Genomic DNA, 140,577 nt, shown 5'->3' with positions numbered 1-140,577 from the left:
TCTGTGACAATATGACAAGCAATTGTGTTCTCTTTGCTGATGATGTTAAACTATTTAATACCACTGACAATACTTCTACCCTTCAAAAGGACCTTGACCATGTAGCTAAATGGTCTAACAACTGGCAACTTCAAATCTTTACCAACAAATGCTCCATCCTACACATTGGTAAAAAGAATCCGAATACTAAATACATACTTGGTAAAACTGAACTAACAGAGGATCTGCACTCAGTCAAAGACCTCGGAAGTACTCATTTCCAATGACCTAAGTGCTAGAGGCCACTGTAACAGCATTGCAAAAAAAGCATTAAGAATTGTAAACCTAATCTTACATAGCTTCTTCTCTAGAAACACTGATTTATTAACCAGAGCATACAAAACATTCGTCAGACCTATTCTAGAACATAGTTCACCTGTGTGGAATCCACACTGCATATCAGATATTAATACAATTGAAGGAGTCCAGAAATACTTCACAAGAAAAGTCCTTCACTCCTCCTCACGTAACAAATTACCCTACTCCTCCAGACTTCAAATACTAAATCTAGAACATTTACAACTACGTCGTCTCCGAACTGATTCAACTGTTGTGCATAAAGTCATACATCATAATGTATTCCCTGTCAGTGACTACTTCACCTTTAACAACAACAACACAAGAGCAAGTAATAGATACAAACTGAATGTAAATCACTCCAAACCTGACTGCAGAAAATACGATTTCAGCAGTAGAGTAGAAACATAGAAACATAGAAACATAGAAGTCTGACGGCAGAAAAAGACCCCATGGTCCATCTAGTCTGCCCTTATACTATTTTCTGTATTTTATCTTAGGATGGATATATGTTTATCCCAGGCATGTTTAAATTCAGTTACTGTGGATTTATCTACCACGTCTGCTGGAAGTTTGTTCCAAGGATCTACTACTCTTTCAGTAAAATAATATTTTCTCATGTTGCTTTTGATCTTTCCCCCAACTAACCTCAGATTGTGTCCCCTTGTTCTTGTGTTCACTTTCCTATTAAAAACACTTCCCTCCTGGACCTTATTTAACCCTTTAATATATTTAAATGTTTCGATCATGTCCCCCCTTTTCCTTCTGTCCTCCAGACTATACATATTGAGTTCATTAAGTCTTTCCTGATACGTTTTATACTTAAGACCTTCCACCATTCTTGTAGCCCGTTTTTGGACCCGTTCAATTTTGTCAATATCTTTTTGTAGGTGAGGTCTCCAGAACTGAACACAGTATTCCAGAGTGGTCACCGCCTGGAACTCATTACCTTCCCCCAACCCCAAAATCTTCAACCTTACATTATCTACAATTGACCTCTCCCCTTTTCTAAGAGGTCTGTAAGGGGCATGCATAAGTGCACTTTTGTGCCTAAAGTCCCTGTCCTACTGTCTTATTATCCTTTCTATTACTACGTTCTACTTATGTTATGTTAATATGTACTATAATACTATACTTGTTTGACAAACAAACAAACAAATAAAATAAAATAAATAAAATAAATAAAATAAATAAAATAAATAAAATAAATAAAATAAATAAAATAAATAAAATAAATAAAATAAATAAAATAAATAAAATAAATAAAATAAATAAAATAAATAAAATAAATAAAATAAATAAAATAAATAAAATAAATAAAATAAATAAAATAAATAATAAAATAAATAAAAGGAGAAACTTTCAAGGGGCTATTTGTCTGGGGTGGTATAGGGCAGTGATGGTGAACCTATGGCACGGGTGGCACAGATGGAATGTGGAGCCATATCTACCGGCACACAAGCCGTTGCCCTAGCTCAGCTCCAGCACTCATGTGCGCACCACCCAGCTGAGGCTCTGGGAGGGCATTTTTGGCTTCCGGAGGGCCCCCGGGGGAATGAGGGAGGGTGTTTTTGCCCTCCCTAGGCTCTAGTGAAGCCTGTGGAGCGTGGGGAAGGGCGAAAAACCACTCTACCAGGCCCGCCAGAAGTTGGAAAATGGCTTGTTCCTGTCCTCCAGAGGGCCTCCAGGGGGACAGGGGAGGCAAGAGGATCTGTTTTCATCCTCCCCAGGCATTGAGTTATGGGTGTGGGCACTCGTGCATGCATGATAGCGCACATCCACGCTCTTTCGGCACCTGAGGGGGAAAAGTTCTCCACAACTGTCCTACAGCATAACATGAAGAAAAAAAATGTAGGTCATTATTTATCATGTATGGCAATAATATTAGCAAGTAATCTATTGCTGTCCATATGACTACCTACAGAAAAATGTTTCTGTAATTGCAAAGAATGATCTGCAAACAATTTTAATTTCACTTTCAACATAATATTTCTGATGTATTATCAGCATATTACTTTCAAAATACTCTCAGTTCTATGAAAACTTCTAATCTGATTTTGTGTACCCAGTCACATGTTTAAACACTGTGTAGTTTTCAAAACAAAATTGCATTCATTATCTTTTTGTTTTGGTAACAAATACAGTATATGTTAACCATTTGATATGTATATCCTCAGTGCAGAGAATAGTTCTTTATTTGAATATAATGGAGTTTGTTATTCAAACTGATATGCATTAAATAAATATTTTTGCTTTTATTGCACAAATTCATATTTGGGCAGATATTTAATACAGTCATCACTTTTTAGACTGATACTATACATCAGCCTATACAAAAGATGCATGTAGCCAAAACTATAATGAGTGCAAGGCTTACACAGTATGTTCCCGATGTTGGTAAGTATATGGCTGCTGAATTCTGGATTCTGCTGCATAGGTAAGTAAGGCATCCATCCATAGGTTGATTATAGTTTATAGTTTTGCTCTAGTGATGACACAAGAGATCATTTTTGGAGAAATTGTGAATGAAATCATGTATAAATAAGTAGGAAAAGGGGAAAAAGTACAAAAAAGTGACTTGGTCATTCTAAGATCAAAGAAAGAGTGAGAATAGTGTTAGTTAGTATTTGCTTAGAAAATACATTTGTCTGTTTCAGATGCATGGTGTTCTGGTTTCTGGTAGAAATTTAGCAATTACAAATAACTCTTATTAAATGCATCATTTCATGAATAAAGAAACTCCATTTATTTCTCTGCTCTCCTGTAATTCAAACACATTCCATACAGGCACTCGGTCCGTTATCTCTCTTAGCTGCATTCCTCACATTCCCTCTCCTGCTCCACTTAACAAGATTTATTTTCCTAACAGCATGACTTTGAAAAACAGCAGAACTGATTGTTAACAACACAGAATCCTTTTGCTTACTTGAGAGCAGCAAGAAACACATCCATCTTCCCTTTGGCAATGTTGAAACTCCACCCTTCTTCTCGACTGACCCCCTGATGTGCCAAATACATCACTACAGTATTTAACACATTCCTCTCCTTAATATCTTCTTCCAGACCTCTGTTCTCTATGTTTTTGGGCCCTTCTGAATTTAGGGTTAACCCAGCGAGCGTCTGATTCTCCCTCGCTAGATCCTGAACTCATAGCCCCATCCTGTGGTTGGCCTCCCACCTGTTCTACTACCTGTAACCCCGGACCCCCCACTAATTCATAAACACTATCTGAATCCGAGTCCTCAATATCTTCATCATCCTCCAACTGATCAGGAGTATGTACAACACATGGCCTAAGTGTAAATTTTTTCATGGCTACAGTTGACAAAGAAATGAATATAAATTGAAAAGCATGATTAATTTGATGGCATAAGTGGAACTTTGATACAAATAATGAAAAATAAAAGGATAATGAGATGGCCTGGATGCGAAACAGACAAGTCTTAAAAATGGATTCATGGATAAATGGACCTGGAAGAAAAGAAGTGAAAAATGAGAGGGAAATCAAATAACTCTTAGAAAGAAAGTAGAAAAAGAAATGGAAAGCAGATGTGAGAAAAGAAAACACAGAACCTTCCTAGAACACAGCAAAAAATACTTTATGGAGTGCCATGGAAATGTGTGAAAGCAAAGACTCTTTGGAGGGAAAATATTTGCAAAATGGAGTCAAAGAAAATTAAAAGAAGCAAGAACATGTTTAACATGAGTGGGAAAACTGCATATGTGACCAATAATAGGAATAATATGCTTGGTTATAGCCACACTGCTTGGATACACAGGCAGTGGTACCTCTACTTATGAACTTAATTTGTTCCATGACCAGGTTCTTAGGTAGAAAAGTTTGTAAGAAGAAGCAATTTCTCCCATAGCAATCAATGTAAAAGCAAATAATGCGTGCATTTAGGGAAACCACAGGGAGGGTGGAGGCCCTGTTTCCTCCCAGGAGATTCCTAGAGAGGCCCCACGGACACTTCTCCCTGCCTTTTCCAGCCCTGTTTCCTCCCAGGAGATTCCTAGAGAGGCCCCACGGAAGCTTCTCCTTGCCTTTTCCGGTGACAGTTTTGGAGGCTCAAGTTCGTTAGTGGAAAATGATTCTTGAGAAGAGGCAAAAAAAATATTTAACACCTGGATCTTATCTAGAAAAGTTCGTAAGTAGAGGCGTTCTTAGGTAGAGGTACGACTGTATATACTTGCCAATACATTATAACATCCTAGGTTCTTGAGAAGAACATGATGCCCATAAAGACCAATGTCAGCTAATTGGGTCTTTGGGTCCCGCCCATTTCCTTCCCCTTGTAGGGGTTAGACGGCAGGACCTCCCACATGCAGGTGCATGGCAGTGATTCAGGTGAGGGCATGGCCCCTCACCTGGATCAGCATGGTGCTACGCCCATAAGTTGCCCCAGAAGTTTTTCTGACGTCATTTTCCGCCCCGGAAGCAATTGTTTGACCCTGCGGGTCCTTGTTTAGGGTTATAGTTAATTTATGCTAATTTATTTGAATAAATTATGCAAATTTAATTAATAAAAATGACCCATTTAAAATCCAGCTCTTTGTGTCCGTGTCGTTACTCCGCCTCTGCTGCAAAATCATGTTTAGATAGAGAGGAGATCCTAAAAAAGACAGGAAGTTTAAAATATAAAGACAATGTAAGAAGTAGTATATGGATATGGTAGAAGGAAGAATGATATGCAAGGTTCAATGAGTGACATAAATGTAAATAGAGCTGAGCTATGTTTCCTTTTCTTATCACCTGTTTAATAGTTCTGACTTTTTGTTCCAAACTCCTTTTTTGTGTCCTGTGCTTATTCCCTTAGGGAGAAGCAAAATGGGTATGCATGCAAGCATTTATTTATTAATTTATGTATGTATACTATCCAAGTTAAAGATGCATATCAGAAGAATGAGGTCACCAGCTTGTCACTTGCACTTGAAATAAAACATTGACATTTGAAAGTGACGATTGATGAATGCCTAGACAAGCCATGTTTATATATGTCCATACAAACACAGATATACATTGAGTGCTAAATCCAGAAAAAATGATGGTGTCTTGGAATAAGTAAATCCAGATGTGCAGTGTGAAGAACCTTTCCCCGAATTTCTGGGATTTTTAATGATATCTACAGGACAGGGCAAGAAAAAGTTAAGTAGGGGTAAATTAATAAAATTTTGCAAAAGATTTTTCCACCCAAATTAATTAGAAGACTGTGATATTCAAAGCCTTGTCTTTCCATCCTATTCTTCACTGGAGGTACTTCTGTCCTAACATCTGCAAAATGTATTTAGCCACCTTGTCTAGATTGAATCATTTAAAACAGCCGGGGATTAAAACTCCCACATTCCAATGAGCTGCAATCACAATGCATCTGGACGACTGTTAAGAGAAAATAGCCTTAAATTAATCCTATGCAAAGTGTATAGAGATGGACATTTGATTTCTCCATAAAATTTATATATATTATTTGTCAATATTATTTCTACTGTATAATTGGGGCCCTGAAATAATTTAATATCATAATAAAAACTGGACTAATTCTGCCATGAATGCACATAATAATAATAATGATGATAATAATAATAATAATAATAATAATAATAATAATAATATATTAGATTTGTATGCTGCCCCTCTCTGAAGACTCGGGGCGGATCACAACAATGATAAAAACAATATTATAGTGGCACAAATCTAATATTAAAAAAAATAACTAAAACCCTATCATATTAAAACCAGACAATACATACATACCAAATATAAATTATAAGGAGCCTGGGGGAAAGATGTCTCAAACCCCCATCCCAACTCAAAGCACTTTTCACCTCAAAGCTGCTACACATTTGCTTCCCTGAATGCTCCCACCCTGCTCCTATAGTTACTACTAACCAGTGAAGGGCTACCAAAATTTTTACTACCACACTGTGGGCGTGGCTTATGCAGGATGCCCTGCATTTTCTTTCAACATCTTTTGGTGCAAATTGGGTGCTCTGGGGTGGAGCAATTTGCTACCCCACTGCGTTCCACCCTGTTCGGGCAGTAGCCCGCCCCTGCTACTAACTATCATTACTAATTCCTGTAGTAAGATGGATATCATGCTGCATAATAAGAAGACAGTCTTCTCTCCAATTTGCTGCCTAGGGTCTGAGCCAACTGGCCCCTGAGAATTCTAGATTTCATGATAAGATAAAACATGGAAGGGGTCAGATGGGAAAGTCTGAGTAACTTCAGTCTGACGGCTGAGATGGAACTACAAGGCAATTATTTTTCTATCTCCAACCGCTCTATTTTTAAGACAACAAAACCTTATTCTGTAGTTCACCATGTTGATAGTTACCACTTTTAATTTATTTTATTTTATTTATTTATTTTGTCCAATACACAATGAGGGTTTTAGTGGGTATATATCTATATACACATAGTAAAATACATGATGAAGGTTATACAAGAGATACTCATAGTAAAATATATCTATGAAAGAATAGAAAAGAAAGAATAGAAAAATAGAAGAAGAGATATAAGAATAGAAGAAAGGTATAGGAGATATAGGAGAGCAATAGGACAGGGGACGGAAGGCACTCTAGTGCATTTGTGCTCGCTCCTTACTGACCTCTTAGGAATCTGGATAGGTCAACCGTAGATAATCTAAGGGTAAAGTGTTGGGGGTTTGGGGATGACACTATGGAGTCCGGTAATGAGTTCCACGCTTCGACAACTCGGTTACTGAAGTCATATTTTTTACAGTCAAGTTTGGAGCGGTTAATATTAAGTTTAAATCTGTTGTGTGCTCTTGTGCTGTTGTGGTTGAAGCTGAAGTAGTCGACGACAGGCAAGACATTGCAACATGTGCTCTTGTGGGCAATACTTAGATCTTGTTTAAGGCGTCTTAGTTCTAAGCTTTCTAGGCCCAGAATTGAAAGTCTAGTCTCGTAGGGTATTCTATTTCGAGTGGAAGAGTGAAGGACTCTTCTGGTGAAGTATCTTTCGACATTTTCAAGGGTGTTAATATCTGAGATGCGATATGGGTTCCAAACAGATGAGCTGTATTCAAGGATGGGTCTGGCAAAAGTTTTGTAAGCTCTGGTAAGTAGTGTGAGATTGCCAGAGCAGAAGCTACGTAGGATTAGGTTTATAACTCTTGAAGCCTTCTTGGCTATGTTGTTGCAGTGGGCTTTGGCACTTAAATCTTTTGTTATTAACATACCGAGGTCTTTAACCAAGTGGGGATTATCTGTGATAATTTGATTATTCAGTTCATATTTGGAGTTCAGATTCTTCTTCCCAATATTGTAGGACAGAGCATTTTCTAGTTGAGATTTGGAGTTGCCATGTGTTAGACCACTCAGAAACAGAGTTCAGGTCTTTTTGGAGAGTAGTTGTGTTATCGGTGGTGTTGAAGAGTTTTACTTCGTCGGCGAAGAGGACACAGTTGCTTGTGATGTAATCACAAAGGTCATTGATGTAGAGAATGAAGAGCGTTGGTTCCAGTTCACTACCTTGGGGAACACCGCTTTTAACTGGGACGGGGATATGGTGCTTCCTATTTTGACCACTTGTTGTCTGTTTGACAGGAATGCTGTAATCCAGCTATGGAGAGATCCTGAGATGCCATAGGATTTGAATTGGAATGTATTACATTATTTTATAGATATGGTTAATTACTGGGGGGGGGATTATAGATTTCTAAAATACTGTGTTTTCAAAGCACGGAAAATGAGGGATTGAAGTTACTGAAGCTAATCAGATACACGATAAAAGTCCCATCTGATATGGATGAAATGTGCCTGCATTGCCTGTGATAAATGTATTTACCCATCACATGAATCAGCAAAGTTCCCCTAAGGGTCTTGTGTCATATAATAACAGATAACCTTCTTTTGGCTCTTAGCCAATTTATATAACCCTTCTTTTGTTAAAATGTTCCCTGAACAACTGCTTCTATTGGCAAACTGTGACTGAAAAACCTGCCAGACAACTAAGGTTCATCCCAAATTTAGGAAAACTTTCCCAGCCTCCGAGAATGAAAAGTTAGGAATCATAGCAAGTGTTTTACAAAACAAGATTATAGAAAGAATATGTTTACCAAGCCATTGGCCAATTATTAAAATGGGTTTGTTTAGGTTTGAAATTTTTATCCAGCTTGTTATTTAATTCCAGTCATATTGACTGAGCAGGAGGTATATAACACTCTTAATGTGATGGCTTTGGATTTCAGTTAGGTTGTTTCTATATCCAGCCCATTGTTTATTTATTTTTATTTATTTATTGTATTTGTCAAACAAGTATAGAGTTATAGTTTGTATTAAAAAGTATAAAGAAGTGATAAAAATGATAATAGGACTGAAGTACAGGGACGCCCCCTACAGACCTCTTAGAAAAGGGGAGAGGTCAACAGTCGATCATTTAAGGTTGAAGATTTTGGGGTTAGGGGAAGAAACAACAGAGTCAGGTAGTGAGTTCCAGGCATTGATCTGTTGCTGAAATCATATTTTCTGCAGTCATGTTTGGAGAGATTTACATTTACTTTGTATCTATTACGTGCTCTTGTGTTGTTGTTGAAGGTGAAGCAGTCACTAACAGGAAGGACATTATGGTATATTATTTTATGAACAACAGTTAAATCAGTTCGCAGGCGAAGTAGTTGTAAATTGTCTAGCCGTAGTATTTGAAGTCTGGAGGCGTACGGTAGTTTGTTTCGAGAGGAGGAATGAAGGACTCTTCTTGTGAAGTATTTCTGGACTCTCTCAATTGTGTCAATGTCAGTTATACAATGTGGATTCCATACAGGTGAGCTGTATTTGAGTATTGGTCTGACGAATGCTCTGGTTAGCAGTTCTGTGTTTCTGGAGAAGAAGCTACGTAAGATTAGGTTTGTAACTCTTAGTGCTTTTTTGGCAATGTTACATAAACAAATATATAATAATAAACAATTAATGTGGTTTATTTAACAATCTTGTGAGAACACAACCAGTTTAGTAATCCCTAACACCATTACAACTAGCAGCTTTAATTATTAAGTCTTTATCCCTCTGCCAGCTATATTAATGTAGGTTCTTCAGTTGCCTATCAGTCTACAGGCCATGCTTATTCCTGAATGAATGAAGAAAATCTCTTCTGCTGATTCTGTAGTTCCCAGCTAAATAGATTCACACATCCTGGTTATACAGAAAAGCTAAGTCAGCATCACTTGCATAAGTGAAAAAGAGAAACAAGAAATGCCAGAGCTTTGGAACGACCTGTTTTTAACTCCTATTTGAGACTTGCAACGTATATCAATCTAGGTCTAGTAATAACAGATCTTGGGCTAGATTAAAGCTTGGTTTGCCAAGGGTATTATTATTATTATTAGTGCTGTGGTTGGCTCTGGCCCAGCTCCTGCCCCAAGTAATGTGGAGGTGGATGTGGGGAAAACATCCACATGCCCCAGGGCTGTTTTGCTTCCGGTAGAATCTCCCGACGAAGGCTCCTCTGACGAAGGAAGTGTGAGTAGCAGGGAAGGGGTGAGTTTGGCAGACAGCCCAGGAAGAGATCAATCATCCTTATCATACCTGGATTCTGAACAAGAACTTATGACAGATCCACGCATGCGTAGAGTGATGCATAGGAGAGAACAACTGAAGGATTATTACAGGAGATAAGTGAGGCCACCTGTGGTTGGGCGGGGCTGCTGTAATTAGTACTACAGATAAAAAGAACAGCGTGCTGGTTTAGCCTTGTGGAAGTTTATCTGATTCATAGTTCGTCAAGATCGTGGTTTTGCTGTTTCCCTGTTCAAGACTGTGTGTGGACTTTCTGGACTTTGGAATTTGGACTCAATTTCCCAGTTACTGGTTGAGAAATTGGATTGCATTTAACCTGTGCCTTGTGTGTACCAGAAAATCCCTTTGACATTTAAAAAGGGAGTTTTTCCTGCTTTTCTGTTGATAAAGACTTTTGGTTTTCCTTCTATTGTGTGGTGTGTGTCTTTCTGGACTAATTACCCTGTAATTATGGGCGGTTGGGACACACCGTCAGAACATATTATTATTATTATTATTATTATTATTATTATTATTATTATTATTATTTATTAGACTTGTAGGCCGCCCCTCTCCGAGGACCCAGGGCGGCTCACAACATGCAATACAAAACAATATGTATACAAATCTAATAGTTAAAACAGTAAGCTAAAAATCCCATTATGTTAAAAAACAGTCAGTCTACATCCACACATGACATTAACATATCTGTATCTAATCTCCCCTAAGAAACCAGCCAGAAGCAGCAGCAGCCCTCACCACCTCCTCTGCCTTACTCCGCTTTTTCCTCCTCCTCCTCCCAGAACGCCACTTCTACACGCCCAACAGCTGCAATTGGCAACCAAGCTGTCGGGCAGGGAGAAATCCCCATGGGTCAGAGCCCTGCGCCACCCGGCTGCTCCGGCTCTCTGGACCATGCCCACCCCTGCCATTCCTCTATTTGCTGTTTTTTTTTGGTGGGGGCGAGAGAATGAGAGAGGGAGAAGAGGGAAACAAATGAGAGAGAAGGGAGAGAAAGAAAAAGGGTGAGAAAGAGGAAAGAGAGAGAAAAAACAGAAATGAAAGTGAGAGAAATGAGAGCAAAAAGGGAGGACAAACAAATGAGAGAGAGAAGGGGGAAAGGGAGAGGTACACAGAAATGAGAGAAACCTGGAGGGAGAGAATGAGAGAGAGGGAAAAGAGGGAGAGAGAAGTAGAGAAAAAGAAAGAAAAGGGAAAGAGAGGGAGGGAAAGAAAAGTGGAGAGGAAGGAGGGAGGGAAGGAAGGAAGGAAGGAAGGAAGGAGAAATGGATGGAACAAAGAAGGAAAGAAGGAAAGAAGGAAGGGAGGAGGAAGAAGGAAATGAATGGAGGGATGGAGGAAGGACTTTTTTAGTGGGGGGAGGTAAAAAAAATTCTCTCAACATACATTCAAATAATAGTGTACCATCTAATTTTTCATGAATAAAATGCAGTATTTTGTTAGTAAGTAATATCAATCATCAAAAAAGTTGCATTTTTTTTCTAATTTTGTCATCCAGTTACATACATTTTCTTTTAATTAAATTCCCTCCTTAATGTCCAAGACTCGCCTTGAAGGAACATAACAGTACCGGTACACGGTACAGGCTCTGCCAGAAATCTGATGACACCAAAGGTTTCCCCTGAAGTAAAAAGGTTGAAAAACACTGCTCTAAAGCCACCATCTGTTTGTTGAAGCACAATTGGTGTTTTTTCCTATGTGGATTTATTATTAAAATGATGTGACATATAAATTAGAAATATAGACTCCTAAGAGGGGCTGAGATTATCTGATTTATAAAACTGTATTTTGCTTCTTGATATGGAAGACTGGGTGACTTTGCGAAATAGGAAGTTATTGGAGTTGGGCGAACCTGATTTGACTTTTGGGTGACACATTTATTTACAAAATAAATGTCCAGTTGAAACGAGGTGTTTTCTTTTTAGGCTTGATGGACAAACGGATTAAAAGAAAACAAGGCACTTTGTTTCATAGAAACATAGAAGACTGATGGCAGAAAAAGACCTCATGATCCATCTACTCTGCCCTTATACAATTTTCTGTATTTTATCTTAGGATGGATCTATGTTTATCCCAATCATGTTTAAATTCAGTTACTGTGGATTTATCAACCACGTCTACTGGAAGTTTGTTCCAAGGATCTACTACTCTTTCAGTAAAATAATATTTTCTCATGTGGCTTTTGATCTTTCCCCCAACTAATTTCAGATTGTGTCCCCTTGTTCTTGTGTTCACTTTCCTATTAAATACACTTCCCTCCTGGACCTTATTTAACCCTTTAACATATTTAAATGTTTCGACCATGTTCCCCCTTTTCCTTCTGTCCTCCAGACAAATTGAGTTCATTAAGTCTTTCCTGATACGTTTTATGCTTAAGACCTTCCACCATTCTTGTAGCCCATCTTTGGACCCATTCAATTTTGTCAATATCTTTTTGTAGGTGAGGTTTCCAGAACTGAACACAGTATTCCAAATGTGGTCTCACCAGTGCTCTATATAGCGGGATCATAATCTCCCTCTTCCTGCTTGTTATACCTCTAGCTATGCAGCCAAGCATCCTACTTGCTTTCCCTACCGCCTGTCTGCACTGTTCACCCATTTTGAGACTGTCAAAATTATCTGTTTCTACATATAACAACAGCAGTAAGACTTCTCTAAACAGAAATGGATAATTTAATGGAATTTGTTGCAATGGCAAAACTATTTCGAATAAAAAACACACTTTGTCTTTGTTTCTACTTAGAAACCATTTGGGATGTTTTGCTTGAAGCTGAAACAAACGAATCTTTAGTTTTTGGAATTGACAATTAAAACTATTTATGATGATTGAATGTTTACTATTAATTTTAGAGTAAGAAGCTAATGTATTCTATATTTGTATCTGAACTGTAGAAAATTACTTTTACTTATGTTTCTCTTCTGCACATTTGCTGATCTTTTTTTCCTAATCCCTTTTTTTCTATTTCCTTATATTTTATCTTTTTTGGAAACTTATTTTATAAAAAAAGAGAAAATAATACACTCCCAATACCTATTTTTCTTATTTCAATTTTGCTTTTTTCATAGATAGGCTAGCAATTTTGTTGCAACGCAATTTCACATATGACGAAGAGAATTAATGGTGCACGCCTGCAAAAAATGGTAGAAAAATCCAGGGACATTTATTATCAGGACTATTTATTGATCTGCCTTCCTAAGCCCAATATATATGGTATTTGAAAATTTTAGGAACTAAGTCTGAGACCTCAAGGGCATTAGCTTGGAGAACCTTAATATTATAGAGTAATTTTACTATTAGAACAATTAAGTCCCAATACATCAGAACAAGTGGGGATTACTTTACTCTACCATTAAAAAAATTATACAGTGCTACCTCGTGATACGAACCCCCCGTGATACGAACATTTTGAGATACGAACCCGGGGTTCGGAAATTTTTTGCCTCTACTTATGAACTTTTTTCGACTTACGAACCCACCGCAGATCGCAAAATGGCGCTCTGCTGGGTGCTGCCACTCGGCTGTCACCTTTTAAAACAGCCGGGGGGCTTTTCGGCGTTCTCCTGAACCCGAACCCGAACCCGAACTTTTGCCGAACTTTTGGGGTTAGGGTTCAGGAGGCCGCCGAGAAGCGCCGCTGCCCGCCTGTCACTTTCTGAAACAGCAGGGGGGCTTCTCGGCATTCTCCCGAACGCTGAACCCGGAAGTTCGGCAAAGTTCGGGTTCGGGTTCCGGAGGCCACCAAGAAGCGCCTGGCTGTTTCAGAAGGTTACAGCTGGGCGCCGCCACCCAGCGGAGCGCTGTTTTTACAATCAGCAGTGGCGTTTTTGGCCGATCTGGAGGCTGAAAAGGAGGTGGGGAATCCCAATAGGGAATTCCATGGGCGGAGCTTTGACGTCAAAGACGTCCTTCCTGGAGGCCACGTTTCGGCCGACCAGGAAGGATGTCTTCGTGACGTCAAAGCTCCGCCCATGGAATTCCCTATTGAGATTCCCCACCTCCATTTCAGCCTCCAGATCGGCCAAAAACGCCGCCGATCTCAAAATGGCGCTCCGCCGGGTGCCGCCGCCCGGCTGTAACCTTCTGAAACAGTCAGATGCTTCTCGGCGGCCTCCGGAACCCGAACCCGAACTTTTGCTGAACTTCCGGGTTCGGCGTTCAGAACGCCGAGAAGCCGCCCGGCTGTTTCAGAAGATGTCAGGCGGGCGGCGGCCCTTCTTGGTGGCCTTCCGAACCCAAACCTGAAAAGTTCAGCAAAAGTCCGAGTTCGGGAGAATGCCGAGAAGCCCCCCAGCTGTTTTAAAAGGTGACAGCCGGGTGGCGGCACCCAGCAGAGCGCCATTTTGCGATTTTTTGCCCCTTGCACTCATTAATCGCTTTTGCATTGTTTCCTATGGGAAGCATTGTTTTGTGTTACAAACTTTTCGCCTTACGAACCTCCTTCCGGAACCAATTAGGTTCGTAAGACGGGGTATTACTGTATTTGGGACCAGTGAGAAGGTAACTACTTCCACCAGTCAGCAAAGCTGGCTGGGGAATTCTGGGAGTTGAAGTCCTCCAGGCTTAAAGTTCTCAAGATTGGCGACCCCTGCCTTAGACTATGCTATTTTAATACCTGTTACTACAGTAAAGCTATAGATTAAAGAGGCTGTTTCCTCATATAAAACAGATAATAAACTTTTTTGCCATAATTGTTCAACTACTTCATACATATAGCTTTTTTCTAGTTTCCCCTTACTTATCACACAGGAGTTGTACTCACAACTACTTGGAGGACTTGGGGAAAGTACTCATACATGGATACTGAAAATTGAAGAGAGGGCAAAATCAGAGTGATACTGGTAAATTAAGAATGATTTTGGTAGTGAAAGTTTTGGTATTATACATATTTGAAGCCTCGGTCAGATTAAAGCAGGAAAAAAATTCTGAACTTACTGGGTAACTAAGCTAACTAAGCAATTCAGCAAATGTTAGTAGCTCAGCAAAAAAACAACAACCAGCAAATGCTGAGTTAGGAATTATTATAAAGCAGAAAAATATACCCACTAGTGTGGAACTGTAGATTTATGGTATTGTGTATTAAACATTAGAATTTTAGCAAACTGCTTGCACCAAAGTCCGCTTTGCAGAGCGGGAAAATAATGAGTGCTGAACCAATCACACTCAAAATTAGTGTGATGATCTTCAGCTGGGGTTAAAAAGCAACTTTTTTCCTGTCATTATTTTTTTATTTTTTTTCTCCAGCACAAAGTTAAAAACGCAACTTGAAGCCTAGATCTTGCAAATGGGTGTTTAAATATACAGATTTTCCCCACCTCAATTTTGCCAAATCCATGCCATAGTTAGAGTTTAGAAATATGATTTGCAGTTATATATGACATTTGTTTTAAACCTGCCAGTCACATAAATCGGCTTTTAGGTCCTTCCTTCCTTCCCTCTTCCCTTCCTCTCTTCCTTCCTTCCTCTCTTCCTTCCTTCCTTTCTTCCCTTGGATTTATATGCCGCCCTCTCCTTCCTCTGCATAGTAAACAGATAGCTTTAGTTGTACAGAACTTAGCTTCAAGACGGAAAGATGCTATCAGGTAACACAGGGCAGAGACTATTAGCACCATCATAGCTGCTGCCTGAACTTCTAAACCATATAGGTATCCGTGGCACATATCAAATGTTTTTGCATCCTGCTATTTAAGGATACAGAAATCACAAAGAAGAGAGAACCATACAAGAACCACTTGTGAATATGCAAGCAGTGCTTCCTGCTGTGTTTCCTGCCTGATAGAAACAGACGTTATTAATATGAAGCAAGGGCCGAGGCTTTGATGGTGAGGTTGGCTGAACAGGAAGACAGGAAGTTCAGAGAAAAATGCTGATTCCCTCTGCTCCCCCACTTTTTGAGAATTGCAGCTTTCTTTGTACTTCCTGCACTTTTTCAAACCCAGATTTGCTTTAAAGCATTTACTAGAAAAAAAAGAGTATGATACCGTGGTCTTTCGAGACTGAAGGATGCCAATGCAAGTACAGTAGAAACATAGAAACATAGAAGTCTGACGGCAGAAAAAGACCTCATGGTCCATCTAGTCTGCCCTTATACTATTTTCTGTATTTTATCTTAGGATGGATATATGTTTATCCCAGGCATGTTTAAATTCAGTTACTGTGGATTTATCTACCACGTCTGCTGGAAGTTTGTTCCAAGGATCTACTACTCTTTCAGTAAAATAATATTTTCTCATGTTGCTTTTGATCTTTCCCCCAACTATTTTTTTTCTTATTTTTTTTTTACTAAGAGCTGCAAGCTTTTATTCACACTGTACATCACAGCCCCCCCCCCAAAAAAACCGTATTGGAACCCCAATACGGTAGTACCTCATGATATGAACCCCTTGTCATACAAACTTTTCGAGATATGAACCTGGGGTTCTGAATTTTTTTGCCTCTTCTTACAAACTTTTTTCACCTTACGAACCCGCCGCCGTGAACGCCAAACCCGGAGGTTCGGCAAAAATTCGGGTTTGGCATTCAGGAGAACGCTGAGAAGCGCTGCTGTCTGGCTGTCACCTTCGCAGAAGAGCCGCAGAGCTGTCGGCCGGTCGGGAGGCTCAAACAGAGGTGGGGAATCCCAGTAGGGAATTCCACGGGAGGAACTTTGACGTCACGGAGACGTCCTTCCTGGCCGGCCGAAACGTGGACTCCAGAACGCCGGACCTGAACTTTTGCTGAACTTCTGGGTTCAGCATTTAGGAGAACGCTGAGAAACCCCCCGGCTGTTTTGGAAGGTGACAGCTGGGCAGCGGCGCTTCTCGGTGTTCTCCTGAACCCGAACTTTTGCCGAACTTTTTGGGTTCGGGTCTGGGAGAACACGGAGAAGCGCCCAGCTGTTTCAGAAGGTGACAGCCAGGTGGCGGCACCCAGCAGAGCGCCGTTTTTGCAAAATTTTTTTGGGCTTGCACACTTTAATCAGTTTTACATTGTTTCCTATGGGAAACATTGTTTCGTCTTACAAACTTTTCGCCTTAAGAACCTCCTCCCGGAACCAATTAAGTTTGTAAGACAAGGTATCACTGTAGTTTGCATAAACATAAGTAAAAAATAACGATAAAAGAGGACAGTAGGACAGGGACGGTAGGCACATCCCTGTCCTACTGTCCTCTTTTATGCACACCCCTCCCAGACCTCTTAGAAACGGGGAGAGTCAACTGTAGACAATCTAAGGTTAAAGTTTTGGGGGTTTGGGGAAGAAACCAGTCAGTTAGTGCATTCCAGGCATTGATCACTCTATTGCTGAAGTTGTATTTTCTGCAGTCGAGTTTGGAGTGGTTTACATTTAGTTTGAATCTATTATATGCTCATGTATTGCTGTCCTAGGCTTCAGTGAGGCCTGAGTGCATGCGTGAGGGGGGTTGTGCACATGTGCAGGAGGCAGTGCGGGGGTCTGCATTCATGGGGGAAAGAATACGATAAGAACATAAGAAGAGCCATGCTGAATCCAGCCAAAGCCAATCGAGTCCAGCATTCTGTGTCACACAGTGGCCCACCAATTGTCCTTGGGGATCTTGAGCAGAAAGAGAAGGCAAGACCCTCCCAATCCCTTGACCCCCAACAAATGGTACCCAAGGGAATCCTGCTTGCCTCAGCCAACATGGAGGCAGCACATGGACACCTGTTTCAATAACCACTGATACACTTGGCATCCATGAATCTGTCTAATCCTGCCCTGAAGCTATCCAGGCTGACAGCTGTCACGACCTCTTCTGGAAGTGAATTCCATAAACCAACGACCCTCTGGGTGAAGAAATATTTCCCTTTATTTGTCCTCACTTTTTTACCTATGAGCTTTAGGGATTGCCCCTTCGTCCCAGTATTGCGTGATAAAGAAATTTTCTCTATCCACTTTTTCTATTCCGTGCATGATTTTATACACTTCGATCAAGTCACCCCTTAAACGCCGTCTTTCAAGGCTGAAGAGACCAAGGCGTTGCAACCTGGTATCATAAGGGAGGTGCTCCATTTTCTTGATCATACTTGTTGCCTTTTTTTGAACCTTTCCTAGTTCTATTATATCCTTGTTGAGGTGAGGTGACCAGAACTGTACACAGTACTCCAAGTGTGGTCTCACCATCGATTTGTACAGAGGTAATACAACACTTACTGACTTATAATGCACATACCCTTTTGGATGTGAAACAAAAAATCACTGCTATAAACCTGCCATGTAGTAGAGAGCAAATAATGTGTTGAAACTTCATTTCTCTGCAAGGAATGATTCACTATTTGTTGACTTTCCGTGCAAGACAGGAAAAAGAAAAGTAGCATATATTTTGTTGTGGTTAGCTTCAGGCCAACTCCTGTGGCTGCTGATTTTGACACAGAGGAGTGGGAGCCATCTGTTCACAGAAGATCTGTCTGACTGGAGGACGAATCAGACAGTGAACCAGAAGCAGAGACAGGGAGAGAAATGGGTCAGGAAGGGACTGGAGAGACAGAGAGGAGAGTTCATGAACAACCCTATTCTAAATGCTTGGGTCCGGAGAATGTTGGGAAGACAAGAGCAGCTGCGCAAACGCAGAAACAAATTATAGGTCACAGGTGATAAGAATTAATAACGCTTCTGCAACTTTGAAAAAGGGGAGGGTTGGAGAGATCTGTGGGAGTCTATCGTTCAGCGTTGAAGAAAGTTTGATGAATTGTGATTTGGTGTTTGCTGTGGATTTCTGGACATTCTGACATTCAAACTGTGAGTTATTTCTGGCTGACGTAAGCCTGAAAGGCACCTGCACTGACTGGAGTAATTAACTCTGACCTATTGACTTCTTAAACTAACATTGCTCTGAAACTCCTCGGTTTGCAGTTTTCTGAATGGCTCGAGGCCAGGCAGAACATATTTCATCTTCTCTCTTATGTGTTTACAGTATTTGATGTTATCTCAAGATCTTGTGAGAGAGATGGCACATGTGATGTAAGAAATGGCAAAGAGATGTCCGGAGTTTTATCCCTTCCTTTTTGAACTGAAAGTTAGTTAAACACTACATGAAAAGTGATAACACAGCTCAAGCAAATTTATTTTACATATATGACATTTTGATCATTAGAGGATTAATATAAATAAACAAACATCAGCAACATCACAATGGAGTTGGGCCTATTAAGTACTGTAAATAAATAAATCTTAGCCACAGCTTCTCATTTGAGTAGGTTGCATTTGTTTACAACTCTACTGTACTGCTGTAGTATATTTTTTTTATACAGCAAACTTGTTTTTCCCAAACTTTCTTTCTGCCATATCCCAGTGTATCTTTGCACTGTCTTTGATGTTTAGACCTTGCTATTCCTTATTCAGATAGGAAAGTGGAGAAATGTGGTCACAGAGACAAAAGGATTTACAAGTATTACAGGTTATATATTTCAGACAAGATGAATACACACGTCTTTGGTTATTTTTGTTCACTTCCTCCTTTTAATCTTCAAAGTGTACTTTCTCTTTTTGCCTAGATCTTGCCAAGGTTGTATCCTGAATTTGGCCAAACTTACATCCTTAATGAGAATGTAATTTGGAGTCAAAATATTATTAGTCTGAAAAAGTAACATGACTGTAACTACAATATAATGAGATTTTTATTATGTTGGCCTTACTCTGGAGCTGGTGCTCAAATTTTCTTCTAAAGCTTAGTTACCTCTCCAGAATTTTAAGTGATTACATTCATGAAGGAAGCAGACAAAACATGTCATTCTATATGGACAGTGCATATCAAAAGCATGGTTTACAGCTGGTGATTCATTATTACTCTCAATCTGTACAAGGCTTCAGATTTCATACCTAGAAATATTAAGTGTCCCCAAAGGGCAACACAGATTTAAAAGTTTCTTCCCCCTGAATAAAATGAAAGCTGTTAATAGATTAAAGAACTGATTACAAAAGGTTAACCAAATTACAAAAAAAGGAAAATATTAAGAGCTGTATTGAACTAACAATAAGAATTACAAAATTAATTAAAAATGTCAAGATCTTCCATGAATTTAGAACACAATTAGTATGGATTCTTGGCTTAAATCAGTATTAGAACACAAATATCTATACCGAAAAACAATTCAAAACATAAATACGATAGATCACACACAGAGAAAAAGCAGTTAGTCTAAATCTTCCCAGTTTTGATTAGAATGGACATAGTTAAGGCATGTCTACTTTCCCCAATTGACCTTAATATATTCATTTGGGGGGAAAGGAGTCAGAATTTAGAGGAAAGATTGTGTGTTAAATTATAGTGCAAGTCTATGTAAGCATGTAAGGATAAAAAGGATATTTTCCCCCAGTGGGGTATATTAATACCTTTACCTCTCTTGTTACTGGTTCAATCTGCTTAAAACACTTTTTATCAAAATGTAGGTATGACTGCCAGGCAGGGGCGGGTTCTAACTTACCTCACCACTGTCCTGTGTCACGTGGCTGTGACTCGTGGGCGCACGCACGCTTCAAGCACCCATGAATGCAGTGCCGAAAATTCCAAAAAAAAATTTTAAAGCCAAAAACAAGACAGCGGCACATGCACAGTGCCAAAAACAATCAGAAAAGAAATCCTCAAAAAAAAATTCCCAATTTTTTTTTCAAAAGAAAGATGGTGGCATCCACAGACCAAACCAGCTTTGTGATATTATCAGTGGGTTATTACTGGTTCAGGTGAACTGGTCTAAACTGGGAGGAACCCATCTCTGCTGCCAAGCCATATAGAGACCTCAGGTGATATACAGATACCCTACCTGGGACCTTACACTAGTGCTTCCGACCTTGACGGGTCCTCCCTTTGAGCCAATGCGATCAGTTCCTCTGCGTTTCCTTTCAATAAAGACAGCCATCCCGGTCGCAGTTACCTCAGCCAGAAGGGTGTCAGAGTTGTCGGCCTTATCGATACAACAGGACTTATGCGTATTTTACCAGAATAGAGTGGTTCTACAGTTATGCCCAACATTAGAACTGCCCCCACCCTCCCTGTCTTTCGTAAACTACTCAAGACTCATTTATACCGCCAGGCATGGGGGAGTTAAGATATTCCTTCCCCCTAGGCCATTACAAGTTATGCATGGTATGTTTGTGTGTATGTTTGGTTTTATTATAAGGGTTTTTAGTTGTTTTATTAATTGGATTTCTACATGCTGTTTTTATCATTGTTGTTAGCCGCCCCGAGTTTGCGGAGAGGGGCGGCATACAAATCCAATAAATGAATGAATGAATGAATGAATGAATGAATAAATAAATAAATTCCTACCAAAGATGAACACACCCTTTCACCGTGCTCAGGAAGTCATACTACCTGATTTCTATGCCCGGGGTGGGTTCTAACTTATGTCGACGCCCGTTCACTTCCTCCCATACTGCGTGGGCATGCACATGCAGAGTGCTGAAAACCAAGCTTCTATGCATAAGCCAAAAACAAGATGGCAGCACCAAGAGAGCCTGTTCGGGGGCGTGGCCAACCAGCGATCATTCCCGGTTCGGTGAGCTAGGGGAAATTTGCGCTACCGGTTCTATAGAATCAGTCTGAACCAGAAGCAACCAACCTCTGGTTTTATGGAGCGAAAAATACGGTAGTTTAATCTAATGTGTTTCATAATATGTGTTCCCTAATCCATCCATATTTATATGCAAATTTGGCTACAAGCAGAAGTTCTAGAGACAGTTTTGTTAGATTAACATTTATTCCTAGATGTTTATTTATATTAATCTAATTTTCAAAATATATTAATTTTTGTGACTATAATCTAATGCTTATTATAATCTAATGCTTATTATAGTGCCGCTTTTCATGCGGTAATTTATTTAAATTCACATAGAGGCTGTTTTAGCTGGAAATGTTTGCTTTAGAATCCTATTCTTCTCAACCAAAACAGAAGCACTTTTCAGAAATGGCTTGGAAACCCATTTCCTACACCCAGATGATCTTTATGAAAAAAAATATAGGCTTCTATGAAATAGCTATTATCTTTATTCTTTTTTCTTAATTTAATTGGAAACTTTAATTTTGACGAGGGATATTCATGGAAGCCACTATGCCAGCTTTATCAACTGTTCTTTCAGCATGAAATAAAAGGGATGTAACCCTACCCCTGAAAGTGCAAGAATCCGGGTCCCTCTCTCCCTTTCTCCGATGTGCGGTGGCTGTGCAGTGCTCGGGCAGCCCCGAAGGCTGCAGGGTGGCTCGGGTGACCCCATTTCAGCACGAGCCACGTCATGGGCAATCAAACCATCCTGCAGTGAAGAATGCCTGGTCAGCCCACCCTACTACAGAGGTTATATCTGTTTTTGTTTCAATAGCAATTGTCTTCAAAAACATCTCTATGCACTCATTAAATAAACTGAGGAATAGGTTGGCAATGGCCATTTTTTGGTGTCCCTAATATCGTATGTTCCCACCAGTTCCAGTCCATAATTTCCATCTTTCTCCTTTCTCAACAATGTAATTTGAGTGTCTACATCAGTGGTCCCCACCCAAGCATCTCTAAAATCCTGAGGCCTTCCCCCAGCGGTGATATATAATTCTTCTTATTCAAAAAGTGCAGAGGAAGTCTAAAATGCCATTAACTTAGTTTAAACATGGAAATAAGATTAAACAAGTTTGATGAAAATAAGTTGGAGAAGCTGATGGTACGATGGAATAAGGTGAAAGATTATATGTTGAGTAGAATTTGTGACGAAAATGTGAAAAATAAACTCCAATCACTCTTTGAATAGTAAACAAATGCAAATTAGAGCTAAGGGGGGAAAAAAAGAACATAATCTAGTAAATATTTGAACCCCCCGCAATTGGTGGTGGTGGTGACGGTTATTGTCAGTCGGGTGATGGGCACATGCACTGTGCACTGTTTTATGTTTGTTTTATGTAACCTTATGTGCAAAACCAATAAAAAATATATATATTTAAAAAAAAACTTAGTTTAAACAATGTTCCAATTGCCCCCATTAAAAATCAAATTGCTCCCCTGTGGGGCGTGGGCACCACGTTGGGAATCGCTGGTCTACACGCATATAAGGTTCCTCCACGGTTTTTATCTGCAAAGGTCTCTGTGAATAAAAGACACATGTATACTCCATGGAATTCCACATACTTATTGGAATTTTACAGATGTGAATTTAACAGGGTTGGACTGATGAGATGCACAATATTGAGACAAATGGCTCCACCGAATTCACTCTTCTTTCCCCTTTCTTGTATTTCTCTTAATTTTTTGTTGCTGGGGTTTCAATTGAGGGTAGAACTTTTCTGTGCAATTCCTTTCCTTGAACAAACAATCTGAAGCCTCCTCCCATCATCCATCCAAGAAATGACACTTAGAAACAGAGGAAAGCAAATAAATGGCTTTTTTTTTATCCACCACCCATCTCAAATCACATCAGTACTTGGTTTCTGGTATCAGGGAGTCGAAGTCCTACCAAACCTCCACACACTAAAACCGTAGAAGCCAACAGAATAGGTATTGATTTGGTAATGACAACAAAAGAACCAAATATTAGATTTCCAAGGACAGCTGCTGCTTTGCAGAGGGCATTTAAAAAGCCAAAGCCGGTGGCTCTGAAAGACAGGAAGAGAAATTAGAATTAATATGCAGAAAATACACACATACACAATGATGGTGATAATATGTCGCCTGAACTTGACCTTGATTTTAAAAAAAGCTTTTTATCTGTATAAAGACACACACACATATTTTCTTTAAAGGATAGAAGAGACAAAACACAAGTGAATTACAGGGCATAACCTTCCAGAATAATACATCACAACTCAAGATGGCAATTGTTCAGCCTCCTGCCCTTAATAAACAATTCTGAAACTACATATACTGCTCAAAAAAATAAAAGGAAAACACTCAGATAACACACTAGATCTGAATGAATGAAATATTCTCATTGAATACTTTGTTCTGTCCAAAGTTGAGTGTGCACATTCAATCAATGTAAAATTGATTGTCAATCAGTGTTACTTCCTAAGTGGATAGTTTGATTTCACAGAAGTTTGATTTACCTGGAGTTATATTGTGTTGTTTAAGTGCTCCCTTTATTTTTTTGAGTGGTGTACAGTGTTCCCTCGATTTTCGCGGGTTCGAACTTTGCTAATAGCCTATACCACGTTTTTTAAAAAATATTAATTAAAAAATACTTCACAGTTTTTTTTCTATACCACGGTTTTTCCCGCCCGATGACATCATACATCATTGCCAAACTTTCGTGTGCCATTGCTGATTGGCCAAAATCTCGGCCAATCAGTGTTGTTATCACAAAAATAATAATTATTGTTAATAAATAATTATGTTTATAAATATCAGGATCACTAAATGTCTTATTCAATGGTGAGTACCAGTAATAATGGTGAGTAAATAATGGGAAATGGTAATTTAGGGGTTTAAAGTGTTAAGGGATGGCTTGTGATACTGTCCATAGCCAAAAATGGTGTACTGTATTTACTTCCGCATCTCTACTTCACGGAAATTCGACTTTTGGGGGTGGTCTCGGAATGCATCCCCCACAAAAATCAAGGGAACAATGTATTTTATACATGAATGTGAAAATGTCAATTTACATATTACTGCAAATGAGTTTGCTTCTGGAAAAAAAGTTATCAGCATGTTTTTGATCAAAATAAAGGCCACATGACACCCATCAGATGTTTACAAAAAGATCAAGAATGATGAATTGTAAAACGAAATATTAAAAGAGATGAAATAAGATTGGGAAGAATAGCATGTTTTGCTAGTACGAAAAAGAAAGCTGTGTTAATACCTGATAGGCTTCTGCAGGGAATTTGATCAATGCAGTGCCACTACTAGAAACATTTTGCCATTCTGGTGTCTAATAGTACTGGTTATTAGAAAAAGTGTTATTCGGTGATGCACTTGACTTAGTCACTTTTTTCAGTGCTGCTGCTGTCACTTGAAATGGTTGCTAAATGAATGATTGTAAGTAGAGAACTACCTGTAATTGTCACGCTGTGATTGACAGCCTCCAAAGACATTGAGAAACATCCAGTAGTTAGATAGTTAACTCTGTTTATTAATGTAGCTCCTCCTTTGTGATGTAACCTGTTTGCTCACATCCTCCTCTTTGTAGGAAGAAGAAGATATCTAGTTTTTAGAGAATCTCCATTATGCATCATCTTCATTAACCATGTAGATGTGCCATTTTATGTCTCTTTAGACAATCTTTATTTTTCTACTTTTTCTAATAAAAGTTTAGTTCATTCGAACATGCTCTGTCTGTACTTTAATAACCATCACCTCCGGAAGATTCTGGCTCAGTCCCAGCGGGCTGAGCACCTTGCTAAGGTCACGGTCCTTCTAGATCCAACAGTAATTACATTATTTAATCATAGGTCATAAAGTAATGTTCCTGTCTGAATCTAAATCAGTTTTCCTCTGCTTCTTCTCCCTCTGGATATATGAATGTCAATTTTCAGAATTCATACATTTGTAGGTATGCCAGGTTAAAAAAAGCTGATCTAAAGGTACCTTAGTTCTTTCTCACAAAAACAGAAGGGCGCTGAACGCATGATGGAAACAGTAAAAGACCTTGGAATACTAATATCAAATGATCTAAGTGCCAAAGCCCACTGCAACAATATCACCAAAAAGATTTCTAGAGTTGTTAACTTGATCCTACGCAGCTTCTGCTCTGGCAATCTCACACTACTCACCAGAGCCTAGAAAACTTTTGCCAGACCCATCCTTGAATACAGTTCATCTGTCTGGAACCCATACCACATCTCGGACATCAACACCCCTGAAAATGTCCAAAGATACTTCACCAGAAGAGCCCTTCACTCCTCCACTCGAAACAGAATACCCTATGAAAATAGACTATCAATCCTAGGTCTAGAAAGCTTAGAACTACGTCGCCCAAAACACGATCTAAGTATTGCCCACAAGATCATATGCTGCAACGTTCTACCTGTCAATGACTATTTCAGCTTCAATCGCAACAACACAAGAGCATGCAACAGATTCAAACTTAATATTAACCGCTCCAAACTTGACTGTAAAAAATATGACTTCAGCAACCGAGTTGTCGGAGCGTGGAACTGATTACCTGACTCAGTAGTGTCCACCCCTAACCCCAAACATTTTTCCCTTAGACTATCCACGATTGACCTCTCCAGGTTCCTTAGTGCACCAGTGTGCCTTCCCTCCCCTGTCCAATTGTCTCTCCTTATCTCATTTATCTTTTCTTCCTTTCAAATATGTTCACCTATACTTTTATATCTTTTCTTCTATTCTTTTCTTTATTTATATTATTACATATCTATTCTCTTCAATGTGTATTATGTATTGGACAAAATAAATAAATAAAAAATAAAATAAATTCAGCTGGTTCGATCAGGTTTGGGCGAACCGGTGGCGCTGACTGGGACGTAATGACATCCCATTTATTCATGTTTTTGAGGTTGTGTACATTTGCACAAGGCTGTGTACATGCTTGGAGGTGGATTGTGCGAGCATAGTACACATACTCACATTTGCGAACCAGTAGGGAAAGTAAGTGAATATTATCCCTGGATGGAAATAATTCTTATATCAAAAGGTTTTTTGTAACTTATGGTAAATTTGTGATATCTCCACACACTAGGAACAATAGATAACAGGTATCAATGTGCAGGTATCCATTTATTTATTTATTTATTAGATTTGTATGCCGCCCCTTTCCGTAGAGCTGCAGCCTATCTAATAGGATATACAAGATAGAAATTATGAAGCCGTAGAGAAGGTTGGGAGTGTATCACTAGGGAAATACAGAAGAATCTTTCTGAATATTCTAAATATTTTGAATAACATTTCTCTCTCAGTTTTATATAACAAATTACAGAAATACAATTGTGGGAAGAAAATAATTATAATTAAGTAATTATTATCATAAAATACAGAGAGAGAGAGAGAGAGTAATTAAATGCTGTACTCTATGTTTAAATAACTGCTATATCATGTCTCAAAGGTAATACTTTCTAACATTTGTTTACCTTCTCTTAAAATCAGTACAAAACTTAAAAGTTGCTGTTGCATGTTTTGAGCCACGTTATTCTTGAAACTATTTTTTTTTAATTTCCCTAATTCCAGATCAAATACAATTCCTTCTTCTGCTTGTTTGTCCTCTCTGCCCGGCAGGCTATCAAGACTGAGACAAATTACTTTTGCCAGAGTTTTGAACAAGTTGTTTGCAAAGGTGTATAAATTTCAGCTGCCTCAGGGCCGCAGGTTTTACATATGATCAGATAAATAATCTTATGAGAAACAGAAACTGCCTTCAGGAGACCCAGCTAATAAGGTACTTTGCGAAGATGCTTGTGGGGATGCATTGAAATCAGTTCTGTCTTTTCAGAGGTTTCTACATTATTTTATACTCTGAAAAACCAGTTTGGGATAATGGGGTAATGTACAGACTCTTGGGAACCAGAAACAAGTATGTGCTCTTAAACAACCAAACAGCAGCATTGTTTTATAGAGGGCCACAAAAATGTCTACATGCTTAATTGCCAACACAAATATGCGCTATAAGACGGTAAGCCCAATTTAAAGCCAGAAGGCCTATGCTTGAGAGGTAATTGCATGGAATAGGGAGAGGGAATGCAGCCGGTTTGACAAGCTTAAACACATGTTGACAAATACAGATGACAAATTTAGTAGAACTAGTTTGGTTATTTGCGTATCTGTGGGAAAAATGTTTCTCCGTATGATAACATGGCATAACCATGCATACAATTTAAATAATATCCTTTCGGGGCATTTTGTTAGCTTACTGTAAATTTTAGGTAGTCGAATATTTGTATTTTGCAAAAATAAGTTTATCTTTTAATATTTTATTTATTCGTTTTTATTTATTCGATTTTTATGCCGCCCTTCTCTTCAGACTCAGGGCGGCTCACAACATGTTAGCAATAGCACTGTTTAACAGAGCCAGCCTATGGCCCCCACAATCTGGGTCCTCATATACCCACCTCGTAAGGATGGAAGGCTGAGTCAACCTTGAGCCGGTGATGAGATTTGAACCGCTGATCTACAGATCTACAGTCAGCTTTAGTGGCCTGCAGTACAGCACTCTACCTGCTGTGCCACTCCGGCTCATAATAATTATGAAATCAAATAAATAAAATCTTCTTTGAGTTGAATGTGTAACTTTACACAATTTTCTTGACACTGGTGTTTTTGGGGATTTAAATTCTCAATCTAATGTAAGGCCTCGTTATCCCATGATAATCTCCTATAAAGAACTCCTAATAAAGCTAATGTCAGGCCTGGAAGCCATATTTTACCTTTTTGTATTCAGGCTTGCCACATTTTCTACTGTGGGAAAAACAGGAGGGGGGATTATATGGAGCAGGTGATAAGTAGTAATCTAAATAACATTCTTCCCAGAGAGTCAAGGCCACTGTGCCAGGAAGCTGCGAGGAAGTGATGGGGAGGCATCTTCAGTTTTGGATGGTTCCTGATTGGATTGGGTGATGGACATGAGGATGCTGGGCAGGGACTTGAACTTTCGTTTGGGTGGAAAAACCTAGAAGCTTTCAGATTCGAGTTTTCCCAGATATTGCCAACAGGGCATCTCTGATAAATTGGAACTTTGAGAAAATACTAGCCTGGGAGTCTTATTTCATTGGGAGTGTTTATTGGAACGCTGAAATCTAATAGGAATAGATTAAGATTACAAGCATAAGAAACTTTAGAGCTCTTTTTAATAATTTCAGTAATCAATTTCATGCTGTTGAACATAGTGCCGGTCCATTGAGTGACCAGAATAATATGGTTCAAAATCTCAGGTAAAAATGTGGACACCCTAAGGTTGAATATCCTCAACAGTAGGTTGCATCCACTCTAAATAAATACAGTCATACCTCGTCTTACGAACCTAATTGGTTCCAGGGGGAGGTTCGTAAGACGAAAGGTTCGTAAGACGAAAGATTGTTTCCCATAGGAAACAATGTAAAGTCAATTAATCCGTGCAGCCAAAAAACCCCCCCGCAAAAAAACGCTGCCGCCCGGCTGTCACCTTTTAAAACAGCCTGGGGCATAGTTCCCTCTAAGCTGAGCAGTGAACAATCGCTCACTTAAAAATCATCATCAACTCAGAGTTTTTCAAACCTGCCCAGAAGCCGAGAGGGAAAGAGTGAGAGGGAAAGAGTGCCGCCCAGTCCCAAAGGAACTGCCGCTCAGACACTATACTTTTCCGCCCACCCCCAAAAAAATTAGAGGGAACACTGGCCTGGGGGCTTCTCAGCAACCTCCCGAACGCCGAACGCCAAACCCGAACTTCCAGGTTCGGCATTCAGGAGGCCGCCGAGAAGCCCCTAGGCTGTTTTAAAAGGTGACAGCTGGGCGGCGGGGCTTCCCAGCAGCCTCCGAACGCGGACATTTTGCCAAACTTCCGGGTTCGGGGTGTTGCTGGGAAGCCCCCCAGCCCGGCTGTGACCTTTTAAAACAGCCGGGCGGCTTCCCAGCAGCTTCCCGAAGCCGAACGCCAAACCCGAACTTCCGCGTTCGGCGTTCGGAGGCTGCTGGAAAGCCGCGCGGCTGTTTTAAAAGGTGACAGCCAGGCTGGGAAGCTTCCCAGCAACCTCCCGAACCCCGAACCCGGAAGTTCGGCAAAAGTTCGGGGTTCGGGAGGTTGCTGGGAAGCCCCCCAGCCCGGCTGTGACCTTTTAAAACAGCCGGGCGGCTTCCCAGCCGTCTCCTGAAGCCGAACGCCAAACCCGAACTTCCGCGTTCGGCGTTCGGAGGCTGCTGGGAAGCCCCGCCGCCCGGCTGTCACCTTTTAAAACAGCCGGGGGGCTTCTCAGCAGCCTCCCGAACGCCGAACCCGGAAGTTCGGGTTTGGCGTTCGTAACACGAAAAAAGTTCGTAAGAAGAGGCAAATTTTTTCTGAACCCCGGGTTCGTATCTCGCGTTGTTCGTAAGACGAGGGGTTCGTATCTTGAGGTACCACTGTATTTTAATTTTTGAAAAGGGAACCACCTGCGATTTGCAAAGCTATAAGTGAAACAGGGAAGCTGTGAAACATTGTGTTAGAAATATAATGGCCACCAACATCTTTAAGGTAGCAATAAAACTGCATGGATCCAATCATTAGGAATTGGCCTTTATTTCAGAGCATCTTTGTTTATGCTTAAAAAACAGACTTTGACAGCAACCTCTGAGAAACGCTGACTGAGAAACTTGAAAAAATAAGCCACGGGTTTATTTAATTATAAAGTACTGTATGTGATTTGATTCATACAAAATTCAAAGTCAAACTATATCACGGCTTGTAACTATTTCAAAACCAGTCCCTAGGTCATAGGTATTTGATAGAAAACATAATATTGCCACAAAGATAGCTATTTGTGGAATGCATCACTGTGAGAATCAATTTTTATTTCAGGTTGAGTTTAAATTACATAGAAACATTGTTGGCAGAAAAAGACTTCATGGTCCATCTAGTCTGTCCTTATACTATTTCCTGTATTTTATAGATATAGTTTATAGTTTATTAGATTTGTATGCCGCCCCTCTCCGAAGACTTTTATCTTAGGATGGATATATGTTTATCCCAGGCATGTTTAAATTCAGTTACTGTGGATTTACCAACCACGTCTGCTGGAAGTTTGTTTCAAACATCTACTACTCTTTCAGTAAAATAATATTTTCTCACATTGCTTCTGATCTTTCCCCCAACTAACCTCAGATTGTGCCCCTTTGTTCTTGTGTTCACTTTCCTATTAAAAACACTTCCCTCCTGAACCTTATTTAACCCTTTAACATATTTAAATGTTTCGATCATGTCCCCCCCTTTCCCTTCTGTCCTCCAGACTATACAGAATGAGTTCATGAAGTCTTTCCTGATCTGGTTTATTCTTAACCTTCCACAATTTTTGTACATTTTACATAACGTAATCTACATATATACAGATAGTCCTTGACGTATGACCACAACTGAACCCAAAATGTATGTTGTTAAGTGAGTTTTTGCCCCATTTTGCAATCTTTCTTGCCCCTGTTTTTAAGTGAATCACTGCAGTTTTTAAATTAGTAACATGGTTGTTAAGTGAATCAATGGTTTCCCCATTGACTTTGCGTGCCAGAAGGCTGCAAAAACTGTTCACATGAACCCAGGACACTGCAACCATTAAAAATAGGAGCCAGTTGCTCCTGAATTTTGATCATGTGGCCATCAGAATGCTGCAATGATCATAAAGGTGAGAAATGGTCGTAAGTCACATTGTTCAGTGCTGTTGTAACTTTGAACAGTCCCTAAGTGAAATGTGGTAAGTCAACAACTATCTGTAACGTCTTTGAAAAGTGTCATTAGAGAAAAGATACCTATTCTACATTCTTACTTGTATTTTATAGCGTGAAGAAAGGCTGAACCTGATGGGTTTATATCACTGATGGCGAACCTTTTTTCCCTCGGGTGCCGAAAAAGCATGTGCGTGCGCTATTGCGCACGAGCAAGTTCCCATGCTCATAATTCAATGCCTGGGGAGGGCGAAAACAGCTCTCCCCCCGGGACGCCCTCTAGAGGCCGGAAATGGCATGTTTTCCAACTTCTGGTGGGCCGAGTAGTTTATAGTTATAGTTTATTAGATTTGTATGCCGCCCCTCTCCGAAGACTCGGAGGCTCATGTTTTGCCTTCCCCAGGCTCCAAATGCTTCCCTGGAGCTGGGGGAGGGTAAAAGGCCTTCCACATCCCCCCGGAGGCTCTGGAAGCCAAAAATGCCCTCCCAGAGCCTCTGTGCGAGCCAAAAACCAGCTGGCCGGCGCACACATGCACATTGGAGCTGAGCTAGGGCAACAGCTCGTGTGCCAGCAGATATAGTATAGGTTTGCCATCACTGGTTTATATGAAATAGGCTCTTACAGCATGAACCGAGATTGAAACAATCAATATTATATCAAGATTATATGGAAGAGCCCTTCACTCCTCCACTCAAAACAGAATACCCTTCGAGACTAGACTTTCAATCCTGGGCCTAGAAAGCCTAGAACTAAGACGCCTTAAACAAGATCTAAGTATTGCCCACAAGATCATATGCTGCAACGTCCTGCCTGTCGGCGACTACTTCAGCTTCAACCACAACAACACAAGAGCACACAACAGATTTTAAACTTAATATTAACCGCTCCAAACTTGACTGTAAAAAATATGACTTCAATAACCGAGTTGTCGAAGCGTGGAACTCATTACCGGACTCCATAGTGTCATCCCCAAACCCCCAACAATTTACCTTTAGATTATCTACGGTTGACCTATCCAGATTCCTAAGAGGTCAGTAAGGGGCGAGTACAAGTGCACTAGAGTGCCTTCCGTCCCCTGTGCTATTGCTCTCCTATATATCCTATACCTTTCTTCTATTCCTATATCTCTTCTTCTATTTGTTCATTGATATGTTCTATTACTATATCTTCTTTTCTATTCTTTCTTAGATATATTTTACTATGAGTATCTCCTCTATAACCTTCATCATGTATTTTACTATGTGCATATATATATATACCCACTAAAACCCTCATTGTGTAATGGACTAACAAACTAACTAAATAAATAAATAAATAAATAAACCATATACAGTGATCTCTCGGTTAGCGCGGGGGTTACGTTCCAAGACCTCCCGCGCTAACCGATTTCCGCGTTATATTGGATGCGGAAGTAAAACCACCATCTGCGCATGTGCGCCATTTTTTTCATGGCCGCACATGCGCAGATGGTGGAGTTTGCGTGTGGGCGGTGGGGAAGACCAAGGGAAGATTCCTTCAGCCGCCCAACAGCTGATCTGCTCCGCAGCGCGGAAGCAGCGAGGAGCCGAAGATGGGGTAAAGGCAAAGGGGAAACCCCATCTTCGGCTCCTCGCTGCTGCCGCGCTGCGGAGCGGATCAGGTGTTGGGCGGCTGAAGGAACCTTCCCTTGGTCTTCCCGCTTGCCGCTTGCCAGTCCACACACGCCCCCCTGGATGAGCCGGCCACAGGGGCGAGGGGTGGGGATGAAGGGGCAGGACTTCCCGGGCGGAAGGCATGCTCGGCTCTGCCGCTCCAGCCCCTTTCGGCCGAGCAGCCAGGGAAGTCGAGCCAGGCGTGGCGGCGGCAGCGCTGCTTCTCCGGTCGCCCGGTCCTCTCCTGCCTCCTGCGCCGATGTTCCCCGCTGCGACGGAAGGCAGTCGCTTGGCTAGGGAGGCTCGGCCGAAAGCGGCTGGAGCGGCAGAGCCGAGCACGCCTTCCGCCCGGGAAGTCCTGCCCCTTCATCCCCACCCCTCGCCCCTGTGGTCGGCGGGGATGAAAGGGCAGGACTCCCTGGGTGGAAGGCGTGCTCGGCTCTGCCGCTCCAGCCGCTTTCGGCCGAGCCTCCCTAGCCAAGCGACTGCCTTCCGTCGCAGCGGGGAACATCGGCGCAGGAGGCAGGAGAGGACCGGGCGACCGGAGAAGCAGCGCTGCCGCCGCCACGCCTGGCTCGACTTCCCTGGCTGCTTGGCCGGGGAGGCTCGGCCGAAAGCGGCTGGAGCAGCAGAGCCGAGCACGCCTTCCACCCAGCGATTGTTCCGCTGCCGCCAGCATGGCCTGGCTGGCAGCGGAAAATGTAACGGAGCCCACGGGGGATTCGCCTTCCTCTCACCCGCAGCCGAGACTGATTGTGGGCTCCTTCGCAACCTCGGAGAGCTTCCGGGGCATGAAAGCTCACGAAAACCAGGAAGCTCTCCGAGGTTGCGAAGGAGCCCACGATCAGTCGGCTGCCGGCGGGAGGAAAGCGAATGCCACGGGGCTGGGCTCGGCTCCCCCCTCGGCTCCCCCCCTTACCAGCCCCGCCGCGGAAGGCTCCATTCTGTTCCCTGCCGGCCCGATTGAGCGGCCGGCGGTCTCCATTCAGGGAACAGAATAAAAAAAAAATTTAAAAAAAAAATTTTTTTTTTAAAATAATATTTTAATATTTTATTTTTTAAATAATATTTTTTGAAAAACCGCGTTGCAGCATTTCGCGCTAATCGAGAACGCGCAAGTCGAGGGACCACTGTATTGTCTTTCCTGAGATCGCATCTGAAGCAAAATATAATGAGGTAGCCTACATAGTAAGACATCTAAGAAAGATTAGGGGTAGCAGTGGGCAGCTAACCAGGATTAAATTACACACCCTGCCTAGGCAGGCAGAAAGAACTATAATTACCATCATTCAGTACAAAAAGGAGAGCAAAAATTATAGTGAGATATGGTTTGAATAGTATTTCTAGTCTGTAGCCATGAAGATGGGAAAAAAAGGAAACCGGGAAGTTTCAAAGCTCCACTTTTATAAAATGGGAGAAGACATGGGATATAACGAAAGAGAGAAAGTTTTCAACACACAATTAGCTAGTCTGACAAGATTCCATATGCACCTCATGAGAAATAACCATGTCAGGAATGTCTGTGGGATGCTTTATATATTGTGTGTCTCATGCAATTTTGTTTTAATTTAAAATCGTTTTAAAGAACACCTTACTCCACCCACACACCTGAAAATAAAGATAACAGTGAGAAGATCAATATCCTGGCTGGGGGGGAGGGGCGGGGAGAGACAAGATAGGTCAGTGATGGCACGCGAAGCCATATCTCCGGGACCGCCTTCTGCCGCACGAATCCCAGCGACCGGTTCGGTCCCACAGAGTTGGCCTTCTCCGGGTCCCGTCGACTAAACAATGTCGTCTGGCGGGACCCAGGGGAAGAGCCTTCTCTGTGGCGGCTCTGACCCTCTGGAACCAGCTTCCCCCTGAGATTAGGATTCCCCCCATCCTCCTTGCCTTTCGCAAACTCCTTAAAACCCACCTCTGCCGTCAGGCATGGGGGAACTGAAACATCTCCCCCTTGCCCATGTTGTTCTGGTGTTAGATTGATTGTGTGCTTGTTTTTTAAAATATTCTGGGGTTGTTTTTTATGAATTTTTTAGCTTAACATTGTAATTGGATTGGTGGGTATTGGATTTGTTATTATGTATTGTTTTTACCTTGTTGTGAGCCGCCCCGAGTTTGCGGAGAGGGGCGGCATATAAATCCAATAAATCTAATCTAATCTAATATCTGCTGGCACCCAAGCTGTTGCCCTAGCTCAGCTCCATCATGCATGTGTGTGCCGGCCAATGATTTTTGACTCACACAGTGGCTCTGGGAGGGCGTTTTTGGCTTCCAGAGAGACTCCAGGGGGCTGGGGGACAGCATTTTTACCCTCCTCCAGCTCCAGAGAAGCCTTTGGAGCAGCAGTCCCCAAACTACGGCCCGCGGGCCGCATGCAGCCCGCTGAGGCCATTTATGCAGCCCGCGGGTGAGTGACAGGAGCACATCTAATTTTCCATGAATAAAATGTGGGATTTTGTTCGTAACTAATATCAATCATCAAAAAAGTTGCAAAAGTTTTTTTTTCTAATTTTGTCATCCAGTTACATTCATTTTCTTTTAATTAAATTCCCTCCTCAAAAAAGTACACCAATTATATTTCTAACTTATTAACCATTATGCCAAAGTGCTTCCTTCTTTCTTTATACATTTTTCTATAAGCCAAGAAAACCTTGTATAGCCAATCAGATGTTAACAAAAGAAAATTAAGAACAAAACATAAACATATATGAATTTCAGACTTCTTCCCCCCCCCCCCTAAATAGTACGCTCCCATTTTGTTTTTTACTTTAAAATAAGGTATGAGCAGTATGCATAGGGATTTGTTCATAGTTTTTTTTTATAGTCCGGCCCTCCAACAGTCCGAGGGACAGTGAACTGGCCCCCTGTGTAAAAAGTTTGGGGACCCCTGCTTTGGAGCCTGGGGAGAGCAAAACACTAGCCTACTGGGCCCACCAGAAGTTGGGAAACAGGCCGTTTCCATCTCCAGATGGCCTCCAGAGAGTCTTCAATGGGCGGGAGAATCTGTTTTCGCCTTTCCCAGGCATTGAATTATAGGTGTGGGCACTCACGCATGCGCGATAGCACTTGCCCATGCTCTTTTGGCACCCGAGGAAGATAAGGTTTGCTATCACTGGGATAGGTGAACTTTACTGAATATTGTGATATTCATTCCACAGGGTGGCAGTAAAAACCTGCTATCCCAACATCTGCAAATTGTATCAAATGACATATTTTCTGACAAATAAGGGGTGCAATAGTTCATAAATAGCAAAAAAAGGAAATGATTCCTTAAAAGGAAATTGTTTAGGTTACAATTCAATAATCTTGAAGGTTGCCCAGAGCTTTGCATGGCTGCTGTCTGAATGGGTATGATTGATTTTTAACGCAACTGGGGATTTTAGATTGTTTGCTTAGTTTTAATTAATTGGATTTAGCTATTGCATTTTGTTGTTTCTTTTTATATGTTGTAAGCAGCCCCGAGTCCTCGGAGAGGGACGGCATATAAATCCAATAAGTAAGTGAGTGAGTGAGTGAGTGAGTGAGTGAGTGAGTGAGTGAGTGAGTGAGTGAGTGAATACATTTCTGCTAATACATTCAAAATTATGATTAACTTCCTCATCTAATGTGATTTTGCTACTATTAAAATGTTTATCACCTAAAAAGAAAAAAAGAATGTCCAAGTTGACTTATTTTTGGAAAAGAAGGTAAAGCATGGCAAGAATATAAAACTATACCTTCTATCTGTAGGATACAACTCCACAGTGATGACATCAAGAGAGTTCCATGCTGAGATGGTAAGGCCATTGTATAGACACAGCATGCCGATCATCATAGATCCACTTGTACCAAACCATAGGAAAAAGCAGCTAATTCCAGAAAGAATCATAGAACCACCTGCACGGAAGCCAAATGTTAATAGTTACTACTGGTTCTGACAAAACAAATATTATAATGCTGTCAATGTGAGTAGTAATTTCAGCAAAATGGTAACAAGCTAAGAACCTGTACGGATCCAAGACTTTGTAGTAGCATTGAATGTGGGCACTGACAGAGGTGACAGAATATAATATGTTAAGGGTCATGTCCTCAAGGCTTTGCACTATTAGGAAGAAAGGACACCTTCAAATGGAATTAAGGAGGTTGAAAGTCCATACAAGAACTCAGTTGGATTTAGAAATTCATGGAGGCAAGTTCCCTACTGTCAACATTTATTTAAAAGACTGAAAAAACCTTCTACTGGTTAGTAACTCTCTGTGTTAAGATTTCTATTCTTAACTATGAGGATTTTATGATTTCTTAACATCTGTTTGAAAACCTCAATTCAGAAATGTTCCCCTCCAAGGGTCAGCACTGTCCCCTAAAATAAGCTTCCTGCTGTACTTATTACCACATGATAAAACATAAAATAAAAGCCGCCCCGAGTTTGCGGAGAGGGGCGGCATATAAATCCAATAAACCTAAACCTAAACCTAAAATGCCTGGTGCACCAGTTGAGGTCCTATTTGGACCGGGACTCACTGCTCACAGTCACTTATGCCCTCATCACCTCGAGGTTCGACTACTGTAACGTTCTCTACATGGGGCTACCTTTGAAAAGTGTTCGGAAACTTCAGATCGTGCAGAATGCAGCTGCGAGAGCAGTCATGGGCTTCCCCAGGTATGTCCATATTACACCAACACTTCGCAGTCTGCATTGGTTGCCGATCAATTTCCGGTCACAATGCAAAGTGTTGGTTATGACCTATAAAGCCCTTCATGGCATCGGACCAGAATATCTCCGAGACCGCCTTCTGCTGCACGAATCCCAGCGACCGATTAGGTCCCACAGAGTGGGCCTTCTCCGGGTCCCGTCAACTAAACAATGTCGGTTGGCGGACCCCAGGGGAAGAGCCTTCTCTGTGGCGGCCCCGACTCTCTGGAACCAGCTCCCCCCAGAGATTATAACTGCCCCTACCCTCCTTGCCTTTCGCAAACTCCTTAAAACCCACCTTTGTCATCAGGCATGGGGGAACTGAGATATCTCCCCCGGGCCTATATAATTTATGTATGGTATGTTTGTAGGTATGTCTGCTTAAAAATGGGTTTTTTTAACTGTTTTAAATTTTAAATTGTAAATTATTAGATTTGTCAGGAACTGTTTTTATTGTGTTGTGAGCCGCCCCGAGTCTGCGAAGAGGGGCGGCATACAAATCTAATAAATAAATAAATAAATAAATAAAATGTCAGCTGTCACGATCTCTCAAGTTCAGGGGGAAAGGGGGAATTTATAGCAGGCATTTGCTAAGAAAAATAATTTTTCCCCTTGCTTTTTTTTTAATCACCAAAAAGCCTGAAATGCTTTGTAGTATTTTCTTTTCTCTTTCTCTTTTTATAGGCAGTGTGGCTAAGAGACTATTGTTTTGGGAGAAAAATAGGATTAGGGCAGTTTAAAGACTGAAAGGCTGCATTAGGCTCTCACAAATTCATTCTTCCTTAAACTACACAATCATTGCACCATCTACGTATTTGATGGTACATTGAAAACTAGCTGGTGGGTGGGTGAAAGAACTCTCTCTCTATGGCCCTCACCCCCCGCTTGGTTATTGATAAAGCTTTGAGTGAAAAGGAGAATAAAAATGTTTATTTTTTTACAAAAAATACAATCAATTTCAAAGCGAAGTTCCTACCCAACATTGTTAAACGTCCAATTCGATCCATCAGAAGAGCTGAGACAATATTTCCTGGTAATACTGCTAAAGTCCCCAGGAAATTGACAAAATAAATCCAGTAGGCACTGTAATCGTCATCGAAGGAAATTTGGCATCCTGTCTTATTGTGATAGAACGAACAATTTGTAAACTCACTGCCAGGGTATTTATATGGCTCAAGATCTGGTGAAACAGAAAGAATTTATGAAAGGTGTGATATATTTCAAACACACGTTCTTTTACATATTGCCTAAAAAGCCAACATTAATATTTAGTATAATAGCCTGGTATATGAATATTGCAGTAGGTTAATGTTTTAATGATGTTCTTTCAGTTTTGTACTGTTGTGTTTGCTAACTCAGATATGCCTATTATTCAGCAGGACATTAATATTTTCTGCTAAAAAATTTTTTATGTGTGTTTATTTTTTAATAGGTTTTTATTGTTGTCAGGTGGAAAGATGAATAAATAGACAAATAAATGTTTTCTAAATAAGGTAACATACGTGTTGTTGTGGTTAGCTCTGGCCCAGCTCCTGCCCCAAGGACTGTGGATGTGGGGGAGACATCCACCTGCTGCAAGCCTGTTTTGCCCCTGGTGGAATCTGCTGATGAAGGCTCCTCTGACCAAGAATACATGAGTGACAGGGAGGAGGAGAGTGTGGCAGACAGCTCAGAAGGAGATCAATTATCTAGCTTCTCCTTGGATTCGGAACAAGAGTTAATGATACATCCACGCATGCGGAGAGCAATGCATAGGCAACAACAACTGAAAGATTATTATCAAAGAAAATGAGGCAACCTGTGGTTGGGTGGGGCTGTGGTGATTAGTGAGGCTGCTATAAATAGCATCCTGTGGGTTTGGCCATTGTGGAGGATTATCTGATCGTTGTGTTTCGTGACTGCTTTGACCTTTTGTGTGCTGATTTTTCCCCGCTTTGAAACTAAACCAGGGCAAAGTGTGTTTCACTTTGTGAAAGAAGAAGGACTGTGAATTGCCTCACAGCTGCAAGCTAAGTATCACAGAACTGATAAGGGACTTGTACAAATTACCAGTTTGTTTGTAGACGAGTGCTCTTTGCTATACCAAAAGAGGGCTTGGTTTAAGTGAATTTTCATTATAAAGAACATTGTTTTGAATTTTCAAACCTGTGTGTGTCTAAAATTTGTACCTGTGAATTTTTGGGAGGATTCTACCAGAGAGCCCGACAGAACACGTGTTAACAAATGTATATATAGTTTTTAAAGTTCTTAATTATTTTAAAAAGAAAAACAAAGACCAAACAAACAAGAAAGAAGAGAAAGTATTAATGCAGAAACATAATATCAGAAGTGGAGAAAGGAGTGACAAATTGTAGAGTTAGTGCTCAATGTATCATTGATTAGGGGAAAAAATCATTAAATTACATTTAAGTTCATTAAACTGTTTTAACAATGCAAGTAAGAATTTGCCAAAATCTGCACTACTTATAGTTTAAAAATACAAAAAGGTGGTGGTGGTGGGGAAATATGTGATTAGTACAAGCTGTACACAAATCTAGGCAGGGTGAGGAAGGTTTGAGAGGCCTGGTGCAGACCGCACAAAAATTGAGGGAGGCCAGTGGAGGGTTTAGGAGGCCCAGTGCAGGCTGTACATAAGTTAGGGAAAGCGACAAGGGACTGGGAGGGATAATGGAATTAATGCATGGCGGAGAATGCTGCTGGCAGGAGTGACTTTCCAGAGGGACTTGCGAATTTCCTCGTTGGTTTCCCCATTGAATGCACTTCTGGGAAGCCAGCAGAAAAGATTGCAAATGGCGATCATGTGATTATGGGTCCCAGTTTGCAAACACTAAGTGTAGGGTATTGCTTCAGGGACCAATTGTATGTCCATTTTTTCATGGACATGAATGATTGCTGAATGCACAGAAGCTGAGGGCTTTCTGTATTCTCCTCATAACTCTATTATAATTATTGTAACTCCTTGTAACTCTCCTTGTATTCTCCTTGTATTTCCGGGACCGCTTTCTGCCGCACGAATCCCAGCAACCGATTAGGGCCCACAGAGTTGGCCTTCTCTGAGTCCCGTCGACTAAACAATGTCGTTTGGCAGGTCCCAGGGGAAGACCCTTCTCTATGGCGGCCCCGACCCTCTGGAACCAGCTCCCTCCTGAGATTAGAACTGCCCCCACCCTCCTTGCCTTTCGTAAACTCCTTAAAGCCCACCTCTGCCATCAGGCATGGGGGAACTGAGATAACTTCCCCAGGCCTATATTGTTTATGTATGGTATGTTGTGTGCATGTTTTTTAAATTATGGGTTTTTAGTTTTAATTATTAGATTTGTATTGTACATTGTTTTTCTATTACTGTTGTGAGCCGCCCCAAGTCTACGGAGAGGGGAGGCATACAAATTCAATAAATAAATAAATAAATAAATAAATAAATAAATAAATAAATAAATAAATAAATAAATAAATAAATAAATAAATAAATAAATAAATAAATAAATAAATAAATAAATAAATAAATAAATAAATGAAATAAATGAATGAATGAATGAATGAAATAAATAAATGAAATAAATAAATAAATATTAATCAGAGATGTTGGTGAAGGACAAAATGACAGGATATGTATACATCTGAGCTATTAAGGAATTTTAATTTAAAATGGGAGAAAAACTCCCCAAACACAAACAGATGTAGTGGGATTAGCCTTAATTGAAATATCTAAGAAAAATGAATCAACCTGGATCAGAAAACACTCTTAGTTCTTCCCCAAGGTGATATTAAGCACAGTATGCTCTCTCTAATCCTCCACCCCCTGCATCTCCAAGGTATCATGTCGAAGTTGAAGGACCCCTCTCAGTGGCAGCCTTAAAAAGTTTAAATGTTATTTGGCCCAGCTCAACTTTCTCATATTCTAGCAGAAAAGCTCGGTTACTTTCCAATCGTCCTTGCCAAAGAGATGAAGAAATTATTCATGGAGCCAAATATTCCCATTCTTTCTTCTTCAAAGTGATCTTTTAAAAAAAAAAAGTTAGTTACTTCTGACATTGCCAAATAATAAGCTCAGCCAGAAATTCAGCACTTGACATCCCTACAGGTGGTTAAAAGAAAAGGTTTTAAAAGTTTTCTGCTTAATTTGTTTTCTCTATAGATCCTTGGAACAAACTTCCAGCAGACGTGGTTGGTAAATCCACAGTAACCGAATTTAAACATGCCTGGGATAAACATATACAGTGATCTCTCGGTTAGCGCGGGGGTTACGTTCCAAGACCTCCCGCGCTAACCGATTTCCGCGTTATATTGGATGCGGAAGTAAAACCACCATCTGCGCATGTGCGCCATTTTTTTCATGGCCGCACATGCGCAGATGGTGGAGTTTGCGTGTGGGCGGCGGGGAAGACCAAGGGAAGATTCCTTCAGCCGCCCAACAGCTGATCTGCTCCGCAGCGCGGAAGCAGCGAGGAGCCGAAGATGGGGTAAAGGCAAAGGGGAAACCCCATCTTCGGCTCCTCGCTGCTGCCGCGCTGCGGAGCGGATCAGGTGTTGGGCGGCTGAAGGAACCTTCCCTTGGTCTTCCCGCTTGCCAGTCCACACACGCCCCCCTGGATGAGCCGGCCACAGGGGCGAGGGGTGGGGATGAAGGGGCAGGACTTCCCGGGCGGAAGGCATGCTCGGCTCTGCCGCTCCAGCCTCTTTCGGCCGAGCCTCCCCGGCCAAGCAACCAGGGAAGTCGAGCCAGGCGTGGCGGCGGCAGCGCTGCTTCTCCGGTCGCCCGGTCCTCTCCTGCCTCCTGCGCCGATGTTCCCCGCTGCGACGGAAGGCAGTCGCTTGGCTAGGGAGGCTCGGCCGAAAGGGGCTGGAGCAGCAGAGCCGAGCACGCCTTCCGCCCGGGAAGTCCTGCCCCTTCATCCCCACCCCTCGCCCCTGTGGTCGGCGGGGATGAAAGGGCAGGACTCCCTGGGTGGAAGGCGTGCTCGGCTCTGCCGCTCCAGCCGCTTTTGGCCGAGCCTCCCTAGCCAAGCGACTGCCTTCCGTCGCAGCGGGGAACATCGGCACAGGAGGCAGGAGAGGACCGGGCGACCGGAGAAGCAGCGCTGCCGCCGCCACGCCTGGCTCGACTTCCCTGGCTGCTTGGCCGGGGAGGCTCGGCCGAAAGCGGCTGGAGCGGCAGAGCCGAGCACGCCTTCCACCCAGGGAGTCCTGCCCTTTCATCCCCGCCGACCACAGGGGCGAGGGGTGGGGATGAAGGGGCAGGACTTCCCGGGCGGAAGGCGTGCTCGGCTCTGCCGCTCCAGCCGAGCCTCCCCGGCCAAGCAGCCAGGGAAGTCGAGCCAGGCGTGGCGCTGGCTGTCAACTTTTCTTTTTAGCACTGGGGAGGCAAGTCAGCTCCTGCCCAGTTTTAAAAAGAAAAGTTGACAGCCAGCGATTGTTCCGCTGCCGCCAGCATGGCCTGGCTGGCAGCGGAAGATGTAACGGAGCCCACGGGGGATTCGCCTTCCTCCCACCCGCAGCCGAGACTGATTGTGGGCTCCTTCGCAACCTCGGAGAGCTTCCGGGGCATGAAAGCTCACGAAAACCAGGAAGCTCTCCGAGGTTGCGAAGGAGCCCACGATCAGTCGGCTGCCGGCGGGAGGAAAGCGAATGCCACGGGGCTGGGCTCGGCTCCCCCCTCGGCTCCCCCCCTTACCAGCCCCGCCGCGGAAGGCTCCATTCTGTTCCCTGCCGGCCCGATTGAGCGGCCGGCGGTCTCCATTCAGGGAACAGAATAAAAAAAAATTTATTTTTTAATATTTTATTTTTTTAAATAATATTTTTTGAAAAACCGCGTTGCAGCGTTTCGCGCTAATCGAGAACGCGCAAGTCGAGGGACCACTGTATCCATTGTAAGATAAAATACAGGAAATAGTAAAAGGGCAGACTAGATGGACCATGGGGTCTTTTTCTGCCGTCAGTCTTCTATGTTTCTACCAGACAGTTGAAGGATTTTGAGGGACAAAAGAATATGGCAAAAAAAACCCTCGACTTACCTGAATTGAAGAAAACAGTCTCTATAAAAGTGCAGTTTTTAAAATATGTATTCAGTGTAGTAACATCCTCAAAGTAACAGTTCTTAAAAAGGGAGTCTTGAAAAGTAACTGTTTTGAATGTCATCATTGTGAACCTGAGAAAAAACAAAGAATATTTTGTATTGATTTAAAGCATGACAGATAGTTAAGAGGTCTGACTGGAAGCATTTTTCAGATGATTGAATAATAGTATGGCTAAATACAAACATCTTCTGAACAGAGAGGGTCCGCAACTTGGGCGTCCTCCTTGATCCACAACTCACATTAGAGAAACATCTTTCAGCTGTGGTGAGGGGGACATTTGCCCAGTTTCGCCTGGTGTACCAGTTGCGGCCCTATCTGGACCGGGACTCACTGCTCACAGTCACTCACGCCCTCATCACCTCAAGATTCGACTACTGTAATGCTCTCTACATGGGGCTACCTTTGAAGAGTGTTCGGAAACTTCAGATCGTGCAGAATGCAGCTGCGAGAGCAATCATAGGCTTCCCCAGGTGTGTCCATGTCACTCCAACACTCCGCAGTCTGCATTGGTTGCCAATCAATTTCCGGTCACAATTCAAAGTGTTGGTTATGACCTATAAAGCCCTTCATGGCATCGGACCTATAAAGCCCTTCATGGCGGGACCCAGGGGAAGAGCCTTCTCTGTGGCGGCCCCGATCCTTTGGAATCAACTCCCCCCAGATATCAGAGTTGCCCCCACCCTCCTTGCCTTTCGTAAAGTTCTTAAGACCCATCTCTGTCGTCAGGCATGGGGGAACTGACACATCTCCCCCGGGCCTATATAGTTTATACATGGAATGTTTGTGTGTGTGTTTGCTTTTAATGATGGGTTTTTTAGTGTTTTTTAAATTATTAGATTTGTTTTTTACACTGTTCTTGTTATTGTTGTGAGCCGCCCTGAGTCTACGGAGAGGGGCGGCATACAAATCTAATAAATAAATAAATAAATAAATAAATAAATAAATAAATAAATAAAAATAAAATAAAATAAATAAATCTCCGGGACCACCTTCTGCCACACGAATCCCAGTGACTAATTAGTGTATATTAAAATGTACTGAAGGTATAATAAGTTGTATGTTGAATGTGGAAAAAAAAATTAAAAAGGAAAAGAAAAAAGAAAAAAACTGATAAAACTGGTATGAGCGACCAGGTGGCCCTGAGCTGTGTAACACTGTACTGTATATACTCAAATCATGTTTTTTTTCATTTGAACTTCTCTCAATCAGTTGTGGTCAAATATAAAACATGCTAATTCAGCCAAAGGCAGGGGTGAAATTCAGCAAGTTATGACAGGTTCTGGAGAACCGGTAGCGAAAATTTTGAGCAGTTTGGATATTTGGCAAATACAGTGATACCTCGTCTTACAAACGCCTCATCATACAAACTTTTCGAGATACAACCCTGGGGTTTAAGATTTTTTTGCCTCTTCTGACAAACTATTTTCACCTTACAAACCCACTGCTGCTGCTGGGATGCCCCACCTCCGGACTTCCGCTGCCAGCGAAGCACCCGTTTTTGCACTGCTGGGATTCCTCTGCAGAAACACAGAGGTCCGGAGGTGGGGTTTCGAGGACTTCCATGTTTTTGCGATGCTGCAATTTCGCTGAGGCTCCCCTCGCTGGGAAACCCCACCTCTGGACTTCCGTTCCCAGCGAAGCGCTTATTTTTGCGATGCTGGGATTCCTCTGCAGTATCGCAAAAACACAGAAGTCCGGAGGTGGGTTTTCCTATGGAGGGGAGCCTCAGGGAAATCCCAGCAGAGCAAAAACGGGTGCTTCGGCTGGCAAAAGGGGTGAATTTTGGGCTTGCACGCATTAATCGCTTTTCCATTGATTCCTATGGGAAACATTGTTTTGTCTTACAAACTTTTCCCCTTAAGAACCTCATCCCGGAACCAATTAAGTTTGTAAGACAAGGTATCACTGTATCACCTCTGGCTGGTCCCAAAGAGGGATGAGAATGGAGATTTTGCAGTATCCTTCCCCTGTCAAACCCAGCCTACCAAACCACGCCCATAGAACCAGTAAAGGGGGGGGGGGTTTAATTTCACTCTTGGCTAAAGATCTTTTAGTACCAAGAAAATAGGTCTTTGTAAGTCGTACAATTATGACACAAAACTTTCAAAACCAATTATACCAACAATTAAAAATCAAGAAAAGGTTGTAATTTAGTAATAATTGAGAAGTTACAGTGTTAAACTAGAACCTGGGAAATACACAATCAAGTAAAAGTCTGTAGAGATTCTCAGCCATCATCCAGGTCATGGTTGTGACAAAGGTGGTTTTTCAAGAGGTAACTGGACTTTCTTTTTCTTTTTTCTTTTGAAGACATTTCGCTTCTCATACAAGAAGCTTCTTCAGTTCTGGCAGGACAGTGGGCAATGGAAGAATTTATATTCCTTGCAGACAGCTGGTAATTTGCATCCTTTTAGAGGGTCAGTGAAGAACTTTGAGGTTTATCTGTACAGTGGAACCCCGACATAAGAGCTGCTCTACTTAAGAGCAACTCGAGATAAGAGCTGGGAGGGGAGAGATATTTTTGTTCTACTTACAAGCCCAAATTCGAGATACAAGCGCCAAGGAGCTGTCTCCTGAAGCCAAACGCTAACTTCCGTGTTCGGCTTCAGGAGACAGCTGCGAAGCGGCGCGCGTGTTTTAAAAGGTTGCAGCCGGCCTGGGGGGCTCGGGGGGGTGCTTGCAGCTTTCTTTCTTGCTCTTTTTCTTTCTCTCTTTTACCTTCCCTTCCTCTATTTCTTCTTTTCTTTCTCCTTCCCACCTTCTTCCCTCCCTCCCTCCCTTCACTCATTCCTCTCTTACTCTCCCCTTTCATAAGTTTCCTTGCTTCCTTCCTCTGTTCCTGTCCCTTCCCCCTTTCTTTCTTTCTTTCTTTCTTTCTTTCTTTCTTTCTTGCTCTTTTTCTTTCTCTCTTTTACCTTCCCTTCCTCTATTTCTTCTTTTCTTTCTCCTTCCCACCTTCTTCCCTCCCTCCCTTCACTCATTCCTCTCTTACTCTCCCCTTTCATAAGTTTCCTTGCTTCCTTCCTCTGTTCCTGTCCCTTCCCCCTTTCTTTCTTTCTTTCTTTCTTTCTTTCTTTCTTTCTTTCTTTCTTTCTTGCTCTTTTTCTTTCTCTCTTTTACCTTCCATTCCTCTATTTCTTCTTTTCTTTCTCCTTCCCACCTTCTTCCCTCCCTCCCTTCACTCATTCCTCTCTTACTCTCCCCTTTCATAAGTTTCCTTGCTTCCTTCCTCTGTTCCTGTCCCTTCCCTCTTTCCTTCCTTCCTTCCCACCCTCCGTCCATTCATTCACCCATTCCTCTCTTGATCGCTTAAAGCCGGTCCCTGGTGCAAAAAGGGTTGGGGACCTCTGTCCTACAGGATTGGGTGGCAGAGAAGTTGAACATATGTAAATTTAAAAGTTTAAGAAAGTTTACAAGTTAAGTGAAAGAAACTTCATTATTCATTTATATGTACATGTACATTTCTTCATTAAAAACATGTCTTTCTGCATAATTTAGACTAACTTTGTGAGTTTTTTGAGGGCTGGAACCAATTAAAATTATTTACATTAATTCCTATGGGGAAAAGTCGTTCGAGATAAGAGCTGCTCGACTTAAGAGCCCAGGTCCGGAACGAATTAAACTCGTATCTCGAGGTACCACTGTACTTAGTGTCATCTGACTAGTGCTCCTGATTCCTGTAGTCTGCATTTTTTCCCCTCTGGAAATCCATTGCTACTTCCACACCATTCAAAGGGTGTTGCAAATTACTAGCTGTCCGCAAGGTATATAAATTCATCCATTCCCCACTATCCAGTCAGAACTGAAGAAGCTTGCTTGCTTGCTTATTTATTCATTCATTCATTCATTTATGCATTCATTCATTTATGTATTCATTCATTCATTCATTTATGTATTCATTCATTCATTCATTTATGTATTCATTCATTCATTCCAAAACACAATGAAGGTTACAAAGGATATACTCATAGTAGAATATATCAATGAAAGAAAAGAAGATATAGGAATAAAATATATCAGTGAAAGAATAGAAGAAGAGATATAGGAATAGAAGCAAACATACAGTATATGTGATATAGGAGACAATAGGACAGGGGACGGGAGACACGCTAGTGCACTTCTGCACGCCCCTTACTGACTTCTTGGGAATCTGGAGAGGTCAACTGTGGATAGTCTAAGAGTAAAATGTTGGGGGTTAAAGATGAGAAGTGAAATGTCTTCTAAAGAAAAAACAAGGGAAGTTCAATTGCCTCCTGAAAAAGCACCTTAGGGACCACATTCAAGTACATTCTGTGGGTACAGGCGCACAAAGTTGGTGAGTAACTTTTGATCAATCACTACTTCTCAACCTACCCCATCCCATACAACCCTTGTAGAGAAAGAGAGGAAGTGCTAAATGTGCTATCTCGAACACATTTGGAGAAAGACAGAATGGACAATCAGCAAATCATTTTAGAAATGGATTTATTTTTCTCAACCTGTCATTGATGAATACTCCATTAAAATGCATCTGATTTTCCAGAGTAAAGTTAAAATCAAAGTCCACGGTCCTCTCATTGCTAAAATTCCTCCCTCTACTGGCATATTCATCGGCTTGTAGATGCTTAATGACATCTGGAAACCAGACAGACAATCCATAGTACCTATAAAAACAATTGGTGTAATTTCAGCATTCAACAGAAATACATGACACAAAAATGAACTGTAATGCAGCATTATGTGGAATATATACTGATAAAAAGTAGTATTTTACAATGTTCAGATATAACAAGAACATGCACAGCATTCCCATAGATTTCTGAATTCCCCCACTTTGCAAAAGTTATCATGAGAACTGATGTTGCTACGTTCATCTAAAATTAATATTATATATTATGTCATATGCTAAATTAACTATGAGGGTGAGAATAAAAAGAGAAAGGCTATGCCCACAAGCTCTAAAACTAGAATTTACACATGCAGGTTATGCTAAGGGACTCATATTTGAAATTTTTAATATGGTTTAAGAAAGAAGAAACAAAAATTAAGAATGCTTAATCCTTGAAATAAGTAGAAATTGGAGACTATATATATAGAGGAAAAGGGAACAAATATGTCCCATTTCTTTTCTTTTTTTGGTTTTGCTCCCATTCTTGTTTTTACAGAAATAGCTTGTAATTTTATTTTGTAATTTTAGTAATTGGCATGTGCAAAATATTTTGAAAGAGACTTTGAAATGCATTGACTGAAAGGACATCCATTGCTTTGCTCTTTCTGTTAGGAGTAATAGTAGCATATTTGTAGATGTCTACAGTATTTAATCATTGTCTTCCCACTGAAAGCCACATATACTGTAAAACTATACCAGACTTGTTTAATCAAAAGCTTATTTTAATTTGGTCAATTTTCCACAAATACCCTTGAGAATTTTGCAAGTACAGTGATACCTTGTCTTACAAACTTAATTGGTTCCGGGACGAGGTTTTTAAGATGAAAAGTTTGTAAGACGAAACAATGTTTCCCATAGGAATCAATGGAAAAGCAATTAATGCGTGCAAGCCCAAAATTCACCCCTTTTGCCAGCCGAAGCACTGCTGGGATTCCCCTGAGGCTCCCCTCCATGGGAAACCCCACCTCTGGACTTCCGTTGTCAGCGAAGTGCCCGTTTTTGCACTGCTGGGATTCCCCTGCAGCATCACAAAAACACGGAAGTCCTTAGGTGGGGTTTCCCATGGAGGGGAGCCTCAGGAGAATCCCAGCGCAAAAAATGGGTGGTTTGCTGGCAATGGAAGTCGCGGGGCATCCCAGCGGTGGCGGTGGGTTTGTAAGGTGAAAATAGTTTGTAAGTAGAGGCAAAAAAAATCTTAAACCCCGGGTTTGTATCTCGAAAAGTTTGTATGACGAGGCGTTTGTAAGACGAGGTATCACTGTAGTACTATTTCTGATCTTTAAATGTCCTAGAACTTCAAAATTAATAGACACTGCCTTATCCGTGGGTGTCTCATCTCCTTTCAAAATGACTTCACTATGTTCTAAGAAAAAATAAAGGCAGATTCTGATAGAGGAAGCAAACTTCTTTGTATTCCATTTGCTCACAGGAGGCATATTTTTACACATCTCTATATGCTTCCCCTTTCTCAGCTTAAAAAAAAAGGAAACAATCCTTGTATTATTTCTTTCTGACAAGAGATTATTTTAGCTGCCCTAATCATTTTGGTTGCCATTTTATGTACTTTTCCCAGTCCTACCTACTTAGTTGTTTTTCAAGAAATAGAAAACTTGTATTTTGTATTGATATTGTGATCACACAATACATTTTCTATAAAAGTAATCTCCTTTAAAATTATTTTCAGCTTTTATACACGAGGATAGAGAAAAAGCCATTCATTTGAGCAATCACTGTCTAATGAGTTTTAAAATAATTTTTAATAACCATTTTTAAAATATGCTTTACAGAATAACCTTGTGTAGAAGCTATTGTATTTGGTTAAAATACAAATACCGTAGTTAAAAAGTAGAAGTAAAAAAATAGAAAACATTAATAGTGTGGACTGGACTGGAGACTGGAAAAAGGGTGTGTGTTGGTTTATGTTTAATTTAAATATTAAGTCAGTGCAGAATGTTTTTCTAATAAAAATGTGTAACTATTAAAAAATTTCAAAGGATGAAAAGAGAGCAGTTTAAAATGTTTATAAAACAACAAAAAGTTTGTTGTATGTATCCATGTCATTAATTGGAAAGCCAAGATACAGATCTTTTGAAAATAGTCCAATCTCTAGCAATATTACTGCACATATCAAATTGTACCTCTTTTTTAAAAACAGTATTTCTATTGTGTACTGTGTTTAAATGTGATTTTATGATTTCCAAAGACTTTTTTTCTTCAGTTTCAAAAACGATTTGGAGTAATTTGAGATGACAGCACTTTGATGATACCATACACTGAGATTGTAAAAATGAATAAAACTAGCACAGCTGCTTCACAGTAAATATATAATATGTTAAGGTTAGGATGTAGGTTAGAGAATAATAAAGAAAAATCCTATGACATTTGGCATGTTTAACTTGTTTGAATCTTTCTTCACAAAGTAAATGCAGTACAGTGTTCCCTCAATTTTCACAGGGGATGCGTTCCGAGATCACCCGCGAAAGTCGAATTTCCGCGAAGTAGAGATGCGGAAGTAAATACACTATTTTTGGGTATGAACAGCATCACAAGCCTTCCCTTAACACTTTAAACCCCTAAATTACAATTTCCCATTCCCTTAGCAACCATTTAGATTATTACTCACCATGTTTATTTATTAAAGTTTATTTTAATTTTTTTTTAATTAAAGGTGGACGAAAGTTTGGCGATGACATATGACGTCATCGGGCGAGAAAAACCGTGGTATAGGGGAAAAAACCACGAAGTATTTTTTAATTAATATTTTTGAAAAACCGTGGTATAGACTTTTCGTGAAGTTTGAACCCACGAAAATCGAGGGAACTCACTGGCCCACACATGAATGAGTATGAATTATCAACCAAGTTAATCTAATACAATTACAAAATGTATATATTTTTTATCAACCTTACCCAAAAGAAAGAGTAAACCAAACTATTGCAAGCTTAGTTGTATTGTCCTTGACTGGATAGGTGAAACACCTCTTAAATGTTAACCAAATCTGTGAGAAAATAAGAAAAACTGCATTTGTTTCTACAGTTTCATGTAAACCTAAATGAAAAATACAAGTGAACTTGAGAATAAGCATCACAGAAAGTTAGATACGTCACTTTGCTTCAAGAAAATTCAACTTTGAGGAAAGGATGGTTTACAGTGGCAGGAAAAATGTTTGAGGAGGCCCATTTTTTTCCTAAAGCAGCAATAACTAATCCAGTTTCTGAAATATCAGGCTTGCATCTAAAGCCGTGTAATCTTTAGTTTTACAGATTTAACTAGATTTCTAAATACTCTGCTTGATCTGTTTTTAACAACAGCTGCTTAAGTCAAGATATAACACAATCCCTAACTGAGCAGGACAAAGTGAAAGGGCAGCCTTTATGAACCTCCACCAGTAGGAGTAAAAAGCCAGATATCAGATAGTGATAACAAAGGCTCTTTTGCCAAATATGGCATCAATAGGCACAGAGGTCTAATATTTTTCACTTGAAACCTAAGTACTGGAGATTACAGACCCCAGATTTCCAAGACTGCATAAAAGTAGAAGCAGCCCATCACATATTGGTCATTTGTGCATAGCATCTTTACCCACTTGAAATATCCATATTGTTATTATTTTGGTAGAGGATTATAGATGACACTTTTAATTATTATTGCAGCTATCATCTCGGAAAGACTTCCAAAAGTTCTAAATGAAATAATGCATATGGACCAAAATGGTTTCCTCCCAAGAAGGAATATAAATTATCATTTATATTAATATAAATTATCATTTACGTTAACATTATCTACAATCGACGTCTCCCCTTTTCTAAGAGGTCTGTAAGGGGTGTGCATAAGTGCACTTTTGTGCCTACTGTCCTTGTCCTACTGTCTTATTATCCTTTCTATTACTACGTTCTACTTATGTTATGTTATGTTAATACGTACCGGTACTACAATACTATACTTGTTTGACAAAATAAAATAAAATAAAAAATAAAATAAATAAATAAATAAATAAAAGAATTATAATTGATATATTAGATTACTACAAAACCCACCCTGGAAAACAAACAGCCCTAATCTTTCTCGATGCACAGAAGGCCTTCGATAATTTAAATTTAAATCATAGCAGCAAGAATAACATTTGCACAGAATTGGAAGAACAATAAAATACTGCTAGAGGATTGTTTGATTAATATTTTTTTAGAGTTTGCAATGATGGACAGGCTTACAAAATAAATGAATGATAAAGAAGAATCAGAATATCGTAAGATATGAATCGGTTGGTATAAACCAGTGGTCCCCAAACTATGGCCCGTGGGCCACATGCGGCCCACTGAGGCCATTTATCTGGCCCGCCAGTGAATGACAAGAGCACAAGGAAAAGAGAGAGAGAAAGAAAGAAAAGGGAAAGAGAGGGAAGGAAAGAGAAGTGGAGAGGAATGAAGGAGGGAAGGAAGGAAGGAAAGAAGGAGAAATGGAGGGAACAAGGAAGGAAGGAAGGAAGGAAGAATGAAATGGAGGGACAGAGGAAAGAAGGACTGTTTTTTTGGGGGGTAATTTTTTTAAATTTTTCTCTCAACATACATTCAAACAACACATAATTTTCCATGAATAAAATGTGGTATTTTGTTAGTAACTAATATCAATCATCAAAAAAGTTGCAAAAGGTTTTTTTTTCTAATTTTGTCATCCAGTTACATTCATTTTCTTTTAATTAAATTCCCTCCTTAATGTTCCTTTAACAAGTGCAACACCAATTATATTTCTAACTTATTAACCATTATGCCAAAGTGCTTCCTTCTTTCTTTATACATTTTTCTATAAGCCAAGAAAACCTTGTATAGCCAATCAGATGTTAACAAAAGAAAATTAAAAACAAAACATAAACATATATGAATTTCAGATCTTCTCCCCCCTCTAAATAGTACGTTCCCATTTTATTTTTTACTTTAAAACAAGGTATGTGCAGTGTGCATAGGGATTTGTTCATAGTTTTTTTTAATAGTCCGGCCCTCCAACAGCCCGAGGGACAGTGAACTGGTCCCCTGTTTGGGGACCCCTGGTATAAATTGTTAAATAATAGATGTATAGGTTATGAATGATTAATTTTAAGAAGGTATAGAAGTAAGAAAGGTGCTAAGGAATTATAAAAATGAAATATCTTTGTATTTAATAGTATTATTGGGAAATAATATATAACAAAGGAAAATATTATTATTTAAGATAATAATAAGAGAAAACTAGGTAAGAATGAACTAATAAGTATAGTTAATTGTAAACTGAAAAGAGGGACAAATGGATGTGAAATGGATGTAAAATGATATGGGATAATTGTCAACATGTAAATTGTAAAAATCTTTTAAAAAAAAGTTTAATAAAAATGATTTTTAAAAAAAAAAAAATTTCAGAAATTACTTTTAGTTTAGTTTTCTGAATTAAGCTTTAGGAGTCAGGTACTAGGGATGCAATAGAACTGAACCACAACAAATCTTGTCTACCAATTTAATGTACGAGGGCTGTATAAATTATATAAACTTTGGCAAATTTAAGAATGCCTGGGACAAAAGAAATGAACTTTTTCCTGGAAGATTCAGCATACCCCATTTTGGTGGCTTTATTAAGTCAATATAATAACTAGAAAAATATTTTTTGGAAATTACCGTATTTTTCGGTGTATAAGATGCACCTTTTTCCTCTCTAAAAGGGGCTGATAATTTGGGTGCGTCTTATACTCTGAATGTAGTTTTACACCCCCCCCCAGCCCTAACTAGCTGCTAACAATTTTCCCAACTTTTACCTTGCAAGTTCTTTCATTGTTACTCTCTACGAAGAATGTTTTCCAAACCTTGTCTTTGATTTTTTTTCATTCTCTATTTGTTCCACATGTTTCTTTCCAGCCCTAAGCAGGTGCTAACAATGTTCTCAGCTTTTACCGGCTTGCAAGCTCTTTCATTGTTACTCTCTACAAAGAAGAATGTTTTCCAAACCCTGTCTTGGTAGGGGTTCTTTTTCATTGCTTTACTAGCTCCAGATGTTTCTTTCCAGCCCTAACCAGGTGTTATTAATGATCCCAAGCTCTTTCATTGTTACTCTCTGCAAAGAATGTTTTCCAACCCCTAAGTCTTTGCAGGTTTTTTTCATTGTTCTAACTTGCTCTGAGTGAGTTTCTTTTCAGCCCTAACCAGGTGTTAACGATATTCCCAGCTCTTACTCGCTTGTAAGCTCTTTTGTTGTTACTCTCTGCAAAGAAGAATGTTTTCCAAGCCCTGTTTGCAGGGTTTTCCCCATTGCTCTACTTGCTCAGACTGTTTCTTTACAGGTGCTAATGATGTTCCCAGCTCTTACTGGCTTGCAAGCTTGTTGTTTGTTACTTGTTACTCTCTCAGAATAAAAAAAATATTAAGCCCTTAACCAAAATAATGTGCTGAAGGTGACCAGATAAGGTAAAACAGATCCTTGTCCCTGTTTTCCTCCCCAAAAACTAAGGTCTGTCTTATATTCCAGTGCATCTTATATTCCCAAAAATACGGCATACAATTAATGCTTTGATATTAATAAAACAAATTGACCAGACCAGACCAAATATATTGAGTTATCTTTATCAAAAGATAGAAGTACATATCTTTGAATTTAATTCCAAAATCTTCACATTATTATTTATAAATACTAAAAGGAAGGAAACAAAAAGGAAAAGGGAAAAGAATTACTAAAAAGTATAGATAAATATTTGAGTTCTGACGCCTTCCTCTTTTTTGTACTCCAGCTGATTAACAATATTTGTAATTGTTGCATGGTGTATAGCATATATGAAAGCTATTCTTGCCAAATTCAATAAGCATGCCCCATTACTGTATGACAGTAATGAAATGGACATGGGAGAATACACATCAAACATTACCTTTGTGGATTATTGAGTGATTCTGACAAGCCACTATTTCTCAGCCTAATCTATTACACAAGAATAAATTGAGAGCATATCACCAACTTTGGGGAGGAAAGAAAAGCAATATAATAAACAAGGTACCATTATCTGAAAAATCCCTATAAAAACATGGAATCACAGAATATTTAATTTTGGGGGGGGTGGGGGATTAAAAGCATAAGAAGTTGTATTATATCTATTTTTGTAATTTTAACACTGTCTTGTTTAAACTTAATAATAATGGTAAATGTTTCTCTAGACTGGTTTGTACTTGTGGTTAGCTCTGGCCCTGCCCCTACCCCAAGGACTGTGGATGTGGGGGAGACATCAACATGCTGCAGGCCTGTTTTGCCCCCCCCCCCGGTGGAATCTGCTGATGAAGGCTCCTCTGACCAAGAAGACATGAGTGACAGGGAGGAGGAGAGTGTGGCACACAGCTCAGAAGGAGATCAATTATCTAGCTCCTCCTTGGATTCAGAACAAGAGTTAATGATACAGCCACACATGCGGAGAGCGATGCATAGGCAACAACAACTGAGCGATTATTATCAAAGAAAATGAGGCCACCTGCGGTTGGGTGTGGTAATTAGTGAGGCTGCTATAAATAGCAGCCTGTGGGTTTGGCCATTGTGAAGGATTATCTGACTGTTGTGTTTCGTGACTGCTTTACTGACTTTGACCTTTTGTGTGCTGATTTTTCCCTGCTTTGAAACTAAACCAGAGAAAAGTGTGTGTCACTTTGTGAAAGAAGAAGGACTGTGAATTGCCTCACAGCTGCAAGCTAAGTATCACAGAACTGATAAGGGACTTGTACAAATTACCAGTTTGTTTGGAGACGAGTGCTCTTTGCTATACCAAAAGAGGGCTTGGTTTAAGTGAATTTTCATTATAAAGAACATTGTTTTGAATTTTCAAACGTGTGTGTGTCTGAAATTTGTACCTGTGAATTTTTGGGAGGATTCTACCAGAGAGCCCGACAGAACAGTACTTAAATATAAACATTATAGAGATGGTGTTACTTACACTATCCAGTTCTGTGCGCACTCTGACATAGCATCTCTTGTACCAAGTGCCTGTGTCACTTCCTATTTCTATAAGTTCATCTATTTGTTTTGGCGTTTTGATCCTGTTAACCTATGGAGAACACAAGAAGAATATTTTTTCCTTACATGAGAGAAAAACATTTGACTGTTGAAGAAAGTTAACAGCCTTATCTAAATTATGATAAACAGCTTCAAGTTGCATGTTTATAAATTAAAACATCTCTCCATAGCCATAGTTTCCATCTCTTAAGAAAGATAAGTACAATTTGCACAGAAGGTCAATTGAACAGGAGAATGTGAAAGTGCAGGTTCTTTAGAAATGGATATTTTGCGGTATTATTAGAGAAGTCAGTTTATCTGTAGAGCTTTAAAAAACTATAAAAATGGTTGATTGCAGCTCTTTAAAAACATATTTTAATGAATGAAGTAAATAAATTCATGAGAGAATATCAGTTTAATACTTTTGTTATGATTTTTGAATAATACCTTTCAAAATTGAGTTATAACCAATATGGGGGGGGGGGAAACAACTTCACAGATCCTACTAAACCTAACAATACATTAAAAAGAACATTATAGGCACTGTTCACTCTAAGTTGCGCGTGTGTGCGTGCGCCCCAAAATACACCCCCGTGCACCCTTTTCCAAGGGCGCACGCTTCTCATCCCCGTCAGCCTGCGGGGGGCGGGGAGGCGCCGGCAGTAGACATGGGTGGAAGGAAAGGGAGCCGCGGCCGCCCCTGCTTCCCCACGGTGCCTCTGGCCCCCTCGTGCCCCTCGCCTCTCGCCACTGCTCCCCGCCCGCCCGATCCTCCCCCTCTCCGGCTTTCTCCTCCTCCGCCTCCCGCCTTGGGGTGCGACTTCTCCCACAGCGGTGGCTGCAGCGACAGTAGCGGCTGTGGCTTCTCCTCCTCCTCATCCGCGCTCCCAGCCAGGGGGCTGCGAGAGGGTTTTCTCTGCGCGCTTCAGGAATGTCCGCCCCGCCCCTCTCGCAGCCACTTCGCTGGGAGCGCTTTCGTCCCGGGCTTTCAGCAAGGGGGCTACAGTAGAGGCAGGGCAGGCGTTCCTGAAGCGCTCGGAGAAAGCGCTCTCGCAGCCCCCTCGCTGACAGAGAGAGAGAGAGAGAGAGAGAGAGAGAGAGAGCAACAGACAGAGCAAGATAGAGAACAAGAGAAAGAAAGCAAGAGAGATAGAAAGAAAGAGTGAGAGAGAAAGAAAGCAATAGAAAGAGAGAGAAAAAGAAAACAAGAGAAAGAGTGAGAGAGAAAGCGATAGAGAGAAAGAAAACAAGAGAGAGAGAGAACAAGAGAGAGGGAGCAACAGACAGAACGAGATAGAGAGGGAGAGAGAAAGTGAGAAAAAGAGAAAGAGAGAAAGAGGGGGAGAGAGAAAGAGAGAAAGAAAGAAAGAGTGAGAAATGACTCTTGATTTAAAGCATGTGGTAAAAAGCACCCAAATAATAACAGAGAGAAAAACCCCAGTTGTGTGTGTGTGTGTGTGAACTCTTGAACCATTTCCAATAGCCCTCACCTGTTATTGGAAATGGTTCAAAAGTTCTCTCTCTCTCTCTCTCTCTCACACACACACTCAAGGGGGGGAGGAGACGGATGGAAAAAGAAGAGAAGATAGTAATAATAGTAATAGATTTTGGTTTTGTTTTATTATTAATTTCTTTTAATAAAAAAGAAGGGAATTTTTTTCTTATTTATTTATTTGTTTGTTTGTTTGTTTATTTATTTATACTTCTATGCCGCCCAGTCCCAAAGGGAATGCCGCTCAGACACTATACTTTTCCGCCCACACCGAAAAAAAATTAGAGGGAACATTGATTATAGGTAGTCATTATTTGGAAAATTCCAATCAGACAGGTAGGAGGGATCAGATGAGGAATTACGACAATCTTGAGTCTTTTCTCCGCCGCAAGAGACATAACTGTTTCATGGAACCTTATCTATTTGTTCCCAAGGGAATGCAAGCAGTCTGGGGAAATTCCTGTACAACAGGCAGAACAAAATAAAGTACGTAGTCAACTTGAATCTTTCATATGTGAATTTCGCTGCCTGTGCCCAAGTCATCAACTTAGGACCACAACTGGGATCAGAATTTCCACTACTAAGCGATAGGATCATAAAGTGGAAGGGGAAGGTTTGGTAGGGAAAATTTGCCTATTTGCCGATGACTCTAAAATGTGCAATAGGGTTGATATTCCTGGAGACGTTTGTAATATGGTAAATGATTTAGCTTTACTAGATAAATGGTCAAAGCAATGGAAACTGCAGTTTAATGTTTCCAAATGTAAAATAATGCACTTGGAGAAAAGGAATCCTCAATCTGAGTATTGTATTGGCAGTTCTGTGTTAGCAAAAACTTCAGAAGAGAAGGATTTAGGGATGGTGATTTCTGACAGTCTCAAAATGGGTGAGCAGAGTGGTCGGGCGGTAGGAAAAGCAAGTAGGATGCTTGGCTGAATAGCTAGAGGTATAACAAGCAGGAAGAGGGCGATTGTGATCCCGCTATACAGAGCGCTGGTGAGACCACATTTGGAATACTATGTTCAGTTCTGGAGACCTCACCTACAAAAAGATATTGACAAAATTGAACGGGTCCAAAGACGGGCTACAAGAATGGTGGAAGGTCTTAAGCATAAAACGTATCAGGAAAGACTTAATGAACTCAATCTGTATAGTCTGGAGGACAGAAGGAAAAGGGGGGATATGATCAAAACATTTAAATATGTCAAAGGGTTAATTAAGGTTCAGGAGGGAAGTGTTTTTAATAGGAAAGTGAACACAAGAACAAGGGGGCACAATCTGAAGTTAGTTGGGGGAAAGATCAAAAGCAACATGAAAAAATATTATTTTACTGAAAGAGTAGTAGATCCTTGGAACAAACTTCCAGCAGACGTGGTTGGTAAATCCACAGTAACTGAATTTAAACATGCCTGGGATAAACAAATATCCATCCTAAGATAAAATACAAAAAAAATAGTATAAGGGCAGACGAGATGGACCATGAGGACTTTTTCTGCTGTCAGACTTCTATGAAGACACTAGGCCTTCACTGAACTGGAGAGAACATCAGGAAGGAAGGCATGACCAAAAATATGACATGCTCAGCAGGCAGAGGAAATAAAGTAACACCCATTCCTAGTTTCTGACTCCCATCTCTACGAGAAGGAGCGTATCAGGTTGGACTAACCCCCCTTTTCTTCTGAATATTCTGAATAGATGGATCATGAGGTCTTTTTCTGCCATCTATGTTTCTAAGTGTAATTCACATGACCATAGTGACAGCAATTCTGGCAGTCCTGGTTAGCATGTGTGTGTTGTTAAACGAAAAGCAGACAGAGATCCAGATAAAAATGCAGGGCCGCTGAAGGGTGGTGGGGGAGGCCCAGTGTAGGTTAGGCGTGAGTTGAAGGGTTGCTGCAGTGTGGTGCGAATTCAGGGAGGCTAGGGTACAGGTGTATTTGTGAATGAACAGAGGGAAAGTGGGGTGAGAATATGCTGCAGCCCTAAGACTGCAAAAATTAAGAATTATGGCCAGATAATTTTATCAAGACTATCTGGACCCCAATGACAAATGGATCAAGAAATGTCCTTAAACAAAAACATATCTTCAAGATCTATGGGAATAATTGTTGTAGGTACTCTTCATGGTATTATCTTTCTCAAGAAGAATATATGTTTTTTACTGATAACTTTTCCAGTCTAAATTATAACTAATTTTCCAATAATGAGATATATTTTTGTACAAAATACTTACTGTGAAAACTTTTTCAGGCTGGCCACGCGCTTGCATATTTGTATCATGAATTTGTTTGAGAATCATCCAAGCTTCATCGTGTTTTCCAATCTAAGCATATGAAGACAATTGAAAATTTCAGAAAGAATTATGAAAATATAAGTTGTTGATAAAGCAATCTGTATTCACTCTTCACTCAAAATACATTTACAGTGTTCCCTCAATTTTCGCGGGTTCAAACTTTGCGAATAGCCTATACCATGGTTTTAAAAAAAATATTAATTTTTAAATACTTCGCGGGTTTTTTTTCTATACCACGGTTTCCCCCCCTGATGACATCATACATCATCGCCAAACTAAGAATTTTTCCAAATAAATAACAATTTTTTTTAATTATTGTTAATAAATAATTATGTTTATAAATATCAGGATCACTAAGTGTCTTATTTAATGGTGAGTAAATTATTGTTAAGGGAATGGGAAATGGTAATTTAGGGGTTTAAAGTGTTAAGGGAAGGCTTGTGATACTGTCCATAGCCAGAAATGGTGTATTTACTTCCGCATCTCTACATAGCGGAAATTCAACTTTCATGGGCAGTCTCGGAACGCATCCCCCACGGAAATCGAGGGAACACTGTATATTTAAAGAAATAGTATTGCAATAGTTCTCAATAGTTTGAAATAGTATCTCATTCAGTGAGATAGAAACATATTTTTCTATCTCACTCAATGACATATTGTGGAGTATACTTGTTATCAAATAGCCTTAAATCACCTCATTCATTGTAATATTATAAAGTAATGTTTATTGTACACATTGTTCCTTAATATGTTTAGATCAGTGATGGTGAACCTTTTTTCCTTGAGAGCCAAAGGTTTGTGTGCGCGCTATTGCATGTGTGAGAGTGCCCACACCCATAATTCAATGCCCCCTGCACATGCACGACCGTCCCCCTGTCCTGCCTCCCTGCACATGGATGGACAAACCCCCTGCTCCCCTATTTCCTGACTTCCAGTGGGCCTAGCAGGCCCATTTTCTTTGCCCACCCAAGGCTCAGAGGCTTTCTTGGGACCTGGGGAGGGTAAAAAAGGCCTCCCCTGCGCCCAGAGGCCCTCTAGTGGTCAGAAACAGCTTGTTTCCCAATTTTCAGTGGGCCCAGTAGGCCCGCTTTTCACCCTTCCCAGGCTCCAGAGCCTGGAGCCAGGGGAGAGCAAAAACAGCCTCTCCAGATCTTCAGAGGCCAAAAGTGACCTCCCAGAGCCTCTGCACAAGCCGAAAATCAGCTGGACAGTGTACACATGCACATTGGAGCTGAGCTAAGGCAACAGCTCATGTGCCAGCAGATACGGCTCCGTATGCCACCTGTGGCACGCGTGCCATAGGTTCACCATCACTGGTTTAGATCCTCAGCAATATATATTTTTTCACCTCAAACAAAATAGCTAATAAGTATTAGAATAAAACAGCATGATAGCAAAAGCAACCATAAAAACAAAAGCTTCAACCATAACAACACAAGAGCACACAACAGATTCAAGCTTAATATTAACCGGTCCAAACTTGACTGTAAAAAATATGACTTTAGTAATCAAGTTGTCGAAGCGTGGAACTCTTACCGGACTCTATAGTATCATCCCCTAACCCCCAACATTTTACCCTTAGACTTTCATCCATGGTTGACCTCTCCAGATTCCTAAGAGGTCAGTAAGGGGCGTACATAAGCGCACTAGAGTGCGTTCCATCCCCTGTCCTATAGTCTCTCCTATATCTCGTATTTCTTCTCTACTATATCCTCTATAACCTTCATTGTGTATTATTGTGTATTGGACTAACTAACTAACTAACTAACTAAATAAATAAATAAATAAAAAAATAAAATAAATAAATAAGACAGCATTAGACTAAAAGCAATATAAATCAAAACTTTTTGGAATTTTAAACAATTTTTTTAAATTAAATATCTCAAAGAAAAAGAAGTAAGTAACATTTTCCAGAGAGAGAACTTCAAAAATGTCAAGTCCCCACTGAAAATGAAAATGGTTCTTAAGAAGAGGCAAAAAAATCTTGAATACCCAGTTCTTATCTAGAAAAGTTCTTAAGTAGAGGCGTTCTTAGGTAGAGGTGCCACTGTAATAGTATAATCACCTCGCTACCGGTTCACTTCCTCCCGCGCCGCATGTTCATACCTCATGTGCATGCCCAGTGCCGAAAATTCTCAACCTCCCCCCGCCCAAAAGCCCCCCCCCCAAATTAAATGATGGATCTGAGTTTGCTTTTTAAGACTCAGGTAAGCTCAATGCCTTGACGGAATGTAGAAATTTTACCTCAAGCAGGAACCTTGGACTTTCTGGCATGAAAGTAAGTGCCACCACAGCAGACACACACGGCAAGGCACACATTATAACAAACACTCGCCAACTGTGGAACTGATATGCAGATCCCATGCTGAAACTCCATCCTGAAAAAGGAGGACAAAAACACTTATAAACCTGGATAATTTCTGAGAGTAGTGCAAAAGTTCTGGCTATTCCAGTCTGTACTTTGAAAATTATTTTTTTTCTTCTTTCAAAAATCAAATGCCACAGTACAAACATTGCCCCTTTCTGTGATTAAAATGTCACTACTTTAGCCAGAGCTGAGAGTATGAAAAGGCTGTACAGTAGTACCTCTAGATACGAGCTGCTCCACATGCGAGTATTTCAAGATACGAGCCACGAGGGGAGGGAAATTTCTGTTCCACTCCCGAGCTCAAATTCGGGATACAAGCCGAGCGTCCACTAGGTGGCGCAAGAATCCTTGCTTTTGGTTATCTCGGAGGGGAAAAACAAAGTCTAAAGCAATTTGTTCCAGATACGAGTTGCTCGACATACAAGCTCCCTTCTGGAACGAATTATGCTCGTATCTAGGGGTACTACTGTATTTGATACATTGTTGTATTGATACAACTTAGTGTATTGCCCATAATTGGTGACAACTGGTGTTATCTGCAAATTTTTGTTTTATTATGCTAACATCTTAGCATTGACTCTACTTTATTTATTGTAGTCATTTATTATTATTTAAGTAAAAGCAATAGAATTCATATGACTTAGTGTTTGTTGTGATCAATACTTTGGGGGAAATCTATTATTACCATACTTCTGTCAGTGAACTAAAAATGTTTTGTTGTTTCTCCTATAATCCTTTTTTAAAAATCTAACCCAGGCAGATTTACTTACAAAAGAAAGTTATTTCTTTATCTCTGGAAGTTATCTAATTTAGCTAAACATTTCTTATTTAAGTCTGCATTAAAAAGATTATAATATTATCACTCAATTTTCAATGATCATATTAATTGTGAAGAGATCATGGTAAAAAGGAATGCCTTTTTATTATTCATATATAGGCCAAGTATTTCTTTTGTATAGATTTGCAATAGCTCTTTCCATTGCATTACATGTATTACCAGTAAATATCTTCAATAAGATTCAGAAACAGCTAATACCTTAGATTTATTATACACTTTGCATATCTACATCTGAGATCCAACACATTTAACCATACAAAGAAATTACATCTTCTCTTATAATATATATTAATACTAAACCTATACCTTATACCGTTAACTTTTCTAAAAAAAGATGTAAAATCTAGTTTTTTCTCAGACACACCTTGACACCAAACTTACATAAATGTGTATTATAAATTTGCAAATTTTAGATTTACAAAAACCACAGATTAAATGGCTCGCAGGATTTAGCCCATTAGTGAGGTACAGTCATACCTCGTCTTACGAACTTAATTGGTTCCAGGGGGAGGTTCGTAAGACGAAAGGTTCATAAGACAAAACATTGTTTCCCATAGGAAACAATGTAAAGTCAATTAATCTGTGCAACCCAACCCCCCCCCTGCAAAAAACCGCTGCCGCCCGGCTGTCAACTTTTAAAACAGCCTGGGGGCTTCTCAGCGACCTCCCGAACGCCAAACCCGAACTTCCGGGTTCGGCGTTCGGGAGGCCGCCGAGAAGCCCCCAGGCTGTTTTAAAAGGTGACAGCCGGGCGGCGGGGCTTCCCAGCAGCCTCCGAACGCCGAACGCGGAAGTTCGGGAGGCTGCTGGGAAGCCCCCCAGCCTGGCTGTGACCTTTTAAAACAGCCGGGCAGCTTCCCAGCAGCCTCCCGAAGCCGAACGCCAAACCCGAACTTCCGCGTTCGGCGTTCGGAGGCTGCTGGGAAGCCCCCCGGCTGTTTTAAAAGGTGACAGCCGGGCTGGGGGGCTTCCCAGCAGCTTCCCGAAGCCGAACACCAAACCCGAACTTCCGGGTTCGGCATTTGGAGGCTGCTGGGAAGCCCCGCCGCCCGGCTGTCACCTTTTAAAACAGCCGGGGGGCTTCCCAGCAGCCTCCTGAACGCCGAACCCGGAAGTTCGGGTTTGGCGTTCATAACACGAAAAAAGTTCGTAAGAATTGGCAAATTTCGTATCTTGAGGTACCACTGTATCTCAAACAGGAGAAATAACTTCCAATCCTATTTACAGAAATTTGTTCACTTGTTTCAAAGAAGACAGAACATCTGTTCTAATGCTTGTATTGAGTAAGGTATGCATTGTATATGTATTGAGAATATTGACTGCTGTATTTGTGACTGACTAGGACTGTTACTAACTACAATATTTTCCTAATGTAAATAATATTTATACATTTAATGTATGTGGTCTGGTTATTTGAAGTACTGCTCATATCTCTGGAATATTAGTTGGATATCTGCTACCTCCACGTTTTTCCTCTGTGTATCCTGTGTAATTCTTAAGAGTAGCACTGATTATTCTTTAACACCTAACAGTGGTCCAGTCTCAGCTGTGGCTCTAGGAGGACACCCAAGTTGCAGACCCGTTCTATGAGGGTTAATATTAATTCATATTAATTCATTAATATTCATTACGTCCTGTAATGTGCCAGTGTCCCAGAGATGTGCCCACAAGATCATATGCTGCAACGTCCTGCCTATCGGCGACTACTTCAGCTTCAACCACAACAACACAAGAGCACACAGCAGATTTAAACTTAATATTAACCGCTCCAAACTTGACTGTAAAAAATATGACTTTAGTTACTGAGTTGTCGAAGCGTGGAACTCATTACCGGACTCCATAGTGTCATCCCCAAACCCCCAACACTTTACCCTTAGATTATCTACGGTTGACCTATCCATATTCCTAAGAGGTCAGTAAGGGGTGAGTACAAGTGCACTAGAGTGCCTTCTGTCCCCTGTCCTATTGCTCTCCTATATTTCCTAACCTTTCTTATATTCCTATATCTCTTCTTCTATTCTTTCATTAATATGTTCTATTCCTATAACTTCTATTCTTTCTTAGATATATTTCACTATGAGTATCTCCTTTATAACCTTCATCATGTATTTTACTGTGTGTGTATATATATATACCCACTAAAACCCTCATTGTGTAATTTTTTATTAACTGAACTTTTATATTATTATAATGTTTGAACAATATTCTTATTTTCATTTAGATTAATATGTAGACTTAATGAATTAAGAACATATTCTTTTTTCTGTATTAAAAATTAATCTTCTGAGATGAGAGGGGTAACTGCAACCCCTATTATGTGTTAAATGTTTGTATGTCTGTGTGTGAATTTTAAGAAAATGAATAAAGTTTTATTAATTAAAAAAAATAAAAGGAAAAAAATAAAACCCTCATTGTGTATTGGACAAAATAAATAAATAATAAATAAATAAAACCAAAACCCAACTAATCATCAAGGAGTAAAATTTTGGCCTCTTGAAAATTTGGACCCTTTACTTTTGAATATCGCAATAGACAGAGTAGCAAACTAATTTATTTTTAAAATAAGTACAGTGCAGTTTTATTTATTTTAATGAAGAACCATAGAATTGTCTATAGCTTTATACAAGCCAGACGTGGTTCTTCATGGTTCCACTGGTTCTATAGAACCAGTAGCAAATCGCTAGTGTCATCCACGGAACCATGGATACCACCTTTTTTTTGGGAATTTTTTTTCTTCTGTGCATGCACAGGAGCTAAGTTTCCAGCACTCTGTATGCACCGCCATCTTGTTTTTGGCTTTTTTGGGGAGGGATGTTGAGAATTTTCGGCACTGCACATGCGGCACTGCACATGCGGCGCAAGAGGAAGTGAAACGGCAGCGAGGTAAATTAGAACCCACCCTGATACAAGTGATTATACTATTATATGTAATTTTGGTTTTGGGTTGGTTTTTTTGGAAGTCCAAGATTCCTTCTTGTTTTGATTGCAAAGGAAGAATGTGATTTCTACATATGGGTCCCATTGGGATTGGGAGGCACAGAAGTCAAATAATTAAATATTGCGTTCCCCTAACTAAATTTAAGAACGCATTTGGAATAGATTTATCTGCAGATAAGCACCGCTACCAAATTGAGGTGTGCTCTTGGTTTCCATCTGCCGTTCTTTGTGACCTAACAAGAAGATATATAGCGTTCTTTGTCTGATTCATTCAGACGGCACTGCAGTTCTGCAAAGTTAAACTTCACCCTTGCTCACCCTGTAAATGCTGAATTCAAAAGTCATTAATCTTGAAAGCAGCAGCAAGTTCCAAGGGGTGAGACGGGTTGTTAAAACAATAGGCCCAAGTGCATGTTGGGAAGAGTTTTCTGGGGCTGGGGCATAAAATAAAACCTTCAGATTTTTTTTTTCAATCTCTGCAGCAGCTTCATGTTAAATATCACCTTCTCACTCTACTGATTACGAAAAAGACCAAATAAATCACTCAAATTGCAATGACAGACTACAGGGTGATATTAGCATAAGAGAGATCAATGATAAAACACAGAAACATCCTATTCAAAAGAACCCATTATGGCCAAGAAAGGCTGTCTTACTTTTTAGTAAAAACAATAAAAAACACATATTTCATTTCTATGTTCTTTTCCAAATAAACCAATCCTAGTCATTGTGTGTTGGAAGTGCAGGGGAAGCATTTATTTTATTTTATTTTGTGTTTTGCAAAAAAAAGTTGGCTTAGAACCATAGAAACATAGAAGATTGACGGCAGAAAAAGACCTCATGGTCCATCTAGTCTGCCCTTATTCTATTTCTTGTATTTTATCTTAGGATGGATATGTGTTTATCCCAGGCATGTTTAAATTCAGTTACTGTGGATTTACCAACCACGTCTTCTTGAAGTTTGTTCCAAGCATCTACTACTCTTTCAGTAAAATAATATTTTCTCACATTACTTCTAATCTTTCCCCCAACTAACCTCAGATTGTGCCCCCTTGTTCTTGTGTTCACTTTCCTATTAAAAACACTTATCTCCTGAACATTATTTAACGCTTTAACCTATTTAAATGTTTCAATCATGTCCCCTCTTTCCCTTCTGTCCTCCAGACTATACAGATTGAGTTCATTAAGTTTTATGCTTTATTTTGTGTTTTGCAGCAAAAAGTTGGCTTAGAGCCATAGAAACATAGAAGATTGACGGCAGAAAAAGACCTCATGGTTCATCTAGTCTAGTTTTATGATAGGTTTTATGCTTAAGACCTTCCACCATTTTTGTAGCCCGTCTTTGGATCCGTTCAATTTTGTCAATATCTTTTTAAAGGGGAGGTCTCCAGAACTGAACACAGTATTCCAAATGTGGTCTCACTAGTGCTCTATACAGTGGGATCACAATCTGCCTCTTCCTGCTTGTTATACCTCTATCTATGTAGCCAAGCATTCTACTTGCTTTCCCTACTGCCTGACCACACTGTTCACCCATTTTGAGTCTGTCGGAAATCACTACCTCTAAATCCTTCTCTTCTGAAGTTTTTGCTAGCACAGAACTGCCAATACAATACTCAGATTGAGGATTCCTTTTCCCCCAAGTGCATTATTTTACATTTGGCTGCAATTTATTCTAGGCTTCTAGAATATTTTCCATAAATGTGTGTTTTTGAGAGTGCTATATCAGAATCTATGATGTACTAAGGCTGAATTCAATAGCTTTAGAGTAAAGAAGGTCTTTGTGAAAGCCTGTAATAGAGGCTTTGGGAGAGAGTATATAAGATGTCAAAATGGAAGGCACGACTACACAACAGGAGTCTGTTACCGTTTATATTTAAGATGCACATAATGAGGGCAAGCTTTGATCGTGCAGTCACAACTGCCATCTTAATGGTGTTTTTGTTTAAAGCCCCTTGCCCCTAATACTTTTTCTACACATATAAACAATAAAGCCCTTCATGGCACCGGACCAGATTATCTCCGGGACCACCTTCTGCCACATGAATCCCAGCGACCAGTTAGGTCCCACAGAGTGGGCTTTCTCCGAGTCCCATCAACTAAACAATGTCGTTTGGCAGGACCCAGGGGAAGAGCCTTCTCTGTGGCGGCCCCAGCCCTCTGGAACCAGCTCTCTCCAGAGATTAGAACTGCCCCCACCCTCCTCGCCTTTTGTAAGCTCCTTAAAACCCACCTCTGCCGTCAGGCATGGGGGAACTGAGATATTCCTTCCCCCTAGGCCTTACAATTTATGCATGGTATGTTTGCGTGTATGTTTGGTTTTATAATAAGGGTTTTTTTTAGTTGTTTTAGTATTGGATTGTTACATGCTGTTTTTATCATTGTTGTTAGCCGCCCCGAGTCTACGGAGAGGGGCGGCATACAAATCCAATAAATAATAATAATAATAGTAATAATAATAATAATTATTATTATTATTATTATTTTTAAAAAGCCACTCAGTTGAGTTTGGATTAAGCTGGATATATCTGAGAGGTTTTGACACTCAGTTTAAAGACAGTGCATCTTTTTTATTTGTGACTAGCTCAAATATTTTATAATTAATATTTGTATTGGCAAGTGTTTATCTTCAGTAACCTATTACCGGTATGTGTTTGTTATTGATTATTTAGCATTTCTTTGTACGATCTATCATGAAAGGAAATATAAGTAGTCCTCAACACGCAACCATAACTGAGCCCAAACTTCACATTGCTAAGCAAGACCATGGGGTCAATGACTCTCTAAAAGAATGCAAATGACCAGCTGTCTGCAAGAAATATAAATCCTTCCATTCCCCACCATCCAGTTAGAACTGGAGAAGCTTCTTAGATGAGAAGCAAAACATCTTCAAAGGAAAAGCAGAAAGTCCAGTTGCTTCTTGAAAAAGCGCCTTTGGGACAACCATGACCTGGATGACTTAGAATCTCCATAGACATTAAGCAAGACAGTTGTTAAGTGAGGTTTACCCCATTTTATCACCTTTTTTGCCACAGTTGGTAAGGGAATCAGTTGCCAAGCTAGTAACACAATTGTTAAGTGAATCTGTCCCCCCTGCTAGTTTTGCTTGTCGGAAAAGTGATCACATGACCCAGGACTTTGCCACCACCCTAAATACATGTCAGTTGTCAAGCAATCCAACTTTGATCAGGTGGAAATGCTGCAACTTTTGCCAAGTGTGAAAAACAACCATATCACTGCTGCTGCAACTTCAAATGGCCACTAAATAAATGGTCATAAGTCAAGGACTATCTGTATAATAGAAAGTTAAGAAGTGCAAAGGGATGTATTGATTGGATGTTAAAGAAATGTATTAGCAGGCTTTCTCCTTGGAAAAAATGTTATGATCCCTGAGATAATCTTTCTCAGATTCCCTTATAGTGCCAAATTCAGAGCCTTGAACCTCAGGAGAAATATGACTTGATAAGCCACGCCAGGGGTGGGTTGCTTACGGTTTCCTACCAGTGCGCTACATGCACATCACGACATTAAGTGTGCACATCCCCAGCACGATTTTGCTTCTGTGCATGCACAGAGGTACAATTTTCCTTCTGTGCCTGCTCGGAGAGCCAAAAATTGTGAATTTTTTTTAAAAAGATGGCAGTGTGCACAGACTGGCAAAGTCAGACCGGAGCCATTGTGTCAGAATTGCGCAATTGTTGGGCCGCTACCGGAGCAGCGTACCGGACCGCACTGGTAGAAACCCACCACTGATCCACGCCAATGTTGCTTTCCTATTCTGCAAATCTCCACAGCTGGTTCTCAGGTAAGGAGAACAAAAAGGTCCAAAGTATCATTTACCTTTGTAACTTCTTCCATGTCCACAAATAATTAAGGGAGCTTAGATCAACTAAAAATAGAAATGGTTAAACTGTTTTCACTTTAACTCTACTGAAATGCACTTAGCTTACAGTTAGATATGTCATCAGAATAGCCTATTTATTTATTATTTATTAATTAGATTTGTATGCCGCCCCTCTCTGAGGACTCAGGGCAGCTCACAACATATCAAAACAACGTAACAATACATCTAAAAATCCAGTTAATATAGCTAAAAAAGACTTAACAACTCTAATATAATTTAAAAAAAATATTCTATAAAAGAGCACAATTACTTTATCTCCCAGATTTCATTTCAGACTGTTCTTGAATTTATTTATTTGTTTATTTATTTATATTTGACTTCTATGACGCCCAATCCCGAAGGACTCGGGGAAGCTTACAATAATATAAAAAAACAAATCCATTTGCTTTTTTAAAAAACCAGACTTTTAAAAAAATAGATGTAAGATACTGGCTGAAGTATCAGATTGGACTGGGACGTTTCTGTCTCGAAATCACATGTAGATCCCATTCAATCTCATTCAACCATAGAGTTCAGTATATTACACTGTCTCAACCTTCACAGGATTGTCATTGTAGAAGTAAAATGAAAAACCATCATATAAGCCATTATGAACTCCAGAGAAAAGTCAAAGTATGTAGTGTTAGTAATATCATTGCATTTATGATGTTCACTGCCTAGAGTTACTAGCTGAGATAGGAATCTTTAGAAATCAAATCAAATTAATTTTTAAAAACAAATTCTTACTGTGGCCATGGAGATATACCCTAGGAAAAGAAATGTACTGGTTTCAATTAGATGAAAAGGTTAGCTGAACTAGCCACTAGATGGCACTCTTATAACATTTAGGTGCAACTAGTACCAATCTTGTCTCAATGTGGCTATTCACAGCCTACTATTCGAAATAACTTCATTGTATTCCAGATAGAATATTTAAGGAAAGAGTGAAGCTTTCATCGATTCCCGAAGCAAATCAAATGGGCATCAGGAGGATGTAAAAAGAAGGGGAAATATGGTCCACCAGCAATGTTCCTTCTTTGGTAGATGGAAATGACTGGATTTCAACAATTTAAAAATAAAATTAAATAATAATTTAAGCAATTTTTAACACGGAATTAACTTTATAATAATCCTGTTTGCCATTTTTAAAAGATTTTTTTGTGTGCTTCCAAGTTGAAAACAATCCCAACTTATTTAAATGAAGTTGTGTCTTCTGCCATATTGTAGTATACAATTCAAAAGAGAGTTAAAAAGATTCAAAAAGAAAGTGCACTTGACTTAGTAAACAGTTTATTATACTGCCTGCAAAGAGATGTCTTCTGCCTAAAACAATTCACTGTCTTCCATAATGTAGTCAGCCATGACTACTGCAGTCAGCTTTTCTGCGACCGATAATGTTTCCCCCCAAAATGTAATAGGTTCAGATGCACAGACCATTTGACCTGGCCTTGTCCAACAAAAGAAATATTTGAACTCAGGTATCTGACAAGGTAGAAGTTAAAATGTCTGAAATCATAAACAAGTAATTTTGAATAATAAAAACATAAAAGTACAGTAAAATAAAAGTACATTAGGAATAAATTAGGAACCTAGATTGTATATTATTATTATTATTATTATTATTATTATTATTATTATTATTATTATTTATTAGATTTGTATGCCGCCCCTCTCCGAAGACTCGGGGCGGCTAACAATATAAAAAGACAGCGTAAACAAATCTAATATTAAAAACAATCTAAAAAACCCCAATTTAAAAAAACACTCATAAATACAAACATACCATGTATAAATTCTATAAGCCTAGGGGGAAGGGAAATTTCAATTCCCCCATGCCTGACGACAGAGGTGGGTTTTAAGGAGCTTGCGAAAGAAAAGGAGGATGGGGGCAACTCTGATATCTGGGGGGAGCTGGTTCCAGAGGGTCGGGGCCGCCACAGAGAAGGCTCTTCTCCTGGGTCCCGCCAAACGACATTGCTTAGTCGACGGGACCCAGAGAAGGCCAACTCTGTGGGACCTAACTGGTCGCTGGGATTCTTGCGGCAGAAGGCAGTCCCGGAGATAATCTGGTCCGATGCCATGAAGGGCTTTAGAGGTCATAACCAATACTTTGAATTGTGACCGGAGACTGATCAGCAACCAATGCAGACTGCGGAGTGTTGGTATACCATCTGTCTCGGCCAGAATGAAAATTATTCCTATGCTGAATTATAATGTTTTTTTATAGATTCTTTCTATCTCTCCCCCCTTTGGATATATTTATTTTACAATATAGGCCAACAAAGGCATTCTGAAATAGCTTGGTATCCAACACTGTAAACCATATTTAAATAGTTACAGGTAATTCCAAACTTATGACCATTTATTTAGCAACCGTTTAAACTATAACAATGCTGGGAAAAGTGACTTATAACTGGTTCTCACGTTTATAATATTCACAGTATCTCCATGGTCACCATTTGCAACTTTCCTAGCAAAGTCAATGGGAGCAACAAGCAAAGTCAATAGGAGAAGCCAGATTCACTAAACAATGATATTTAATTCATAACATCCCCTGCAAAAAAAAAAAAAGTTGTAAAATTGGGTGTGGTCACATGATGACTCATTTAATGACTGCTTTGCTTAGCTATGGAAGTTGCAGTGCCAATTGTTGATGTGAATCTAGTACTATCAAGAGTATCAGCTATCACCAAAACAAATTTGCTTTTTAAAAAAATACTAGAATAACTTTTTTAAAATTTAGATTTGGATTTGGTGCAATCATGTATATTTGCAGTTAGGAACATATATTTTATGGGAAAGCTGTAAGCACATTCCCTAAAACAGGGGTCACCAATCTTTCAGACCTCAGGGGCTACTAAATTCATAATTTTAAATCCTGCAGACCAATAATATGAAGCCAGCACACTGCTTGCTGAAGCGCCTGGACTTTCAGGGATGGGATGGGGTCCTTCAGGCACTTAGCTTGGCCGCCTATTTCTGCAACCTTAAACACTCAATTTGGAACTGTTTCTCACAGAAAAATAAAGCACCAGGATTCGCCTCTCTCATCTTTCTCTGTATCTCTCTCTTTCTCTGTCATCTCTCATCTCTCTCTCTCTATCTCTTTCTCTCATCCCTCCCTGTGTCTTTCTCTCTCTCATCTTTCCCTCCCCACTCTCTGACTCCCTCTTCCATCTCTTTCTCGCTCATCTCTTTCTGTATCTCTCTCTTTCTCTCCCCTCTTTGTCTCTCTCTCTCATCTTTCTCTCTCATCTCTTTCTCTGTCTCTCTCTTTCTGTCCGTCTGTATCTCTCTCTCCCTCCCTCTCATTCTGATTCTCTGGTGCTCTCTGAGTCTCATGGGTGCTTCTTCAGCCTTTGTTGGTGTTGGATGCATCTCGGCCGCTTAAGGAGATGCACAACCTGCTCTCTAAGACACTGGATTGAGCAACTGTAGCTGATGCTCCACATTGTAATGGGCTCCAGGAGGAAGAGGAGACGCCATTTCCTCCACCGTGAAGCATGCTAAATGCAACAGTAGCGGGCAGGCAATGGAGGTGTCAACAGCAGAAATAAAGAGGAACGGTTGGGTCAGGCAAGGGTCTTGGGATTAAGAGGAAGTCACGTGTCTCCCTGTGAGATCAAGGTGAAAAGAACACCAACAAAAGCTGAAAGAAACGCCCGCGAGATCCAACAAGAGATGAAGCTTCATTTCTACCCTGGAATATGGAGCAAATCTCCATCCCCTGCCCTTCACTCTCAAGCCATGCAAAAGGAGTGACTGGGAGGGCAGGGAGAGGGGCGGGACCAGCTAGTGGTGGGTTCAGCCAACAGGAAGCCACAGCTGCCATCTATTGCTTTTGGCCCGCTTGCGCCTCCAGCCCCCCTTGATGCAACAGCATCATTACTTTGTTCCAGCTGGCGAGGACTGTACTACTCCTTGCATGTTCACCACCTGCAAAGTTGCAAGTATCTCTCTCTACGGAGATTTCCAGCCCCACCACCAGCTGCCTGGCCAGTCCCATATTTCAGCGCTCTGGTCACAGGATTGGCCCATTGGAGCAATCTAGAGCAGCTCCTCCATCCGGGTGCGCTGCGGACCAGCAAAATTTTCTCACCGATTGATGACTTCTGCGCTAAAAACCACTAGTGAAAAAAAATAAGTACAGTGGTACCTCATCATACAAACTTAATTGGTTCCAGGAGGAGGTTCGTAAGGTGAAAAGTTCATAAGATGAAACAATGTTTCCCATAGGAATCAATGTAAAAGCAAATAATGCGTGCAAATCCTTCAGGAAAATCCCAAACTTTAGAAAGGAGGCGAACAGAAGGAAGGGGGCAGCAGCTAAAGGGGGCGGGTGGAAGAAGCAAGGCTAGGCTAAAGGGTGAGTGGGAAGGAAGAAAGACAAGGGGGGCGCCCCTCCCTTTTCTTTCTTCATAAGACACCCTTTCAGTTCCTTTGCAAGCACGTTGTTCTCTGCAAAATTTTTCCTCCCCCAAGCTGCCCCTCCCTCCTCCCTCCTCCCTTTTCTTTCTTAAAAAGACACCCTTTCAGTTCCTTTGCAAGCACGTTGTTCTCTGCAAAATTTTTCCTTCCCCAAGCTGCCCCTCCCTCCTCCCTTTTCTTTCTTAAAAATACACCCTTTCAGTTCCTTTGCAAGCACGTTGTTCTCTGCAAAATTTTTCCTCCCCCAAGCTGCCCCTCCCTTTTCTTTTTTCAAAAAAGGGGGAAAAAAGAAACCCCTTCATCCCAGCAGCAGCTGCTTGGGTTTGTAAGGTGAAAATAGTTCGTAAGAAGAGGCAAAAAAATCTTAAACACCGGGTTCATATCTTGAAAAGTTCGTTAGAAGAGGCGTTCGTAAGATGAGGTACCACTGTATCTGCCCTGTTTTAGGAGCCATAATTCTGAGGCTACATTTGTTTTCCATCTCAACAAGGTGTTGACCAAAACAATTCTTTGGTAGACAGAGTTGGAAAGACAAAGGGCAAAGGAAATGCTGTTTAAAGTTATAATAGAATAATTAGGGGCAACTGTTTTGTGCATTTAGCTTATTTCTAACGTGCATGAAAAATATTGAGCATGTTAATGAATAAGCTGTTGAAATGACATAAAATGAAATTTGAGTAGGAGTGTGCCAAATTAACATTTGTGTTTATGTCAATCAATTCATGGGATCTGTTTGTCAAGTTGGCAACTATTCCCAGCAGCAAAAAAAAAGACAAACCATCTTGAGCTGAATAAGCTGATATTCCCGATTGCCCAATTTCAATAAAGGTTTATTTATTTAATTTAGATCATGCATTTATTATTTTTATAAACAATTTAAGGAAACAGACATACCTAATATACCTTCCTGCTCCTATTTACCCAAAACAACAACCCTGTGACTTGAGTTGGAGTAAATGAGAATAAGTGGCCTAAAGGCACTCAGCTGTCTTAAAAGCCATTTCATTTTGGGTCTAACTATGATACACGCATGCTCCAGGAACCTCTGCTTTAGCAGTATTTTCATGATTTAGCTTTCATTGTGTATGTGAATAATTCTAGTCCTAAATTTCAGTAGTCTTCTGCAGGACAAGGGATAACAGGTCTGTCACCTCCCAAAACATATAATAATAATAATAATAATAACAATAATAATAATAATAATAATAATAATAATAATAATAATAATAATTATTATTATTATTATTATTTCGACCACCGAAAAAGTGGTCGAAAATGAGCAATCAAGACAAATTCCTTGTGTATCCAATCAGAATTGGCCAATAAATAATTCTATTATATTCTAAATTTATTAAATAAATATTTATTATCCAGATTTCAATTCTGAATGGAAGTTTTAATCTAGCCGGTATCTTGGAGACCTACTGGCTAAGAGATCTCTTTCAGTTCTATCCAACAACCATTAAATGGCATCACAGGGTAGGGCTGGACAATGTCAAGATGAAGTGATTGCTCTATTCAAGAGTTTTTCAAATTGTGTTCAGCATAGAACTTAAGTTCTGTGAGAGACAAAGCTCACACAAACAAAAATCACCGGAAGCAGCCATTTATCAGAGCTTTGTCTCTTGATCCAGGATTCTAGAATACACCCAGAGACACAGTAATACGTACACATACAAAGATTACATGACCTAAAAAAGTTTTGACTCTTCTGATCTAAACAGAGCAATAGATAACCAGCTCTAATTCATCACCCAGCTTCATCTGTTAAGAAAACCAGGTTCTACTAAAGATAGGATGGTCCTAGTAAGCACAGTTCTGGAATAGCTGGTTTAATAAAATAATGCCACCTACTGACTATATGCAGTACTGCAGACTACTTCTGCTAATTGCAGGCCGACTGCAATTTGGCAGTTCGAATCTCACCAGGCTCAAGGTTGACTCAGCCTTCCATCTTTCCAAGGTCAGTAAAGTGAGGACTCAAATTGTTGGGAGAAATATGCTGATCCTATAAACTGCTTAGAGAGGGTTGTAAAGCATTTTGAAACGGTATAAAAGTCTAAGTGTTATTGCCAAGTGCTGTATAGCTACCTCACAAACCTGGAATTAACTTCAAATATTTACAGAAAGAAAAGTGAAAAGACTCAAGATATTTAAATATCTCAGTATATATTATTAAGCTATTTATAGCAAATATGGAAAATAGCCTATATTGATTGATTGATTGATTGACTGATTGATTGTTAGAGTTGAAAGGGACCATGCAGGTCATCAAGTCCAACCCCCTGCCTGAGCAGGCATCTTAAAGCACCCCAGCCAAGTGGCAGTCCAATCTCCTCTTGAAAGTTGAAAGTCACTTAGTTGAATATATAAATGCCTTACCCCAGTGGGAGGCAAAGTTGGCTCTTCTATGACATGTGGACTTCAACTCCCAGAATTCCTGAGCTAGCATGATTGGCTCAGGAATTCTGGGAGCTGAAGTCCACAAGTCATAGAAGAGCCAACTTGGCCTACCCTTGCCTTTCCCCAAGATAAGTGGGGCGATTTCACACAGATTTGTAACCTCAGACAATGGCTTTTGTTAGCAGAATTATATTAAACTGAAATTAAAAATATACATGTGCATATTGTCAAGAATTCTATGTATATATATATTTGCTGATTAAACAAGTAATTCAATCAGGAAAGTGGCAGAAGAACAATTGCAATTTAAATTTGGTTTACTGCTTATGTACAGTGGCAACAGAAGTTATACGGAAAAAAAAAAATCCTGCACTTCTTACCATAATGAGGAATGATTGCCCAGGCCATGGCAGATGCATAGATACCTCCAATCATCCAAAACATACAAAGCCAACTCAAATGTTCCCCACGTTTCTCGCGAGCAAGTACTTCAGCAAAGTATGAAAATACAACTGGAACAGCTCCTCCAATCCTAAAAACAAAACAAAACAAAAAGAATAACAGGAACAAAAAGTCTGTGGAAGTTGAAAGCAACAGAGTTCTGGGAATCTTGATATATAAATCAATTACTTATTTACATCAAAGAAAAGCTTCTATGCTGTAAGTCATTGTATTGCCAAACATTATCCAGGCACAGCTTTGAAGAAATACAATCATGTTGACTCACCAAGCCTTTCTCTGGCTTTATTGTAATCTGAGATGGAAAATAATGTAAATCCTCCCAGCCTCTCTGAATGAACGCTGTCTTACCAAAAATTTCCTTCTATTTGCGCTGCGGGAGACTCCAAGCATGGGTTAAACGTCCGTCTGATTACCCAGGACTGAGTAATAATTATTCAGCCATACCTCCTCTCTGGCTTCACTAGTTGTTTTACAAAGGCGTAGATTGGACGGGAGACGAAACATCATGAAGGCAATAAAGTCCATACGCTGGACCAGGAAGGCCCTAGGGTGGGTTGGACTCTCCCATAGCGCACATAGAAGGAATGTAAATTCTGCGGCAGCAAGTTATGTGTTTTGCAAGCAGGAAATTCCCAACTTCCAGCTGATCGTTTCTACTGCAATTAAGCCATGACGTTCTGCCAGTGGCCTGGACAGAGACTCCTGTGTGTACAAACCCCTTGGCAGGGAGCCTCAATGGGGAACAGAGAACTAACTCTTCTGACGCCAAATCTTCCACAGTGTAATTTAGGCCGATCACATGAGCAGGTAGCTCCCCGACTCACAGCTGATCACAAAAGTGCGCAGCAAAGATGTGGAGTTCTGCTGGAGCCCTGGACAGAAACTCCTTCAGTTTAAATCTTCCATGGAATCCGGGAGCTAACTCACCAGTGCCCAAAGCATCTCCGTTTATAGCCACATGAACTGGGAAGCCCCCGACTCACAGCTGATTCTGCCTCCATCGAAACCGGAGTTCTGCTGGAGTCCCAGCAAAAACTCCTGCTGCCTACCCAATTAAACTTAGAACTGGAGATTGTTGTGTTTGGGCTTGGGCCAGCCGTTGCTCCCACATATGGGAGAGATGCGGCACAAAGTGAGTGTGAAAGCCTGGCTGACAGCCAGGAAGACATGACAGATAGCCCTGAGGATGAGGCCACTGGTTCAGAGGAGTTGGCAGACAGCACGCAGGACCAGGTAGACAGCCCAGGGGATTTGGCATGCAGCCACTCAGACAGTCTATCCTCATTGGATTCCGATGCAGAACAGCTCATAGACATGCGTAGCCGGAGAGCCATGCAAAGGAGGGCTCAGTTAAAGGACTATTATCAGTGATCAGAGTAGCACCTGGGCTGGGTGTGGTTCTCATACTGAGGGCTGGGTGTGGTTCCCCTAATGAGGACTAAAGGTATAAAAGGGAACAGAGGCAAAAGGCAAACTGTGGCTGTTTATCTGTGTGACTTTGTGGTTCCTGCTCTGAAGCTTCTGTTCCATGCCTTTGGATTTCAACCCAGCCTTTTCAGGCACGTGGGAGGTGAAACCTCTGGGTCTAGCTGTTTGCTTTCAAGACTCCGAGATTCAAAGGACTCCTGAAACGTTTCTGCTCCGTGCAGGTAGTCTTTGTTTGCTTTTTCCTGTGCTTTGTATTTGGCTGACTTACACCTTGCACTAAAGTTTATGCCTGACCATAAGGACTGTTTTTGTTAACCCTTTTTTGTTTGTTTAATACACGTTTGCTGATTAGAAAAGCACGTGTGTGTTTGATTTCTTTTCCTTGGACTGTTACTAATTGCCTGAGCCCAGTCAGGCAGAACAGAGATGGCTTCCGAATGCATTCAAGAACCAACACTCCACCCTGGCAGCAATATCCTTCATAGGGCGGCAAGGGAGTTTCTTCACTCTCAATTACAACAGAGAAAAACAATACAAACCAAAGTCCAAAGTTAATTTCTGATTGTTTATTCAGGATACTCGGTAGAGAAAAAAGTTTTCATGTCCCTTTTGGTCAGACTGAGTAAGACAACTGACTCAGTGGGGCCAGAGAGGAGTCATAGCTGAATAATTACTCAGTCCCAGGTAATCAAAAAGAAGTTAATCTATGCTTGGCCTCTCCAAGCAGCACACAGGAGAATTTCTCTTATTTATTTAATGTTTTTGTTTTGCTCCAGCAAAGCAAAGACTCTGATGGGTTTTTGCTCATCTACGGTAACAAACTGCTATGTGCCAAGTTTCAAGGGTAATGGGATTGCATGTTTTCCAGGCGCCACTGACATGGCATCAGCAGGGGGGGGGGGGGTCAGAAAAGTATTGCATATAAAAAGCAGGCGATGCTTCAACTGAACCTTTTGGACTATTATCTTAACCATTTTGACATCCTGCAGGCACCCCTGGGTGGACGCTCCTACCACCTGACACAAAGCCAAAGTGTCCGATATCAAAGGGAGAGATAGAAATATTCCTTAATTTCCCTGAACTTCTCTGGACAAGAAGAAGAAAGTATAGATGCAGGTGGATAGAGCCTGGGACGTCGAAGAAACATATCCATGTAGTAGATCAGGGACCAGAATATCTCCGAGACCGCCTTCTGCCGCACGAATCCCAGCGACCGATTAGGTCCCACAGAGTGGGCCTTCTCTGGATCCCGTCAACTAAACAATGTCGATTGGCGGGCCCCAGGGGAAGAGCCTTCTCTGTGGCGGCCCCGACTCTCTGGAACCAACTCCCCCCAGAGATTAGAACTGCCACTACTCTCCTTGCCTTTCGTAAGCTCCTTAAAACCCACCTTTGTCGTCAGGCATGGGGGAACTGAGACATCTCCCCCGGGCATATACAATTTATGCATGGTATGTTTGTGTGTATGTTTGCTTAGTAAATGGGTTTTTTTAAATATTTTAAACTATAATTTAGATTTGTCATGAATTGTTGTATTCTGTTGTGAGCCGCCCCGAGTCTGCGGAGAGGGGCGGCATACAAATCTAAATAATAAATAAATAATAAATAAATACTAATAATGCAATAGAAGAATGTGAAAAGGTCACCCAAAATTGATTGAAAATTCTCTTTAAATGTCTTTTATCTATGGTATATGAAGGACAGTCTTTTGTATTTCAAATAATATTAGCTAATGGCTGCTATTTTAGTCTGGGCAAACAGACCCTAAAGATACTGTAGAGTGAAATAAATAATGCAGTACTTAAGATTTTTTTTTTTTTTAAATCAACTGTACTGAATAATCAAAATGAGCAATACATATGCGGGTCCTTAGTGCTCTCTCAGCTTGATTGTGAAAGAAAATGACCAAGCTCCCTACAGTTCAACTGTGATTTTACAAAGATTGATTTCTATGATACACAATTTCACAATACAGTATTTTGGATGGTTTAGAGATAGACAGCGGGTATCTGGGGATCGTTATGTTATACACACAGTATTTCCAATATCATTATCAACCTTAAATAATGATAAGCTCTCATTCTACATAAGCTGTTCAATACGTCTGAAATTTAGCTTTGATTATCATAAGCTCTTAAAGCTGATATTGGTGCTTAAGGAGACATCTGAGGCAACATACTGAAATACACCATGCAACTATTAAATACTGAAATGTCTTGATATTTAATATTTAGAAACGATTTTCAAATGAAAAAAGATTATCACATGAGTCACTGTTCAGATCCAGAGAAATTTAAGCAGCATCGTGCTTTGGAAATGGGATCTTCCAGCGTCTGAAATCTTCTCCCATCATTTCTTATTTGCAACAAACGGAAGAGTCAAAGACAGCTATTTAATTCAGAAAGGCAATATGCAGCTAAGAAATGGTGCAAGGGAAAGGAGGATAAAGAGACAAATATATAATGGCACAATTTTTGTCTCTGTGGTCTCCTTATGGAAGACACTTCATAGCTGCAAATTTGGCTCTCTTCAGCTTGAACTAATGTTAGATCCCACCGCTGCTAAAAAAAAAAAGAGATCTCTTTGCAATGCTACTGAGATGCCATGGAGAAATAGCTGGAGGAAAGAATTCTATGCATGTTACATTAAGCTTCTGAAAGAGTTTAAAATTTAACAAACATACAAATTAATGAATTTATTGGGCCAATTCAAAAATATACTAACAATATCTATATTTTATTATGCTATTTTTTGTATCATTGTAAATTTCAAATCAACTTACAACAAAAATCAACCATTTAAAATTAAATTATAACTACAGTAAATGAACAATTATTACTGAGAGCTGGCAATGATTCAGGTCACCCACCCCAAGCAATAAAACACATGGACAATATGCACAGACTTGAAATAAGCATTTAATAATATGTAGCAAGATATAGCTATAATATTTTGAAGAATTGAAGTGTAGCAAACCTGCATAACAGTGAAAATTACTGGGATACAATGTTTTCTAACATAAAAGAATATATCAGGACTGATCCAAAATAAAAAAACCTGTTAGATTGGACCATCTTAAAAACACCCATCACAATCCATTGTCTAGGTTTGAAACAAGTCAAAGATTGATCTGACTGTTTCAAATTCACAATATTTTTGCACATCTTTATTGAAATCATTCAAAGGAATACAGTGAACCAGAAAATATGTCAGCATTCCCATATAAACTTTCCTTGTCATTACGTGTGACACAAACATGCTCTCTTTATAAACTCCCAAGTTTCAAGATTTATTTCACAGAATATTTTCCTTAGAAGTGAATTTATAGAATTCTGCAACTTTACTTAGAATGTAACTTTTTTCTTTTAGAATGTTTAAAAGGGCTTAGGGTTTTTTTTTAAAATGAAATTGAGATAGTCTTACCTAAAGTCTTACCTAAAGCCTGTAAATCAATATTATCATTAAGGACAATTAGTTGGAATAAATTAAAGATATATATTCAAACTGATAAATATTTGACTTAGTACTCTGCCAATATCACACAAGGAATTGGGATAATTTAGGGCTCAGTATCTCCGAATCAGAGTTTACACTTGCATATTACTATTACTATACCTTCTTTTCTATTATTTCTTAGATATATTTTACTATGAGTATCTCCTCTATAACCTTCATCATGTATTTTACTATGTGTATATAGATATATACCCACTAAAACCCTCATTGTGTATTGGACTAACTAACTAACTAACCAACCAACCAACCAACCAACCAACCAACCAACCAACCAACCAACCAACCAACCAAATTAAAAAATAAAATAAAATAAAATAAAATAATCCAAAGATGACACCAAGATGATTGTCTATGGAGACACCCTTTTGGCATCCAAGCAAAGTTTTGCCATCACTGGTATAATGTATCAATGAACTACATGAGTGCAGCGCTTACATTTATGCATAAATTTACTTACTACTTCCTGTTTAGAGATAAGACAAGAGTAATTGCACTGATTAGCACTCTTGTTCAGACTGTTAATGACCAGTAGATGATTTCTCACACTCTTCTTCAGCTTTCTAAAACCATCTGCTTTGGGGTAGATTTTTGTACCAGGGGGTTTCCCGTTTCATTTTCTCTACCGGTCCTCATTGAGGACCATTTCTGAGAGCCTTGCTTCATGTTCTCAAGGAATAAATAGCAACCTTTCAGCCAAACAAAGCTGGCTAATCTATTTCAGGCTTCTCAGCCATCACTGTTTGAGTTTTTTCTCCCTTAGCTGTATAACATTGCCATACCTGAATAATAGGGCTCACTACAGCCAAAAGTGCAGACTAAGAAAATGTAAAAATACCCTACTTTCAAATTTGATCTTTTGAAGAGGACCCAGGAATTACCATTAGTATCACTCCACTTTAAAACAGATCCGCAAACAAGTGTAATTTAGAAAATAGAAGAAAGCAGAAGAGCTTACCCAAATCCAGAGAGTAGTCGACAGAAGAGAAAGAAGCCATAGCCCTGGACAAATGATGAAAGGAAAGCAAAGAATCCATTGACCGACATACATATCAGAAGAGACTGTCTCCTTCCCACCTTGTCTGCCAAGCCTCCCCAGAAGAACGCTCCCACCATCATCCCAAGGTATACTATGCTACCTGAAACAGACACAAAAAATAGGATTATACAGTACTATCACAACACATTCCTGTTCTTAGTATTAACCAGTGGTATCATTTATTTAGAACTATTGCAAGTGAATAATTTGCATATCCATTTATGGGAACAGTTCCCTATCCCCTTATGTCTTACATTTCATATACAGTGTTCCCTCAATTTTTGCGGGGGATGCGTTCCGAGACCGCCCACGAAAGTCGAATTTCCACGAAGTAGAGATGCGGAAGTAAATACACCATTTTTGGCTATGAACAGTATCACAAGCCATCCCATAATACTTTAAACCCCTAAATTACCATTTCCCATTCCCTTAACAACCATTTACTCACCATTATTACTGGTACTCACCAAGACACTTAGTGATCCTGATATTTATAAACATAATTATTTATTAACAATAATTTTTTTTTGTTATTTATTTGCAAAAATTATTAGTTTAGCGATGACATATGATGTCATCGGGCAGGAAAAAACGTGCTATAGAAAAAATCCTGTGAAGTATTTTTTAATTAATATTTTTTGAAAAACCATGGTATAGGCTATTCGCAAAGTTTGAACCCACGAAAATCGAGGGAACACTATATATCTATTTGCAAAGATATCTAGTGTTTAAATATTTATATTTGTACATTTATTCAATCAGAGGCACATAGATACAATAAAATAAAGCACAAGGCAAACAAATAGGAACATCACAGAAATAATGGAATAAGAAATGACCAATTTAATGTATTCCACTATAAATCTACATACTACTAAAAACTTTAATTGTCTTTATCTTTCTGTTTGTACCTCCAAGTTACCCCAAATGACGGGTCATATCATAACAATTTTTGAATCAAGTTAACTACAAGTCCGCTAATTTACAAAAATGCATAAAAAACCTGGGACCCATTACTCCTGTAGAACTTAAATTCCATGAAAATCAGACCACTTTTATTCACCAAATTGTCTCAGTGCAGCACTGCCAGGGGTGGGCTGCTGCCCAGACGGGGGGGGGACGGGGGACGGGAGACGCAGTGGGGTAGCGAAAATGGAGCTCCACCCCAGAGCACCCAATTTACACTGAAAGATGTTGAAAGAAAATGCATAAGCCACGCCCACAGTGTGGTAGTAAAAATTTTGGTAGCTCTTCATTGAGCACTGCCCATGGTAACATGATCATGATTTACATATTTTATTATATATTTACATGTTAGATTATCACCAGACCATCCAACATTGTTGTAAAAAAAAATTAATCAGTCTAAAATTTAATCTAAATTCTGGTCACTCAGGCTGTATGATCTTTCACTCAAAGACTGACCTTATGGGTTACATTTTGTTCAGTATGTTCTAAAAGAATTGCATCTCAAGTTACAGGTTAACTGTCTCCTAAAAACATGGCTAAGGAAATACTGCAGTTGCTTCATCAGCATAAAATATCTTTGTTCGAAAACCAGCTAGAATTTGAAACCTGCGACGGGAAGCCCGACCCAGGCAGGAATTCACAATTTGTTGTGAAAATATGTAAATTCATGCATTTACAACTGCTTTTGTGGCTGAGCTGGAGGCTAGCATCTCACTATGTTTAGAAGGCTTTCTATACAACAGCCCAAACACAAATGGTACAGTAAACCAGTGTTTCCCAACCTTGGCAACTTGAAGATATTTGGACTTCAACTCCCAGAATTCCCCAGCCAGCAAATGCTGGCTGGGGAATTCTGGGAGTTGAAGTCCAGATATCTTCAAGTTGCCAAGGTTGGGAAACACTGCAGTAAACAATAGTTACATAAGATTTTGCTTATTTTATTTTTTTAATTTTTGGGGCATTTATTTCAAATTATAGCCCATACTTTATATTCGTCCATGCACTTTCATAAGAATAAGAGTCTGACAAGACTTGTTTCTCTGAATTTTATTTTGCAATTCACATGGAATACCATCCTTTCAGCAAATATGAATAGCCTTGCCAGGTGAAACTATATATGAGCAATTTCTCACATATGTGCCAAGTAACGAGCACTCCTAATTCCACAACAGCTGTGGACAACACACGACCATCAGAAGGTCAGATGATTTTGCAGTCAAGAGACATTGCCCTGGTCCTCTTCCACATGTCAACTCGATGGGATGAGGGTTTCAATCTGCCAAACTTTAGATGATATATTTATTTTGTAAGAGGATTATATAGAGAATAACAGAAAGAATAACAGAAAGTGCTTCAAACATAATAAAAGTAACACGGATATCTCACATTCTTCTATTTTGGTATTTTAAATTGGAAGGATGAGTCCAGAAGTAATGTAAGAGGTGTGCACAAAATGAGGCATTGAATTGTTAACTTTTGGTGCCAAATAGAATTTGGTCTATTTTGGACATGGGAAATGGTTGAATTCAGAATAAGTCTCTTAGCCTTCAAAAATCGGGCCCTTTCAACAGCAGCAAAACCATAATATTTTTTTATACCTGTGGTCATCTGGATTTTTGCAGGTGAAATCTGTCAGCCTTAGTCCTGACCTTCCCAAAATTAGAACAACAATTTCATTTCATTTATTATTACATTTGTATGCCGCCCCTCTCCGTAGACCCGTAGAATTTGCCCTGGAAGTATAATTCTCATCGAGAGGAATATGAGGAGACATAAACTGGCCCTGTATTATTGATCTCCGACACAGAACACAAAACTTTAAATCAATTTCCTTCCTCCAGGGCAGGAGGACATGCTGGCTAAAAATATTAAATTAATTTTAACCCAATTTTAAAATAAACCTCTTCTATATTGTCTGTACACCAAATCTTAGAGAGTCAGGAAATGATGTATTTCTCTCCATCCCGATACGTAAAAGTTCACTTGCAAATGTACCTTTTTCCTGACTGCTTGCAAAAAATAAATAATAATTACAGCTTCCCTGGTACAATGAGGAAGGGAGCAAGAGCGGCAGAAGACAAGGGCAGAAGCTCAGTTCAGCAATTAAAAAAAAAACCCTTCTCTAACTGTTCTGTCGGGCTCTCTGGTAGAATCCTCCCAAAAATTCACAGGTACAAATTTCAGACACACACACGTTTGAAAATTCAAAACAATGTTCTTTATAATGAAAATTCACTTAAACCAAGCCCTCTTTTGGTATAGCAAAGAGCACTCGTCTCCAAACAAACTGGTAATTTGTACAAGTCCCTTATCAGTTCTGTGATACTTAGCTTGCAGCTGTGAGGCAATTCACAGTCCTTCCTCTTTCACAAAGTGAAACACACTTTGCCCTGGTTTAGTTTCAAAGCGGGGGAAAATCAGCACACAAAAAGTCAAAGTCAGTAAAGCAGTCAGGAAACACAAGGATCAGATAATCCCCCACAATGGCCAAACCCACAGGCTGCTATTTATAGCAGCCTCACCAATTACTACAGCCCCACCCAACCACAGGTGGCCACATTTTCTTTGATAATAATCTCTCAGTTGTTGTTGCCTATGCATCGCTCTCCGCATGCATGGCTGTATCATTAACTCTTGTTCTGAATCCAAGGAGGAGCTAGATAATTGATCTCCTTCTGAGCTGTCTGCCACACTCTCCTCTTCCCTGTCACTCATGTCTTCTTGGTCAGAGGAGCCTTCATCATCAGATTCCACCGGGGGCAAAACAGGCTTGTAGCATGTGGGTGTCTCCCCCACATCCACAGTCCTTGGGGCAGGAGCTGGGCCAGAGCTAACCACAACACTACCTAGTTTCAATTCTACATCCTAAGTATAAATTTTATTTACATCCTCAATATTCAGAAGAAAAGGGGGGTTAGTCCAACCTGATACGCTCCTTCTCGTAGAGATGGGAGTCAGAAACTAGGAATGGGTATTACTTTATTTCCTCTGCCTGCTGAGCCTGTCATAGTTTTGGTCATGCCTTCCTTCCTGATGATCTCCCCAGTTCAGCGAAGGCCTAGTGAAGATACATAGAAGTCTGACGGCAGAAAAAGACCTCATGGTCCATCTAGTCTGCCCTTATACTATTTCCTGTATTATATCTTAGGATGGATCTATGTTTATCCCAGGCATGTTTAAATTCAGTTACTGTGGATTTACAAACCACGTCTGCTGGAAGTTTGTTCCAAGGATCTACTACTCTTTCATTAAAATAATATTTTCTCACGTTGCTTTTGATCTTTCCCCCAACTAACTTCAGATTGTGTCCCCTTGTTCTTGTGTTCACTTTCCTATTAAAAACACTTCCCTCCTGGACCTTATTTAACCCTTTGACATATTTAAATGTTTCGATCATGTCCCCCCTTTCCCTTCTGTCCTCCAGACTATACGGATTGAGTTCATTAAGTCTTTCCTGATACGTTTTATGCTTAAGACCTTCCACCATTCTTGTAGCCCGTCTTTGGGCCCGTTCAATTTTGTCAATATCTTTTTGTAGGTGAGGTCTCCAGAACTGAACACAGTATTCCAAATGTGGTCTCACCAGCCCTCTATATAGCGGGATCACAATCTCCCTCTTCCTGCTTGTTATACCTCTAGCTATGCAGCCAAGCATCCTACTTGCTTTCCCTACCGCCTGACTGCACTGTTCACAGATGAGGTTCATGACCTGTGAAAACATTACCCCCACCCGGACTGTGGACCAGACAATTGTCAGGGTGGGGCTGGATTCTCTTTCCTATCTCTTTGAGAAGGAGCATATCAGGTAGGACAAACGCCCCTTCTCCATAGAGCTGGGGAGAGAAAAACCAGGAATGGGAAATACCAAAGCAGGCCTGTCCCTATGGCTGGGGACCAGTCTGATCCTAAGTCCCCCCAGCATAGTGGACATTTTGGAGGATGTGTCTACCAAAGGCTGCCTCAGCTTGTAATGCCTAATACACAGGAAAGGAGATGACCAGGTAACTGCTCAACACATCTCCTTAGAAACATAGAAGTCTGACGGCAGAAAAAGACCTCATGGTCCATCTAGTCTGCCCTTATACTATTTTCTGTATTTTATCTTAGGATGGATATATGTTTATCCCAGGCATGTTTAAATTCAGTTACTGTGGATTTATCTACCACGTCTGCTGGAAGTTTGTTCCAAGGATCTACTACTCTTTCAATAAAATAATATTTTCTCATGTTGCTTTTGATCTTTCCCCCAACTAACTTCAGATTGTGTCCCCTTGTTCTTGTGTTCACTTTCCAAAGGCTGCCTCAGCTTGTAATGTCTAATAATCAGGAAAGGAGATGACCAGGTAACTGCTCAAAAAAACATCTCCTTAATGGAGGCCTGTGTTGCGCAAGCCACCATAGGGGCTTCACTTCTGGTGGAGGGCTATTACATGTAGGGGTACTGGGAGAGCCCTTGACTCGTATGCAGTGGCTGTATAGGCTCTAATCCACCATCCCACTGTGGACAGAGTTACCCTGTTCCACCACTCTCACGGTCAGAAAGTTCCTCCTTATTTCCAGGTTGAATCTCTCTTTGGTCAGCTTTCATCCGTTGTTCCTTGTCTGGCTTTCTGGTGCTTTGGAAAACTGCCTGATACCCTCCTCTTTGTGGCAGCCGCTCAAGTATTAGAAGACTGCTATCATGTCCCCTCTGCCCCTCCTTTTTGCTAGACTATCCATGCCCAGTTCCTGCAACCTTTCCTTGTATGTCTTGGTTTCCAGTCCCTTTATCATCCTGGTTGCTCTCTTCTGCACATTCTCTAGAGCAGTGGTTCTCAACCTGGGGGTCGGGACCCCCTTGAGGGTGGAATGACTGTTTCACAGGGGTCGTTTAAGACCATGGGAAAAGACAAATTTCCCATGGTGTTAAGAACTAAAGCTTCTATTCTGGCGCCTTGGAACCTATTTTTACAATCCGACCAATCAGGCGTTTACAGTGGGGGCGCCCCTCTGACCTTCCTGCCAATCAGCTTCAATCTCTGTTGGGAGAATTGGCGCTAGACTTATGGTTGGGGGTCACCACAACACAAGGAACTGTATTAAGGGGTCGCGGCACTAGAAAGGTTGAGAACCACTGCTCTAGAGTGTCTATGTCTTTTTTTGTAGCGTGGTGACCAAAACTGAATGCAGTACTCTAGGTGTGGTCTAACTAGGGCTTTATGGAGGAGTATTAGTACATCCCTAGTGCTAGAATGTATTCCTCTGCTAATGCAATTTAGGATTGTACTGGCTTTTTTGGCCGCCGCTGCACATTGCTGGCTCATATTTAATTGGTTATCTACCAAGACTCCAAGATCTCTCTCGCAGTCGCTGCTATTGAGTGTGGTTTCACCCAGTTTGTATGTATGCCTTAGGTTTTTTTTTTTTTACCTGTGTAGGATTTTACTTTTCTCTGTGTTGAACTTCATTTTATTTGTTTGGGCCCACTATACAAGTCTGTCAAAATCCCTCTGTATCTTGATTCTGTCCTCTGGAGTATTGGCTACTCCTGCCAGCTTGGTGTCATCTGCAAATTTAATTAGTTCCCCCTCTATTCCCTCATCAAGATTATTAATGAATCTATTAAAGACTGAGCCTTATGGTACCTTGCTGCTTACTTCTTTCATGTGGATTTGGACCCATTGAGGACTACTCGTTGGGTACAGTTGATCAGCCAGTTGTTAATCCATCTGGTTGTGCTCCTGTCTATCCCACTTTTTTTTAAACTTACAGAGTAGCAGGTTATGGTCCATTTTGTCAAATGCTTTACTGAAGTCTAAGTATACTATGTCCACTGCATTTTGCTGGTCAATTGATTTGGTCACAATTGTATTGACAAAATGAAAGCTCAATGATGTATTTGAAAATCTAGTAAATTGAAAGTATTATAATAAAAAGATAATCTCTTTTTAGCCACTATAATATTGGTGACATAATATTTTACTTTTAAACACACTCTAAAGACTCATAAAAATATAAGAGAACACAATGGAAAATACAGAGATGACAACAAAATGAAAAATGTCAAGAGTCAATGAAATCAATGGCTTTCCTACTCATATGCTCATCTGTAATTATCCATATTTTTTCTGCTGATTCTGAATTTCAGAGACATTCTCCCTAAACAAAGAGACACCAGAAAATGCAATGTACAAACTATGCAGATTTTTGATTATATATGATTAATGAGTCTTACTGGAACTGGAATTTCCTTTGCTAAATGATGCATTAGGTAACATACCATGTAACTGCACTGCTTAGTGACAGAAGTTTTGGTAGCCCTGGCTGCAATTTTTAGGTCAAGAATGCACCATTGATAAGCCAGGAGCTCATTTTCTCCTGTCCAACTGCATTCACCTCCACTTAACTCTTCCTACCAAACTATTTCTTCCACTCTCTGCCCCTTTGGCTATCCTGTATGTGACTGCCCCAACTGACTTTTGTCATCTTCTTCCTCCCAGTGCTGATGAGGCATGCCCAACTTGGCCCATCATGGGATGTCTGTTGGTTGTACAAATTTTTTCCAGAGCGACAGAGTGTAGGGCAGGAGCAGCAGTAGAATACAAGGCAGACTAAAAAACAGTGATGGGGAAGAGATAGGTGGGTGGGGGGATGTAAATGAACCTGGTCATAAATACAGGTGGATTGTTCAGGATCCTCATCATGTGTCAAGGGTGCTACAGGGGCTATTAACATCAAGCACTGGGCATAGCTAACACTTGTTCGATGCCATCATAATTTTGAACAATATTTGAACAAATGGACATTTAGCAAGGAATATCTGTAAGCAGATGAATGATGACATCAAAGGGTGGAGAAAAATCCAATAGCCAGCTAAACAGAGTTGCTTTTCAAATGCATTTAGAATCAAAGGAAGGATTTCCGAGCTTAATTATAATCTTACAGAAATAAGACAATATCTAGTATAAAATCTGTTGCAATTCGCAATGCTGGGTAAGGTTGATAGTTACTGAAACTCAGTTTCCTATCCCTGAATCATCATTAGCCCTTGAATAGCCAAGAGACCACACTATTTAATCCAATTTGCACAAATAATGTGTCCCATTATTACCATGCAAACAGCAATGGCACTATAAAACAGCATTTGTTTAAAAGTAGTTTCATCACAAAAGAAAATATATACATATACTAATGCACACACCTCAAAACACATAACATTAACATATAACACATTTAATTAAATTGAGATTTTAGATTGCTAGTTTTAGTTTAATAATAATATACTATGATGTAGTAAATACTGAACAGGATTACCAATACTAAATTAATCTCAAGAAGTGATGTGAAATAACTGACAGATACTTTTACTACTGGTGTCAAAAGTATTATTTGAACATATCTTCAAATAATGGTTCCTGCTGATATTTAAGAGAGAATCCTAACAGACAAGGCTGAGATAAGGCAGACATGGTTAAGTAGGTATTTATTCCCTGTAATAACACTCAAATCAGATTATCACTTTCTCTGTAACTGAAGGCCCTCAAATGTTTCTTTTAGATTTTTGATACTAAATGCAGAAGCAATAACCAGGTAAGTTTTAAATTCATCCTTTCATAGAAGCAAATTAGCACGATTCTCTAGTATGAAATCTACTTAAGGTTTAAAGAGATTCTCAATGGCATATGCCACATAGAAACATAGAAGACTGACGGCAGAAAAAGACCTCATGATCCATCTAGTCTGCCCTTATACTAGTCTGCCCTTATACTATTTTTTGTATTTTATCTTAGAATGGATATATGTTTATCCCAGGCATGTTTAAATTCAGTTACTGCTGGAAGTTTGTTCCAAGGATCAACTACTCTTTCAGAAAGATCAGCTTTTGATCTTTCCCCCAACTAACTTCAGATTGTGTCCCCTTGTTCTTGTGTTCACTTTCCTATTAAAAACACTTCCCTGCTATAAATGTTTCTCATTCTCTAAGATTAACTCTAGATTTCAAGATGGTTGTTAACATTAAAACAACATTAAATAAAAGAAGCAGTATAATATGAATCATATGTCAGAATGAACTATTAACAAAACTTTTGATTAAGGGAAAGTTGGAGACTGGGCAGAAGTTATTCAAAACGCAGGTCCTTCTTAAGGAGGGGACATATCACTCCCTCTTTTAAGTCAGGTGGGATCACCCCCTCTCACAAAGAAGCATTAACTACTGCTTGAACTACAATTTCATGCCACCTCCCAGCATGCCTTGATCAGACAACAGAGGTGTGGATCTATACCACAGGTGGCAGAACTCACAGTTAACCAAAACCAGTCTACTTTCTCAGGATTGAGCAGCTTAAACTGACGTGCTTTGGTCACCTACACAAGATCCATTAGCGAGGGTCTTAATTTTTTTTCTTTATCATAAAGATTTATTTATTATTTATTTATTTATTAAATTTGTATGCCACGCCTCTCCGTAGACTTTGTATTATACAGATTATTTGAACATTGAGTTTGGTAAGATATGGGGTTCTTTAAAAAAAAAACACGTTGCTATACCTTTTAATAATTTCAAGTCCTACTATGCTGCCTCATTGTGATCTCAAGAGGGATCAGTAAAGAATACTATATCAAGAACATTTATTCCCCACAGGGTCATCCAAGATGGGAAGATCACCCCAGACACATAGCAAAGAACTCCAGACAATCTATTTCAGGAAGCATCTATATGTGGAAATTGTGAAAACAGATGCTCACCTTAGTGACAATAGCAAAGGCAATCTGATATTTCATATTACATTGGAGAACCCATCATAACTTTCAACAATGGTTCAAACAATGAATCCACAGTTGACCTCTCCAGATTCCTAAGAAGTCAGTAAGGGGCGTGCATAAGTGCACCAGTGTGCCTTCTGTCCCCTGTCCTAATGTCTCTCTTATGTTTCTGCTAGCTCCATGTATATGAACTGTATTATTCCCAATGATTATTTCTTCCACATTATTCCTAATGCCTTATCTTCTATTCTTTTACTTAGTATTTTACTATGATTATATCTTCTGAAACCTTCATTATGTATTGACAAAATAAATAAATACAATAAAAATAAATAAACAAATGCTCATGGGTTAATGATAACCTGCACTTTTCTTTCACCTGAGCACCACAAGAATAGATGTGGTAATAGTCCACAATGATTTGCTATCAGCTAGCCAACATGCAAAAAGTGATAGGGAAGATTATTTTTTACGAAATAAACACAAAATCCAATACAGCAGAAAATGAGTTTGGACAAGTTTGGAAAATGCAGATTAATTCTTTTTCTGTTTTATTATTTTATACAAATACAAATCCAATAAATAAATAAAATAAATAAAATAAAATAAATAAAATACTGAAGTACAAGAAAAAAATTAAAATAATGGGAAAATAAGGAAGGGAAATGGAAGAGAGAAAAATAGAGAGGGGAAAAAAGAACTTTTGCTGCAGTAGAATAAGTGCTGATATAAAATCTCAATTTTTTATTTGTATATGATAGTTTATACTAGCCATTTATATAAAAACAAATCTAATCAGAAAAACCTAAAATCAAAGTTTCATTTCCCCCCACTTCAAATACAAAGTCCAAAAGCAATTTCCAAGTAGAAACATTTTTTTTTCTTTTCTTTCATCAAAGCAGTCAATTTAGCCATTTCTGCTAACTCCGTCCATTGTGGGAATCAAAGCATCCTTCCATTTTTGTGCACAAAATAATCTTGCTTCCGTCAACATATATAACATCAAAGTTCCATTTTTTTCAAATTCTTTATCCATTAAGCCTAAAAGAAAAGTCTGATGTTATCTTTATATTCACTCTAAAAACATCTGTATTAAGATGTGACGCCCTACTTCAGTATTTCTTTGCTTTGTCACATGTAGAAAATGCTGATAAATTCTGGATAGATAGAAACATAGAAGTCTGACGGCAGAAAAAGACCTCATGGTCCATCTAGTCTGCCCTTATACTATTTCCTGTATTTTATCTTACAATGGATATATGTTTATCCCATTCAGTTACTGTGGATTTATCAACCACGTCTGCTGGAAGTTAACATAGAAACATAGAAGACTGACGGCAGAAAAAGACCTCATGGTCCATCTAGTCTGCCCTTATACTATTTCCTGTATTTTATCTTAGGATGGATATATGTTTATCCCAGGCATGTTTAAATTCAGTTACTGTGGATTTACCAACCACGTCTGCTGGAAGTTTGTTCCAAGGATCTACTACTCTTTCAGTAAAATAATATTTTCTCATGTTGCTTTTGATCTTTCCCCCAACTAACTTCAGATTGTGTCCCCTTGTTCTTGTGTTCACTTTCCTATTAAAAACACTTTCCTCCTGGACCTTATTTAACCCTTTAACATATTTAAATGTTTCGATCATGTCCCCCCTCTTCAGAAACACTAGACACAAAATATGATTTTTTTTCCCATAGGAGAAATAGGGGAGACTGCTTGCACCCCAGTTTATCACTGGTAGAGGTGGGCATTTTTCCAAACAAAATGCCCTACTGCAGATACCCTCCATGTTTATTTACTATTGCAAGAATTAGAAAAGATGCTAATGAAGAAATCCCACTACTTCGGTGTGTTAAGAGTCTAATCCCATATATGGCAGAATAAAAGGATACCTCTTAAATCTCTTCCTTCATGCAGCATAACAGGTTGTGTGGCTTTTCACTTCTGGGTGAATTGATTCCTTTGATTGTTGTTGTAACGAATCAATTTAGTACTAGCTTCTTTGGCTTTGAACTTTGCCTGATTTACCCTTCACAAAACACTGCAGAATAAGGCAATTTCTCATGACAATACCTTACATACTTGTTTTTATGCTTCATAACCTAGCCGTATATTTATTCAAGATTTTTACACCTTAGCTTTCAATTTTAAGCAACTGGACAATTAGGAAAAACTTGCTTTTGTGCTTGTCTTAATGTGGATGAAAAGAAAAACACAACATTTTTGTCCTACCAAAATAGAAACCATGGCAGCATCTTATATATACTGCTCAAAAAAATAAAGGGAACACTCAAATAACACATCCCAGATCTGACTGAATGCAATATTTAATATTAAATAATAACATTTAAGGGGCGTGCCTAAGCGCACTAGAGTGCCTTCCGTCCCCTGTCCTATAATCTCTCCTATATCTCGTATTTCTTCTCTACTATATCCTCTATAACCTTCATTGTGTATTATTGTGTATTGGACAAAATAAATAAATAAATAAAATAAATATTCTCATTGAATACTTTGTTCTGTACAAAGTTGAATGTACACACAGCATGTGAAATTGATTGTCAATCAGTGTTGCTTCCTAAGTAAACAGTTTAATTTCACAGACGTTTGATTTACTTGGAGTTATATTGTCTTGCTTAAGTGTTCCCTTTATTTATTTTTTTGAGCAGTATACGTTCAAATAGATATCTAGATAGCATTAGTCTAATTTATTATGGTTGTGTGATAGACTAGAAGTAACACTCACCAAGCCATCCTGATCCAGAGTTGGGAATGCACAAATCTGTCTCAGCACTGGGCAATACAAATCCAACCACAAAGACCTCCACTCCATCTGCCATTAGTGCCATTCCAAGGACAAAAAAGAGGGCCCACTGAAAGCGTCCATGCCCACATTCTTGAATGATTAACTCATATTGCTGTGCTAGCTCTTCTTCATCAGCTTTTCGCTCTGTCTCCAATATACTTCGGTCCTTGTAAACATCTGTGGTTTGCTGTCCTAAAGCTCCAGTTCCCTCTTTGTTCTGGGCTGTACTTGGGATTCCTTGATACTCTCCCTCGTAAATCTCATCATCTTCATCATGTCCTTCAGTGGCTTCACTTGATCCTTCATCTTCATTTCCTTCTCCTTCGTAATTTCCATCTTGGCTATAATAATCATTTTCTTCTTCAACCTGGAATCTATTGTAAGATCTTTCGTTGTAGCCGTCTTGAGCTCTATCTACTGCTCGGTTTGCTTTTTTTCCTGCCTGCTTTTTGGCCTCCTTGGCAATGCCCTGAGCTCCTTTCGCTAATGAAACCCTTTCGTCCATCTCATAAGCTCTATCCATTGTCTACTTATCAAGGTGTATTCACTATAGTTCCGTCCAAAAAGGTAATTGTGTTGGATAATGGCAGCGGGAAACTCCAGACCACATTCAGTTTTAAAATAAAACCTAAAAAGAAGAAGAAAGTAAATTAAATTGTTCGTTCTTAAGAGAATCACACAAAAGATTTATTCAATTCAATTCAATTCAATTTATTAGATTTGTATGCCGCCCCTTTCCGAAGACTCGGGGCGGCTCACAACAATAATAAAAACAATATTCCAGCGAAAACAGATCTAATATTAAAAAGCACATAAAACCCTATCATATTTTAAAAAGCAAACAACATATACATACCCAAACATAAATATAAAAAAGCCTGGGGGAAAAGTGTCTCAACTCCCCCATGCCTGGCGGTATAGATGGGTCTTGAGTAATTTACGAAAGACAAGGAGTGTGGGGGCAGTTCTAATCTCCTGGGGGATTTGATTCCAGAGGGCTGGGGCTGCCACAGAGAAGGCTCTTCCTTTGGGGCCCGCCAAACGACATTGTTTGGTTGACGGGACCCAGAGAAGGCCCATTCTGTGGGACCTTATCGGTCGCTGGGATTCGTGCGGTAGCAGGCGGTTCCGGAGGTACTCTGTTCCAATGCCATGCAGGGCTTTAAAGGTCATAACCAACACTTTGAATTGTGACCGGAAACTGATCGGCAGCCAATGCAGGCCACGGAGTGTTGCAGAAATGTAGGCGAATCTAGGAAGCCCCACAATGGCTCTCGCGGCCGCGTTCTGCACGATCTGAAGTTTCCGAACGCTTTTCAGAGGTAGCCCCATGTAGAGAGCGTTGCAGTAATCGAACCTTGAGGTGATGAGGGCATGAGCGACTATGAGCAGTGACTCCCTGTCCAAATAGGGCCGCAACTGGTGCACCATTTAAAATTATTGACTGTAAAAAAAACTGACTGTAAAAAATATGACTTTAGCAATCGAGTTCTTGAAGTGTGGAACTCATTACCTGACTCCGTAGTGTAAACCCCTAGCCCCCAACATTTTACCCTTAGACTATCCACGATTGACCTCTCCAAGTACCTAAGGGGTGTGCATAAGCGCACTAGTGTGCCTCCCGTCCCCTGTCCAATTGTCTCTCCTTATCTCATTTATCTTTTCTTCTATACCTATATCTTCCTCCTCAATTCCTCACTGACTTTTTTTTTAATTCCTATATCTTTCCTATTCTTTCTTTGATATATTTTACTACGTGTATATTCTCTATAACCTACAATGTGTATTAGACAAAACAAACAAACAAACAAACAAACAAACAAACATTTCTGCTTAGGAAACATAAATATCTATCTACTAATTTCCCACAGGTTAAAACAAGGACGGCAAACCTTTTTTTCCTCGGGTGCTGAAACAGTGTGCAGGTGCACTATTGCGCATGCGTTGAGTGCCCACACCCATGATTCAATGCCTGGGGAGGGCAAAAACAGATTCCCCCACCCCCTGGAGGCCCTCTGGAGACTGGAAATGGCCTGTTTCCCAACTTCTGGTGGGTCCAGTAGGCTTGTGTTTCACCCTCCTCAGGCTCCAAAGGCTTCCCTGGAGGCAGGGAAGGGTAAAAACGCCCTCCCCCATCCCGCCGTAGTCTCTTTGGAAGCCAAAATGCCCTTCCAGAGCCTCTGTGTGAGCCAAAAATCAGCTGGCCAGCATACACATGCACACTGGAGCTAAGGCCATGGCTCGACTGCCAGCAGATATGGTTCTGCATGCCACCTGTGCCATCACTGGGTTAGAAACATAGAAACATAGAAGACTGATAGCAGAAAAAGACCTCATGATCCATCTAGTCTGCCCTTATTCTATTTTTTGTATTTTATCTTAGGATGGATCTATGTTTATCCCAGGCATGTTTAAATTCAGTTACTGGGGATTTACCAACCACGTCTCCTGGAAGTTTGTTCCAAGGATCCACTACTCTTTCAGTAAAATAATATTTTCTCACGTTGCTTTTGATCTTTCTCCCAACTAACTTCAGATTGTGTCCCCTTGTTCGTGTGTTCACTTTCCTATTAAAAACACTTCCCTCCTGAACCTTATTTAACCCTTTGACATATTTAAATGTTTCGATCATGTCCCCCCTTTTCCTTCTGTCCTCCAGACTATACAGATTGAGTTCATTAAGTCTTTCCTGATACGTTTTATGCTTAAGACCTTCCACCATTCTTGCAGCCCGTCTTTGAACCCGTTCAATTTTGTCAATATCTTTTTGTAGGTGAGGTCTCCAGAACTGAACACAGTATTCCAAATGTGGTCTCACCAGCGCTCCATATAGCGGGATCACAATCTCCCTCTCCCTGCTTGTTATACCTCTAGCTATGCAGCCAATCATCCTACTTGCTTTTCCTACCACCCATGCCATAGGTTTGCCATCACTGGGTTAAAACATACTAATGCATAGATGCATTATAGATAATGCAATACAGTTATGCTCCTGCACTCAACACAGACAGTAGATGACATAGATCAGGGGTATCAAACTCAAGGCCCGCAGTCTGGATCCGGCCAATAGAGCACTTAGATCTGGCCTACGGGCTGCCCTGGAAACAGTGAAGGAACAACTGACAGTGCCTCTGCCAGTGAAAATGGAGCTTGAGAGGGCTGCGGGCAGCCTTTCTCAGCTCCATTTTCACTGGCAGAGAGTTGTAGGATGCCATCGTAGTCGAAAACAGAACTCGGGATCCTTTTTTCTCTGGCACAGAACTCAGGCCACCACAGGCACCGCCACCATGAATGATGTTGAGGTGGCCACAGCCACCCTGGCTACGGCCATGCCAACTCCCTGGAGTCAAACACAACCCTGATGCAGCCCTCAATGAAATAAAATTTGACACCACTGACATAGATAAAAGGATCAAGAATCATAAAAAAGTGGAAGGTCCGTGACACCCTTCTGCCGCACGAATCCCAGCGGCCGATAAGGTCCCACAGAGTTGGCCTTCTCCGAGTCCCGTCGACTAAACAATGTTGTCTGGTGGGCCCCAGGGGAAGAGCCTTCTCTGTGGTGGCCCCGACCCTCTGGAATCAACTCCCCCCAGAGATTAGAACTGCCCCCTCCCTCTTTGTCTTTCATAAATTGCTTAAGACCCACCTGTATCGCCAGGCATGGGGGAATTGAGACATATCCCCCAGGCTTATATAGTTTTATGTATGGTATACTTGTGTTGTATGTTTTTTAAATAATGGGTTTTCAGATATTTTCTTTTAAATTTATTTATTTATTAGATTTGTATGCCGCCCCTCTCCGTAGACTCGGGGCGGCATAAATATTAGATTTCTTCATTGTACACTGTTTTATTATTGCTGTGAGCTGCCCCGAGTCTGCGGAGAGGGGCAGCATACAAATCTAATAAATAATAATAATAATAATAATAATAATTATTATTATTATTATTATTATTATTATTATTACATCAGTACAACACAGCAAATGAGATCACTATGCTGGATTTCGTATTTTATCACCAGTCGGGCGCTTCCCAAGCACCTAGGACTGCGTGATATAGCGGCGAATTATGTTTGCCAATCCCAGTAAAGCGGCCTTTTGCAATTGACAGATGGAGATTTTGTCAATTCCGATGTTTTTCAAATGTCCACTGAGATCCTTTGGTACTGCGCCCAGCGTGCCAAGTACCCCTGGGACCACTTTCACGGGCTTATGCCAGAGTCGTTGCAATTATTATTATTATTGTTGTTGTTGTTGTTGTATTTTTCTCTCAGAAACACTGAATAACTTTCTGCACTAAAAGAAAAGGATCAGTTCAGAAAATCAAATTTCAGCACAGTTTAGAGGGAATTGCTAAGGGTGGGGGGAGTTGCTGTTCTAAGTCTGCAATTTGCTTTCCTCCAGCATATTTCCATTGTTGAACACTAATCATGCAAAGACGAAGCTATATGTAACTCTCTGCCATCTTGCATACAGAACCCATAAATTTAGTATCTGTTCAGACTTTAGGTTTACTGCACAAGCACATCAAGAACAGAGCCCTTTCCCATTCATCTTACACTAAAAATATATGCCCATCCACCTAAAATTAGATGTCAAATATACCAAAATGAAATCTAGCATGTACTGTATTTCATTTTTTGCACCTTAAAATAAAGTCACACAGAGATTTTAGGTTGCATTATCCTTAATCATCATCACACGCTTAGTTATTTCTTTTTTTTCTTTTTTTTAAAATTTGTTTATTGGTTATATACAAATATATACAAAGAAACAATACAAAACAGTGTTGACAAGACAAGGTGTTCATATCATAAGCATCTGATCATTGTTTCCAATAGGGTCGAACAAACCACATTTAACAATAACATTGAACATAAGACAGCCCCTTAGTTATTTCATCCAGAAGAGATTAATGACACTTGAAGACCAATAGAACGAAGGCAATCCAATTAGACAAAAAGCCAACTCTCCTCTCCAAGGACTCTCACGTTAGTCCTAAATACTATTATCAAAATGATTTAGCAATTCTGCTAAAAGGAAAAGGGATGGAATTGTCACTACAAAGTGCCATTTTCCAATGATTAAGTGTTCCCATATTCATTGCAGCACACTCATGAATGGAGCATCTTTGATTTAAAATCCGCCTGACATTGTTCCAAAACATCTCATGAAAATGATACTGTAAAAAGCTAGACCCGGCAGCCTCAAGGGTTATATTTTATCACCTCTGTAAAGGCAAGGTGATTTCATACATTCAGAACTGAAAGCTAATGAGAAAACACAAAGACAGTAAAAGAAAGAAGAGAATAATATCTTTGCAAAATGTGTAATTATTATTGCGGGAGTTATTCCTTCACTGTGTCTGAGTCCATTTCTTTTCGTTTATTAAGATTATTCTATTCTATTCTGTGCAATCAAGTGCCTAGAATGCAATTGCAAAAATCTCCCTAATTTATTTTAATCATACAGGCTTTTAATATGAACAGAGGCTAAAGTACAAAACAGGTCCTAAGTGGCACCTGTTTTTAGATAGATACTGAAACAATAGTCAGGTAAGTAAAGGTTTCTAGATACATTAGGTGAACTAAGGTTGTTTTTCTACCAGAAGCATAAAGTACATATCTATAGACATTCTGTTTATAACTCTCTGGCCTTTTCCTTCTCTTTTCAATCTGACTTGTAAATTACTTTTAGAGCTCTATTAATTTTCCTATTAATTTGATGTAATTGATTGAGGCACGAAAGCTGTTTAGAAAAACTAAAGCAAGAGAGCAATCTTTCCTTACTTTCTTTAGTTTTTTCCAAACAGCTTCCACGCCTCAATCATTAATCCTTAATTAATTAATGATGAATATATTGACTTAATAGAACCAAACAGATTATAATATTCTAGTTGAGAAACTACCGTATTTTTTGTAGTATAGGACACACCTTTTTTCTCCCTAAAAGTAGCTTAAAATTCAGGTGCGTCTTATACTCTGAATGTAGCTTTTTTCAAAGCTTTTTTCTCCCAGCCCTAACTAGGTGCTAACGATCTTCCCAGCTCTTACCTTGCAGGTTATTTCATTGTTACTCTCTGCAAAGAATGTTTTCCAAGCCCTAAGTCTTTGCAGGTTTTTTTTTTCATTGTTATAACTTGCTCCAAATAAGTTTCTTTCCAGCCCTAACCAGGTGCTAACAATGTTCCCAGTTCTTACTGGCTTGCAAGCTCTTTCATTGTTACTCGCTGCTAAGAATGTTTTCCAAACCCTGTCTTTGTAAAAATAAAATCATTTTCTACTTGCTCCAAATGTTTCTTTCCAGCCCTAACCAGGTGCTAACAATGTTCCCAGCTCTTACCAGCTTGCAAGTTCTTTCATTGTTACTCTCTGGTAAGAATGTTTTCCAAGCCCTAAGTCTTTGCAGTTTTTTTTCATTGCTCTACTTGCTCCAAATATTTCTTTCCAGATGTGCTGTAATCATAGGTTTTTAAGCACTGAAATTTGGAATGGAATATTACTGGAGGGTGATATTTTAGCCCAATTGTGTGCTGTATAAAATCTTAATTCTTCCTCTATGGAAAGGTAGCAAAGTCGAGGCTGAGTAAGCATCCTGCAGAATCTATGACCACGGGGGAAAGCATTTAACTTGGTATGCAACATGAAGAAAACCTATAGCTAACTTCCATATAAGGAAATATATGCCTTACTCACATTCCTTTGCAAACACACAATCCAGGAAAAGGCAAAAGAATGGAGCTTCCGTTAATTACCTATAGGGAAGTCATGAGAAGCTTGCCTTATATGGTGCACATAGTGAATGGTAGTTGGAGGATGGCTTAATGTATGTGGCGTTCGCGAATTGGTTATTCTGTACCACATGTCAGAAGAGTGAAATACAATAAAAGGAGTGATCCTGATTTAACAGAGGTCGCCTCATCGAGAAAACTTTCTCTGTCGCTTCATTCTGATGTGGCAATCATGGCATGCTGTGCCTCCCTAGAGGTCGACCCACTGGGGGAGGGCAGTTTGCCTTCATCTGGTGACCACGACGTGATCCAGATAAAGGACACGTTTCCTGGTTCGTCCTGACTCACCGACAGATAAGGGAAAAAAAAAGGATATAAAGCGTCAGCGCACCGAGGGATATAAAGCGTCAGCGCACGAGGGCGTACGAGTTCCCAGCTCTTACTGGCTTGCAAACTTTTTCATTGTTACTCTCTCCGAATAAAGTTTTTTTAAAGCCCTAACTAGAGGATAAAATAATGTGCTGAAGTTGACCGGACTAAGAATGCTAGCCAGATGAATAACTGGTAAGTAGATTCTTTTCCCTATTTTCCTCCCCAAAAACTAAGGTGTGTCTTATAATCCGGTGCGTCTTATACTCCAAAAAATACGATAGGATTTGGGAAGAGAGGTGACACCCCCCACAGCATCCCAGGAAGACACCCTGCAACTAGGAATAGGTATATTTTTTTACCTTGCAACTAAATGACTTTGGAGAAGAGATTAATCAGGATTGTAGGAAAAGTATATCTTCTGATCCTTATTGATCTCCAAGTACTCTCTGTGCTCTAAAAAGCATCAGTAATCTTATCACTATTAAGTTAAATGTCCAAGAATTTATATTCTGTGCTCCAGAGTAAATGCCCAAGAGTATCAAGAGTTAAAGGCTTGAATACCCAAGAAAACACTCAGCTATCTGCAACAATAGCACTTATGGGAAAGGATCTTCAAATTTATAATCCAGTGATTCGTGTGTGTCGTTTGTGTGAGAGAGAGCTCTGGCAGCTCAAGAATCTGGACAAGAATTTGCAGTTTTCTTGGCAAGATTTCAGAATTCATTTGCCATTGACTGTTTCCTAGGGCAGAGAAAGTAGCTAGCTCAAGATTATCCAAATGACTTTGTGCCTAAGGGGAAACTAGAATTCAGAGACTCATTTCTAGCCTGACACTTTAGCCACTACAACTGGCTCTCTAATTCCTTACAGGCTTTATAGTTATATTTATATGGTCATACATGCAATCTAAAGGAGGCTCCATATATTCCAAATTACAATTTTCCTTAAACTGGCAGCATAACTGGTTATAATCCAAAATATAGAATTCTTTATGGCCCAAGTGTGATTGGACACACAAGGAATTTGTCTTTGGTGCATATGCTCTCAGTGTACATAAAAGAAAAGATACATTTGTCAAGAATCATGAGGTACAACACTTAATGATTGCCCTAGGGGTCAAATAAACAATGAAGACTATCTGGAGGCACTCGTCGGTAAATGTGGCACATAACTGTGAAGCTTTCACTTTTGTAAAATCAAAGTACAGTGGTACCTCGTGATACGAACCCCTCGCCATACGAACAATCTGAGACATGAACCCGGGGTTCGGAATTTTTTTGCCTCTTCTTCCAAACTTTTTCTGTCTTATGAATCCACCGCCCTAACGCCGAACCCGGAAGTTCGGCAAAAGTTCGGGTTCGGGTGGCCGCCGAGAAGCCGGCGCTCAGCTGTCGCTTTTTGAAACAGCCGGGCGGCTTCTCGGCGTCCTCCCGAACCCGAATGCCGACCCTGAACGTTTGCCGAACTTCCGGGTTCAGCGTTCGGGAGGCTGCCGAGAAGCCCCGCCGCCCGGCTGTCGCCTTTTGAAACAGCCAGGGGGCTTCTCAGCATTCTCCTGAACGCCGAACCCGGAAGTTCGGCAAAAGTTCGGGGTCGGCGTTCAGGTTCAGGAGGACGCTGAGAAGCCCTGCCGCCGGCTGTTAGCTTTTCAAAAGAGCCGGGGAGCTGTCGGGCTGGTCAGGAGGCTGGAAAGGAGGTGGGGAATCCTAATAGGGAATTCCATGGGCGGAGCTTTGACGTCACAAAGACGTCCCTCCTGGAGTCCATGTTTCGGCCTCTTTTGAAAAGCTAACATCTGGGCGGCGGGGCTTCTCAGCATCCTCCTGAACCCGAACGCCGACCCCGAACTTTTGCTGAACTTCCGGGTTCGGTGTTCGGGAGAACGCCGAGAAGCCCCCCGGCTGTTTCAAAAGGCGACAGCCAGGCGGCGGGACTTCTCGGCGGCCACCTGAACCCAAACTTTTGCCGAACTTCCAGGTTCGGCATTGGGAGAACACTGAGAAGTGCCCGGCTGTTTCAAAAGGTGACAGCCGGGCGGCGGCGTTTTTTGCGTTTTTTTTCCTTGCACGCATTAATTCATTTTACATTGTTTCCTATGGGAAACAATGTTACGAACCTCCTCCGGGAACCAATTAAGTTCGTAAGATGAGGTATTACTTTATTTCTATTCTACTTTATTTCAAATACACTAATGCAACTTCTAGAAGAATCTGAATTTGTAGAATCATGCTCGGGGAAACATGACTACAGAAAATACTTTTAAATTGGCTTTGAATTGATTTTGCTTTTCCTTTGGGAGTGATTAATGAAGAAAGTAGAGAGAGGGCATGTTCTACTCAAAATGAAAAAGAATGAGGTATGATTCAATATAGGCAATGTGATAGTTAAGGGATAAATGGCTATACCTTATCCTATTTGTATTCTAATAAACCTGGTTGTTAAATCTAGTACTTAGATTCACCTGTTAAGTTTTTGGTGTACACACAGGTGGCAAAAATAACCAGCAATGTTTTTCCTATTAGAATGATGCATGAGAATCCATTCTGTCCCACCAACATACTTGATATGATTTAAGTAACATCCTTCATACATTTCCATGGTAATTTAAAAGGGCCTTTTTTCTGTTGGATCATGGTATGGAATAATAATAATAATAATAATAATAATAATAATAATTTATTAGATTTGTATGTAGCCCCTCTCCGAAGACTCGGAGTGGCTCACAACAGCAATACAAAATACAAATCCAATGATTAAAAATCAAAACAGTTAAAAACCCTTGATTTAAAAACAATCATTCAACCCAAACAAACCATACATAAAACGGAGCGGAGTAAAAATGTCCTCTCCCATCTTCCCGGAGGCTCTCAGGAAGCCAAAAACGCCCCCCCCCAGCCTCTGTGGGAGCCAAAAATCATTTGGCCAGCATGCACATACATGTTGGAGCTGAGGTAGGGCAACAGCTCACATGCCAGCAGACAATGGCTCTGCGTGCCACCTGTGGCCCTCATGACATAGGTTCACCATCACTGCCCTATACCATGCAGAAAACATTTCTAAATGCATTGGAGAATGGCCATTTCATCATTTTTATTAAAATCTAAAATAGGGTGAAATGACTAAAACTAGAATAGATTAACCTTTTTTCAGTAACTGTTAAATAGACACCAAACAAAGTATGTTTAATAATACATTGAACTGAATATAGAGTGTGCATATTCCATTAGTCACAAACTAAATATTTAACAACTTAAACAGCTGGCTTTATTTAATTAAGTTACCCAAGCTTTGCTTTGTGTACAGGCAGTCCTTAACTTATGACAAATGTAGTCATCGTAAGTCATGCCAATTGCTAAGTGTCTCATCATGTGACTGACATTATTTCTAATCTAATAGTTCAATGTTTTCTCATGCTTTGACCACTATAATTTCTTCAACTTTACAACATTCCTCCTTTCAATCTCACCATGCTGCCCATTTTCCCCAAATAACTATATTCTTGGATAATTAAAGCACAGCAATGATGTTGTTGCCTGCTAAAACATGCAACCTATTTGCCTCATGTTATTTAATTAAAAAGCACCAGAGAGAAGATAAATAGTGTCACCCAGGAAATCGGAAGATCTTGAGATGTTTTCCAGCATTATTACTTCCAGATACATAGGTCACTATATATACTGGACTCCCATTAGATAAAATAGGAGTTTTGTTTCCTAACAATCCTGGGCCTAGAAAGCCTAGAACTATGGCGCCTAAAACACGATTTGAGTATTGCCCACAAGATCATATGCTGCAACGTCCTACCGGTCAATGACTACTTTAGCTTCAACCGCAATTACACAAGAGCACACAACAGATTCAAACTTAATACGAACCGCTCCAAACTTGACTGTAAAAAAATATGATTTCAACAATTGAGTTATCGAAGCGTGGAACTCATTACCGGACTCAATTGTGTCAACCCTAACCCCCAACATTTCTCCCTTAGACTCTCCACGATTGACCTCTCCAGGTTCCTAAGAGGCCAGTAAGGGGCATACACAAGTGCACTGGTGTGCCTTTCGTCCCCTGTCCAATTGTCTTTTCTTCCTTTCACCTATCATATATATTCTCTTCCTTTCATATATCCTCTCCTCTAAGTTCACTTTTACCCTCATATATATTACCACATGTCTATTTTTCTTCCTATGTATTTGTGTATTGGACAAATGAATAAATAAAAATAAATAAAAATAAAATAACTGAAGCTTGGGTCAACAGCCAAGTTGAAAAAGCCAAAAATCAAAAGCTTGATGGAATTACCCTACACATTTTAATTAAGTAATCCATCCTTAACAATAATAGAGATAAAGGTAATTACAAGGATTAATCATGCTTTAACACAGAAGAGCAACCATTTTAAATTTTAATCTTTGCTCGCTAAAACTATCATCCCCAGAACTCCTACTCCTACCCTTTTTACCTTCTATATGTCAATTTATCACTTGCTTGACAGCAAATCTCTGCACTGACAAAATGGGAAATTAAAATATAGTCCACTTTATAACTGATATTCTAAATACAGTATCAGATGAATTCTCTTTCTGAAGGCAAACTGCCCTGCCCCAGTGGGTGGACCTCTAGGAAGGCACAGGATGCCATAATTGCCACATCAAAATGAAGCAATGGAGAACATTTTCTCAATTAGACGACCTCGATTGTATTGAGATCTCTCCTTTTATTGTATTTCACTTTTCCTGACATGTGGTACAGAATAACCAATTCGCGAACGCCACATACATTAAGCCATCCCCCAGCTACCATTCACTCATGAGCTGTATAAGGCAACCTCCTCGTGACTTCCCTATAGATAATTAATGGAAGCTCCATTCATTGCCTTTTCCTGGATTGTGTGTTTACTGATGATTAGCAAAGGAATGAGAGTAAGGCATATATTTCCTTATATGGAAGTTAGCTATACGTTATCTTCATGCTGTATATCAAGTTAATTATTTTCCATGTGGTCATGGATTCTGCAGCTTGCTTACTCAGCCTGGACTTTGCTGCCTTTCCATAGAGGAAGAATAAGATTTATACAGCACCCATTAGGCTAAAACATTACCCTTCAGCAATATTCTATCCCAAAGTTCAGTGCCTATGAACCTATGATTACAACATCTTTCAGCAATGGAATATAAAAAAAACAGAGAGAGAGAGAAAGAGAAATAAAATACATTTGAAAGAAACAAGTGAAAAGTACCTGAACCCAAAGTACCTGAACCAATAACCAATTGATGACTATTCAATTCAATGGGCATTAAAAAGTAATCTCAAGAAATGTATTTACAAACTTCACATTTATACTTATCCTTTGAATATTATATGCCAGTGAATCTTTTTGACACGATCTTTGTGGCTTCCCATGAACAAGAAACACATACAGCTGAATAGTTGCAACTTTATTAGGTGATTCTATTGCAAGCAAAGTGCTTCATTTCTCAGCGTATCCTTTTAAGAATATGTCTCCCCGTCAATAAAAATTAGCAAATTCTTACAAGTTTTAATTTCTCCCCTTTGACAATTTGGCATTTTCACAATAGCTAGTTAAAAGTACTGTTCTTGAATTAAATCACATCTGCTTCTAAGCAGCCCCTTGGATGCAAAAAAAAAAAAGTATATGGATATAATTCACATTCACCATTTTAAAAAGCCTTCTTTGATGCAACGGTCGACATCATGATTATCTGCAAATCATAGAAGCATTTCCTCATCAATATTGTTCCCTGTATGTCACAGATAAGGTGCACTGTATTGTTATCAACCCCTAATTTATACAAGCTCACAGAAACCAATCCCTCTACAATTCACGAAGCACTCAGAACAATTCATCATTCATTGTTGCTGTTATTGCATTCTTTTAAAACTGAACCTAAGTAAGTGTACTTGATTAATAATAGCATCATGGATTTCTTTATGGAAATATTAACTAATTGCGGATCCTCGTATTCAGTGTTTATGTATTAACTACAAGATGTGATATAAGAACATTGATTTCAAACTCAGGGATACAAATCAAAACAACATCTTTTTAGCCCCAGACTTTTTCACTCTGATGTGCCAAACTAAAGCAATCATTTTCCTAAGGTAGACTGAGTGAGATGGGGTTGTCCAATTTCATGGAAATTGTCAGACTGAAGAAGTCTGTTTTACTCAGATATTGCCTATGACAAAGAAAAATAGCCTAAATGATGCCTTCCAATCAGTTATTCTATTTAACATATAACATTAGAGAATTAAAAATGACTTGTAAATCAAAATCTCACTATGAAGAATTTTTTTGCAAATATTTTGCCCCGTGGACATCCATTGTTGCATTTGGTAAACGGGAACAAAGATGTCCTTAACACTCTGTAGAGAGAGAACTTCACACAATACATTATTCTTAAATGTACTATAATTGTACTTGGCTTTCTACCTTTAGGGGTCTTCAAAGCATTTGATAGATTGGAATGCAAATTTCTTAAAGGTCTGTTACTGGAAATGGGATTTGTATTTAATGATATTGCTATAATCAATCAATTATATTCACCCTACAAGCTATAATTAGAATCAGTGAAGCAGACAAAAAGGTCTTTGAAATAAACAAGAATACTGAACCATAGCTTTTTTTTTCATTTTATTTAATCTGATTATTGATTATCACAGAGCATTAAGATTAATACAAATGTTGACATGGGCAACATGGGCAACATACTCCTTGTAAGTAATTTGTTTAGAAATGATACTTATTTTTCTTCAAAATCTTAAGGATACAATTATTAAAATATGAAGTTCCCACAGAAACAGAAGTCAAATTTGATAAACTGATTGCTATGATAATAAACACTAATCAAAAGAATCTACTTTCCAGATGGGTTCACTTTGTTATTATAAAGAATTGGCACTAATGAAAGATAATTATAACTCTCTTTCAAAAAAATCAACACAGAATTTTAGTTGGAACATCTATTTTATGACTTGGCAGAACGGGCACAATAAAAACAATTCTTACTAAGTTTTATGGAATTAAGACTTCTTAAAGACTTTCTGTTTACTTTTTCATGGCATATACATGGTATGTATAAATTCAGTTTCAGTTTCTGAAAAATGAAAGTGAGAATGCTGCACCTCTTTGGGACTGGAATGGAAAAACTCGCCACAGCCAATTCACCATAGCCAACTTGCTGTAGGATAACTCAACATGAGCAAATTGACATGGGACAATTTGCTGCAGGACAATTCAGCTCAACTTTTCAGACTATAAAATGCTCTGGACTATAAGACATACCTAGATTTTGGGGAGGAAAACAACAAAAATCTGCCTCTGCCTGCCAGCAATTTTCTGCTTGCAGCAAACAGCCTGGTCGGCTTCAGCACAGCCTGATTTAGCACAAGCAGCTGATTGGTGATTGGCTCCCCACCCCTCCGGAATACCGACAATCAGCTGTTCCAGGCTGCAGGGATCACTGGTGCTGATCACTACCTCCACGTTTCCCATTTTCGGCCTCAACGCACCCCATTCTTGGCCTCCATACATTCCTTTTTCTGCCTGTTCCAGGCAGCAGGGATTGCCGCAGCAGCCTATTGTAACAGAATGGGATGCGTGGAAAATGGGATGGGTGGAGGCCAAAACTGGGGCCCATGGAGGCCAAAAACAGGGTGAGCGGAGGCAGAAATGGGACACGTGGAGATAGGTGCCGATTATTCCTGCATCATGGAACCGCTGATCGTTGGTATTCTGGGAAGCTGAGCCAACCACCAATCAGCTGCTCCTGCTAAACCAGACTGTGCTGAAGCTAACCAGGCTGTTTGCTGAAAGAAGGCAAATTGCTAGGAGGCAGAAGCTGGAAGGTGGGGGTTAACGGGTGGGCAGGACGTTGGCAACATTTGCTCTATAAGATGTACAGACATTTCCATCCACTTTTGGTCGGGGGAATTTGTCTTATAGTCCAGAAAATACAGTATTTAAAATAATTTTAAAGCATTTTAATTTTTGTCATTCACTTTTCATTTTATCCCTCCTTTGGCATCCTTTCTTAAATTATTCTATTCTGTTATTTCTTCACTATTATGTAACTCTTGTCCTGCAGTGAGTTCTCTTACGGTGAATTAGCCATGGCGAGTTTTCCTGTGGCTAGTTAACCATGGTGAGTTGTCCACAGCCAGTCAGCTGCAGCAAATTGGCCACAGTGAGTTGGTGATGGCAAGTTGGCCATGGCAAACTGTCATGGACCCCTTTGGGACATGCATGCAGCATCACAACATACACAGAAAAAGACACCCCTTGCATATCTCCATGGCTGGTGAGAGAAGTCCATACATCTTCAAGTTGCCAAAGCCTATGCTGTGTTAATGATTCAAATTGTGCAGATCACTTAATATATAAAGATTAATCCCAAAAAAATTTCCACACAGTATTTATAAAATTGAGATCTGTTTGTTCCTATCTGCAGTGTATTCTATAATCCATAAGGCAAACAATTTTAGTACATCTTAAGATATTCCTCTATATGATAAAACAAATAAAAATGACACATATCATTACTGACCCACCAACCTAATACATCAGTGATGGCAAACCTGTGGCACGTGAAGACAAATCTGAGGGGATGCAAGGCGTTGCCCTATGTCAGTTCCAGCACATGTGCGCCCGCATTAGTGACTTGATTTATTTATTTACTTATTTATTAGATTTGTATGCCGCCCCTCTCCGTAGACTCGGCCTTTTCGGCCATTTTCACTCTCTTCACAGCGAAAATGGCCCAATGGGAAGTTTACTTGTGTGCTCACCCTCAGCTTCCTGTCAGAAGTCCTCAGGAACTTCTTCAGCTTTGGATAGTTGCAGCCAAGCCTCTCACATCTCAGACCATTTCTTCTGCAGCTGGGAAGGCTTTCCTAAAGGCCTGTGTGGCCAATAACAGAGCTCCAGGTAGATCCGGAGCTCTGTTATTGTCTACACAGACCTTCAGGAGAGCCTTCCCAGCTGCAGAAGAAATGGGCTGAAGTGTGCAAGGCCTGGTTACAATCATCTGAAGGTAAGTAGTAGGGAAGCTCCCCTTCCTTTCGTTTCCTAACTTCCAATTGGCCCGTTGGGCTCTTTTTTCCCCATCCCAAGGCTTTAGGAGGCTTTTCTGAACGCTGGGGAGAGCGAAAAACAGCCCAACGGGCCTACTGGAAGTCAGGAGGCTTCAGTGAGGCCTATGCGCATGCATGCGGGAAGCAGCAGGGAGGTTGTGTGCATGCACAGGGTATTGCATTATGAATGTGGGCTCACGTGAACACACTATCGCATGAAAGCGCACCCTTTTGGCACCCGAGCTGAAAAAGATTCACCATCACTGTAATATATTGTAGCATATTCTTCTGAGGCCATAACTTTAATCAGGCACTTTATGTAGATCAAAATGCAAACTTCCAGGCTTCACAAATTGAATTTGTCCCATTCTTCTTGAACTGACTGCTCCAAGGTTTGATAGGTTTCTTTTCCCAATTGAGTTTCAGTTCTTTCCATGAATAGTCTATATTGGATTCAGATCTGGACTCATAGCTGTCCAGAATAGTCTAATGCAGTGTTTCCCAACCTTGGCAACTTGAAGATATTTGGACTTCAACTCCCAGAATCCCCCAGCCAGCATTCGCTGGCTGGGGGATTCTGGGAGTTGAAGTCCAGATATCTTCAAGTTGCCAAGGTTGGGAAACACTGGTCTAATGTTTGCTTTGGACCATTTTTAGGTTCCCTTAGATGTATATTCTGGATCATTATCTTGATGGGAGGACCTATGACTTGCAACAGAGACTGGATATTAGGCTCCAAAAGCCTTGGCAATCTGATTTCATTATGCCCTTCATACACAAGGGACCCAGACTCAGAGGCAAAAAAATAATCCCATGGCGTATTTTTTTCATTTTTCCTTCTCTAAACAGTGAATTGCTGTGGAAAAAAAGCTCTAAATGTTGTTTAATCTGTCCAGAGAACATTCCACCAGAAAGACTGTGGATTACAAACATGTGTTTTTAGGAAACTTGACTCTGGCTTTTTATGGGGTCTTCCTGTGTCTTCTACCAAAGATACCACTTTCAGCCAGGCAGAAAAAAATTGTGCAACTTGATAGTATTATATATTGATCTTGGAAATTCAATGTTTTGAATTTTTCCCTAGTTTTTTCCTCCACCATTCAAACTATCCTTCTGTTCAATCTGGAGTGAGTTTTCATTTTGCAGCCATGTCCAGGGATCTTAAAATTTCACAGAAACACATCATCATATAATTATTTGCTTCCCGCCCCCTCCTTGTCTATGTTGACTAGGCTGCAAACAAGGAATCCAAAAACTCAAGACTATTTTTCTCCAGTCAAATAGTTTGAGTAATAATGGCATTGAAAATATTTGTGATACTAATTAGTTTGCCTGACAGACTACTAAAATCCAATAACATACTTTATTCTAAGAGTGCCAAGTTATCTCCATACTAATTTCATTTGTTTTGCTATTTATAAGAATATGTAAAGTCATATATCAAAAGCACAGTGTCTGCCCTTGGACTTGTGACAGTTTTAACTTATTTCATGGCAAATTGGAATTCTTTGAGAAAACGTAGAGACATGCCAATACTTTTTGACATATTTGTATTTATTGCTATTTATATAAAAATTGTGAGTTGCTTTTAGCACAATTCATTGGAAAAACAACAAAAATGCCATATAGTACCATACGGTGCAAAAGTCATAGGCCAACCACCCACTCTGTTGTTTTGGAACAGAATAAAGTAGAGTAGAGTAAAGTAGAATTCTTTATTGGCCATGTGTGATTGGACACACAGGGAATTTGTCTTGGTGCATATGCTCTCAGTGTATATACAAGAAAATATAGATTTGTCAAGAATCATGTGGTACAACACTTAATGATTGTCATAGGGGTCAAATTATCATCCATAATTATTTTTCAATTTCTGCATTAAGATTCAAACAAAAATACAGGAAATATGTACACAAAATTTAAACAAACAATTTTCAGAACCAAGTGGCTTCTTCAAGAAAAAGGTCAGTCTTTAGTGTGACTTCCCTTGGCAATAAGCACATCTTGAACTCTTTTGGGGAGACTGTCCTGGAGTTTTCTGAGGTAATCTTCTAGTACAGTATATTATACCAGTCTTCTTTCAACACTTCCCAGAGTTCTTTACATTTAGGTTGTCTTGTATTTCTTTTTCTGTGTGATCTCCTAATATTCAGGTCTGGACTCTGAAGGCCAGTCTGTGACTTTCAGTGCTTTATCAGCTGTTTTTCTCGCTAAAAATGATTTTACTGCAGTAGCAGTATGCTTGGGATCATTATCATGCTGAAAAATAAACCCAATCCCAATAAGGTGCCTTGCAGAAGGAACGGCAAGACTTGTATTTTTCAGCATCCCATCAATACAGGCAGTTTCACCAACACTACTGGCAGAAATGCAGCCTGTTTCCCCATGCTTGACTGAAGGCCGCAAGCTCTCATTCATCTATCTATCTCCATTTTTTTCTTCTCACATATTGTTGACGATTTGATCCAAACATTTCAAATTAGGATTCATCACTTCATATTATTCTTTCCCACTGATGCTGTCCATATCTTAATACCCATCCTGTAAAAGTGGTTTCTTGGCTGTTCAAAGACCTTTTTGAACAACTTTCATCTGACTGTGGAAGGGTCAACTTGGAATCCCAATGAATCTGAGCCAGGTCGCTGCTGGACTTCCTCCAGTCTCTCAAAGAAGACATTCTGAGGAACGTCTCATCAGATTTTTATTAGCAAGCTTCCAAATGAATTACATTGGAAGTTTGCTAATAAATGATCAAGCATATCTTGCACAAACCTGTGTAATAGATGTTTTTGCACAGTTATTTTGGCATCATATAACAGATACAGGTGTTAGTACTTAGGGTTCCATTCCATTTAGGTTTATGGGAGCTATATGTCAGCTGTTGCATAAATATATGGGAGACCACACTACGTGGTCTATAAAAGATATTTTTTCCTGTTTTTGAATTTCACATACAAATTTCCTGTATTTTCTGGTTGTATTTTAATAAGGAGACTGAGACATAATTGTGGTCATTATACATATCAAATCTAACAGTGTCCTAAGACAGTTGCACAGCACTGCATATAATTCAGATTGGTAAACAATAGTCTTATTTAGATTTAATACTAAGTTATTACCGGTATTTACATGTGAATATATTTCATTGCTATTTTTAATTCTATTTTCTCATGATGTCTGATCTGAGACGGACCATATTTAGTTTAAGTAAACATAACAATTTTAAACAATGCTGAAATAAATATGAAATCAAAAGAAACCTCAAAACTTTTAAATTCACCATAATTTGGATATGAATCCCAATGACTTTCGTCAAACATTTGTGTTGCTAGTTGCAAAGTCCTGTCCGACCCACTGCAACCCCATGGACAACGTTCCCCCAGGCCTTCCTGTCCTCTACCATCCCCTAAGTCCATTTAAGCTCATGCCAACTGCTTCAATGACTCCATCCAGCCACCTTGTTTTCTGTTGTCCCCTTCTTCTTTTGCCCTCAATCTTTCCCAGCATTAGGACTCAAGTGAGTCCTTTCTTCTCATTAAATGGCCAAAGTATACCAAACATATTCACCAAACATGTAACTATTTAAACCCAATTCCAACAGTATGGTTTTCCACAAGATTCCACCAGAAATTCTTTTCAAATCTACCATTTTGGAAAGTCAGTGGAACTAAATAATTCTGCATCTGTTATAGTGAAGCATTTTCTAATGTCAATGTATGGTAGGTGCTTAGAACAGACATTACTCTGTTTTGAACAGTGTCTAATTTTAAATCACAGGTATTAATTTAGTAAGACCAAGTGTGCCACTTTACTTTAATTACATCATGTTTCCAGACTATTTCTCTAAGTGATCAATTCAAATCCTGGCAAGAGAGATCTGCCATTTATAGTCAACCTTCTATATGAGAAGATAAATCACGTGTGCTCAATTTAGATATGGCCATGCTCACATTCTCCAGGCAACTTGCCATTTGTATGTGACCTGACCCTCAACAATATTTCTCCTCATCTACCAGATGAATCAACTACAGTGGTACCTCTACTTAGGAACTTAATTTGTTCCGTGACCAGGTTCTTAAATAGAAAAGTTTGTAAGAACAAGCAATTTTCCCCATAGGAATCAACGTAAAACCAAATAATGTGTGCGATTGGGAGGATGGAGGCACTGTTTCCTCCTAGGAGATTCCTAGAGAGGCCCCATGGAGGCTTCTTCCTGCCTTTTCTGGCCCTGCTTCCTCCCAGGAGATTTCTAGAGAGGCCCTAGAGAGGATTCTCCCCACCTTTTCCAGCTATGTTTCCTCCCAGGAGATTCCTATAGAGGCCCCAGAGAGGCTTCTCCCTGCGTTTTCCGGTTAGTTTTGGAGGCTCGGGTTTGTAAGTGGAAAATGAGAAGAGGCCAAAAAATCTTGAACACCCTGTTCTTATCTAGAAAAGTTCTTAAGTAGGGGCGCTTGTAGGTAGAAGTACCACTGTATTTTGATCAGTCAGTTAAGCGATTAGGAAGAGCACTTCTTCTATTGAAGGAGAATGAGCGTGTCAGATTTTTCCTATATTTGCCCATTCTGAGATATGTAAACTACCTAGAACCAGCCCAAGAAAATAATAAAGGCTTTGCACCTCAGCATAACTTTGCTCCTAATTGCTGCTTGCTGCTTTTGCTGCCAGCAATCTTTCTATCCCTCCTTTCTCCAGTTTCCTTTTCCTACTCCATTTTTTCTTTACTTGGTACTCCCTCACTATTCTTTAAATCCTATCTGTGCCATTACACATTTTGTTTTCTCCTTTTTGCTAATCCTATTTCAAGCCCCTCAGTTTTCACACCGATTTCTTAGTTGGCTGATTGGTTGATCTTTGCTTGTCTCCTAATAGTTCATAGACATCTTAACAACAAAGGAGAAAAACACCAAGGATTCCCCAAAATCAAATAAAATATATAAATTGAGCTTGCAATGACTTATTTTCTTGCTACCGTAATCACTAATCCAAAAAGTGCATTTGCAATAGCTAGAGTGTTAACTTTTCTTTCTTATTCTAAAGAGTAGAGCTCTTCAAACGTGGCAACTTTAAGACTTGTGGATTTCAACTCCCAGAATTCTCCAGCCAGGGGGTTGAAGTCCACAAGTCTTAAAATTTGCCAAGTTTGAGGTCCCCTGCTAAAGAGTGCCACTTCCCTGTCCTTGATATTTTGGTTCACACAAAAATCTAATATCATTGTGACTTACCGGTAATTGATTTTGCCTTAATAAGTTATATGAACACAGATGCTATAGTTTATAAATCATTGTTTATTATTTCAACCATTCTCAAATTCAGCCATTTAGTTTATTGATTAAACAAACTATTGTTTAGTGTGATATATAAACCTAATCAATGAATTACCTAATGTTGCAAAAGTATGGGGTTAAGGTTAATCAGCACTTGAAGCAGGGGACTAATAATTTTGATAATGTAGTAATTTTAATTATCAACTGATGTTTTATACTTTCAGGTAATCATCATAAACATTTAGCCTTGATTTCATAAACATTTTATTTTTATTTAATCAATAGCGATTTCTGCTGGTTTTCTCTAAGTGTAATTTATTTTCCTTCTTGAAATTGTTTTCACAACTGGCATGCAAAATGATAAGATTTCTTGTCACTACTGTTTTCTAGTTTAGCCTGTTCAGTTATACCCAGGGAATACTATTAAACCAGGAACTGAAAGATTATTTCTCTTTGATGTAAGATCAGAAGGCATTGCTATTTTATTAGTTTGTGCCATCTATTATGAATGTCTTAAATCACTTAAATCTGTGTTTAGTGTGTTGGTAATAAAGGGGTGAGGGTATTTTCTTATTCCTAAAATTCAAATTGAATGTTAGTAATAATACCATAGAAGAGCTAGTGAAACACGAAAATGTCAGTATTAAAATGTATACATAGAAACATAGTGTATGAGAAAAGTTTGTCCACAGTATTCATATAAATCAATGTAAATTATTATTTGAAATAATATTTGAAACTTGTATTTCTTCAATTGACAACACTCTCAAATCAATGTACCTTTTAACAATGAATGTATTAGTTTCAGCTTCTTCATATACCTCACTGTTTTCCACTTTATACTGCAATGCAAAAACTTTTCTCTGAAGGACAATATTAACCCAATCCCCAAACAACCCCGATGCTCCTCTCCTTTTGTAAATCTTCCAAAGGTTAGAAAATTGGCAACTATTTCCCTAGTGCAAAAAAAATTCATTTTATTTGGAAGGTCCACCTTTAGAGATGTAGGATAAAAGGCCCTCTAATTACTATTTGGTAAGTATAACTTCAGCTGATTTTCTTTGATACTTTTCATTTGGATTTGCTTATTTATCTACTACTCCCGTAGAACTGTGTTCTAAATATTTCTGCATAGGTTGCAAGGCACAAGACTTTTATTCATCTTTCTATTTCAGAAATGAAAAAGACCTTCACAGACCAACATGGCGCTGCTTTTTTTTGGTCTTATTTTTTCTGTGCAATCTTAGAATGAGTGTGGCATTTTACACCAGAATTCCTAATTCTGACGTGAATACCAGATTTACTGTTTGCACAGTTAACATATATTAGATTTATATTCTTCCCAGTTTAAAATATCTAGCAAAGACAATATATAATTTAAATACAGCTACTTCATCCTTAAGTTCCCCAGGCTAATAGTTTTCCTACCTTTCAAATACTGTATCAGCTTTCTCCTGAGTAGAGTATCCTACAAATAATTTGCAGACAATCTTTCTTTCTAAAAAATATTACAGTAGTTAAGGTATTCTGGAAAATGCGTTTGTTAAAACAAATAGTCATCCTGGAGTTAAAAATAGATATTTTTTATTATCTCTTAATAATCTAATTTACTGATCAAAAGATATCTCGTAAAAGACATATTTAATGTACTGTACTTTTATAAAAGAAGATTGCCTATTTGATATCTTAACAAAATATAGATTTGGTTGCCTAGTGCTTATAATTGCTGGTTTGCAATGCATACAATTAAAGGTTACATACAGCAATTGCAAAAAAAATGATTTTTTACTGATAGATATACATTTTATGAAGTACATTATTAAAGTTTGCTCCCATATTTATTCTTGCATCCTAAAAGATTTTTTAATGTATTTTTATCTTAAAAGGAAATACGAGCTTGAATACATGTGAACATAATAATTTAATACATATAATGCACTTTGTTTTGTACAGCAAACATTTTTACTTAGCTTTTAAAAGCTACATACTGTTACTTAATAAAGCTCAATTAAATTAGTTACCAACTCCTGATCTATTCTAGGATGTTAAATGCTATCTATCAGTGACATAACAAAGCCTGCATAGCTGAAAAAACTCTCCTTATTTGCAAATTCATTTAATCTAATAAATGTGTTTGATTAAATAAGCACCAACATTCAGGTTTTCATAAATAGGTTTACATAGATCTCCTGCTATATATATAGTCAATGACAGGAAACTTAATTATATTGAATGGATTTTCAATTAAGATTCGCAAGCTTAGGATCAACCTAGGTAACAAGGTTATAAAAATCTTACTAAGTCAGTTTTAATAAAATCAGTCAGATTGTTTTCAATTAAGATTTATATGGGATAAAAAGGTAACACTGCAACAGTTTTAATATAATTTTAATTTTTCACCCAGCCTTTAAATTGTACAGCAGTACTGTATTATTTTGTCCTTCACTATGTCAGTTTATCATGTTCCCCTATGCTTCTGGCTTGACTACCTTCTCATGCGCACTAGGCTTTGCTTACAAAAAATAATTTCCCATTCTGTCTTTTGAACATTAGCTTCAGCTCTTTATTTTTAAATATCCTATTATAATCCCCGCACTTATATGGAGAAATAGGATACATTTAACAATATACCCATCATTGTTATTGCACATTGTTATGTATATAATATACACCAAAATGCAGCTAAAGTCTTTCTGGGTGTTTTTATTTTTTCATGTGTCCAAATTAATGGAGAAATCATACATTCCTATAAATTTCTTGTAAAAAAAAGGGATTTTGAAATATAAAAAACTATAGTGTTTAATGAAAATCTAGGAAATATATATTTTTACAAAGAAATTAATATGAAGCTGTTGTGGAATATCTTGTACTGTATATACACCACCTGATATTCAACATTAGCTCTATTATCAGAATTTATATACTCATTCAGGAACAGTACAAAATTAAATGCAGCTTTTCTGCTCAGCAAGTTTGGATATAGCCTAAATTAATAAAGATGGAAAGACTTTAATCTGTAGCATTTAATTTTTTGCTTCCCTTCTCCACATAATTTGACTGCCCTCCTGACATTTATCCATGAAGTAAAACTTGCAATATTTCCCCCTTGTTTCCTTTTGATTTTAACATTCTTATTACACATAATAATGTCAATGTTTAGTAATTACTTCCCAAGTTAAATACTGTCCTTCATGAAAACAAATAAATGCTGATCTGCTTTTTATGCAGACAGATGTTAGGATGGTATGGCCAAATATCCATTCATTTTCTCCCTAATGATTCTAGGGAAAGAAACATACCTACTTTTTTCTAATGTGTGTTAAATCTTATTTTTAATTTAGGTGAAAATATCAGCTCATTTTTTTAAAAAAGAAAGATAATCCTGTCGATTCCTTTCCAACCCCAGATATGGGTTGTGATGTTGTGGCAGCCTTTCTCCAAACAAGGACACACCGGATCATGTCAGCCCCCTGCACTGCAGTGCTATTCAGGCGAGAAAAGGTAGGCATGGCACGCTTGATGGAGATTCCTTTTAATGTTCTGCTGTCCTTTCTAGAAACCCCATTAATTTCTGGGGGGGATGGGAGACAACACACACACACGCGCGCGCACACACACACACATACACACACACAAAGAGGGATCTCCCTGGAAGAGGGGAAGGCTCCAACAGGGATTCTTTGCGCTTGAAATTCCGCTGTAGCATCCCCACCACATTCTATGCGGGAAAAGAACCACGCCGGCTCCTACCGAGCACCGAAAACTTAAAAAGCCAAGTTACCTCAGCTGTATACCTGACGCGGGAACTCCCGTCCCGCTCGTCGAGCCTCCCGTCCCCGCCCGCTATGCGCTCACACGTCAAAGCGGCAACCCCGAGTGAGCCCACCCATCCCCAAACTCCTCGTCAGCTTGCAGGGATTTAATTTCACGCTCTCCGGGCGCTCGAGGGGGGGGGGGAAGGAGCAGGATTCCCCGTAGCGGCTCCGCGGCGTCGCACGTGCCTGCGAGTTCCACGGCGCCAGCCGTCTGCTCCCCTCAGCCCTCCCTGAGAATGGCCGGTGCCTCTGCCTCGGATAACCCCTTCCTCTCCCCTCCCTTCTTCTTCTTCCACCACCCCCGCAAATCCACGCCGCCTTCTCGAGTTCGCTCCCTTTCATTGCCGCCGCAGCTCCACCACGCCAAAGTAACGGCAAGGAAAGGGAGGGTTGGGGAGGCAGCCGCGCACGACTAAGTCGCCTCGAGGGTGGTGCGTCAAAAAGTAGTCGGCGACTCGGGGAACAAACGCACCGCGTCCCCAGTCCGATTGCAAGAGGGAAGTGCAAGCCAACAACTTTGCAAGCTTGAGTGAGTGAGGGGGGGAGGGAGAGAGAGAGAGATGGAGAGAGGGAGAGATGGATAAACGAGAGACAGAGAAAGAGAGATGGAGGGAGGAGAGAGAAAATAGAGATGAAGGGAGGAGAGAAAGAGAGGGAGAGAGATAAGAGATGGAGGGAGGGGAGATAAAATAGAGATGAAGGGAAGAGAGAAAGAGAGATGGAGGGAGGAGAGATGGAGAGAGAAGAGGAGGGAGAGAGATAAAAGAGGGAGAGAGGAGAGAGAAAAGAGATGGAGAAGAGGGGAGAGAAAAGAAATGGAGAGAGAGGAAGAGAGAAAGATGGAGGAAGGAGAGAGAGGACGAGAGAGATGGAGGGAGGAGAGAGAGGGAGATAAAGAGGTGGAGGAGAAAGAAAAGAGATGGAGGGAGGAGAGAGAGGGAGATAAAGAGGTGGAGGAGAAAGAGAAAAGAGAGATGGAGAGAGAAGAGAGAGGCATGGAGAGAAAGACGGATGGAGGGAAAGACGGATGGAGAGAAAAGAGACGGAGAAGAGAGAGGGATGGAGAGAGAGAGAAAAGAGATGGAGTGAGAAGAGAAAGAGAGAGGGATGGAGAGAGAGAGAAAAGAGAGATAGAGGGAGAAGAGAAAGAGAGAGGGATGGAGAGAGAGAAAGACGGATGGAGAGAGAGAAAAGATAGAGGGAGAAGAGAAAGAGAGGGATGGAGAGAGGGAAAGACGGACGGAGAGAAAAGAGGGATAGAGGGAGAAGAGAAAAAGAGAGGGATGGAGAGAGAGAAAGACGGGTGGAGAGAGAAAAGAGAGATGGAGTGAGAAGAGAAAGAGAGGGATGGAGAGAAAGACGGATGGAGAAAAGAGAGATAGAGTGAGAAGAGAAAAAGAGAGGGGTGGAGAGAAAGACGGATGGAGAGAGAGAGAAAAGAGATAGAGTGAGAAGAGAAAGAATCTTGCAGATTCATCCTACCGAGAGACAGAAGCCAGCGGTAAAGGCACCGCGTGTGTGAGATCGCGCGCGCGCGCACTCATTCCCTTTGCAAAGCCTCGAGGCTTCCCCCGGTCCAGCACACAGCAAACCCGGCCGGATTGTGTGCAAGCCAACCGGCACCTTTTTTGCTTTGCTTTCGCCGCCGCTCTCGTCCGCAGCTTTTCACTTCGCCTTTCCACCCCATCCCCCCGCTTGCCATCCACTTACCCTCCCTAAAAGTTCTCTTTTTGGGCCCTTCCCCAAGTCCGGCGTGAAGTTTAATATGCAAAAGGTACCTTTTGCAAAGAGCCCCTGCGCTAGATGGGGTTTTATTGTAATTTATCGTTTTCTTTATGTATGGCGCCCCGAGTCTGACAGGAAAGGACGGCTTATAATTCTAATAAAATAAAAGATACTAAATAAATGAAAAGAGAAAGCAAAACTTCGACGACCCCGTGAGATTTCTCCCTAGAGGCAGAAATCTCCCACCCCCTTCAAAAGGCTGCTCCCGCAAAGCGGTGGCGCCTCGGGCGAGACCGCAATACGGCCGCAAACCTTCCACACGCCACTTTCGCTCTTTCCCCAAAGTCCCGCAGAACTCGCCCAAACTTTCCGCGCCTCAGAGAAAAAAAAACCGCACGAGCGTGACCGCCGCCGTTCAAGCGGCACCTCTTTTCCCTCAAAGTCCTTCGGGAAAAGTGCGACGAGAGCCCCGTTTCCAAATCTAACGTGTGGGTGAGGAAGAGGAGAATTCTCTCTGAAGTTCCTCGCGGCAGAGGCGGCGTTGCGCGCGTGGGGAACCCCGCTTACCCGCTTGGAAGCGCAGCGCCGGCTGGCTGTGCCGAAGAGCCCCCTTCTCCAATCACTCGGAGCCCCTGCGTAATAGCGCTGCGGCTTGCTCGAGGTAGCAAGCAGATTGGACTTTTTTTCCCTCCCCCTCCCTTCCCCCCTTCCTCCGTTCTTCTCCTCCTTGAGGAGGAGCCTGGCCGGCGTGATCGAAGCTGAGGAGGAGGCGGGATAGTAAGTGCGTGGATCCCTCCCGGGCGCCGAGCGCGTTCCCTGCGCTGCAGTGATGAAGCGCTTTGCCAAGGAAAGAAAGCCGGGAGTCTCGGGCCGGGCCTGGAGGCGGCGAGGTCTGGCATCGCAGCAGGCGTGGGAGACTGCGACGGACAGGCAAGCCCGCTCTCTCTTGGCGGCTTTGGAGAAACCGGTGGGAAAGCGGAGGAGGAGGACGACGACGAGGGAAGCCGCTAAACGGAGCTGAGGGAAAAGGGAGGGAAAGGATTATTCAAGCGGGCGCGGTGTATATGGGTCTTTCCGTACGGCGGCGGGGCTGGACTTAATGAGGCGGGACAATTAAATATGGAGGTTAAAATATAACCTCCGTATTTATATAATGCCCTAATAATCAGGCCGCGCCTGGAGTATTGCATTCAGTTCTGGTCACCACACTTCTAAAGAGACATAGAAACTCTGGAAAAGGTACAGAAAAGAGCAACTGAAAAGATAAGACATACGAAGAGAGATTGCTGGAACTGGGCATGGATATTTTCCCAACCTTGGCAACTTGAAGATATTTGGACTTCAACTCCCAGAATTCCCCAGCCAGCAAATGCTGGCTGGGGAATTCTGGGAGTTGAAGTCCAAATATCTTCAAGTTGCCAAGGTTGAGAAACACTGGTCTAGTGAAAAAAAGGGCAAGGGGAGACATGATTAGTAGTATACTTGGGTTGCCACAGAGAGAAGGGAGCCATACTATTTTCCAGGGTGCCAGTGGGCCAGACAAGGAACAATGGGTGGAAGCTGACCAAGGAGAGATTCAACCTGGAAATAAGGAAGAACTTCCTAACAGTCAGAGTGATCAACCAGTGGAACAGCCTGCCAGTGGAGGTTGTGAATGCCCCAACTCTGGACATCATCAGGAAAACGCGCCCCTTACTACCTCGCCTCAATCCCACCCCAACTCAACCCAACTAAATCTCATCCATGAACTCAAATTCAATCTCAAATGCAAACTCATCAATGCAAGAAGTTTAATAAGTTATCAGAATTCCTCCTTCTACTCGACACCAACTTATTTGACTTAATCTTTGTTTGTGAAACATGGTTGAATTGTTCCTTTCCTGACTCCATCATCACGCATAATAACTACCTGGTTCTCCGGTCTGACCGCGAATCCCGCAGAGGAGGTGGTGTAGCCATATTCTATAAAAGCTCACTCAATCTAAAAAACATTCAAGTAGCACACGATCTATCCCTTCCTGAAACCTTAATCTGCGATCTTTCCCTCATCACTACTCTCCGCTTTTTACTGTGCTACAGAGCTCCAAACTATGACACTACCCATGCATCAAAATTAACCTCCCTACTAACATGGGCATCCTCCTGCCCCTATCCCATCATCTTCCTAGGTGACCTTAACCTACCACACATCAACTGGACACTAAATGAATGCTCCACCGAACCCATACATACCACCATTTATAACACCGTCACCAGCCTGGGACTAGAACAACTAGTATCTAACAATACCAGACTCAACAACTGTCTCGACCTCATCTTCTGTAACAGCAAAAGTGCTATTTATGGACTGCATATCATAGAACCCTTCTCCAACAGCGACCATAGTATGATCAACTTCAACCTCAACCTACACCATCATAACACTCAACAGAACAACACGGCACCTAAGTACAATTTCAGGAAAGCCAACTACGAACTCATAGACGCCAATCTCTCACTAATCAATTGGCATTCCTTGTTCTCCAACTGCATCACCATTGATGAACTTTACAACACGTTCTTACACCAAATTAATAATCTCATAAATCTGCATGTCCCAATTACCTCTCCTAGAAGAAAACAAAAAAATAACATTCCTGTCTCAATAAGGAAACTTCAAACCAAAAAAAGATCCCTCTGGCGTAGAAACAAAAAAGGTCCAGTAACCAACTTTAAATAAAAGCCGCTACAGAAGCATATGCCAACAAATAAAAGCAGAATGTCTCAACTACCACAGTGAACAAGAGGAAAACCACCTACGCTCCAAATCTAACCGTGCCTTCTACAACTTCGTCAACAACAAACTTAACGACTCCAGACCTATTCCACCTCTCGTAGGACCACACAACATAGAATACCACGATGACCCATCCAAAGCTAACCTCTTCAACTCCTTTTTTGGCTCTGTTTTTGTTAACAGTAATGGCTCATCCCCCCTCTTCGCAAACCGCACTTCTAACTCATTAAACAACCTAACCCAAATCATCTTCACTACAGACCACGTTGAAAAAGCAATCCGTGATCTCAAACCTTCCCTATCTGCTGGACCAGATGGTCTTTGTGCATACTTCTTAAGAAAACTTTCTTCTGCCATAGCTGAGCCCTTAAGCATTATCTTCCAAAAATCCTTCAGGACCAGTACTCTCCCCAAGCTGTAGTCTAAAGCAGTAGTCATCCCCATCTTCAAAAAAGGAGACCCATCACTAGTTGACAACTACAGACCAATATCTCTATGCTGCGTTCCTTGTAAAATCATGGAATCAATCATAAATCAATCAATTACCCTTTACCTAGAATCTAATAACCTACTATCAAAAAAACAATTTGGATTCAGAAAGAAACTATCCTGCAACCTACAACTACTTCACTGCAGAAACATCTGGACTACCCACCTTGATCAAGGAAAATCCATCGATGCAATTTATATCGACTTCTGCAAAGCCTTTGACTCAGTGGTTGATGACAAACTTCTCCTAAAACTCAAATCCTATGGCATCTCAGGACTCCTCCACAACTGGATTACTGCATTCCTGTCAAACAGGCAACAAGTTGTCAAAATCGGAAGCGCCATTTCCTCCCCTGTCCCTGTCAAAAGCGGCGTTCCCCAAGGCAGCGTACTAGGTCCTACTCTTTTCATCCTATACATCAATGACCTCTGCGATAATATCGCAAGCAACTGTGTGCTCTTTGCCGATGATGTGAAACTTTTCAACACCACTGACAACACACTCACTCTCCAAAAAGACCTTGACTATGTTTCAGATTGGTCTAACATCTGGCAACTTCGAATCTCAACCAACAAATGCTCTACCCTCCACATCGGCAAAAAGAACCCAAACCTCATATATGAACTGAACAAATAAATTCTCACAGCAAACCCACGCTCAGTAAAAGACCTCGGAATACTAATTTCAAATGACCTAAGTGCTAAAGCCCACTGCAACAATATCGCCAAAAAGGCTTCCAGAGTTGTAAACCTGATTCTACGTAGCTTCTGCTCTGGCAATCTCACACTACTGACCAGAGCCTACAAAACCTATGCCAGGCCCATCCTCGAATATAGCTCATCTGTCTGGAACCCTCACCACATCTCAGACATCAACACTCTCGAAAACGTCCAAAGATGTTTCACCAGAAGAGCCCTCCACTCCTCCACCCGAAACAGAATACCATACGAAAACAGACTAACTATCCTGGATCTTGAAAGCTTAGAACTGCGGCGCCTAAAACACGATTTAAGTATTGCCCACAAAATCATTCGCTGTAATGTCCTTCCGGTCAACGACTACTTCAGCTTCAACCGCATCAACACAAGAGCATGCAACAGCTTCAAACTCAATGTTAATCGCTCAAAACTTGACTGTAAAAAATATGACTTTAACAATCGAGTCATCGAAGCGTGGAACTCATTACCGGACTCAATAGTGTCAACCCCCAACCCCCAACATTTCTCCCTCAGACTCTCCACGATTGACCTCTCCAGGTTCCTAAGAGGCCAGTAAGGGGCGTACATAAGTGCACTGATGTGCCTTTCGTCCCCTGTCCAATTGTCTTTCCTTTCCCTTTTATCATATATATTCTTTCCCTCCCACCTACTTCTCTTCCTCTTTACTTCCTATCTTCTATATATCGCTTAATGTCTATTCTCTTTCATATGTATTGTATATTGGACAAAGAATAAATAAATAAATAAAAATAAAAATAAATTTTCAAGAGGAGATTGGATTGCCATTTGGCTGGGGAAGTTGTACTTGATGACCTGCAAGGTCCCTTTCAACAAACATACGTACATCGGTATTTGTGTAGGTAAGAATGGTTACGAGAACTGGGCCTGGCAGGCTAGTGGAGTAGAAGGACCTGGGTGATGTGATAGCAGTGTTCCAATATTTGAGGGGCTGCCACAGAAAAGAGGGGGACAAACCTATTTCCCAAAGCACCCCAAGGCCAGATAAAGCAGTGGATGGAAACTGATCAAGGAGATCTTTAACCTAGAAATAAGGAGAAATTGAGAACAATTAACCAATGGAGCAGCTTGCCTTCAGAGGTTTGTGGATGTTTCATCACTTGGAGGCTCTCAAGAAGATATTGGAAGGCCAGTTGGCTACCAGTTGGTCTCTGGACGCAATTCAAGGTGTTGGTTATTACCTTTAAAGCCCTACATGGCTTAGGACTAGGCTACTTACAGATCCACCTTCTACCTTATACCTCCCTGTGGCCAATAAGGGCCCACAGAGTTGGCCTTCTCTGGGTCCCATCCACCAAACAATGCCAATTGGGGAAGGGCCTTCTCTGTGGTGGCTCCAATGCTCTGGAACAAACTGCCTCTGGAGATCTGCACTCCCCCTACCCTACCAGGCTTCCAGAAAGCTGTTAAGACCTGGCTTTTCTGGCAGGCCTGGGCCATTAGGTTATCATCTTGATTGGCCATGAATAATTGAGAGTATGCATGGTTTCTTAAGGGTTATTAATACTGTATACATGTATTTTTATATTGCCTTTTAACTGATATTATTATTGCAAGCCATATTTTTTATATTGCCTTTCAACTATTGTTGTAAGCTCCCCAGAGTCTAATTGGAGTAGGGCGGCATGTACATTTTACAAATAAATAAACTTATCAGAAATGGTAGGGTCCCCTACTTGAGATGGGGGTTGGACTAGATGACCTACATGGTCCTTTCCAACTCTGTTAATCTATCACATTCCTTAACTGCCAAATGGACAGAGTTAAAAGTGCTATTGAATTGCAGTGAAGCAGGGATTTTAAAAATGCCCATGCTGCTGAGCAGGGCAGTGGATTAGGGTTGCTCTGTGCCTAAGTAATGTCATTCAACAGGCTTCCATCAGTACTAACCATTAGCCTTAGCAAGGGACTGTGGGAGTTAGACTTCAAAACAGCTGGATTACATCAGCTTCCCCACTTCAGTGGTGCAACCTATTTACTGCAGTGTGACAGAGGTGTACCTGTCCTAGGTTAATGAAGAGAAATCTGAGCCTGGGAGACCAATTAGTAATACAGAATAACATTTCATGGAACAAAGCTTCTGCAGTAATAGAATTGGCCGTACATCTTCACATTGCTATTCTTAAGCCACTTTCCTGTTGGGGACTTTCAGCAACCAATCTCAAAGGACCATAATTCAAGACCACTGTTCCTACGGTGCTCCTGCCCAGTTTGGACTGGTATGTTGCGGTTCAGCATGATGAATGAATCCTACTTAAGCCTAATTCTTTGAAGTGGTTGATGTCATGCATTAAGATGACAGTTCGGAAAGACCCAATGAGACCACACTTTATACCAAAAGATGAGCTCATAAACCTGGCTCCAAATGGCCTCGCTGTCCAGCTATTTAAAAGTAGTGCATTTCTACAAGACAGTATAACGACGCAGACAAACTGTATTCATGGGAATACATGCCTAAAAAGGTCTACAATCTATCTGTACAGAAATAAGTCCCACAATGATAAAACCAGCTTGGAAATTTTTTAAAAAGATCCTATTCTAAATATTGTTTAATGCAATCCCCTATAGTTTTATCTTTCTGTGGAATAATCTCATTTCCCCAGCAACAGAGCTATTTATTTATTTATTTTATTTAAATTATTTGCAGCTGCCCATCTTACCTATAGTAACTCTGAACATCTGCCAGAGGTGGGATTCAGCAGTTCTGGAAAACCAGTAGTGGAAATTTTGAGTAGTTTGGAGAACCTGTAAATACCACCTCTGACTGGCCCTGCCTCCATATATTCTTTGCCTCCTGAGTCCTAGCTGATTGGGAGGAAATGGGGATTTTGCAGTATCCTTCCCCTGCTCCGTCCGTCAAGCCACACCCACCAAGCCACACCCATAGAACCAGTAGTATTAAATTTTGAACCCCACCACTGGGCAGCTCACAGTGAGATTCACATAATTAATCAGGTTGCTATAGTACAGTGCTCAATTATTTTCTGTTATGACCCCTCCCCAGGAAGAAGTAAAAATTTCGTGCCCCCCCAACTCTCCACTGGAGAGTTTGTTTGCAATATTTGGCCCGTTTTCATGAAAAAAATCACAAGTGTAATGTATTTAAGTGGTGTCTTAATTTATTCTGCTTCATACTTTCCGCTGCCAACATTTTTAGACACAGTAAACATACTGGTCTTTCCTCATGTCCCACTGTAGTCACATTGAAGCCAAACACTACATATCCTTTGTCACAATTCCTCGTCTCAGCTTTCAAGAGACTTGCATTTGTCTCATTATCTCCGTCTCTCTCCTCCTTTCTTTTCATCCCTGTTAAGCATTTTTCCATGGTGTCTCTTAAGGGTTTATTATCTATGCTGTGTGCTATTGTTCGGTGCAAAGCCCCTCTCCTCCCTGTGGCAAAAAAACTCACATTGCCAGGGTCATACGCCCCCCCGACATCGCTCCACCCCGCCCCCCAGTGGGGCTCGCCCCACTATTTGAGAAGCACAGTGATAGTAAAACAATTAAATGGTTGAGGATAGAAACAATCTCAGTCAGTATTATCTTACACCAAGAGCTATCAGGTGTTTCGAATTGTAGGGAATGCTTGCTCAACGGAATATGAGTATCTCTTCCCATATTTCCCCACTCCCTTTTTCATATGAAACAATAAACCTCATAAGATGGTGGGGAAAATGTTATTTTTAATATATTTTTATTGATTTTAAAATATAAAACACACACAACATACAAGTGCTCAGTGATAAGTGCCCACCACCAGACAACATCCGTACCTCTCCACCAAAGTGGGGGCATATTTTATATATACCATTTTAACTCAAGAGCAATGTATTTACATATTATAAAGTGATTCCAATTTATTCATTGTAGCTTGGTCTCGAATTCTACTGACCAAATATCCTCTTACCTTGTCCCATCATCCAATTAGTTCCCGCAAATCAATTTCATTGGCCGAATTCATCTTCTTGTCCATAATCTCAAGTTGAATATGATCCACCATGTACCGGTACCAATTTTGTATTGTCCATTTTGTCGCATCCTTCCATCCCAAGACTATTACCGCCTGAGTGCTTTCTATCACTGCTTCTTTTATTTCTCTAAATTCTCCCATCTTTTTCCTTTTAACTAATATTGCCATTTCCTTTGTAATTGTCCATCGTATATTTAACATCCTATTAATATCCTCTTGCACTTTTCCCCAAAAGTTCTGCACTACCGGGCATTCCAAAAACATATGCAGAAACACTCCCTTATCTTGACACCCATGCCAACAGGTATTTTTTTTAACATTCTGCTGAAAGTATGCTAGTTGGACGGGTGTGGGATACCACTTACGCAGCGGTCCCCAAACTACGGCCCGGGGGCCACATGCGGCCCGCTGAGGCCATTTATCCGGCCCGTGGGTGATGACAGGAGCACAGGATGCGTCCATATCCTGTGCTCCTGGCCACTGTTCCCTCTAGCCTGTATGAATAAAATGCGGTATTAGTAACTAATATCAATCATCAAAAAAGTTTTTTTTCTAATTTTGTCATCCAGTTACATTCATTTTCTCTTAATTAGATTCCCTCCTTAATGTTCCTTCAAAAAGTACAACACCAATTATATTTCTAACTTATTACCCATTATGCCAAAGTGCTTCCTTTCTTTATACATTTTTCTATAAGCCAAGAAAACCTTTTATAGCCAATCAGATGTTAACAAAAGAAAATTAAAACATAAACATAAATGAATTTCAGACTTCTTCCCCCCCCTCTAAATAGTATGTTCCCATTTTCTTTTTACTTTAAAATAAGGTATGTGCAGTGTGCATAGGGAATTGTTCATAGTTTTTTTTATATAGTCCGCCCCTCCAACAGTCCGAGGGACAGTGAACTGGCCCCCTGTGTAAAAAGTTTGAGGACCCCTGCACTTATGTAATACTTTCTCATTTCCCTAACCCTTGTATTCTTAATTTTCCTTATATTCTCCACTACATTTTTCATCTGGTGGGGAAAATGTTAGTACTTATGGCCATCTGTACTGTATAGCATGTATTTTGCTACTGCGCAGTATCAGTAGTACCTAGCTGGAAATTGATCAACAGTATGCAACCTAGCCAACAGCCAAGAGCAATATAATCTGTTAAGACAAGCAATGATTTACAATGTGCCACCTGTTTGTTTCTCTTTTCTACTAGCACTAAAGAGGATACAGCACAAAATGATTATCCAGTGGTTGCTCATTTCTTTTCACCGTAGAGGATCTTTTCTGTAAAAAAATGTTGAGATCTGTAAATTTAAATACTATCAGAAACTAAGTACTGAATGAGGGGGGAAAACATTTGATTTACCTATTACAGTTGGAAGGAATTTAACTGAATTAATGAAAATACGGGATTCGTCCATATTATCAATCTAATGTAGTTTGTATACTAGAATGAAGATAGGACAATATATTGCTTATAAAGAAGGGAAATTGAACATAGGATTAATCATACAAATGGCTTCTACAAGCTTTCTTATCATTTATTGAATGCTTTTGGGAAATCCAGATTGGAATTCTTCATGGAAGGAAAATATTTTTTTTTTACAAAAACCCTTCCATACAAGTGACTTATAGCATCTTAGTTACTTTTATTCAGTAATCACTGAAATAATATAAAATTGGTCTCCATTGGGTTATGCTGGAATAATTATGGTTGGATGCAGCGGTAAAGGGTTAAAGGGTTAAATAAGGTTCAGGAGAGAAGTGTTTTTAATAGGAAAGTGAACACAAGAACAAGGGGGCACAATCTGAGGTTAGTTGGGAGAAAGATCAGAAGCAATGTGAGAAAATATTTTACTGAAAAAGTAGTAGATGCTTGGAACAAACTTCCAGCAGACGTGGTTGGTAAATCCGCAGTAACTGGATTTATACATGCCTGGAATAAACATATCCATCCTAAGATAAAATACAGGAAATATTATAAGGGCAGACTAGATGGACCATGAGGTCTTTTTCTGCCATCAATCTTCTATGTTTCTATGTAAAATTCAAAATTTTCCCCTACCAGTTCTGTGGGCGTGGATTGGTTGGCGTGGCAGGGGAAGGATACTGCAAAATCCCCATTCACACCCAGCTCAATTTCCGCTACCAGTTCTCCATAACCTGTTAGAATCTGCTGGATTTCACTCCTGGTTGGACGACAGAAGAAGATATTATAAGATTACACTTGGAATATCACCATGATATAAAAAACATGTTGGGACTCTAGAAAGAGTGCAGAGAAGAGCAACAAAGATGATTAGGACGGCTAAAACATATGAAAAAGGTTGCAGGGATTGATTGATTGATTGATTGATTGGATTTATATGCCGCCCCTCTCCGAAGACTCGGGGCGGCTAACAGCAATCATAAAACAGCGTAAAATAATAATCCAATACTAAAAAACGATTAAAAACCCATTAATATAAAAAACCAAACATACATACAGGCATACCATGCATAAAATTGTAAAGGCCTAGGGGGAAAGGGAATCTCAATTAAGTTTGTCTAGTTTAATAAAAAGAAGGACTAGATGACATGATAGCACTGTTCCAATGTCTAAGGCAGGAATGTCAAAGTGACGTTGTCACGGTGGTGTCATTTGACATATTACGACTTTCCCCTTCCCTAAACTGGGTGTGGGCATGGCCAGCGCGTGACACATCTGGCCCTTGGGCCACGAGTTTGACAGCCCTGATCTAAGGAGTTGTCACAAAAAGGAGGGAGTCAACTGACTCCAAAGCACCTGAAAGTAGGACAAGAAGCAATGGATGGAAACTAATTAAGGAACCAACCTTGAACTAAGGAGAGGTTTCCCGACTGAACGATTAATCAGTGGAACAACTTGCCTCCAAAAGTTGTAGGTGCTTTAATACTTGAGGTTTTTAACAAGAGATTGAGCAATCATTTGTCTAAAATGGTATAGGTTTCCTGCTTGAATAGGGAGTTGGATTGGAAGATCTTCAAGATCTCTTCTAACTCTGTTATTCTGTTAAATCGAAAAGTGTGGAAATTGTCTTTGGAAGTCTAAATTGCCCTCCATGCTAGATCAGGCTGCTCCCTGCCCAAGGAGGGAAGTTTCATTGATACCTATGGAAATACCCCTAACAAAACAAATATTAGCAATGAAAAGAAAGCTAAAAACCGAGGACTAGGACAATGACAGAGAGTGAAGAAGTTACCAAGCCCCATGCTGTCTTCTAAATATGCACTAGATTTGGATTCCTTGGGAGTTATTAGGGATTTAGTTTCTTTTAAAGCAGAATTTAAGTGCCACTTAACAGCATATTCACTTTAACTGTAAGAAGGCAATGCTAATAAAATACTGTGAATTGGATATTTGCATTTCAAATAATACCTTGTGTATGCACACTATTGTACTCAACCTGAACCAAATGACAGTTCCTCTCTTTAAGAACACGAGTTTCAAACCCTTCTCAGTCATTCACCTTAAACTCTGTGACATGTTATTTGGACTATGACACTGCAGTCACAACAAAAATAGTGACAGGATACTGTATGCCTGTCATTCTTTTTGACACTTCAGGCCAAAGTATCACCCTGAACACAAAGCTGCCTTTCATCTATATTACTTTTCTTATGCAATCTGCATTCTCTTAAGTAGAAAGTGTTCTGTTTGTCAAAAGCTAAATTAAATTGAAATATCCTTGCCTTTCACAAACTCCTTAAAACCCACCTCTGCCGTCAGGCATGGGGGAATTAAGACATCTCCCCCAGGCTTATATAGTTTTATGTATGGTATGCTTGTGTTGTATGTTTCTTAATTAATGGTTTTTTAAGATATTTTTCAAAAATATTAGATTTGTTCATTGTACACTGTTTTACTATTGTTGTGAGCCGCCCCGAGTGTGGAGAGGGGCGGCATACAAATCTAAATAATAATAATAATAATTATTATTATTATTATTATTATTATTATTATTATTATTATTACAATCAATCACGTACTCAGCTGCTGCAAAAAGATCGCACAGACTGACTACAAGCATAGACATGATGCTGTGGAACAGATGATCCACTGGAACTTGTGCCGGAACTACGATTTACCAGTGGAAAAGAACTGGTGGGCCCATAAGCCCGAAAAAGGGGTCGAAAATGAGCAAGCACAACAACTGTGGGACTTCCGACTTCAGACTGACCGAATTCTGAAGCATAACACACCAGACATTGTGATCGTGGAGAAAAAGAAAGTATCGATCATCGACATCGCAATCCCAGGAGACAGAAGAATTGAGGAGAAGCAGCTAGAGAAATTAGTGAAATACGAAGATCTAAAAATCGAGCTGCAACGACTCTGGCATAAGCCAGTGAAAGTGGTCCCAGTGGTACTTGGCACGCTGGGCGCAGTACCAAAGGATCTCAGCGGACATTTGAAAACCATCGGAATTGACAAAATCTCCATCTGTCAATTGCAAAAGGCCGCTTTACTGGGATCGGCAAACATAATTTGCCGCTACATCACGCAGTCCTAGGTGCTTCGGAAGCGCCCGACTGGTGATGAAATACAAAATCCAGCATAGTGATCTCGTTGTGTTGTACTGACATCATCATCATCATAATAATAATAATAATAATAATAACAATAATAATAATAATAATAATAATTTATAATCTTCTGACAATGCAATTCAATTTTATTTCTTTTTTTATATAACTTTATTGAATTACAAAAAACAATAGAAGATAAAGAAGCAAGAAGATAAACCATTTTTAAAAAGAGAAAGCTAGGAAAGAAAAAGTAAGATAAAAGTGCAAAAAGACAAGAGAATAGAGAAGGAATGAATTATTACTTTCTTTAGATAAAAGATACATCAAACCCTCAGATCAATTGTCTTTCTGGCCAAATCACACCACACTCGTATTCCTAAGAGTAAAAAGATAGCATGGCATCAAAGTACTAAAAAACAACAAATGCTCTGCCTTGTTAAAAGACAGTAACTGGAGTTGATTTTGCCTTTCACAATGTGTAGAACGCAGTTTCAGGGTCCAAACCAAGAATGATACATGGCAATTCTTCCAAGCCGAGTTCTTTATTGTTTCACACCTATAGACCAGTGGTGGGCTCCTCCCAGTTTGGACTGGTACTATAGAACCGGTAGTAACATGGTGACCTGGGTCTCTGAAACTGGCAGTGACCCGGGCCTGCCATGCTCTCTCGGCAATGCCATAGGTCTTGTTTTTTGCTTCTGCTCATGTGCAGCTGTGTTTTCAGCATTGTATATGTGCACATGCAAAGCGCGGTACACACACGCCAGCATGGCGCATCACAGCGAATTGGCAGCAAAGAAAGTGAGAACCCACACCTGCTATAGACAAAGACTTACAAGACTGAGAACTCTTACTATATGCATCCAGAATATACTCTGTGAACTCTAAAGGAGTTTTCTTCACTATCTTTCTCTCACACATAATAACTGGGCTGAATTACCTTGTATTCCTTCTGGAATTCAGACCCTCCCTCCTGGGGGGTTCTACCACCTCACTACATTTCATAACAAAAAATGGGAATATATCTTCTAGATTGAAAACCCTTTTTTACACGTTGGACCAGCAAATGTGCACTTTTCTTCCCCATCTCTTGAGTTACCGTAGAATATATTTCTATATCTATCGACATCGCTTGCATATTGTGTTTCATTGATCTGCTTTCTTGAAACATTTTTTTCCCTTGCTTGCTTTACCAATACCACATGGCATTATGGAAAGACTTGCAGAACTGATAAGATAATCTGACATGGAGGCTATCAGATTTCATTGACTAACAACAAGAAAATAGGACACGAATGTTAAAAATTTCATTGGCTGAATACACTTTTTCTAATTTGATCAGCAAGATAATTTAGCAATTAATTAAGGAACTGAATGTATTTATCCCAGCTAGAAAATTCCTTCTCCAAAACAAAACATATAATTTATTTATTTATTTATGTACTTATTTGTTTGTTTATTTTATTTATTTTATTTTTTTATTTATTTTATTTTATTTTATTTTATTTTTTTATTTTTTATTTTTTTATTTTATTTATTTATTTGATTTATATGCCGCTCAATCCAAAACTCAGACTCAGAGCGGCTAACAAGTGGAATAAATACAATAGCATTAAAATACAATCAAGATTGCATAATTAAATCAGTAATATAATAACAATAAAATAATATCTTAAAAAGAACCACACAACAGTCAATCTAATTCCAGGCCTGCCGGAAAAGCTAGGTCTTAATGGCTTTTCGGAAGACCAGTAGGGAGGAGTGCAAATCTCTGGAGCATTTGATTTCATAGGATCGGAGCCGCTACAGAGAAGACTCTTCCCCTACCTAGGTCCTGCCAACCGGCATTGCTTGGCAAATGGGACCTGGAGAAGGCCAACTCTGTGAGCCCTTGCTGGCCGCAATGAGGTAAGAGGTCAGAGGCAGTTCCGTAAATTATGTATCCCAAATAGCATTTTGATATACAAATAAGACAATCATGTTAAATACATGACGATAGGCTGCAGTTTAGCTTACAGTATTATTATATGCACATATCAATATGATCATGAGTTGTAAGAAAATAAGTCACTAAATAAATCAAGATTGTTGACATGTAGCCTATTAATATATGGGAGAACATAATAATTATCTCAAACACGAGAAGGTTGGTACGTGACCCTTCTCTTGTTACAGATTTCTTTTACTTTTCAAAAAAAATATATAATTCCATCTGAAAAGAACAAAGTGCTACCTCAGTTTTTATATATGAAATTTTAAATAAATCTTCTTACCAAATCTGACCAGACCAATTGTGTCTTTGTCAATAGCATGGATACCATTAAGGCTGTTAACCTGATCTACATTTCTCTATCACTGAAAAGGTTTATGCAAACACCTTGATTGAAGTTGGCGATGAAAGTCACTATCTACAGCAAGGATCCCCAAACTTGGCAACTTTAAGACTTGTAGACTTCAACTCCCAGAATCCTCCAGCCAGCTTTGCTGGCTGGAGGATTCTGGGAGTTGAAGTCCACAAGTCTTAAAGTTGCCAAGTTTGGGGATCCTTGATCTACAGTAAGATTAAATGGTGATGAGTAAGATGATGGTGACAGTAAGATTAAATGGAGACAAGCCAGGGTGGTTCAGCAGGTAGAGTGCTGTACTGCAGGCAACTGAAGCTGACTGCTAGATCTACAGGTCAGTGGTTCAAATCTCATCACCGGCTCAAGGTTGACTCAGCCTTCCATCCTTCCGAGGTGGGTAAAATGAGGACCAGGATTGTGGGGGCAATATGCTGGCTCTGTTAAAAAGTGCTATTGCTGTAAGCCGCTCTGAGTCTAAGGAGAAGGGCGGCATAAAAATCGAATAAAATAAAAAATGATAAAGAGCACAGATTAAAAAAAGAAAGTTGCAAATGCTGTGATAGTTTTGAAAAATGGCAGAGCTGTAAAAATATGTTCAAATATGGATGTGGTTTGCATGTGGAATGTATGTACTACTTGTTTAGTATTTGTACAATGATTGCCTGATGGGAATAAGCCATGATTGTTCAATTGTACAAAAGAAAATATATTAAAGGTGAATAAAGGTTTTCAGGGGATTAATAAATTAAGTGAGCATGGTGGGAAAGACCTTTAAAAGGGAACAAGGGAACAAGAGGTGACAATTAACATTTTGCTCCTGGAGTTGAGATTTGGCTGTGTCAAACAGAGTGAAATGAATGCTTTGGAAATGAGATTATTTAAAAGGCGTGTGTGGATAAAGCAACAAAAGGAAAGTTCGTAAATGAATGGATGCTGAATAAATGTAAGTGAACGCGGATGAACTGTATAGCAAATATATGAAGAAGTTAAATGGGTTGAAGTTATGGTTGTATTGAATGTTATGAGATGTATAAAATGGTAGTAGGGTAGAAGCAAAAATAATTTGCAGAAATAAATAGATTGTTAGTTAGGAAACAGCTTATATTTTTTAATTCCAGTTCTTTAATTCCTTTGATATAGCATTTTTATTCTTTTTCTGTGTTCTGTATAAAATTGCTTACTTTGGAATGAAACACCATGGTAAGCATACCTGACTTTAAAAATAAATGTTCTTAATTTCCCCCTTCCATTTTCTTTTCTTTTTGACAGCCCTATGTTACTGTCACTTTGAAACCACATTTTAAAATATTCACTGAACCCTTTCCAATATAATTTGTTGTGTAATTTACTGCAGGATCTGAGTTCATTATGTATTAAGGTACATCAAATATCCTTATTTCTCAAATTATTTTGTTGTTCTGATAAATATCCTTTGAAGATGTGTCTCTTGTACAATTCTCTACCCAGATACTTTTTAAATTAGCATCCTTTTTTCTAATCTCATTTTTTAATATAAAATCATGCTGCCTTCCCTGGAATGACATGACATGCATTTTATAAATTACTATAATACAGGAAGTTAAAAGAGACATAAAGTTTCACATTGCTCTGAAAAGAGAATATTGATGCTAATGTGAAGACTAAAACCCTCACCCAAATTACACTTCAGATACAGCATTTTTTGCTTCATGAATCATAAAAACAAACCTGAAAAGGATTACATTTAGAATTTTAAAAATTGTGGCTGCTAGAATTACAAATACTTAACACTATATATTTTCAAAATTCTCAGCTTAACATTTTATGATGACTTGTACCTTATATAATAATAATAATAATAATAATAATAATTATTATTATTATTATTATTATTATTATTATTATTATTATTTATTGGATTTGTATGCCGCCCTTCTCCATAGACACGTAGATATGTGAAATTTGTCAGTCGTTTGATGTCCCTAACCCTTGTTTTGTTTTTTTAAAATCCTGGTATTAAATTTAAGTGTGTATTTTTCGTTATGAGCATGTGCTTTGTTTCCTTGTAGTCTGCCCATTTTAAAATCAATATATTGTTATAGTTAGGGAAGTTAATTTAAATTCTGTCACTGAGTGATGGATATGACCACATTCTGGTTGTGGATGTCCTCAGGGAATGATTCCGGTAAGAAAAATAGAATGGAGTAGAATAATAATAATAATAATGGATAGACATTATTCAAGAGCTCCGTGGAGTGTACTGGAGTATCTTGTCCCAACTCTATTTATTTTTAACAGCCTCAGACATTTTATTTATGCATTATTATTTATTATTTAGATTTCTATGCCACTCTTCTCTGTAGACTTAGGGCAGCTCACAACAACGATAAATACAGAAATAACACTATAAGAAATCTAAACTTAAAAGTACCTTAAAACCCTAATTCTAAAAAAAAAAGTTATCCACATTCATCTCATCAAATTATGCATGCATATAGTTGGCCGGAGTTAGATGTTAGCACTCAATGGTCCCAGGCCTGCCTGCAAAGGTGAGTTTTTAAAGCCTTGCGGAAGTCCAAGAGGGTGGTATGAATCTCTGGAGAGAATGTTGATTCCAAAGAGCCAGAGCCACCACAGAGAAGGCTCTTCCCCTAGGTCCCGCCAGATGGTATTGCCTGGCTGACGGGACCTGAAGAAGGCCAACTCTGTGGGATCTGGCCAGCCGCTTAAATATGTGAGGCAGAAGATGGTCCCATAAGTAATCTGGTCCTAAGCCATGTAGGGCTTTATAGGTCATAGCCAACACTTTAAATTGTGTTCGGAGACCAATCGGCAGCCAATGCAGCTGCAATTTGTTGCAAAACATAGCTTTTAGTGAACTTACTGTAGTTCTGTAGTCCTCCAATTGCAGCCGATTCATTAATGACTGTTCAAAGTTATGATGGACTTTTAGAAACCTACTTACAACCAGTCTTTGAAGATATGACTGCCACATC

General features: G+C 39.9%; 1 protein-coding gene across 2 annotated transcripts; it reads right to left on the bottom strand.

Moving 5' to 3' along the window:
* Positions 1-22,756: 22,756 nt before the first annotated feature.
* Positions 22,757-96,257, bottom strand: SV2C (synaptic vesicle glycoprotein 2C). Of its 2 annotated transcripts, none has more exons than XM_070743207.1 (12): positions 95,675-96,257; positions 83,130-83,310; positions 77,149-77,300; positions 62,156-62,289; positions 59,852-59,941; positions 56,045-56,178; positions 51,050-51,118; positions 47,971-48,135; positions 43,430-43,563; positions 38,395-38,598; positions 36,463-36,622; positions 22,757-23,433 (listed from the first exon to the last, which is right to left on the bottom strand). In XM_070743207.1, the coding sequence occupies exons 1-12, from the start codon at positions 96,255-96,257 to the stop codon at positions 23,250-23,252; spliced, it is 2,190 nt and encodes a 729-aa protein (XP_070599308.1). In that variant the 3' UTR covers positions 22,757-23,249. The 2 variants fall into 2 exon arrangements, with proteins under 2 accessions (XP_070599308.1, XP_070599309.1); XM_070743208.1 differs by having other exon boundaries at positions 51,050-51,138; positions 56,068-56,178.
* Positions 96,258-140,577: the final 44,320 nt, after the last annotated feature.

The sequence above is a fragment of the Erythrolamprus reginae genome, chromosome 2 (assembly GCF_031021105.1).
Source record: "Erythrolamprus reginae isolate rEryReg1 chromosome 2, rEryReg1.hap1, whole genome shotgun sequence".
Lineage (NCBI taxonomy): Eukaryota > Metazoa > Chordata > Lepidosauria > Squamata > Dipsadidae > Erythrolamprus > Erythrolamprus reginae.
Note: the sequence above shows the minus strand (reverse complement) of the source record. Positions and strands in the feature narration are given on the sequence as shown.

Coding starts and splice junctions, on each gene's coding strand:
- SV2C (XM_070743207.1), bottom strand. CDS start 96,257: ATGGATAGAGCTTATGAGATGGACGAAAGGGTTTCATTAGCGAAAGGA. Junction 62,290..77,148: donor GGCAATCATTCCTCATTATG/GTAAGAAGTGCA, acceptor CTCCTTTTTCAG/GATGGAGTTTCAGCATGGGA. Junction 48,136..51,049: donor TGGTTTACTCTTTCTTTTGG/GTAAGGTTGATA, acceptor TTGTTTTTATAG/GTACTATGGATTGTCTGTCT.